Source organism: Pseudonaja textilis, chromosome 3 (genome assembly GCF_049901715.1).
Source record: "Pseudonaja textilis isolate UNSWEBS1 chromosome 3, rPseTex1.2, whole genome shotgun sequence".
NCBI lineage: Eukaryota > Metazoa > Chordata > Lepidosauria > Squamata > Elapidae > Pseudonaja > Pseudonaja textilis.
Window position 1 is genome coordinate 200,567,842 of NC_141992.1, and position 121,976 is coordinate 200,689,817.

At 58.7% G+C, this 121,976-nt stretch overlaps 4 protein-coding genes across 5 annotated transcripts; all 4 read left to right on the forward strand.

Annotated features, from left to right (window-relative positions):
• The first annotated feature begins 20,998 nt into the window (after positions 1–20,998).
• On the forward strand, positions 20,999–67,500 carry PLEC (plectin). The gene is made up of 36 exons (XM_087931910.1): positions 20,999–21,503; positions 38,703–38,764; positions 39,355–39,369; positions 39,684–39,773; positions 40,653–40,688; positions 41,312–41,389; positions 41,486–41,578; positions 42,383–42,549; positions 43,431–43,546; positions 43,642–43,748; positions 43,846–43,965; positions 44,157–44,252; positions 44,359–44,486; positions 44,848–44,941; positions 45,054–45,208; positions 45,533–45,833; positions 45,966–46,043; positions 46,201–46,362; positions 46,454–46,558; positions 46,732–46,827; positions 46,996–47,121; positions 47,222–47,374; positions 47,464–47,618; positions 47,802–47,928; positions 48,710–48,893; positions 49,069–49,226; positions 49,500–49,678; positions 51,243–51,381; positions 51,492–51,848; positions 52,403–52,486; positions 52,591–52,695; positions 52,979–53,077; positions 54,109–57,489; positions 58,772–65,758; positions 66,251–66,376; positions 66,659–67,500. The coding sequence occupies exons 1-34, from the start codon at positions 21,014–21,016 to the stop codon at positions 65,102–65,104; spliced, it is 14,169 nt and encodes a 4,722-aa protein (XP_087788036.1). The 5' UTR covers positions 20,999–21,013; the 3' UTR covers positions 65,105–65,758; positions 66,251–66,376; positions 66,659–67,500.
• Positions 67,501–75,767: 8,267 nt separating this feature from the next.
• LOC113450610 (uncharacterized) lies at positions 75,768–80,249 on the forward strand. Of its 2 annotated transcripts, XM_087931909.1 has the most exons (6): positions 75,768–75,935; positions 76,265–76,959; positions 78,023–78,181; positions 78,341–78,501; positions 78,977–79,136; positions 79,230–80,249. In XM_087931909.1, exons 2-6 carry the CDS (start codon positions 76,513–76,515, stop codon positions 79,320–79,322), a joined length of 1,020 nt encoding a protein of 339 aa, XP_087788035.1. In that variant the 5' UTR covers positions 75,768–75,935; positions 76,265–76,512; the 3' UTR covers positions 79,323–80,249. The 2 variants fall into 2 exon arrangements, with proteins under 2 accessions (XP_087788035.1, XP_087788034.1); XM_087931908.1 differs by lacking the exon at positions 75,768–75,935 and having other exon boundaries at positions 76,150–76,959.
• A 156-nt stretch (positions 80,250–80,405) lies between these two features.
• On the forward strand, positions 80,406–89,013 carry LOC148126509 (microtubule-actin cross-linking factor 1, isoforms 6/7-like). The gene is made up of 16 exons (XM_087930415.1): positions 80,406–80,567; positions 80,897–80,978; positions 81,278–81,519; positions 83,134–83,355; positions 83,438–83,641; positions 83,843–84,062; positions 84,486–84,715; positions 85,363–85,485; positions 85,671–85,772; positions 86,665–86,868; positions 87,025–87,153; positions 87,550–87,720; positions 87,804–87,959; positions 88,228–88,419; positions 88,530–88,651; positions 88,877–89,013. The coding sequence occupies exons 1-15, from the start codon at positions 80,406–80,408 to the stop codon at positions 88,611–88,613; spliced, it is 2,523 nt and encodes an 840-aa protein (XP_087786541.1). The 3' UTR covers positions 88,614–88,651; positions 88,877–89,013.
• Positions 88,688–95,460, forward strand: LOC113450609 (microtubule-actin cross-linking factor 1, isoforms 6/7-like). Its single transcript, XM_087930416.1, has 15 exons — positions 88,688–88,762; positions 88,877–89,046; positions 89,336–89,679; positions 89,869–90,070; positions 90,278–90,398; positions 90,519–90,662; positions 90,818–91,006; positions 91,470–91,587; positions 92,046–92,215; positions 92,536–92,698; positions 92,886–93,040; positions 94,243–94,360; positions 94,457–94,635; positions 94,733–94,838; positions 95,024–95,460. The coding sequence occupies exons 1-15, from the start codon at positions 88,688–88,690 to the stop codon at positions 95,068–95,070; spliced, it is 2,301 nt and encodes a 766-aa protein (XP_087786542.1). The 3' UTR covers positions 95,071–95,460.
• Positions 95,461–121,976: the final 26,516 nt, after the last annotated feature.

Consider the following 121,976-nt stretch of genomic DNA (forward strand, 5'->3'; position numbering starts at 1 on the left):
TGCTGTGAAAAGGCTCAGGGTTTGGACTGGGGGGGAGGGGAAATTATTCAAGGCTTGTCCATGAGAGTGCAGCCAAAAACTCTGGCGAAGACCGAGGGAAGAGGCGGCTGCAGGAGAGCCGACTTCTGTGGGTTTGGGCTCCAGTGAACAATGGGGACCATGATTGCAAGAGGCCAATGGGGCTGTGCGTAAGAATGCGCTGCTGCCCACTTGGTCACTTGGAAGGGAGCGCTGGGGGGGAGGCCTGCAGGAAGATCGGAGCCTCGGAAGGACTAAAAAGAAGAGGGTGGGGAAAGAGGCCGAAGGTTTGCAAAGCTTTCAGCTCTTCCAGTTGAGCTCAGATTAAAAGAAGTAGCAAAGCACAAAGCACGCCAAAGAAAACTACAGGCCCGTAGAAACCGCATAGCCGAAATCCTGAGAACAAAACTCCGCAGTTAAACATGCCATTCTGCTGCCAGGGAAACCTCGGCAGGTGGCGGTGGCAGTGCCTGAGAAGGGACGCAGCCAATGGGGGGCCTGCCCGGGAGCCCAGCCTCCCCAGCGAAGGGACCGCCCGCCGTCAGCTGCCTGGGACAGACCCGAAGGCGGCTGGGAGGGGGGAGGGGGAGGGGGAGAAAGCTGGTTCTGCAACATTTCTGTCTCCGCTTTTCACTTACTGCGCCCAGCCATTTCTCACGGTGGGTCCGGCCTCTACGCTGCGACGTCACCGTCGCTCCGCCTTGGCCGCTTTAAGGTGCGTGGACTTCGGTTCCCAGAATTCCTCGGCCAGCATAGCTGGGAGTTGAAGTCCAGGCGACTTAAAGCGGCCCCGGCCGAGTCCCGCTGCTCGCTCGCCTCTCTGCCGGCAGAACCCCCAGGACTGCAGGCGGCTCACGGGAAGCGGGCGGGGGGGGGGGGCTTGCCTGAGCTCGGCCTGGTTCCTCTCTCGCACCCGAGAGCCCGTCCAAGGCCCGGCCAGGCAGCTGAGCAGGGCCCCGACTGGAGCCGGGGCGGGGGGGCTTTGCGTAGGGAATTCCTAGCAGAAACCCGCGCCCGTCTCAGCCAACGCGGCTGCGGATCAGGAAGGGCCGGGAAGCTGGCCTGGGGTGGGCGCAGGCGGGCTCTCGGAAGCCCCTCGGGCAGAGAGAGAGAGAGAGAGACACACACACACACACACACACACACACACACACACCCCGCTTGTCAGGACTCTGAGGGCGACAGGGAGTGGGAGTGGGGCCCCCGAGGTGTGGAGGAGGCTGGGGAAGGGCAGAGGCCGGCTGGGCGGTCAGAGGAGGACCCAGGCCCATCCCCTCTCCATCCTAGGGCACGCAGGGAGGAGAGGATGAGGGGAAAGCGAGGTCTCCTCGGGAGGAGAGGGCCTTGATCCCCTTCAATGGGCTGCAGCTGTGAGCTCTGTATAAGACTTTGGCGCTGGGTGTTCACAGACGCTGCAGTCCAAGTAGCGCTTTCCTCGGATGAGGTTTGTCTTGGTTGCCTTCTTCCCACGGACTCTCCCGTTATCTTCCTGGAATGTGTGATTAATTATCTTGGTTTGCCTTGGAACTCTCGTCAATGCGGTTGGGTTTTGGTTTCCTTTTGCTTCAGGATCTGCTTTTTGAATTTAAACTGTGACTAATAAAACAGCGAAGCGAAGGTGGAGGCATTGCAAGACCTTGATTCATGGTTTAGTTTCTGTGTTATTTTTGAGACATTACGGGTCATCCCAAGGCTCTTCTCCGCAAGGGTGGCTGGGCATTCAGGATGACGAACCCATTGGGGGAAGGACGGGGTGGGGTCTCGTGGGAGCTCACTGCCCCCCCCCTCCTGGGAGTAGTGGGGGCTCAGCCCCGAGGGACCCGCCAGAGGAAGGGTGGTGGGGCACCGCCTGGGTGGGGCCCTCGCGCTGCCTCTCCTACATACCGTGGCTAAGAGAACAGCCCGTCCCTCCTTGGCTGGGGTCAGCCTGGAAGGAGGCAGAGATCTAGCAAAAGAGATTAGAGGAGGATCAGCTGCAGGGAGAGGCCGAAAGGTCGGGAGGCCTGACAGACGGGAGAGCTGATCTGGCCAGTCGTTAAGTGGCACCTGGCTGGGAAAGGCGGGCCTAGGAGCGGGGGGCACCAGGCGCCCCGGGTGGGCTCAGGCACCCACGCGGGAGGAGCAGCTATTGGGAGCGTCTCACCATCTTGTCGCCAGCATCCTTCCCCCGGCTCCTGGGCTGAGGGGCTGGGAAGGTGTGGGAGGATCTCGGGAGGGCAGGGGGCAGCTGGCATTCCTCCTCCTCCTCCTCTCCCCCCACCCTTTGGCCTCTGCCTTGGGCTGCCTCAGCTGAGGCTTCCCTGGGAGAGAGCCAGGCGGGACCCCTGCAGGGCAAATGCTCCAGCAAGCAAGTTGTGTGGGAAGCTGCTGGGGGCCCCACTGGAGAAGCTGGACCCGCCCAGGCTGAAGGGGCACAGACCTGACACTGACTTGGGTGTGTGTGTGAGGGGGCGCTGCTGAGACTCCTCTGCAGTGAGTGAAGCATCCAGCAGGGAGCCCAGGCCTTCTTATTTATTGACTTTTATTTATTTATTTGATTTGTCAATCGCTTACAAGATAATAGGTATAAGTATAAACATAGTTATGAATACATGAAATGGATACATGCAATACTGTTGAAGACCATTACAACATATTTTTACCTGAAGTCAAAAGAGTAATCAAACTATATGTAGCAATAACAACTCCAAAAACCAGAAAAAACAGATTACCCATAACAATAAGGAAGCTTTAATCCAAAAAGAGATCACTTTGGCGGAAAAACAAATCTGGTCACGTTGCCAACTTCAAAAGCCGATACAAAAGTTTATGCCACCAGATAAAGACTGGATGCACCAATTATCACATTAAACAAGAGGAAAACCTTCTACGCACCAATTCCGCCCGTGCTTTCTGCAATTCTGTAAACAACAAACTAAAAGACTCAAGTTCCACCTCCCCGCTTTCCTAAGAGGTCTGAAGGGGGAGTACATAAGCGCACCAATGTGCCTACCGCCCTGTCCTATTGTTTCTTTTATTTTTCTTATATTTATTTATTTATTTTGGTTTGTCAATTGCTTACAAGATAAAAGGTATAAGTAAAAACATAGTTATGAATACATGGATACATATAAGAAGAATAAAAAACAATAGGACAGGGACGGTAGGCACGTTGGTGCGCTTAGAATAGAATAGAATAGAATAGAATAGAATAGAATAGAATAGAATAGAATAGAATAGAATAGAATAGAATATTGGCCGAGTGTGATTGGACACACAAGGAATTTGTCTTGGTGTAAATACTCTCAGTATACATAAAAGGTACATTCATTAAGAATCAACAATCATAATGTACACCACTTAATGATAGTCATAGGGTACAATCAACAATCAAATCATACTAGGAAACAGCGCTTTTTCAACATTGTCTTCTGTAAAATCGAGATGTATTAGATAGTTGTAGTTGTCTGTGGTTCAACTAGGAAATACTGGGCTTGATCCATTGCTGTTTACAAATACCGAGCCAAAGAATGCCTTAAAGAGGTTGGCTTTAATAGTGTCGTCGTTGCAGTCTTTATCATTAGGTCCTTTCAGGGGTGGGCTGGACCTGGAGTCTTTTAGTTTGTTGTTTACAAAATTGTAGAAAGCGCGGGTGGAATTGGTGCGTAGAAGGTTTTCCTCTTGTTTAATGTGATAATTGGTGCATTCAGTCTTTCCTCCTTCTTCCCTGGCAGCAGCACAGAATCTGCTCAGATTTCTTTGCTTCCGTCTTCGGTGCATTGGAACATGGAACACAAAATCACCAACGTCTCTTCTCCTCCCCCCCATTTGTGCGCATTTTGCAATCCTGTCCTCCTTCCCCTGCTCAATCCAACTGCTTGGGGACTGATTTTCCCAGCCGGCAGCTGTTCCAATTGGTAATTAACAGAGGAGAATCTTAGTAGCTCAGGGTTGACATGCGGGATCCTGGTGCTCTCTGAGCTGGGTGGGGGTCCTTGCAGGCATTTCAGTGTCCGACTAGGCCACCCCTGGGTGTACGGAAGACATAACCTTGTCGGCTACTGAAACGTCAGCCAGGAAACCACTGAGCTCCAAGAGCAGCACCAAGCAGCCCGCACTCCTCCTCTCGGCCATTCGCCCGTTTGCATTCTGGGCTGCCACCTTGCATGCATTGTGTGCATCCCCCGTGGGCCCCTCTGCAGCCCAGCTGGACCTTCGCCCAGAGCGTCTGATCCTCCCGCCTGGCCCTCTCATGGTTCAGAGCCTACTGGGGCTGCTCATCTGGCCGGGTCTCCTTGGCTGGGGGCCTGTGCAGCAGGTGAGACAGCAGTCCCCCTCCTGTTGGGGCCTTGGGCTGGGAGAGGCCACGCGCTCTGCCCCAGCATATCCCCCCCCCCCGTGGCTGTTGAGCCCACCTCGCCTCCTCTAATTGCCGGGAGCTGGGAAGAGAAGGGCCACCGGGGACTAGAGGGGTTTGGGTCCATCAGCCGATTCTCAGACCATTAACCGGCCCAGCGGATGGGAGGAAGCAGAGGGTTGCTCTGCCCAGCAGGCGGTGGAGGGTCTCCTGCGGATCCGCTCGGGGGCTTTTCTGCCATTCTCCAGGCTTCCCTTTGCCCTTCTCAGCCCTTCTCTCCAGCCCTGGGGTCCCACTGGGGCTCTTCCTTCCAGGCACCTTCCATTTCCTTCCACACCTCTTACTCCTAATTCTCCAAGCAGGGACTTTCAGCTCCTGGGAGGCAGCTGGGCAGCTTCTCTGTGGTCCCCAAGGGCTGCACCAATGGCGGGAGGCTGGTCTTGGCACTGGAAGGCTTCAGTCTGGCTGTGTGCCGTGCAGCCACTTGGCTGCCTTGGTTCTCCAGCTCCAGCCAAGCTCCATGGCCCACTTTGGTCCTCCTCTTAGCGAACAGTAATGCTCTGCCTACGGACCAAATGCCACGGCCAGCAATATCACGGCATCTCTGAGTGTCCTTGTGGTGCTTCAGAAGAGCATCTTCTGCCGTGGGTCATTTTGGCTGATGTCCTATGGTGGTTGTGAGTTGGTGGTCAGTTGCTGAGGAGCTATTGGGGGGAGTCTTGGGGAGCTGGAGGGAGGGGCCTGGAGCCAAGCGGGATGGCCTTGCCAGGCTGAGAATAAAGGAAAGGGTCACAGTTCTGCTGCTTCTGTTGCTGCCGCCTTTGTCGTCCTCTAAGGGAGCTGTCGCCAGGGAGGAGCTGCTGGGAACCGCAGCCAAAGCAGGCAGGAAACAGCTGCTGAGGATCTCCCTCTCTGGGTGGGGCCGGAGAAGATTTTGTGTGCAGAATCACAGGCTGGAAGCGGCCCAACCCCCAGCCCAGCTCAGGCCATCCAGGACAACCATCGGTCCCTCCGTTTCTCAAAAACTGCCCCTCTGCCTATCAGCTTTTCCAGTCGGGAAGTCTCTTCCCACTTCATCCCGGAAGGATTGGCCGATATAAAATCCAGGGGCCTCTGTGCTCTTTTCATCATCCTCCTCCTCCTCCTTCCCATCAGCTGCCTCTCGTGGGGCAGGAGGGGGGAGGGGGGGCTCACCAGTCGGAGGAAGAGGCAGCTGGGGGGGGCTGGCCAGGTGGCGTTTTATGACCATTGCATTGCTTAGCGATGGATATTCCAGTCCCCATTACTGTTGCTAGTTGAGGACTTCCTGTACAGGTACTTACAACAGTTCATTTAATGACCAAAGTTACGACTTTTGCCCCTTTTTCACACTTACGACCATTGCAGCATCTCCAGATTCTGACACTTGGCCACTGGCTCACACTGGCAACAGCCGCAGCGTCCTGGGATCAAACGATCCCCTCTTGTGACCTTCTGACAAGTCAGGTCACTGGGAAAGCCAGATTCACTTAACAACTGTGGCCAAAAAGGTCGTAAAATGGGACTTGACTCACTTATCAACTGACTCATTTAGCAACAGAAAGGCTCAGCTCCATTGTGATCGTAAGCCGAGGACTACCTGTCACCTGGTGGTCTTTCTTTTTGCCCCATTTTTCATTGCGCTCCTTCCCCTCCGGTGGCTGCTTATCTGCTCACCAAATGGGTGGGTGGGGGGCACCCGTCTTACCCCCGAGGGACAGCAGGGCCACCACAGGCCTGGTGCAGGTCACCATCTGGATGCTTCTTCCTGAAAGCGGAGAGCCCCTGCCTGCCGCCCCCGCCCCTCCCTCCATCTGTCCTGCCTGTGAGCTGAATCAGGGAGGAGACCAGGGGAGTCCTCCCCTCCCCCTCCCCCTCCCGGGGCTTTCCCAGGCAGGAGGGAGGCTGCTCAGCTGGAGGGGGAGGAGACGAGGTGCTGCTGCTGCTGCCGCTGCCGCTGCCCATTTCCTGGCATGGACTCCTTCAGAGGCTGTTCTGTCTTGGCCTTTTCCAAACCCAGCTTGGACCTCCAGCGCTTCCCTTTCCCTGCAGGGCCCCTGCTTTCCCCAACTGGCAGCGTCTCTTTTCTATGGCCATCGTCCTTCTCCTGCAGGCTGGATCATGGCATGCTTTCTTCAGAACGTTTAAAGCCTCTTCTTCTTCTTCTTCTTCTTCTTCTTCTTCTTCTTCTTCTTCTTCTTCTTCTTCTTCTTCTTCTTCTTCTTCTTCTTCTTCTTCTTCTTCTTCTTCTTCTTCTTCTTCTTCTTCTTCTTCTTCTTCTTCTTCTTCTTCTTCTTCTTCTTCTTCTTCTTCTTCTTCTTCTTCTTCTTCTTCTTCTTCTTCTTCTTCTTCTTCTTCTTCTTCTTCTTTCTTCTTCTTCTTCTGGGCTTTTTCATACTTCCACATTCCCCCAGTTCCCGCAGAGCCTTCCGCCTTGGGAATGGCTTCCTTCGGCCACCCATCCTGCACGGGCTACTCTCTGAGGTGGCTGGAAGGCCACGTCCACTGAAAAGGAGCCTCTGGATTGAGTGAAACCAGTACATTGTTCTCCTGCTTCGTGTTGGCTTCCTGGGTCTTGCAGTCCAGCTACACTTTCCTCCTCAATAGTTCCAACTTGCGGATTGCATTTATTTATTTTATGTGTCATATTTTTATAATATGACCTCGCTGTTGGAGATTTGGGCAATTGTCGTGGTAAAGGAGGGGTGGGGAACCTTGGCCCTTTTCTGACTTGCGGACTTCGACTCCCAGAATTCCTGAGCCAGCCACGCCCCCCAGTCATAAAAGGGCCGGGGTTCCCCACCCCTCCGGTGAAGGACGGTCCGTGAGGGCGGGTTGTATTATCCACTCGTAGGCTGCCTTGCCCCAAGCGTCCCAGACTCCGGTGCACTAAAGCAAAAACAATGGGAGCAGCCCCCCCCCCCCATACGCACACACACACACCCCAGACTTTCTGGTGTGGCATCTGTCCCTCTTTGCCTTCCTCAGCCCACTCCAGCTGCTGGGGAGACCCCCCCTCCAGTCTGGCCAACCGTGGGGCCTTGAGAGGGGCTCCCCCAAAGAGGCAGGGTGTGAAGGCTGCTGTCTCTCCACTCTCTGGATCAGGCTGGGGGGCGGGGGGGGCACATCCTCACAAGAGGCTCCTCCGGGCTGCTGCCTTTGGGGGCTCTGGCTCAGGGCCAGGTGGGCTGCTACAGCACAAAAGCCTGCAAGCAGCAGCGCCGAAGCAGCGCCCAGCTCCTGCCCGGATTCCTTGGCTCTTCCAGAGCCTGAAGGTTGAGCCAGAGCCCAGCTGGATCCCGGTGGAGTTTAGGTGATCAGCTGGCGGGCTCTGGGGTCTCTTGGCCAGGTGGAGGAGTGTGCCTGGTCTGCAAGGGGTCAGGGTGGCTCCCCTCCCTATTGCCAAGCCCCCACCATCCCCATTGGTTCTCTCTCCACTTTCTTTTGCCCCAGTTGATCTATTTGCAGGTCTTTATATTTGGCGGCCTTCTCCGGTTCTTCCTCTTCTCTTCTGCTGTCTGCAGTTATCGCTGCGCCTGCTATTCAAGTCTTTCTTCTCAACAACGGTGAAGTCAGGGGTGTTATGTGCAGAGCTTGTTTGTTTGAATTCTAAAGTCCCAGAATACTTTAGCTTCTTCGTTTTCTGTTATCTTCTCTATTTTGTGATCTGACCAGTTCTTGCTTGCAGGCGAATGCTATTTCTTGCAGATCTGCCCATGCACCATTGTTGCTACCACAACACGCCGTTGTTTGTAGCTAGTTTGTGGCTCTTCTTGCGGCAGCTAACCTGGTGGTCCGCTGGTTCTTTGCACGGGTGGCATTTAATGCTGTCTGTTGCTGTCTTCTCAATCCTGGCTTGGTTTGCATCTGTTCTTAAGGCTCTCCAATCAATCAACCAACCAACCAATCAGAATAGAGCTGGAAGAGACCTTGGAGCTCTTTGACCCTGTGCAATTGGAGACAAATGGCTGTCCAGTCTCTTGTTAAAAGCCTCCAGGGTTGAAGCAGCCACAACCTCTGGAGGCCGATGGTTCCACTGGTTAATTGTCCTCGCGGTTAGGAAGCTTCTCCTAAATTCCAGGTTGCTTCTTTCCTTGGTTACTTTCCATCCATTTTTTGTTGTCTTGCCTGGAAAATAGGTTGAACCCCCCCCCCCTTTATGGCCGCCCCTCAAATACTGGAAGGCCGCCATCGTGTCCCCGCTCGCCTTTCTTTTCTCATGACTGACCACACCCAGTTCCTACAACTGGTCCTCCTATGTTTTTGTCTCCAGGACTTCAATTGTCCCAGTTGTGCTTCAACTTTCCGGCTCTCCGGCATTGCAAGGTCTCGTTATCTGCTTTCCCTGCTATCTTTTAATGCTCTGGCCGTAGAGTATGTTGCCTTGTCAGACCTCTCTGGTCTCTCCAATATTCTGTAAGCCTTCCTGGTAGACCAGCTCCGGTGCGTTTTCTCCCTCCCTCCCTCCCTCCCTCCCTCCCCACTGCTCTCCAGACCGGCCAGGTTGCAACTTCCATCGACTAATGGCTGCCTTAGCTGGGAATGTGGGGACTTGTAATCCCAAGTGAAGGTCCAGACAGGCGGAAGCTTCCTTGGGGAGCCCCTGTTGCCAGGGGGGGGGGGCTGGCCTGGAATGGCTGTGCAGCGGCCTCAGGCGCTCCTTGGGAGCCCCCCCCCCAGCCCCAAACAGCACCCCCCTGAGTGAGGAGGGAAGAGGGGCCTTTGTGCTGGCCGCCAGTCCTCTCTTCCAGCAGGGGAGAGGCTCGATCTGCCCCAGTGCTTTGCTTTATCTGCTCAAAAAACCAACCCATTGCGCAAAGGAGTCCGGGTGGGAGAACAAAAACCACACAGCATTTGCCAAATCCCACGCAGAACATCCTTTGATGAGGGGCAGGGCTGGGCCGCCCCCTAAGGCCACCCCCCCCAGGTCCCTCCCGCAGCCGGAATGGGGAGCCTGAAGGGGCAGCCAAGTCCAAGGCGCCGTCTGGCGGGAGAGCTTGAGACGGGCCTTTGTTGGGGCTCCCGGCTCACCCGCAGCTTGTCCCTGGCAGCAACTTGTTCGGGACTCCGAGTCCCATCGAGCAGGACACACAAAGGCCAGCCGTGAGTGTCGGGGGGGGGCTGGGAGGCGCAGCTTGCATAGCCAAGAAGACCCTGGGAAGCTCCATCGGCTGCGGCTGCTGCGGCTGCTGCGGCTGCTGCGTGGGGCTGACCTCTGACCCTGCCCACCCCATTTTCTGCCTTTGGAGCATCACCTCCGATTAGCCCGGGGAGGCCCCTGGGCAGAGCCAGGCCCTTCTGTGAAGGGCAGGCTGCTAGGGGCTGCTTCAGAGGAAGAGGGGGGGGCAGCACAGCTTTGGCCAAGGTGATGGGTGGGGAGGAGCGCTTCTTGGGGGCCACACCCTAGCGGGACCATCCCCAGGCAGCTTTAGGGCCCCGTGGCCCTTGCACCATCCCTGCCCCTCTCCCGAACCAACCAGAGAGCCTGTGTCCTGTGTGGATGCGGCTCTCCTTGTTCATTGTGATACAGTGACACCCCCGCCCCCCATCCCCCAGGCCTCCTGGGAAGGGCTCTGTCATCCTTGCGGGAGGGGGAGGGCTGCCACTCCCCCTTCCACTCATGTTAGAAGTCTGAGAATCTGGCTGGATTGGGATAGGGGAGGTGGGGGGTCCCTTTTGGACCGCTCCTCCAAGAAGAGCTGCCCCCTCCCAGCCCAGGGTGCCCATGGGAGACCAAGCAGTGGGGGGGGGGAAGGCTTATCCCTTAGGTGTGGCTCAGCACAACACCCTGCAAGCAAGAGAAGAAGCCCCTCCAGCCCCCAGCCCCCTCAGCACAACACCCTGCAAGCAGAAGAAGCCCCTCCAGCCCCCACCCCGCCCCGCGCCAGCTCCTGCCTCCGAAGGGCTGCGGTGTGAATGCAGGTGAATGAACCTCTAGCTGGCAACTGCTGCCTTGGCGCCCCTCCCTCTTGTGCCCTCAGCTGAGGAGAGAGCAGGGCTGGCTCAAAGGCTGCTTCTGGGCACCTGCCGGTGGGCCTCCAGGCAGGTGGGGAAGCCAAGACCCCGGGGCTGGGGGCCCCCTTGCTTCCTCCTGCCCAGGGAGAAGGGGCAGGGAGGGGCTCCCGGAAGGCCCTGCCCACTTTCCTCGGGGCTGCTGCCCGGCCTCCTGCAGTTGGTGCCGGCGCCGATTTGCCCGCGCGAGCGGCAGCGCCACCCGGGGTGGCACGGAGCCAGGCATCCTCGGGGCCCAGGCCGGATCTCCAGGGGCGCAGCGGCTGCCTTCCGCGCATCTCCGGCCGGCGCTCCTCGTGCCCGGCTGGCGGGAAGCGGCGCGGGAGGCTCGCCCGGTGGGAGGCCGGGCAGGCCAGCGGAGGAGGAGACGGCTGTGGGCCAGAGGAGCCCCGGGCGCACCTGCTGCAGCCGACCGGTCTGCGCCGGGCAGGGCGAGCGCTCCCCGCCCTCCGGAGCCGGCGACTCCAACCTGCGGCGCAGGAGAGGCTGGCGGGGGAGGTCCGGCCCGGGGAGGGGACCCTGGGCGGCGGTGCCTTTAAGGGGTAGGGCCAGGCCTGCCGCCGGAATGCCGCCGCAGGGTTTGGCCGGCCGGACCGCCTGGCCTCGCCCCCCTTCCCCGGCGCGGCCCCCGACCCAGCCCAGTCTGCCCGGGCCGCGCCATGGCCACCTTCAACCTCAGCCTGCTGCCGCCCAACCCCGAGGAGAAGGACTTCGTGCAGGCCTACGAGGAGGTGCGCGAGAAGTACAAAGGTGGGCACCGGCCGGGCGCCGAGCGGGCTGCTCCGCCGCGCTTTCCTTAATAGGAACGGGAGCCTCGCTCGCGTTTGGCTGCGAGGGGGCCGCCCTGCGCTCGGCCGGAACGAAGCGCCCTCCGTCCGGGGAGGCCTTTCCGCCCTCGGAGGCGAAGCAGGGCCCGCCCGGCGGGGGTGAAGTAAAGTTGGCCTCCCCTGCCCCCCCGCCGCACAGGTGCCCCTTTTATCTCGAGGGCCCGACGTTTTGGTCCTGGGAGGGGGACAGGGAAACGGCCCAGCCTGGAAGGGAGAGGGCGTGGACAGGAGGGGGCGAGGCTGGTCTGCTCTGGCTTTTGACTTGCGGGGTGGGGGCCGCGGAATTCCTGGATGGCGTCTTTAGTGGTTCCTTCTGCTCTGGTCCCGCCTTGGTCCGCTTGGGGCTTCAGTTCGGCCCTTGCTGTGCTCGCCCCAGGGTGCCACAGAGCTGGAGGGAAGAAGCTCCTACCTCTGCCCAGCCCGGGAAGGCAGGGAGGGGGCAGGGGCTGGTGGGCTTTGGCCTTGGGGGAGAGGAGGGGGGACCTTGGAGGTCGGGCCCACCTGCTCTGCCAGAATCTGGCCTACGTGTTGCAGCCCCTTTGGGAAGCTGCTCTGTGCAGGCCGAGTATTTATGGCTCCCAAGGGCTCCATAGCCGCTTGGTCTAGGGGCACCTTGTCTGTGAATGCCAAGAGGCAGCAAATGCTGGCGCCTGCACGCTTATGCCCGGGGCCTGGCCTCCTGCGGTGGATCTCTCTCAGCGCCCTTAGAAGGGCAGGCAGAGCAAAGATCGGCTTCCCAGCGGGGAGGGGGGGGGGGCTGGCAGGGGTGGAGGTCTCTGGGGTGGAGCTGGGGCTGCAGGCTGGTCCCCCTGCACTGGCCGGTGGGAGGGCGGGAGAGGGCGGGAGTGCTGGGCTGGGGCTGATCTGGGTGGGCAGGTAGAGAGATACTGGGAGAGGGGCAGCCTGACACGGGGGGCCCAATTTCAGGGAGGGGCTCTTCTAATTCTGTGCTGCTGGGTGGGGCACCGTGCTGGGAAAAGAGAGACTGACCGGAATGGCGGCCCTCCTCGGGAGGCTCTGGGACAGGTGGTCTGCATGAGTCAGGCCGGAGAATTCCTGGCTGCCAGGGGGGAAGCAGTGGGGCCTGGAGCCTGAAGTCTCTGCCATGGAGTGACTTCAGACCCCTGGAGCGCCTGGGCACACAGCACGCTGGGCACGGGTGGCATGACTCTCTCCGGAGAGCTTCCTATGAGGAAGCTGGCTGGGCACGGCCAGAATGTGTGTGTGTGTGTGAGGGCAGCAAAAGGCGGGTGGCTGCCTGGCGGCGGTGCCGCCTCGGTGGCATCGTCAAAGCGCTTCCTGGCATCGTTTCCTGGGTTGCTGGGGAGGTGATTATCCCCTGCTGGAAAATGCGATTTGCTTCAGGACTCTGGCAGGACCGGAGGGCACCTTGAAGGTAAAGTGGCTCATTGTGGGGCTGCTTTATGTAAATGTGGCTGTTGCTGCACCTCCCAGCCTCTCGGAGACGTGGCGGCGTTGGGAGGCTCAGGCAGGGTTGTCCAATCCCACCCTTTGACCCTGGAGGTGTTCTTGAAGGCTTCCAGTGGGGAGACCCCACCGCCACTGGGAGGAGCTGGTTCTTCTATGAGCCCGAAGTGAAATCTGGGGTGTGAGGCAAGCACTGGGCTGGCTCCCATTCGCCTTAGCTCTGCGGCCTCATTTCCCACTTGGTGGTTTGTGGACTGAATGCCGGTGGCTGTTGGTGTGGCCCAAGAGGTGGGCGTGGTGCGTTGCTGCCTTGATCCAGGGGGCTGGCCGTCAGAGTGGCCCCCGCCCAGTGACCCTTCTCCAGTGGGGGAGGGAAGTCCCACCAGAGCTGCTAGAGGAGGGCGCAGTTGATCTGGGGGCTCTAAAAAGGGTGAGGGTCCCTCTAGGTTGGTTGCATGAGGGGGGAGGGGTGCCAGTGTGCAACAGTTCCAAAGACTGGCTGGGGAGAAGTGTAGGTCACACACTCACACACACACACACTCACACACACACACACACACACACACACACACACACACACCCGCCAGGAGTCTGAGCGGCCAGTAGGAGAGAGGAGTTTGGGGGAAGAGAGGTTGGTATTGTGGTTGCCCCTCTGCCCAGGCTCTCCGTGGGCACTCCTGGCCTGGTTAGATAGTGCAGCCACTTGCCCGTCCCTGGGCTTGTTTATGGATGCCGTCCCCCCAGGAGCACTTCTCCCCAGCCCTTCTTGCAGGTGAAGCCCTCGACACCCACAAGCTCCCTGTGCCCATTTCCATCCCCCCACTGCTCTACGGTCTCCCTCTCCCCTCGGGAGCTCCAGTGGGTAGTGATCCTGGCACCTTCTATTTTCATCCTCTACCGAATGCCAGCCTGGCGAGGTGCAGTCCCTCCCGTGCAAGACATTCATGCGTTTGCCCTGCCCTGGGCGGGCAGAGGTCTGCCTGTGAGGTGGAGGCAGGAGGGCGTGAGCAATGCCTGGGTGAAGTGCGGGTGGGCACTGGGAAATGAGAGTTGGGAGTGTAGGATCCGCCCCCCCCCCAAGTCTGTGGGGCTGCCTTCCATCCTGAGCCCAGTTCAGCGGGGGGGCAGCCCCGGAAGCACCTCAGGAAGGCTGCCCCCCCTTCATTGGGCCTCATTGCCAGGGGGTGGGCAGAGTCTGGAAGCCTTTTCTTTGCGTTCCTCTGCATTGGGACAGGAGCACTGGTGATCCAGGGCACCGCTGGTCCTGTGCCCATGTTCCCAGATGCCCGGGGCTTGGCACAGGCCATCTCAGCAGGGACCAGGCCTCTCTTTGCTGACATGCAGCTGGCTCAGGGGGGCCTTTTGTTGGCCACAGTCTGGCTGAGATGGAGCCTCTGGGGTGCAGCAGGCCCAGGAAGACAAAGGACGGGAAGGGCCCCGGCTGTGGGGTGTGAGGGCAGCCCTGCCGGCCTTCTTGGGCAGGAAGTAGTTGGGGGGGGTCCAGATGAAGGGGAGAGCCCCTTCCCCCAGGCCTCTCTGCTTGGGGGCTCCTTTGGGGCTCCTCTTACCTGGGCAGAGGCCAACTGGGCATAGCTCTGTTGGGGGCAGTCTTGGGGGGCAGTGGGCACCAGAGCCTCCCCGGAGGGAGACCCTGAAAGCGGCCGCAGCTCCTGTTGCGCCCGCCCACGGAGCTCCCGTGGCAAGAGCCCCACTTAGGGCAAAGCAGGGCGGTTGGGGAGGCTTTAACTGCAGGCTGCCCAGAGGGCTCCGCTGGGGACTCCTTTCCCCGCCTTGTGGGGAAGCGGGCCGGGGACCCCCGAAGCGCCTTTCTACGGAGGGCGGCGGCCCAAAGGCCGGAGCAAGAGGGGCCTCCCGCGGGTCCAGGCTGGCTGCTCCTCTGATTGACTTGCCGGCTCGTAACGGGGGACCCTTCCGGGGGTCGCCGCAGCCGCCGTTGCTTCGCCGGACCTGCCGCTTTGAGTCTCGCCTGCCGCCCTCGGGTCGCGCTGGCCTCAGCCGGGGAGGTGCGCGTCAATGGTCGGCCCCTGCTGGCCGCTCTTCGCGGCGGAGCCCCGCTGGACGAGTCCGCCTCCCCTCTGACCCCGGAGCGCCCAGAAGCCAGTTTCCCACCGCGGGGCACGGCCGGCCGGTCAGCCAGGCCCGCGCCGCGTCTCCTCCTCCCCGCGGGTTTCGCGTGGGGTCTGCGGGGCAGCCCTGCCCGCCCCCTTCCCGGGCGAAGCGCAGTGCCGCAGTGGCCGAGGCGGCGGGAAGGAGGCCGGCTGGAGCCCCAGGCGCTGATTGGCTGCGGCTCTGCCCGGGGAGGAGCCCCCTCGCACGCCCCGCCCACCGGCGGGCTCCGGGGCAGGGGAGGCGGGCAGCCGGCGGAGGGAGAGAGCGCAGCGCCGGCGCCGTTGCTCCGCATCCTCGCGCCATGGACTTGACGCGCTCCATCCAGCACGAGATCAGCTCGCTGAAAGGTAGCCCGGCGGGTGGGAGGCCGCAGGGGGAGCCGGTGTTCGGCGCAGGGGGGGCAGAGATGAGGCTGCGGCGCGGGGGCGGGCAGCCTGGACGCATCCTGGCTCTGGTTGCGCGGGACCGTCCTTGGCGGGAGAGGAGCGGAGGTGAAGCCGGTTCGCAGGTGCTTGGCCAAATCCGCCTTCCTCGGCAGACCCTCCGTGTCCGGTTGCAGGGGCGGGGGCTGCTGCACTCCTGCAGGATGATGCTCTCTGCGGGGCTGGCAGCTCCTCCCGTGCTCGGTCCAGGAAAGCGGTTCTGGTGCTGGGAGCGGGCGGGGCTGTTGATGTGGGGCGGCTGGCCCGGCAACGTCCTGAATCTCCCGGTGGGAAGGAAAGCGGGCTCGGTGGCTGCAGGTGGAGCTGAGGAGTGGGGAGGGGTCCTGGTGCGAGAAAAGGCAGCGTGGGGGGAGGGGTGCAGAGGCATCCCGGCTGCTCCAGGGAACTGCGGCGCTTGGAAACCCCGCAGTGGGTGGGTGGGGGGGCAGCAGGTCCTGCCTGGTCCACCAAGGACCTGCCTGGTCCACCTGCTCCACCAAGGGACCCTGGCGGGACTGACAGCCCCTCCTTCCACGCTAATGGCTGGTCAATCGGCTCCTTTTATTTGCAATGCACCAAGCGGCAGGATTTTCTGAGCGGCTGCCCCAAAGGGGCTTTTTTCCAAGAGGCACCCGGACATTCTGGTTTTTCTTGGAAGACGTTTCACTTCTCATCCATAGTCAGAACCGAAGAAGCGTCTTGGAGGAGAAGGGAAACGCCTTCAATGCTAAACCAGAAAGTCCAGTTGCCTCTTGCCACTGCACAGGCCTCGGCCAGCCCAAGGTTTCTAAGGGGAAACACTTCTCTGCTCCCCTCAATCTGGAAAGGCTCCTTGGCTCTCCCTGGACCCGCCTGGCCTGGATTTGAAGTGCATCGCCCTCCCTCCCCCCCCTCCCCTCCTTCTTTCCTCCTCTACCTCCCTCCCTCCCTTTTTATTGGCTACCCAGCTCCAGTGGAGCGGCCTTCTTCTTCTTCTTCTTCTTCTTCCTGGAGGTGCCTTTGAGGATGAGAGGAGGGGCCGGTCGGGGAGGCTGCTCATCCCCACAGACATCCTTTCTCAGCCATCCTGGCTTCAGGGGAGCCAGGATACGCACTGTGGCCTTGGGGGGGGGGGGGGAGCTGAGAGGGCTCCAGGGGGCAAGAGGGCCTGGGGAGCCCAACTCCTCCTCTCTGGCAGGGATCCAACTTAAAGCACCTGAGAAGGGTGGGGGGAAGGGTCCCTGGGGCGTGGTCTGAATACCCCCCCCCACCCCTCCCTCACCCCCGTGGTCTCCTCTGGCCCTTCGCGGTTGGCCTGGGCTCCTTTTCTACCCTGCCAATCCATGGGGGGATGGGACCTGATGCCGTGTGTGTGTGTGTGTGTGTGTGTGTGTGTGTGTGTGTGTGTGTGTCCCATTCACAGCCCCTCAGATGTGCAAGATTAGGTGGTCCTTGGGGGAGAGACCCTGCAAAGGGCCAGTGGCTTTGATGCAGGGCACATGTGTGGGGTGGGTACGGGGGTGCGTGCGTGTGTGGCCCTCAGGCGTGCTTTTGCAGCTGGCCGTTTGCCAGGAGAGGAAGTTTGGTCTGGTGCTTGAGTGCCCGCTTCAGGTGGCCTGGATTGGGCCCGCCAGCCTTCTCCCTCAGAACCCCCCCATTCCCCCCGGCCTCAGCTTCTGCTGAAAGGGCCCTTCTGGGGCAGCTGCCCCCCAGGGCTGGAGTGCCCACTGCTTCATGGACTTGCCTCCAGAGGGCCGCCTGGCTCCGGCCTTCCTTCCCTTGAGCTAAAGGGAGGCTGGCCCGGTTGGTGCCAAGGCCTCGCACGGCTGTGGCGTGAATGGGAGGCTGCCTGGGTGGGGGGGGGGGGCAGCCGCTCCTGCATCAGGCCAAAAAAGGGGGACGGCTGTGCCTCTGGGGCCAGCCGCCCCTCCCCCCACAGCTCCTGCCATGCCCTGGGGTCTCCTGGCCAGTTGGCAAGCTGGGCTTGGAAGACGGGGGGGCTGCCTCCCTGCCTGGGGGGGTTCCGGGTACCCGGTTCTGTGAAGTGGGTTCTGGGGAGAGCAGAGCTGCCTTGTTGGGGGAAGGAGGGCAGGCCTGGTAAGCAGGCTCTGTTAGGGGACTGTGCCCCTCTTGCCCACCCGGGCCCCCATCTTCAGCTGACGAAGAGGCCGAGCGCCTGGCCGGCTGGCAGAGCTGGCACAGACTGGAAGGCTGCCTGCCAGTCACAGTCTGCTTCTCGGCTGCGCTGACGCTGCACTTCCTGGCATCTGCTGCAGTGGCCGGTCCTAGTGTGTGATGCGCCTGGCTGACGAAGGGCTGGGCGTGTCTTGAGGGGAGCTTCTTGGCCAAGACCCTTGAGCCTGGGGCTCAGCAGCCCCTTCCTCCCTGCCAATCTCTGCAGGGCAGTCCCCTCCGGCCTTCCTAGGGGTGGACAACCTACTGTCCAACCGGACATTTGGAGGTGCCGTCGCCTGTGGGCAAACGGGCCAGATGGGGGGGAGGGAGGGTGAAGGCTACAGCCAGATCTGGGCAGGGAGGCTTTTCGGGGGTGGGGGGGGGATCTTACATGGCGAGAGTCAGCAGAAGGTGCCAGGGAAGAGGAAGGGTCCCAGTTCTTTGATGGATGTGGGCCCCTTGAGAACATCTCTCTGGGCCTCCTGGCTCCTTCCTGGCTGGCTTAGGCTGCCTTTGGGGAGACAGGACCTCACACACACACCCCTGGCAGCCACAGCCTTGAGGCCACCATCCTAGACCCCTAGACCCCCACCGCGGGTGACAACAGGGATGCCTCCCCCCCCCCACTGGCTGGGACAGGGGAGAGGAAGGTTTGGGGGAGGACTGGGGGGAGGGGGGGCTTAGATGTGCAGAGAGCTGGTTAAGCATCCGAGGAGAACCCGGGCGCTCTTTGGAGTGGGTGAAGGAAGTGGGGCTCCCTCTCTACCATCCCCCTGTCCTGTCCTGATGGGAGAGGCTGGGCTCCCAGGAAGGACAGCAGCCCCCTGCACCCAAGGCCCCCTGGGCTGCGAACATCCCTCTCTCCCTGTGGAGCAGCCACCCTCTGCAAAGCGGAGCAGCCCTGCAGGCAGACGGAAGGGTCCTTCTGGCCGGGTTCTGGGGTGGGCAGCTGCAGCCCCCCCCCCCAGTGGCTCAGTCTCCTAAGGACAGGAGGGCCCTGCTGTGGCCCTGGCCAGCCTGGGCTTCTCTGCGAGGAGAAAGGATGGGGCAGGCAGGGCTTTCCAGGTGGGGAGCAAGCCTCTCCCCCTCCCCAAAGGTGGAGGGGCTGCGCCTGCCTTTTGCATGGCTTGTGCCGGGATTGCTGCCAGTTGAGCAGGTTTCCTTGACCCCCTTGACATGCTCCCCCCGGGGGGGCCCTGGTGCTGAGTGACTCTTGCAAGGAGTGGCCGGAAGGGGGTCACTTCTGCCCAGTAGCCAAAGAATATTGGATAAGGATAAGGAAATGGATCGAGGAAATAACTAAACAACAAAGTTAAAACCGGAGAGATTCTCATTAGGCATAATAACAGGAGGATGTGACAAAACCCCCACAATATCTAATGCTACATTTAATAACAGCGGCTAAACTGGAAAAATGGTGTTATACCGTCTGGGGAAAGTGCGATAAAGAAAGTATTAGAGTTTGCCGAGATGGACAGGCTGACCATGGAAATAAAAGATAGAGGAGAAACCGAAGATATTTGATTCGGAACGCACGGCATCGTTGATGAAGTAGTAGATATAAAGATATTACAGAGGAACAATATGTATAAAGGAGGGTGTGTGCGTGTGTGTGTGTGTGTGTGTGTGTGTGTGTGTGATTAAAATGTACGTAAAGCATAAGTATACCAATACCAAAAAGTTGCAAAGAATGAAAATGGCATTATAAAATGAGGAAAAATGTTTAATAAAAATAACATTACAAAAAGAAGAAGGGGATCACTTCTGCTTGGCATAGAACAGGCGGTGGGTGCATGCCAGGCCTCCTGCCCAGAAGACTGGCATGGTTGCCTCTCCTCCCGGCTTCCTCCTCACCCCCTCGCTTGCTCCCCCGGGGTATGTCCCAGACCAGCCCTGAAGGTTTCGGGCCAATGATCGGCTGCTCTGAACAATGGCATTTCCTGCTGGCTGCCGGCCAAAGGGAGGGGCCGGGCAGAAGTGCCTCCCTGGGCCCAAGGCGAGCTGCCAGAGCCCCTGCTGATGGGTGCTGCCAGGGTGGTCCGTTGCCACAGCTCTTACCGGCTGCAGAGGGCAGTCTGCTAGCAGCCATGTCTCCCTGGGGGCCAGGAGAGGCTGTGCAACATGGGTTGGCTTTACAGAAGGCACAGGCCCCTCTTAGGCCCCCATTGCCTCCCAGTCTTCCCATTGTCTGCATGACCCCCTGTGGTCCCGGATGCCCCCCTCTGTGGGGGACAGAGGTTCCTCTCTCCGGGCATCGGCCCCTAGGGAAGGCGGCTCTTGTGCATGCGCGGCGGGGGGGGGTATGTGTGCTTAGGGTGGGGCTGGACCAGCAGAGCAACCACCCAAGGCAAATCCTGCACAAATCCTGTTGACTCTGGCCGGGAGCTGGGGAAACGGCCCAGCCAGTTTGGAGAGTCCCCTCCTGCCAAGCGGGCCCTGTGCCCAGTGGGGACTGAGGAGTGGTTGCTGGCAGGTGCAGAGTCCTGAGTGCGAGAGAGGCTGGCCGCCCAAGGACCCCCAGGCAAGACGCATCTGGGGGTCCTGACTGTACCCTGGGCACCAGCTGCCCTCGGTGTCCATGGAAGTGGAGGGTGCCCGCTGGGTGGGTGGGGTCTGTGCCAGGGCTTTCCAGCAATGACTGGCCCCTCCCCATCTCTCCCTGGAAAGAGGGAGGCCCCCAGGCTGCCCGGGGTGGGCGATACTAGGCTTGCCACCTGTCCTTGTCCTTCCAGTCCTATTGGTCTCTCTTCCACCCAACACCCCGGCGTGGCCTGGGCAGCCCTTTTGAGCTCAGGGAAGGCTTGCGAGGACCCAGGCATTCCCCCCACCCCGCCAGACCTGGGTGTGCCCCCAAGAGAGCAGCTGCCGGCATTGGGGTTGGCGCTATAATTGGAGGGGAGTCGGCAGCCCCATCTGGCTCCGAATACCTGGCACAGCCCCCACCCAGGAATAGCCTGGAGCAGGGCGGGTGGGGGGGGCTGTGGGTCTGAGGGATTTGGAGGGGGCTGGGCGGGGGCAGGCAAGCAGGCAGCCGCTTTCCCTCTCCTTGCTCCCTGCCTGCCTGCCTGCCTGGAGGCTCCGTGCCCCTGGAAGGTGCCCTGCCAAAGGCCAGCTGACCTCTCTAGCAGCCACCCGCATCTGGGAAGCCGCTCCTGCCTTTACAGAGCCTGGCAGAGGCTCCCCTTCTGTGCCTCAGTTTCCCGTGAGGACTCTGACTGGGCTGCCCTCCAACCAGATCTCCGGGGCAGCCCAGGGTGAGTCCCCACAAGCTTCACCGTCCTGCCCTCCCCCTCCCTCCCTCCCTCCCCACAGCTGCCCAGAAGTTTGTGGAAGGAAACTCTGAGTGGGACGCCCCTCCCCTCCCTGCTGACTCAGGCCCAGCAGCCGCGGGGGGCGGGAGGAGGGGGTTGGAGGAGGAACCTGTGCTTCCCTGGCCTCCCCCCCCCCCTCCCTCCCTCCCTCTCCCTGCCGTCGGGCGGGGAAGGGGGCTCGAGTGGGAGGCTCCTTGGGGCTGGGCAGAGGGAGGGAGGGAGGGAGGGTGGGCGGTCCAGCCCAGCGGAGGCTTCCTTCCTGTCCCGGCTACCCGGCGGCGGCGAAGGCTGCTGCTGCCGCTGTTTCTCTGCCCCCTTTCGGAAGCCGGCCGGCCGGTCACCCTGCCCTCGGGCAACATGGTAGCCGGCATGCTGATGCCGCTGGGGCAGCTGCGTAGCATCTACGAGCGGCTGTTCCGGGACGGCGTGCTGGTGGGGCAGAAAGACCCCCGCCCGCGCAGCTTCCACCCGGAGTTGCCCGGGGTCAGCCACCTGCAGGTCTGGCGGGCGATGGGCTCCCTGCGCTCTCGGGGGCTGGTCCGCGAGAGCTTTGCCTGGCGCCACTGCTACTGGTACCTGACGGATGAGGGCATCGCCCACCTCCGTCAGTACTTGCGTTTGCCGCCGGAGATCGTGCCCACCACCCTGCAGCGTGCCCGGCGCCCCCTGCCCGTGGCCCGGCCTGCCTCGCGGCCCCCTGGCGTGCAAGCCGTGCGGGGCCCGCTCTCCCAGCCCGCCAAGCCCCAGGAGGGCTCACGCCAGGAGTACCGCCGGAAGGATGCCGCCGGACCTGTGGAGTCGGCAAGCAGGAGGGCGGTGCTCCCGCCGGCATCTTCCTCAGATGAAGGTCAGACCACCTCCCTCTGGGGAGAGTGCTGGGGGGGGGCAGGACCCACCAGGCCTCTTTTGGACTTGGGGGCATCTTCGGTCAAAGGGGGGCGTGCCTCGCAAGGTGTTTACCTTCTGGCGCTGGGGGGTCGGTGCTCCAGCCGGAGGGCATTTGCGCCCTGAAGATCCCGGGGAGGGGCTGGAGGGTCAGGAGGGGGGTTGCGCTCCGACTTCCGTGCCCTGTAGGAGCCTCCGTGCTGGCGATGGCATGCTGGGGGGCGGGGGAGGTCCTGTGCTGTGACAGGTGGGCAGCAGCTGCTGTGCTGCTATCCTTAGCATCTCCTTGCTGGTCGCTGGGAGCCCCGCCGCTTCTCCCGCCTGCCAAGATCAGAGGCAGCTGGTGCCCATGGAGCCTGCTGGAGGGCCTGCTCTCGCTGGGGGAGAGGTGCAGAAGAGGCGGCGGCGGCACAGGCGAAGGGGGGAAGCTGGGTGAAGGTATCTGAGGAGGGTTGCTTGTTGCCCGCCCCCTTGCTTCGGGGGGACTTCGGCTTGGGGAGGGGGTTCTTCGCAACCACTTCTTTTCCCCTGGGTGAAGAAGCTGTGCCATGAGGGGGCTGCCGGTGGACCATAGTTGGAGGGAGACGGGTGGGTGTCTTAGGCGCTTCTCCCGGCTGGTGGAAAGCCGGTCCCTTGAGGAGTGGCTCCTGGGTACTTCGAGTGGGGGCCCTTGGGGGGACGGGTTGGCGTGGTGCCGGGGAAGGAGCTCTCTTGGTCTGCTGCCAGCGATGGGGCGCCTTCTTTCTGAGTGCCAGGGAGGTTGTGTGCGTGGGAGGGCCAGCCAGGCACAGGAGGGGCCGGACAGGCTGGTCGGTTGCTCTGGCAGCCGGTCATGTGAGAAAGGAAGCGGTGAGTGAGTGTGTGTGTGTAGACCCAGGCTCTGAGTCAGCTAAGGCCCCTCCCCCTGCTATGAGCGGGCTGACCCCCCTCTTCGCGGAGGGAGAGCTGCCTTGGTGGAGCGGGCGGCCACACCCTGTTCTGCCCCAGCAGCTGTTTCCCGGGCGCCTGGCAGTGGGGCTGCTGTTGGGCGCCTTGACTGCCATCTGGCAGCTTTGATGGGGGTGGGGGGAGGCGATCCTGGAGAACTCTAGGGAAAAGGGCCTGGGTCTCCTCCTGGGGCTGCCAGAGACCCAGCCTGGCAATTGGCACTGCAGGCAGGGGAGCCCCGCGAATGACTCAAGTAGGACAGCAATGGGGGGGGGGGTGTTCATCTTTGACTTCTGGCTGGGGGAGGCGGGGGAGCCCTGCCCTACATCCCTGCAAGGGGAGGCTGTACAAGAGAAAACCTATCCTCCCCCCCCGCGCACTCATTTTTGCACTTCAGCGGGAAGAGCGCCGCGGGCGTCCCGTCTGCACTCAAATGGCAGCTGGAGCGAATTTGGGGTTGTTGGAGGAGAGTCGGGGGAGGGAGGGGAGCCCAGAGGCCGTCTCTGGGTGTGGCAGCGGCAGCAGCTGGAGGGGGCCTGGCTTCGGCGCTCTGCACGGGCTTGTCTGGCTGGTGGAGTCTCGGGTGCGACCTGGCGGGAGAGGACGAAGGTGGCTGCTCTCTCCCGCACGCGCCTCCTCGCTCGCTAGGGCCAGAATGGCGGCGGCTGCTGCAGCCTCCGTCTGGGAGGACGGCCGCTACTTCATGGAGGACCTTATCCAGCAGGGGCAAGGTACCGCGGGGCGGGCGGGGGGAACCTCCCCTCAGGATGGCAGGCAGGAAACAGGGCGGGCGCTGAGACCCCGCGGAAGAGGCGGAGCGGGGTGGGGGGAGCCCTCTCGGGACCAGCGGAGCTCAAGGCTTGTGGTGGGAGCTGAAGGCGAGGTGGGGGCTTGGCAGGGCACTCCCCCTTGCTCCACCCCCAACCCCCTTGGCCCCCGCAAAGGGCAGCCGGCGCCCCACACCTCCTCGGTTTCCCCCTTGAAGGTTCAGGTCGGAAGCTGAAGGGAGGTGGGAAGGTAGAATCGGTGGGCTCCTTGAGGCCATGAGTCCTGTCCCCACTCAGCCTCTGCTTGGTGGAGAAGAAGAGGCTTGCAGGGCAGCTCTTTGGGCATCTCCTTCAGACGTGGCCACCCGGAGGCAGCTCCTTCTCCCTCCTCAGGGCAGGGGGGGAGCAGTAGGTGGGCAGAGACTGGTTTCTTCCCTCCAGGGAAACGCTGGGCAGTTAACCGGGGAGCCCCAGCCCCCCCCCCCCATGAAGTTTGGGGAGGCATTGGTCGCTGCTGCCGGCTGTGCGGTTACACTGAGCCCCAAAGGTGGCTCTGAGGTGCCTCCCTCCCTCTCCCCTTCCCCTCCAGCAGATGCCCCAGAGGAAGCACAGCAAGGGGGTGGACCAGCCTCTCCCCACCAGGAACCAGGAGTGGGGCTTGCCCAGATCCGCCCCCCTTACGGAGCAGGAGGCTGGCCTGGGGGCTGGGAGTCTCCCGCACAGACTTGGTCTCCAGGTCTGGGGGTTAATGAGGACGGCCCAGATGTGAGGCGCTTCTCTGGCCTGGGGGAGGGTGTAGGGACGCTGAACCCCCCAGCTTCAGCCATGTGAGGCTTCCGGGACAATCCGGCCCCCGTTTTCTGTGGGCTTTGGGAGAACTGCTCCTGCCTGGCACAATAGCTGCCCCCTTGCTCCCTCCCCCAGGCCAACCTCCTTGGCAGCCTGGCTGATGCTCAGGCTAAGCTGGATCTCTGCTCACCCACCCAGATTTCCCTCCTGCTGGAGGAGGAGCAGGAGGAGGAGGAGGAGGAGCTGAGGCCAAGGGAACAGCTGGGCGTCTCATGTGGGAAGATGCCCCCAGTCCAGTTGGCCTCAAATCCAGTCCCTGCCTGAGGGGGAGTTGGCTGGATGTGCTAACCGCCTACCTCTCCCCCCGAAGCTCAGGATGCCCCCCCCACCAGGCCTTTGGAGGATGCCCTGGGCCCACAGAGGGTTTGAGGGGTCCTGGGCAGACTGGGGCCCATTGATTCTGCAGGGACCGAGCTATGAAGGTCACTTCTGGGGGCCAGAGGCAGCACAGAGGCCCGTTGGGGCCCACAGAGAGGCCGGGTCCCCTCCGTCTGCAGCTTTCCTTGGGAGCCCCACAGGGCCGGCCTGGGCTGCCCCTGGTGCCGGCGGGGCAGGCCGGGCTTTCTGGAGCGTGCACCATGGTGGGGCAGCTTTCTCCAGGGCCCCTCCTGCACCTGGGGCAGGTTTCACGCTGGCTGATCATCCCGTGGTTGTGGGGAGACTCTGCGGCCCCTCCGTCCGTCCGTCCTCCTGCTGAGACTGCCTGCCAGCCTTCAGCTGTTCCTTTCTCTGCCCGGACTGCCCCTGCTGGTCAGGGCCTGATCCTCCGTGACCTTTGGGCCTGGAGTGGGGTCCCTGTGGCGAAGAGCCCCCTCTCTCCCAGAGACCTCAGAGGCAGGGCCTGCCTGCCTTGACCAGGAGCCCGACATCCCTTCAGATGTACATCCAAGCAGGTGTACGTATCCCCACATTTCTGCCTTCTGCGCAAGTCATGGGGGGGAAAATGCATTCACACCGCAAGGGACCCCTGGTTGGGGCAGAGGCTCTTGGCAGGCAGCTGAAGGGGGCAGTACAGGATCCTCCAGGGAAGTGTGCAGAGGCAGCAGATGGGGGGGCAAGTAGTGGGGCCCACCAGGCTCCCCTAGTTGGTCTAAACCCCCAGGGCTACCTGCCTTGAAGACCCACTTAAGGGACTCCCAGGTAGATGTCACCCCTTGCAACGCCCCCTATCTAGTTATGGGGCAGCCTCCTTCCTTTCCCTGGTGGTTGAGACTGAAAGCAGGATTGGCTCCGCCTCCCCCCTTGGGCCTATGCCATGGTAAGGATTGCAAATGCCACCCCACCCCCCTCCAGGCTCATTCATGGCATGGATGGGGGGGGGGAGATTTATGTCGCGCTGCTGAGCCCTGGTTCCCCATCCCGACCCCTCGGCCCGCTGGTGCCAGGGACGCAGCTGCAGCCCCAACAGGTGTGGCGGGGCGCCCGCAGGTGCTGTGCTTGACCGGCGCCCTCCCCTGCTCCGCGTAATGTTCTAACTTGGAGCCGTGACGAGCTGGGCCCGGCCCGGCGGCGACGAAAGAGCTATTTATAGCCCGTCTCCCCTGCCTGCCACGGGGAATCGCGGCGGGGGGGCAGTCGGGGTCCGGCCGAGAGACGCTTCGGACCCTCCGGTCGGGGCTGCTGTCCTGGACGAGGCCTCACGATGAAGATCGTGCCGGGTAGGCGACCACTCCCATCCCGGGAAGGCCGGGGCACTGGGCGCCAGTTCCCGACGGGAAGGGGACGTTGGTGCGGCGCCCTTGGGCCTCCCCAGATCCAGACCTGGCGCGGGGCTGGGGGGCAGGGAGGCGGGTCCGGAGCTGCCGGGCTCGGCCAGGGCGGGAGCGCGCGCGCGGCGGGTAACCTTGAGCGCTGCCCGTCAGTGGGGCTTCAGCCTGCGGGAAGGTGCGCTGCTTCGGGCTGGGCCAGGACGGCTCCGCATTGCGGGCGGCGGGCCGAGGGGGCCGGACTTGCGGGCAGCCCGGGAGGAGGCGGAAGAGGCCGCCGCGGCCGGGAGGGGCCGCTGCTCACTCGGCTCCGGCATTCGGCCCAGCGGCTGCGTCCTCCGAGCGCCTCCCGCCCTGCCTGCCCGGCCGCGGCCGCTATGGATCCCGGAGGGGGGAGCCTCTTCCCGTCGCTGGTGGTGGCCGGCCACGCGCTGACGCTGGCGCTGGTCTGGTACTGGCGGCGCGCCGGGAGCCCCGACCGCGCCGCCGATGACGGTGAGAGCGAGCGGAGCGGCGGCGCTGGGGCCCCGCGGGGCGGGGCGGGCGGGGCGCTCCCTCCCTCCCTCCGCCCTCCCCCCGCGAGCTGTAGCAAACACAGGCACGTGGGGGCGGCGGCGGCGGGACGCCGTGCGGGGCGCGCTTGGCTTGGCCGGAGCTTATCTGCGGGGAGGTCCCGCGGCGGGAGGGGGGGTCCCTGTCCCCGCCGCCTCCTGCCGGTCTTCGGGGCTTTGCCGGAGCTCCCTTCTTTCGCCAGGCAACCGCAGCCAGTTGCTCGTTGACCTTGGCCGGAGGCTCTCGCCCTCGGCCAGCTGTCCCCGGGGTTGCAGGCGAGGCGGGGAAGGGTGTCTCCTTTGCTTTCTAGCCGCCCGCTTCGCCGAGGACCGACCTCCCGCCCGGGCCCGGCTCGAGCGTCCCGGCAGGGATGCGGCTTGGTTCGCTAAAGGCGGGGGCGGGCCAGCGAGTTCGCCCGGGTGCCGGTCAAATGCTTTAGTGACCCGGCCCCGCCGGCCGGCGAGACCCTCCATGCCTCGCCTGGTTCTTTGTAGATTCTGGAGATTCCTCCCCCCCTAAAAGGCCGCCCGTTGTGGGACTGAGCAAGAGGCCAGCCCGGACGTGGACGTGGACGTCCCACTTTCATTCCAGTGGATGGGGGGGGGCGGGGGCTTTCTGTTTGGAGGGCCCGTGTCTGGAGGGGCTGTCCCGGGTCCCTGGCCAAGGAGCTGCTTTGGGCGCCATGAAGCTTGAGCTTTCTCCCTCTGTCGCGTCCCCCTCCGGGCTGTGTGTGTGTGTGTGTGAGGGAGGGAGAGAGAGAGCGAGAGGGTGGCGAGGGAGGGGAGGGAGGGAGGGGGAGAGAGAGAGAGCAAGAGAGAGAGGGAAGGAGAGAAGTTCTTCCTGGTCAAGCGCTGAACTTCGCAGGCACTAAAACCCACAGACTTCAGGGCAGGGATCCTGCCGCCTTCCTTTGCCCCCTGACCTTTTCTGCATAATGCAGCATTGAGAGCTCCTGCCTGGCGTGGCGTTTGCCCTTCTGGGTGGAGGAGGAGCCCTTCTCTGTCTGCAGTGCCTGGACGTTGGGATGACCCCCCAGAGAAGTTGCTGTTGGGGATCAGGCTACCACCATAGCCCCCCCATTCTTCTTCCTGGAGGGTTTTCTCGAGATGATGTCTGCCTGGGCTGGAGCCCCTTCTCTGGGGTTTCTTCCTCTCTGTGGTGGGGGGGCGGAGTCCTGGGAAGCCACCCCGCCCTCCCGCAAAGGGGACGGGAATGGTGCCCAGGGTGCCTTGGGAGCTGCAGGGCCCACCCTGAGGCTGGCTGCTAGTTGTGAGGGGGGTACCAAGCTCAGGTGCAGGTGCCAAGGTGCCAGGCAGCTGGAGGAGGGCAGGCGTGTGGCCTAAGGCTTGAGGGGTGTTGCAGTGGGGCCTCTCTGCCGTCCTCATGGTTTGGGGCAGAGGCCTCAGCCGAAGAACACTGCGTGGGCTGCCCCTCTCCCGGCTCGGTGGCTGCCACCTGGTATGCAGGAGCCCCTCCCCTTTCCCTGCCAGCTGCTTCGGGTCTTTAGCCCTGGGGCCTGTTCCCTCTGCTTTCTGACTGGGCCGCTCAGAAGGGCTTCAGCTGAGGCCTCCTGGCGGCTGAGGGCCGGGCTGAGCTGCTGGGGGTGGGCAGAGGGCAGCTGCCAACCTGCCTGTCAATTCCCCAAATCCTCACCCAGTCATCAAAGGCCCCTTCCTCCTCCTCCTCCTCTCCTTCAGCAAGTGAGGCTCCGTCCTGGTGGCTGAACAGAGGACAGCCTGAAGGGGCACTGAAGCCCAGCTCCCTGGGGGCACTGAAGCCGGGACGTCCAGAGAGCTCCCTTCCTTCCTTCCTTCCTTCCTGCTGCTGCTGCTGCTCCCTGGCAGTTGGGCCTGCGGTTTTTCGCTTTCTCTAACTCACGGCTGGTTTCTCTGAATCACTGCCCCACCCCCACCCCCACCCCGCCTCAGGCTGCTGGGGCTTCCCCTGAGGGGAGACACTGCTGGGTCGGCCCTGACGCTGGGGAAGCCGCCTCCCCTCATCCTGATGGCGCTGCAGGAGGGGAAGTGGGGAGGGTGCAAGTCACCCAGAGGTGGTGAGTGGGCTTTCCCCTCTCCTTGGAGCCCCCCTCCCGCTCGGCTGCTCTTGCCCCAGAGGGTCCTTTCCTCAGTCTCCCTTCTGGCCAAGGTAGCTCACTCCATCCCCCCCCGCCCCCCCGCCCCCCTGGAGGACCTGGCCTCCTTCGGCCCCCTTTCTTTTGTGGGTGGGGAAGGGGGAGCCGGCGATACTTCTGGAGTAATGGCTCTCATCATTGTGACCACCCTGCCCCAAAGCCAGAGGTTTCCAGCCAGGAGCCCGTGCTCTGCTTGCTGCCTCCCCGTGGCTCGGTTGGAGGAAGAGACCCGGGAGCCGTTGGGGGTGGGAAAAGAGCAAACGGGGCCCCTCTGTCCTCCTCCTCCCCCTGCTAATCCGGTTGGACCCTGGCCTGTTCCCAGGGAAGGCAGCCCCGCGAGCTCCTGAGCCTGCCAGCCTAGCTCTGGCTGGGAGGCTGCATTCCATGGCCACACCTGCTGAGAGGCATCAGGGCACGTCCGGCTGGTTGATGGGCATGGAGGTCACCTCTGTCCTCTGGACTGGGCCCCGGCCTCAGCCCCCCCCCCCCCCTTGGTCCTTTCCTTTATTACCCATTATTAATTCACCCACCACACACCTCCCCGTGCAGAGCCCACCCCGCCGTGCTGCCAGTCCAGGGAGGACACCACTTAGCCCAGTGCTGGCTCAGATGGCAGCGCTGTGGGGAGGGGGCCGGCCACAAGGGCGTGGGACTGAGCTGTGTGCAGAAGACGCCCGACTCCCCCAAGCTCTGCCCAGGGTGCCAGGGAGCACATCTTAATGCCCGGGAAGGTGGACATGATCCTGAGCCTCCCCAGTGCTGGTCCAGCCTCTGTCCTGCACTGGGAGAACTAGAGAAACCCTAATCCGGAGCAGCAAATGCTCCCTGGGGAATGCTGGTTTGTGGGATTCGTGTCTGCAGCAAGTGGGAGAGGGGAGTGGAAAATAGCCCAATAATAGGCCAGGCACGCACACACACAACTGTCCTGGGCCAAGGGAGTCAAGAACATGCAGTCAAGAAGTGCTAATGCCCTTCGGGGTGCCTGGGCCTCCTGAGTGGCAAAGGGCGGGGGTGTGTGTGTCTTGCCCCCTGCTGGAGGTGGGCTGATGCCGGATGGGGGCTGTGCCGCTGGCTGCAGACCTCGATTCTGCTTATGGGGGGAGGGGACGCTGTGCCCCCAGTGGGAGCACTGAGGATTGGCAGCCCCAGAGCTCTCAGCCCTGCCGGGGGTAGGGGGGTGGGGGCAGTCACCCTTCCTTGCTTATGGAAAACACGAGTCCCACTGGCCGCTTTCAGGGGTTGGTCCTCTGTGCTACCCCTCAGTCCTTCCGGGGGAGGGGGAATCCAGAGCTGCTTGTGAATCCCCAAGAAAGGGGCACCCTGGACATATTCTGAAAACATTGGCCCTCTTTCCGTGGGTCAACCACCCCAGTTTGGGGGCTCCGGGCCCTTAATCCCACCAGGGGAGCTATCAGTGGCTATTGGGGTGGAGAGCAGGAAGTCCTTCACTAGCCCCCCCCTCGCACCCCCGCTGGCCTGAGGAGGGAGCCCTGGTCTACCTGGAAATGGTGCCAGGCGGCTCCCTGGTTCCTCAGCTTGCCCTGGGCAAACCCCGGAGGACCTGCCTGCCACTCCGCTCTGGTTCACCGGTTGTCGCGGGTCAGGAAGACACTCGGGGAAGCTGGGGTCGAAAAGCCTCTTGGGCACCCGGCTGCGGGCTCCCCTTCCAAGAACCCCTCTGTGGCGAAGGCTTTGGCTGCTGTGATATCTGCCTTCGCTCCTCTTCCCCACCTTATCTCTGCCCTGCAGGCTGGCACGTGGGAGGGAGCCGTCGCACTAGCAACAGCCCTTGGACTTCTAGGCTGCCCCATAGCACTTGGGGGTGGTGGTGTTACGATGTCAAAGGATTATTTGTCAATTGCCCCCAACAATCTGGCTCCTCCTTTCACTGACCTCAGAAGGATGGAAGGCTGAGTGACCCTTGAGCCCCATCAAGATCGAACTCCAGGCTGTGGGCAGGGTTAGCCAGCAATACTGCACTCTAACCGCTGCCCCACTACAGCTCTAGGGAGAAGGGCCCCCTCTGCAGCCTGTAACAGGCCTGGAGTTTGGTGCCCAGGCAAGGCTGCCAACTGCTCTGGACCTGGGCAAGTGGCTCCTTTCCTGCCCCCACCCCACCCCCGCAGTGACGAAGGGCTCTTGCAGGTTTGCTCGGTGTCCAGCCCCCTCCCTTTCCATGTCCTAGCCAGCCAGCGGCCACCTTGCAGGATGTGGCCCTGGGCTGGTGTGGGTCCCCTCCGTTGTGCCTTCGGTCAAGAACCAGGCCGGGAAGGAAGAGAAGCCCAGCAGCTGCAGGAGCAGCTATTGGACGGGGCTTCCTCCCAGCTGCCGCCGGACTCGGGGCAGGACAGCGCTGTGGCCGGAGTAAAGGTGCCTGCTTCGTGCCCCCCGACAGGGCCTGCAGCCAGTGCGCCTCTATCGGCCACGCCGGTAATTGCAGGCGGAGGCCGCGTTTCATTCCCGGGACTTCGGTCGCGGGCCCGGACTACGTAGGCTGCCTTGTTCGCGGGTTCCCCTCTTCGGACGGGTCAGGCGAGCTTGATTGAAGTGTGCTGCGTCAATGTGTGCTCAGCTGGTCGTGGGAATGCAGCCGGCCTCCCTGGACCGCTCCGGGGTCGAAGGCCGAAAGACCCTTCACGAGGAAGGAACGGGCGGGCGGGCCCGCGCTCCCCCCACCCAACCCGGGGCGGCTGCCAAGTCTGGCGCGCCTTCGCTCGGCGCTCCGCACGGGTGCGGGACGGGCTTCGCGGGTAGGTCCGCCGCAGGAGCCTCCCGAGCGACCCCGCCGGCGGGTCGGGGCCTCGCGGGGCCTCCGAGGCAGCGGCGTAGGGCTCTGGGCGCTGCCCGTCGAAGGACGCCTGGACGGGCTCCGAGGGGCTGCCGCGCAGCGTCCGACGCAGCCACTGCCAAAAGGCCGGAGCGGTCCGGAGGTGGCTGCCCGGGGCGGGCGCGGCGAGGGGCGGGCGCAGGCCGGCAGGGCGGAGCTCCCCGCTGACGCTTGGCGGGGGCAGGAAGCGGCGGCGGGAGGGTTGCCATGGCTGGCGGCGGCGGCGGCGGCGGCGCCATGGCCGAGCCCTCGGTGGCCGCGTACTTCGCCTACAAGCGGGCGGTGCTGCTGGGCGGCTCGGAGTGGCTGAGCGCGCCCGAACTACACCGGCAGCGCTTCCTGCGCAGCCGGCTCTGCTGCCTGGGTGAGTGGCCGAGACGCGCGCAGCCGGGCTCGCGGGAGCGCCCGGGCCGGCCGTGTGGGCCGCGAGTGGAGCTTGGCCGGCCCTCCGCCGTCCCCGCTCTCGCCCGCGGCCGAGGGAGCCGGGCCCACGGCCGCCTCCAGCACTGCCGTTCCCAGCACTCGCCGGTCCGAGGTTCCTGGCGGCGGCGCCGCCGCTGCTTCTCCCTGCAAGCCCTTTCGCTGTGGCGGGCCGCCGCCTGCCGGAAAAGGCGGGAAGGGGCCCGCTCCGCTGGGGCGTCTATCGCGTAGCTCCGCCTCCGAAGCGAAGGGCGGGGGGTCGGCCCCGCCGCCTCCAGAAATTACAGCGTTGGGCTGGCGCCGTCGCCGCACCCCGAAGTGGGCCGAGTTGGCCAGGCGGCTGTGCGGGTGGGAATCCCCTTGGAGGGGGTCGGTGGGGGGGGGGGAAGAGCCCCTTGTGCCCGAGGGCGGCAAATGCGCCTCCCTCCCCTGGAGAGAGTCGGGCTGCAGGTCCGGGGAACCTGCATTTCTGGACACGGGGGAGCCGCCCCCCTCCTTAGGCTGCAGGCGGGCGCAGAGCCGTGCAAAGCGGCGGGGGAAGGAGGGGGGCAAGCCGCGGCCCTCCCCCAGGGCTCTTGGCTGCCTGTGCCCTGCCCAGGGAGGAGGCCCTGGAAACTGGCAATTCGGGAGCCTCTGGAAAGTTCTGCTTGCCAGATTTCAGGAGGGATGCAATGAGGAAAAGAGCAGAAGGCCAGGCTGGAACATTTGGGACTCCTCAGCTTGGAAAAACGTGGACGAGGGGACGTCTCTCCCCTCCTTTCAGAGGGCCAGGGGCTAGGCGGCCAGCCAGGACGTAAACAAGTTGTGCATCTGTCCCAGCCAGAGGTTGTGCAAGGGGGCTCAGGTTGTGGCAGTTAGTGAGGCCTCTTTTGAGGAAGAAGCCCTTCCTGGCGGCTGGTCAGGCTTGGACTGAGATGATCCAGAGGAGAAGCCACTTCCAGGCGACTTTTGATTTTGTTCTCAGCCTCCCCCAACCACCCCTGGGGGCTGGACAAACAGCCCACAAGCAGTGCAGTCACGCAGGGCCAGTCTCCCAAAGCCATTGGTCTGGAAGGCTCCACCTGACCCTCAGGTAGGGACAACCCACCTCCAAATCCAGACCAAGGGTGGCGGAAGTTCCTCTGGATGGCCACTAGGAAAACGTGTGAGTACAGACCCAGCTGGGCTGTCCTTCTGGCGCTCAGGGCTTAAAGCAACCAGCCTCACCTGTTGAAAAGTTCAGTCTGTTAGCTGAGTGAATCCCTGGCTCCAGAGAAAAACAGAAAGCCCCCCTCGCCCCCATCTTCTGGCTGGGTCTTCCTCCGAGGGCCACGTTGCCTTAGCACCAGGTGTAGCTCACGAGAAGGAAGACTCTTCGTTCCTCAGAAGGAAAAAGCGGCTCCCTTTCACCCAGAGAGAACGTTCTACCTCTGCCCTCCAGCCAGTCTTGAAGAGGAAACTCCGCTGCCAGGGGAAGGCCCTGTGGACTCCCGTGGGTCCTGCTTGAGCAGTGGGTGGGGCTGTGCCCGGCTCGGTCCGATTGCAGCCAGGTGTTCTAGGTGGGGCTGCCTTTGAAGGTGGCCTCAAAGGTATGGCTGCTACAGAATCGGCTGCCCTTTCAAAGCTAACACCCATTTCACCTGTTTGGGTGCCAGTTGTGATCTTTAAAGCCACCTGTGGTTCACAGAGCCTCGGTGGCACAATGGTTAGAGTGCAGCACTGCAGGCTCCTTCTGCTGACTGCCAGCTGCCTCTAATTGGACAGTTGAAATCCCGCCAGGCTCCAGGTTGACTCAACCTTCCATCCTTCTGAGGTGGGTCAAATGAGGACCCCGATTGCTGGCTCTGTAAAACCATTTAGACAGGGCCGGAGAGCCCTGTGAGGCGGTATATGAGTCTTGAATGCTATTGCTATACCAGCATACTTTGGCCAGTGCCTTGTCGTCCTTCCCCCACACCTGCCTCCCGAGGTCTTCCGAAAGGGCTTAAGACCTGGCCTTACACAAGGTGGGGGGGGGTGCATCATGGATTTGAATGGCCCCCTACTGTGCCCACCCCTCGGGATACCTTGTTCCTGGCCCTCAGGGACCCTGTTGGGAACTGTGCCATAAGTTTGATGCTGGGGGTGGCGGGGGGGGGAGAAGAGGGGGTGTTGCAGGATTTGCTTGGGAAGCACCTGAGCTGGGAGGCAGAGGAGGGGTAGGTTGCTCCTGGGCGGCCAGTGGGGGCTTCCCACCTCCGGGTGATGTTGCTGGGTGTCCTCCGTCCTCTTTGGAGGGAATGAAGGAAGACCTTGGAACTGAAGAGCAGAGCAAAGGCAGCCTGGCAGCCCTTCTTCCATCATGGGTGGAGTCGGGTGGAAAGTTATTTCCTATGATTCAGAAAACACGTCTGCTGTGAATTGCATTGGGGGGGGAGTTTTTTTATCAGATGGTTTGTGCTGCTGATTCAGGACAGCATGAGGTCCTTTGATGTTCCTGACTTCCCGTTTCTGGAAAACCCTCCTTTCCTTTGCTTCTGTGCAGAAGGGTGGGGGGCTCCTCTGTCCAGGGGGGCTGCCTTAGATTCTAGAGCTGGGCCCTAGTGGGGAGGGGGGCGCCCCCTGGCTCGAGGCAGCTATTTTGTGACCCAGCAGGCCCCTTTGGCTGCTGTTCTGTGAGCTGAAGGCCACGCTAGGATTGTCTGCAGCTGGAGGACAAGGCCCACCCATCTCTCCTGCCAGGCTCCTGCAGTGGGGAGAATGAGGGAGCCCTCCCTCTCCCCCATGCCCTCCCCCTCCTGCTTCCAGAGTGGTGCCCTGCGGCCACTGGCTTCCTCCATGGGACGTGACTCAGGCGGGCGGGGAGTTTGGCTCCAGGCGCCTTCCCTGGCAGGAGGAGTGCCCAACTCCACCCTTCTGCTTTGGCACCCCAGACGCGGGGGGGGGGGGGCTGTGGGGGCTGCTGGGAGGCTTTGAAGCCCTTGTCTTGCAGTGCATTCCTCTGTCTGGGCCCAGCCCAGGTCTGCCTGAGCGAAGCCGGGTGGGGCTGGGCCTGGCCAGCCTGGAATGTGCTGCCTGGGGATGTGCAGCCCTGACGGTTGGCAACCTTTGCTCCCTTGGGAGGGGTCCGGCGGGTCTGCCTTTGTGCCCTGGCTCAGCCAAGTGTCCAGACTGAAGGGGGAGGAGACAGCCCCCAGAGCAGCAGTGCCTCTGGCTGCTTGGAGGAGGGGTGGGCTGTGCCCCCTGCCCCCTTTCTGGCTTGCCTGGGCTGCCCTGGGGCCAACAGCTGCCCGGAGCAGCTCTGGCGGCAGCCCGAGAGACCCGCTGAGAGGTGGGCAAGCCTGAAGGGAGCTAAGGGACACCGGAGGCCCCCTTTGTGCTCTCTGTGGGCGAGGCTGCTCGCTGGGCCAGGGAAGAGGCGCTCCGGGCTGCTCTCCCCTTGCCCAGGAGCCTCCCACCCACCCCGCCCCAGGCTTGTCCCCTCCCCTCCCCTCGGCCCCAGTGGGGCTCAGGCCCTTCTGGGTCTTTCCCTCCCGGTTCTCCCCGGGCGCTGCGGGGATGGCTGGCCGGGAAGCGGTTAAATGGCCCAGGAGCGGTTTCCTGCCTGAGCAAGGGGGGGCAGGGGAAGCCCAGGGCCCGCCCAGCCCAGCCCCCAGCGGCTCCCAGGGAGGAGGGAGGGAGGGAGGGAGGAGGGAGGGGCGGGCGGGGGCCGAGCGTCCTGGCCTGCTTGCGCCAACCTTGTTCCGCTCAGTAGCAGCCTTGGCCGGGAGCGGCCGTGGGGAGCGAGCGAGTCCCAGCGGCGTCAGGAGCGCCCATGTCGCGGCCGAGGGGGCGCAGCCGGGAGGCGGCCGAGGGTCCCTCCCCGGGGTGGCTGATGCAGCCCGGCAGCTCCGAGGAGGAGAACCTGTACAAGGCGGTCCTGCGCGCCTCCGAGGGCAAGAAAGGTACGGCTCCTCCCGCCTCTGGGGCCCCGCGGAGCCCGCTTCGCCTGCCGCCTTTGCCCCGTTCCAAGGTCCCTTCCCGGCGCCGCCACCGCCGGCCACTTCCTGGTGCGCGGCATTGGGCGCAAAGGCCCGCCGGACGGAGGGAGCGGCCCGGGCGCTGCCGAGCGGCTTTTCCGCGCGACCCGCGTGGAGCCTGCTGGCGGGCGGGGGTGGGTGGGGCGGCGATCCCGAGCAAGGCCCGCCGGAGGAAGGGAAGCCGCTCGGCCCGGAGGTGCCGTCGGGGATCGCTGGGCCGGGCGCCGGGGGGGGGGGTGTCGCAGCCGCAGGAGGGCGCTGCTCCGCCAGGCCGCTCCCTCAGCGAAGCCGGGGCCCCACCTGGCCCGCGGGGGGTTGGCGGGCTGCCCGGGAGGCTGGTGGGCGCTGGTGCCGGGCCTGAGCCGACCTGCCTCTCGGCTGCGCCCTTCCCAGCCCCCCTTTCCCCGGCGCCGGCTCTTCCTCCCGTGGGCACGCTCCCTCCCCCCGGCCCTTCCGGAATGGCTGGTGGTCGATCAGATCGCCTCAGCCGCCGAGGGACGTTTCTTCTTCTACGCACCGGAGCATCCCATGATAAATAAAGCCGAGCAGAGGTGCACAGCTGCCAGCAGGATCCTGGGCAAGAGCCGGGCTGCTCGGAGACCTGCCAGCCGTTGGGATGCAGGCAGAGTTTGGTCCTTCCCAGGAGAGGCTTGGCTGGAACAATGAGGGGGCGTTTGGTTTACTCCTGGTCTCTTGTGCTGGTGGCATCCTGGCCGGATACAGACCCGACCCGTTCCCAGGGAATCAGGCAGGGGGGGCAAGCTGGGACTTTGGCCTGGTCTGTTTCACCAAGAGCATCTGTCTGTCTGTCTCTGTCTGTCCCACGAGAGCCTCCATGACCAAATGATGCGCAGCGGAGATGAGCCCACCTGGTGGGAGGACGGGCTATTAAAGGGTGCAGTTTATAGCCTTGGGGGGGGGGGTGTAAGTGGAAAAGAGCCGGACTGAATCCCCAGGGAAAGGAAAAGGCAGAAGGTCCATGGCGCCAGGACAGGCCAGAAGGGGGAGCAGATCTTCCGGAGCAGAGGAACTTTACCTGGGGTGGGTTGGCTTTGTTATGAATGCGGGAACCAAAATGCATGTCAGAAAGTAGGAGCTGCTGTCACTGCAAGTAGGCCCAACCTTGTACGTGAGTTGGAGGTCTGGAGTGGATCATGGGAAAAAGAGGGGAGAAGAACGGCAAGGGAAAGTAGAAGAAAAACGAGTGTGCCGCTTCTCCCCGAGAGAATGAAGAGTTGATATGAGGAAAGAAGGGTCTGCTTTGGAAATCCTTAGCCGGATTCTCACAGAGGCTCACAGAAATGCGGGAGTTACAGCAACAGGAAATACAAAAAGGATGCTGGACAAATGTGGAAATAAGAGACCTCGGGGGGGAGGTGCAAAAGAATGACTGAAAGAGGCAGGGGAAATAAATGCAGACCGGTTCTAATGGAAATTAATTGTTTGGGGATTACAGGAAGAGGACTAAACAAGGAGGCTTCGGCAGCGTGAGTGGAATTATAAATAAGAACGTTATTTGGGGTGAAAACCGGAGAGGAGGAGCGAGCGGTGGTGGAAAGAATTTTAGGGTTTGCACTGAAACGATAGGAAGAGATGAAAGGGTGGAGTTGAAAGCAACATCCAAGTAAAAATGATGAAAAGGGAAGTTCTGGTTGCTCTGAGAGTTTTGAAAACGGGTCAGGTTCCTGGGGAGGAAGGTTGAGACCTGCACGGAGGGGTTTGGGTTTGGGGCGGCTGTGCAGGCTCTGTGTGGAGACTGGGGAGGGCCCCCAGGAAGGCAGAGGTTCCCCTGGGAAGGGCCCCGGAGCTGGGGGGCTTTGTCCCAGGAGGTGTGCAGGCTACTTTGCTCTACTCAGCAGCTCCTTGGGAAGGGTATGGAGGGGGGGGGGGGAGGAGGACTCGGGTTGGCTTAGTGGATGTGGCTGAGGTGGAGAATTCCCGGGGAGTCTGGAGTTGGAGGATGGTGGCTGATTGGGGGTCAGAAGAAGGTTTGGTGGAAGCCCAGCGTCTTCAGAACGCCTGGAATGTTGGCATCTGGGTGGGTTGACCGTTGAAAGTCCTTGAGGGGGAAGGTGGATGTGTCCTTGGGGTGGGACCCCAGTGCCCCAAAAGCGAGGCTGGCTGGCTGGCTGGCGGTCAGTGCCATTCACAGCCAAAGCCGGCTGGGTTGTGGGATACAAATCTGAAAAGTAACCTGTCAAGGATGTTGGGTGAAAATGTGTTAAGATCTTCAAATGTGGCAGAAAGAAAACGGGGTAGAAGATACTTCATTGCAAGGGGTGTAGGGTAAGTGGAAGCAGGGAGAAAAAACTGTTTCTGCCTGGGGTGTGGTCTGGAATTGGTGGGTCAGGCAAGCCTAGGTTGAAAGTCCAGAGCCGTGACGGGGGGGTCAAAGGAGCTGGGGGGCAATGGGGAAGGGCGGAGTGCCGGAGTGGGCGAGGACCAGGACAAAATAAGAGCAGCTGAGAACTGAATTGCGCAACAGGCATGGCGGTTGAGGGAAGGGGCGGATCAAGAATGCGTGCGGGGGGCATGGCATGGAGGCACGGAGAGGGTGAAAATGGGGGGTTTCCCAGGAGCACCGGGCTGTGCCAAGAGAAGCGGGAGTGGCTGGGGTCCCGCTGAGCTTCCCTTTTTCACCCCAGGGCTGCCTAGCGGGGAGCGTCTGGCTGGGGGCCGGACAAATGCAGGGGGGCTGAGGGCCCACTTGGCCTTTGGAGATCTGTGCAAAGGGAGCGACCCCCCTTCCCCCATTCCACAAGGCCTGGTGGAGGAGGGGCGGCTGGGCTATGGCAGAGCCCCTCCTGGGCCCAGACCTCCAGAGGAGGGGGTTGGCAAGAGAGTGTGGGCCCACGGTGGAAGGGGGGCTTTCCCATCCCTGGCCAGCCTCTGGAGGTTCCCAGCGGGGGTTTCCTCCCCATCCTCTTGGCTCCCGTAGCCCGGCCTCCTCCCTCCTTCCCTAGGCCCCGCTTAACACCCACCCACCCACCCGTCCTCTCTTGCAGATGAGCGCGACCGGGTCCAGAAGAAAACCTTCACCAAATGGGTCAACAAGCACCTCTTCAAGGTAAGTCCCCTTTCCTGGGGGGCAGCCGGGGTGCCGGCCTCCCTGCCTGGATCTGAGCCAGGTAGAAAGGATGGCCGTCCTGGGGGCCTCGGGGGGCCCAGGGACGTGGCTGTGAGCAGTGGATGGTGCACAGGAGGCCCACCCACCATTTTCAGGGAAGACGCAGCTGGCCTCGACCTCTCTTCCTCCTCCTTCCTTTCCCTGACCCAATTTCTTGGGGCACAGAGGCTTTGGGGCCCCCACATCACGGATCTGAAAGCCCTGGAGCTCTGCCCGCAGATGGGGTGGGATTTCTGGGGGCTCGGGATGGAGAGGCATTGCCCTGGGAAACAGCAGCAGGAACCCCCGTCTCTCTGGGGCTGCTTTCCTCCTCCTTGGGAGCCCCACCCTAGGCTGCCCTGGCACCGCAGTTGGAGAGGCCACCGGCTGGGGGGATGGGAGAAGCCGGGGGGCTGCAGGACCCCCATGTGTGAGGTGCTTCCTGGGGCATTTACCAATCCCGACTTCTCTCTCTGTCTCTCTCTCTCCCTCCCTCCCTCCGAGGCTTCTCTCTTTCCTTCTTTCTTCCTTCTCTCCTGCCTTGGCGACAGCACTGGAGAGCAGAGGTAGGTGCCAAGGCAGGCTGGGCTTTCACCCACTGCCCCCCTCCCTCCCTCCCTCCCTCCCTCCCTCTCTTCCTTCCTACGATCTCTAGGAGTCCCACAGCCTTTTCCTCTGGGGACGGCTGCCGGGTCAGGCCTGAAGCAGAGGCTACCTGGGGTGTGGGTCTCAGAGGCAACGCCAAAGCCAGGTGGAGGGAGGGCAGGGGCTGGACGTTCCTTGAACTGGCATGGGTGTGACTGCCCTCCCCCCCCATACCCCAGCCACCTCCCAGCTGGGTCCACTTCTCAATCCCTCCGGCTTGTCTTTGCCTCCACAGGCCCAGCGCCACGTGAATGACCTCTACGAGGACCTGCGAGATGGACACAACCTGATCTCGCTGCTGGAAGTGCTCTCGGGGGACACTCTGGTACGTGGCCTCCTGCGCCTGCCCCTGGGGGCTTGGTGGGCAATGCCGCTCTTCCCACCTGAGCTCTGGAGGAAGCAGCTCAAGCTTCTGCACCGGGGGTCCCGGTACCCTGCCTCTGCCCACCAGCGTCTACCGCCCCTGCCTCCTGCTTGCGGGGTGCTCGGCGCCTCCTCCCCGGCTGCATGCTGCCTGCACCCGTGTGTCGCCTGGCCTGAGCCGGGAGTCTGAGCAGCAGCTTCCCTCTTGCTCAACCCTTGCATGGCCGGCCGGAGGCTTTGGGGGGTGGGAGCTGCTCCCGTCTCTTGCCCGGGGCTGGGTTCCCCGGGGGCTGGACCTCTAGGCCCAATGCCACGACAGCCCCGGCTGTGCTCTGGCCAAAGAAGCAGCCGGAGGGGGACGTCTCCTCGACCGCCTCCATGTCAGCCGCCTGTGCCGATACAAAAACAGACGGTGCTCCCACTGGTGGTGTCCAGGAAGAGGAATGGCAGCCGACCTTCGGGGCGCTCAGAGGGGATCTGCAGAGGTTGAGAGCCATCTCGGTGGCCTCCTGGGTTAAGAGAGGCTTTTCGGAAGGAGGATGAAGGCGTGAGACACACGGACACCAAAATGCTCCCACCCCAGCGTGGGCCTTAGAGCGACGCCTGTGATGCTGCCGCCCTCCGGCGCCACCTGCCGCCGCTGCCTCCTCCTCCTCCTCCCTCCCCCACAGCAGGCCAAGGCTGCCCGCACACTCTAACGCAAGAGCTGCTCCGGACTCTGCTCCTCTCTCACTTCCTCTGGGTTGTCTGTCTGCCGCTCCTTGTGCTGTTTGTCTGTCTCTTCTCTCTGCTGGATTCTGACCTCTGCTTCCCTCTTGCTCGGCTGTCACCTGCTGCTCAGCCCAGAGAGCGCGACGTGATCCGGAACTTGCGCCTGGTGAGTGTCCTGCCCGGTTCTGCGTGGCACTCCTGCTGCGGCTGCTCTCGGCATCTGCTGGAAAGGAGCCCAGCTGATGCGCACTGCCTCCTCGCTTACGCAGAAGCCGCGTGCCCCGTCTGTGCCCTCCGAAAGCTTTGCTTGACCCATAACTGCAGATGGGAGGCCGGTGCATCGCATGGCGGATCCCTCGGAGTGGGCCCTTGGGCAGTGTGGCTGTCCCCTTGCCCCTGAGCCCGGGGCTCTGCAGAGGGGATCCAGGATGGAAGGCAGGCCAGGCGGGGGGTGGGAGGGAGCTGTGTGGCCGCCTCCTGGCAGTGCCTCCTTGTCTGGAGGGGAATCCAGCGTGGTGCTGAGGGTGGCCTTGTGAGCTCCTCTTGCAGTGGCCGAGCTTAAGGTAGCCCTAGGATGCTTCAGCTGGGCGAGGACGGCGGGGCGGGGGAGAGGTGGGTGGTGCAGGTCTTTCCCCCCAGTGCATCGTTTCCTGGCTCCGTCCGCCAGGCTGGGCTTGCTTTGCCCTTCTCTGGCTCCTTTCAGCCAGGGTGGGAGGGAAGGGGGACGGACACACACACACACCCACCCCGCTCCAGGGCCCTGACCTGATCCTCCTCCTTTGCCCACAGCCCCGGGAGAAGGGACGGATGCGCTTCCACAAGCTGCAAAATGTGCAGATCGCCCTGGACTACCTGAAGCACCGGCAGGTGAGCATGTGGGATGGGGAGCCTGGAGGGGAAAGAGTGGAAAGGCCGTGGGGCCCTCCAGTAACCGTGTGTGCGTGCGTGCGTGTGCCTCCACAGGTGAAACTGGTCAACATCCGGAATGATGATATCGCTGATGGCAACCCCAAGCTGACGCTGGGCCTCATCTGGACCATCATCCTCCACTTTCAGGTGAGTCCAGTGTCCCCCCCCCACCTTCTTCCCTGCTCTGCTCCGGCAGGCGGGGCCTCTCCTTGGCCCCTCCCTCTTCCCTCCCTCACTTGGGGGCCAGATTCTTGTAAGCCTCCCCCGCCCCTCTTCTTCTCCCCAAAGCAGCAGGCGTTCAGATGGGCCAAGGCCCTGGGGTTGCCCTTCCCTTCGGAGGCTGGGCAGGGAGGGCGCCGCTCAGAAGACTGGGGTGGGAGGGGCAGGCGTGGGGGTAGGTGGCAGGGGGAGTAAGTGAGGATCATCCCAGGAGTGGGTCCTGGGGGAGGGAAGGAATGTGGGCTGTGGCTGGGAGGGAACAGGATGCTGCGGTTTGTGGGGCTGACTCACCCAGCAGTCGCTTCGGGATACGAGATTTTCCACCGAGGGCTTGGCCTGGGCGGGTTGGGCGGGGGGGGGGGCAGGCAGGCCTTGGCGTTCCCCGGATGCAGGGCTGGCTCTTGCTCAGGAGGGCGCCTGGGCAGGGGCCGCTACGGAGGCAGGCCCTTTCTAAAGGCTGCCAAGGTGCCCTCCAAGGCTGCCAGGGAGAACCAGCGCCTGGCCTGGGGGGGGCATTGCGGCCACCAGGGGCGGCAGGGAAGTAGCCCTTCTCTTGAGAGGCACGTGGCCGCTCCGAGGAGGCTGGTGGGCGGTCCCAGGCCTGGGCGCAAAGAGTGGCCCAGCCTTGACTGAAAGGCTTCTCAAGCCCATTGGGTGGGGGGAGGGGCCATCCCAGATGGTCAGCAACTTCCGGCAGACCCCCGGATTGAGGCGGTCCCTCTTTCCTCCAAGATCTCGGACATCCAGGTGACTGGCCAGTCGGAGGACATGACGGCCAAAGAGAAGCTGCTGCTGTGGTCACAGCGCATGGTGGAGGGGTACCAGGGCTTGCGCTGCGACAACTTCACCTCCAGCTGGCGCGACGGCCGTCTCTTCAACGCCGTCATCCACAGGCACAAGTAAGGGGCGGGGCAGGGGGTGAGTGGGCAGGTTTGCAGGGTTGCACCCGGGAGGAATCCGTGGCGGTTGGGCCAGTGGCCTCAACCGCAGGCCGCCCTGCTTGGGAAGGGGGGAAGGGGTCCTTGAGCAATAGGGCAGGGGTGGGCCTGGACCCTCTCTCCCCCTCTCAGCTGGTGGAGGGCAGGGGTTTGGCACTCCTGCTGGCACCCAGCGCCCCCTCCGAGTCAAGGCCAGGGAGGGGGGCCAGAGGGGCAGCTTGTGATGCCCGTGAGGACCAGCAGGCTGCTTCTGAAAGGGCAGCGTCTCAGTCATGAGGAGGCCTGCTCCAGGCTGCGGACGCGCCGTGGGACCCCTCCCACGCAAGGAGCCTTGGGCTCGGGGGCCTGCAGGACCCGGCTCTCCGTTTGGTCCTGTGCCCTAAGAAGGGGGTGGGGCTGGGATTCTTCATCCCGGGATGGGTTGGGGGAAGTGGGCTTGCAAGCGATCGTTCAGAGGGGGTCAAGGAAGCAGGAAATGCTCCGCCTGGCTCATGGTGTCCTGTCTCGGGGATGGACGGACACGCACACACACAGTACTGCGGCAGGCCTTGAGGACTGGAGCCTTGGGTTTTTCTAATTGTTGGGAAGCTGATCACTCCAGCTATGTCTGTGCTCCCTATTTGAAGGAGCAGAGGCTCCAGGCCACAGCAATGCGGCCTCTGGAAGACCCCCCAGGGGACCCAGGGCCGGGGACCCAGGAGAGGCTGGGCCTCTCAGGAGCCTCTCATGGAGGGCCACAGGCCAGTTTCAGGGCCCGTCCAGCCCCAGGCGTGGCCACTGCTCCCAGCAGACGCCCAGCCCACTTCCTGGGGCATCCCTGACCGCAGCCCCCTCCTCTGCAGGCCAATGCTGATTGACATGAACAAAGTCTACCATCAGAGCAACGTGGAGAACCTGGAGCAGGCCTTCTCGGTGGCGGAACACGACCTGGGTGTGACGCGGCTCCTGGACCCGGAAGGTACCGGGATGGGCTGCCCCATGGGCAGGGCGTGGGGGGGGGGGCTCCTTTGGGAAGGGCAGCACAGCATTCCCTCCCCACTTCCTCCTTCCCAGACGTGGATGTGCCCCAGCCGGATGAGAAGTCCATCATCACCTACGTGTCCTCCCTCTACGACGCCATGCCGCGAGTGCCGGACGTGCCAGATGGGATCAAAGCCAATGTGGGTGTTGGGGGGCATGGGGTGGGGAGGCCTGGGCGGCCTGTGGGCTCGGGGTGCGACCTCCGCACCCACCACCTTCTCCCTCATGCCTCCCCAGGAGCTGCAGCTGCGCTGGCAGGAATACTACGGCGTGGTCAGCCTGCTTCTGCAGTGGATACAGCACCACACGGTGACCTTTGAGGAGAGGAAGTTCCCTGCCAGCTACGAGGAGATCGAGGTGGGGGCTCTGTCCTGGGCCGCCTCCCCCTCTGGCTGGGTGCAGCCGCCGCCTCTTGAGGGCAGGCCTGGTCCCCCCTCCTGGGCAAGGGAGTCCCCTTCTGTGGCCAGCTCTGCCCCCCGGAGAGTCTCTGGGCCGCCCCCAGGACCCCGTGGGCCCTCCCCACCATCCCCTGCCGCCTTCTCCCGCAGATCCTGTGGCACCAGTTCCTGAAATTCAAGGAGATGGAGCTGCCCGCCAAAGAGGCTGACAAGAGCCGCTCCAAGGTGATCTTCCAGTCTCTGGAGGTGAGCTCCAATTGCCCCCGTGGTGCCCTGGTGGGGCCGGAGGGAGGGCGGGGTGGCCTTCTGGGGGCTGCCCTCAGCAGCTCCCACCTGCTTCCGGCTCCCCCAGGCTGCTGTGCAAAGTGGGCAACTGAAGATCCCTCCGGGCTACCACCCGCTGGACGTGGAGAAGGAGTGGGGCAGGCTGCACGTGGCCATCCTGGAGAGGGAGAAGCTGCTGCGCTCAGAGTTTGAGAGGCAAGCCCAAGCGCCTGGCAGAGCACCCAGAGGGAGGGGGGGAGGGGCAGGGGCCGGAGCCTGGCCCTTCCTCTTCCTGGGGAGGCAGAGGGAGCCCGGCAGGCAGGAGGGCAGCGGCTCCCTCCCAACCGCAGCCGGCCCGGCCCAGCCCTAATGGGAAACACACGGCTGGTGACTCACCACCCGCCCCGTCCGTCCCGTCCCCCGTCCCCCCGGCTGTATTCCTCAGGAAGCATCTGGGCGGGCAGGCAGAGTGAGCCAAGGCAGCCTGGGACAGCTAGGCTGTCTCCCTCCGGCAGGGAGGGAGCTGGCCGGGACCCCCGTTCACTTCTTCCCTCTCGCTGCCCTCCTGCCTTCCCAGGTTGGAACGGCTACAGCGCATCGTCAGCAAACTCCAGATGGAGTCCGGCCTCTGTGAGGAGCAGCTCAACCAGGCGGACACCCTGCTGCAGTCGGTGAGAGGGAGGCGCTCTGCCCTGCTCCCGCTGGAGCCCCGGGGCCAGGGGTGGGCGGGAGGGTCTGGCCTGGGGCTCTGCCCGGCTCAGGGTCCTTGCTTCCCTCCTGCAGGACATCCGCCTGCTGAATGCAGGTAAGGCGTCCCAGCACTTGGCGGAGATTGAGCGGGACCTGGACAAGGCCGAGGCCATGATCCGCTTGCTCTTCAACGATGTGCAGGCCCTCAAGGATGGGCGCCACCCCCAGGGCGAGCAGATGTATCGCAGGTAGTAATGCTCCTACCCTCCCCCCACATGGGGGGGCAGTCTTTGCATGGGAGAGTGCTGCTGCTGCTGCCCTGAAGTTATGGGCTTAGGACTCCCTTGCAAGGGAGCCTCTGCCCCTCAGAACACACGGACACCCCCCCCACACACACACGGCCAGCAAGTTTTGTAGGTACTGCCCTCTGGTGGTGGGAGCTGCCCACTACAGTTTCCAACCTCTGCAGGACAGCAGCAGCCACTCTCCCTGGGCCTGGAAGGGGGGACCTCCGGCTGCTGTCTTCCCTGCACGGACCCCTGTCTGTAGCACAGCATTCCCCCCCTCTGCAGGGTTTACCGCTTGCACGAGCGCCTTGTGGCCATCCGCACCGAGTACAACTTGCGCCTGAAATCTGGGACAGTCCAAGTGTCCGTGCCAGTCACGCAGCACCTGCGGCCGGAGTTGGACGATGTCACCCTGCGCTACCTGCAAGATCTGCTGGCCTGGGTGGAAGAGAACCAGGCCCGTCTCAATGCAGCTGAATGGGGAGTGGACCTGCCCACGGTGGAGTCGCAGCTCGGCAGCCACCGGGGACTGCACCGCTCCATCGAGGAGTTCCGCCCCAAGATTGAGCGAGCCCGGGCAGACGAGGTATACAGGGCAGGGGAGGGGGTGCCAGGCCTGGGGGTCCGCGAATGCCAGCCTCCCAGCAAGGCTTGTTGAAGGAGAGGGCTACCATGTCTGCACACGGGGGGTTTCATGGCTCTCCTTTGCCCACTGTAGGCCCAGCTCTCTCCTGGTCCACAGACCTCATACCGGGACTACCTTGGCAAGCTGGACATGCAGTACGAGAAGCTGCTGGTGAGCAGATGGCCGGGAGGGTCGGGGCAGCAGAGGGGGCACAGGCAGAGACCTCGCTTCTCCGCCCCCTTGGGGGTGCAGCAGCATTGGGCACCTTGGGGTTCTTTGCCCCGGACACTGGGTGCTGGGATGAGCCGCCGTGGTCCATGTCTTGCAGAGCTCCTCCAAGGCCCGACTGCGGCACCTGGAGAGCCTCCAGGCATTCGTGGCTGCGGCCACCAAAGAGCTGATGTGGCTGAATGAGAAGGAGGAGGAGGAGGTGAACTACGACTGGAGCGAGCGCAACAGCAACATGGCTGCAAAGAAGGAGAGCTACTCGGTAAAAGTCGCCCTCCCCCTCTGGCCCCGAGCGAGGAGCCCGGCTGCCAGGCCCCGGCTGACCCCCGGATCTGGGCTCTGCCCCCCTCTAGGGCCTGATGAGAGACCTGGAGCTGCGGGAGCGGCGGGTCAAGGAGATCCAGAGCACGGGCGACCGGCTGCTGCGGGAGGATCACCCAGCCAGACAGACAGTGGAGGTGGGTGCGGTGAGGGGAAGGGCCAGCAGTCACGGCTGAATCACGAGGAGCCCTCGTCAGATGACCGCTCCCCCGGCCCCCCCCCAAGCGGGCGCCCGGGGGCGTGGGAAGGGCTCCCTGGCCTCCCTCTGCTAGCTCAGCTTCCCCGCCATCTCCTCTGCTTCTCCCTGCAGGCCTTCCAGGCGGCCCTGCAGACTCAGTGGAGCTGGCTCCTGCAACTCTGCTGCTGCATCGAGGCCCACCTGAAGGAGAACAGCAGCTACTTCCAGGTAGACCTGCAGGAAGGGCGGGGGAGTCTCGAGCAGCCGAGCAGAAGAGCAGGACTCTGTCCGAGACCGGCCAGACTTTGTCCTTCTGGCTCCCTCTGGCGAAGGGGTGGGGGCACAGAACCCCAGAGGACTCTGCGTCAATCATCACCCTCCTCCTCCTCCCCCCAGTTCTTTTCTGACGTAAAGGAAGCGGAGGAGTTTCTGCGCAAGACTCAGGAGGTGATGAAGAAGAAGTACACCTGCGACCGCTCCATCACCGTGACTCGCTTAGAGGACCTGCTGCAGGACGCCCTGGTGAGGGCGGGTGGGTGGGAGAGGCCCCTCCCCTGGCCCAGCAGCCTTCTTTCCCCCTCACTTACCCAGGCTCCCCCTGCCTCCCCCTCCCCCGCTTCAGGAGGAGAAAGACCACCTGACCCAGTACCAGAGCCACCTGGCTGGGCTGGCCAACCGGGCCAAGACCATTGTCCAGCTGAAGCCGCGCAGCGCAAGCCCCCCGCTTAGGGGACGGCTGCCCCTCCAGGCCGTCTGCGACTACAAGCAAATGGAGGTGAGTGAGGAGGGGGGCCGTGGGAGGGTGCAGGGAGGGGGGCCGCCCCTGGGCTGCGTCAGTGAGCTGCCCTCCCCTTCCACCCTCAGATCACCGTGCGTAAGGGGGACCCCTGCACCCTCCTCAGCAACGCCCAGCCCTACAAGTGGAAGGTCTTGAACGCAGCCGGCAAGGAGTCCCTCGCCCCCTCCATCTGTTTCCTGATCCCCCCACCCAACAAGGAGGCCCTGGAGGCCGTGGGGAGGTACGTGCTTCTCCCCTGGGCTCCGGGGTGGGAGGAAAGGCTCCCTCCCCTCTTCAACAGACCGTCGTGCCCCCCCTCGCCCCCCGGGTGTGGGGCCAGGCAGGGCTCCTCCTCCTCCCACCCCCCAGCCTGGAGAGATGCAGCCCCTGCCCTGACCTCCCCGCTCCCCCCACGTCCCTTTAGGCTGGAGACGGGGCACCAGAAGCTGCTCAGCACTTGGCACCAGCTGCACCTCAACATGAAGAGCCTGCTTTCCTGGCAGCTGCTGCAGAGGGAGACCCAGCAGATCCAGACCTGGTCCCTCCTCATTGTGAGACCCAGATTCCCTCCTTCCCCCCCGAGGGCAGCTTTCCTGGCAAGCCCGATCCAGCAGCGGGTCCCCTGGGCTGGCTGGAGTGGCCCCGGGGGGGGCAGGGGGTGTGGGGTGCTGCTGCCCCCTCTTGGGAAGAGGCGGCTGAGAGCCCGGGGGAGCCCCTGGGCCCTTCTGGGGGACCCTCCTTACTACTGATCTCCCAAGCAGCCCAAGGAAGGGGGAAGGGCGGAAGCCCCTCCTAAAGGCCCACCACCCAGGGAGCCCCCACCAGCAAGGCCACCTGCAGAGGGGGGGGGGCTTCTCAGGGAAGGGAGGGGGGGTTGCAGGCAAGGGGCCCTTAGAGGACCAGCTCCTTTGAATCGTGCTGGGGACAGCGCCGTTAGTGCAGAGGGTCTTCGGGGGCTTGTGCCCTCCGGGCACCTCCTGCCTCTTCACCGCAGCCTAGGTAGAGCTCAGGAGGTCAGGCAGGGTGGGTCAGAGGGGACAGCAGGTGCACCCTGGCCAGCCCTTGTGGCCCCCTGAGCTCCACTGCTTGGTGTGGGCCAAGGGACCCCCTGGTGCCGCCTCCCCTGTCCATCAAGGAGGGTGCAGCTTTGCCCGGGCGCCTCTTGCAGAGAGGGCTGTCTTGGCGATCCCTGCGGCAGGTGGGGGTGGAGGGAATGCAGCCCCTCCCCTTTGGGGCCACAGGCTGGTCAGCTGGGGCTCGGAGGTTGCCCGGGGGAGATCTTGAGAGACTGACGTTCTGTTGGACTCCCCCAACAAGACGTCTCCTTCGCAGTTCCGGACGATGCCCCCCGAGGATTACCGGCAGACGCTGCGCAGCTTGGAGACTCACTACCAGGACTTCCTGCGCGACAGCCAGGACTCCCAGAACTTCCATCCGGACGACCGGCTGCAGGCGGAGCGCGATTACACCATCTGCACCCAGAAGTACGAGATGCTGCTGCGTGGGCTGGAGAAAGGTAAGGCCTGGGGCCCCTGGCAAGCCTTGGGCCTGCGCTGTGGTTTCAGGTCAGGCCTCTCCCCGGGGCCCCCTGGGTGGCCTTGGCAGCCCGTCCTTGCTCCCCTCTGGACGGAGCTGCAGCCAGCGGCGCTGCCGGTGTCCGTTAACCCCAGGCTTGGTTTGTGGGGTGACAGGGGAACAGGAGGAGTCGCTGTGCAGGAACTTCATCTCCCAGCTGAAGGACATCCGCCTGCAGCTGGAAGGCTGCGAATCCCGCACCATCCACAAAATCCGCTCTCCGCTTGACCAAGACCCCATAAAGGAATGTGTGCAGCGCATCAGCGACCAGCAGGTTTGGCTTCTCTTGCCTTGAGATCAGCCCAGCTGCAGAAGCTGCCCGTCTCTTCTGGACTCTGCCCTGGGGCACCGGAGGGGAGACCCTTGTCCTGCCCGAGACCCAGTCCGGGGAGGGGGAAGCAGAGGCTGCCCTGCTGTGGCCACGGAGCGGCTTCCCACCTTGAAACGGGAGAGGGGCGCTCTCCTTTCCTCAGGAGAAGGGGTCACGGCCTGTCCTCGGGGCTTCCTGGCCTGGGTCCCTGATGTGCCTCCCCTCCCGTCCCCTCAGGAGATCCACCTGGAGCTGGAAAACCTCCAGAAGAACCTGGGCAAAGTGAGTGCCCAGACGGAGCAGGTCCTGGCTCAGCCAGAGCAGGCCGGTTCGGCCCCCCTGCTGCACTCCGAACTGGATATCACGCTGCAGAAGATGGGCCAGGTGTACAGCCTCTCCAGCATTTTCTTGGAGAAGTAGGTGGTCCTTAACACGGGCCCGAGGGAGGGAGGGAGGTGGGTTTGGCCCCCCGTGTTCTTATTCCAAGGCCCAGCAGCAGCGACTGGGAGAGCCTAGCAGGGAAATCCTGGAGACCCCTGACCCACCTCCCATCGGGGGCCCCAGCCCTCTGCCCCAGGGGACAGGTGTGCGCTTTGGCTGAGCGGCTTGTTCCCTTCAGCCGTCTGTGTCGCTCGCAGCACAGGGCCTTTGCGGTAAGCGCCCTCCAGGTTAGAGGCGGCTCTCCCTGAGTCTCCGTGTCCTTTCAACATCCAGCGAACTCAAGATTTTTAAGTGGCCATTTTGATGTTTCTGCTCCTCCTTGGCTTTTAAAGAGGAAGTGGGCTAATTCTTCTATCCCGTGGAGGCCAAACGTTGCTTAGCAAACTTTGGTTTATAGCCACTTCCAGACCCCTGGCGTAACTGCACCCCCGGTTAACAGAATAACAGAGTTGGAAGGCACCTTGGAGGTCTTCTAGTCCAACCCCCTGCCCAGGCAGGAGACCCCCTACCATTCTGGACAAGTGGCTGTCCAGTCTCTTCCTCAAAGCCTCCAACGTTGGAGCATCCACAACTTTTGAAGGCAACGTGTTCCACTGGCTAAATTGTTCTGACTGGCAGGAAGTTTCTCCTTAATTCTGGGTTGCTTCTTGATTAGTTTCCCTCCATTGTTCTTGTCCTGCCTTCCTGTGCTTTGACCCTCTTCTTTGGGGCAGCCCCTCAAATATTGGAAGACTGCTATCATGTCCTTCTCTTCCCTCGAGTAGCCAGGCCCAGATCCTGCAACCATTCATTGTATGTTTTGGCCTCTGGTCCCCTCATCGTCCTGGTTGCTCTTCTCTGCACTCTTTCCAGAGTCTCAACAACTTTTTTATAATATGGTGACCAAAACGGGATGCGGTACTCTGGGTGTGGTTTTACTAGGGCTTTGTAAAGTGGTATTAGTACTTAACATTCAGTTAAGTAATAATTAAGTACTTAAAGTAGTTGACATTTAAAGAAAGTAACTAACATTCGGTTAAGAGCCTCGGTGGCACAGTGGTGAGAGTGCTGTACTGCAGGCCACTTCTGCTGACTGTCGGCTGCCTGCAATTTGGCAGTTCAAATCCCACCAGGCTCAAAGGTTGACTCAGCCTTCCATCCTTCTGAGATGGGTAAAATGAGGACCCCGATTGTTGGGGGCAAGAGGCTGGCTCTGTAAATAGTGGCTAGAGAGGGCTGGAAAGCACGGTGAAGCAGCATATAAGTCTTAAGCGCTATTGCTATTGCTAACGTGATCTTGATTGTATCCCTCTGTTAATGCAACCTAGGGTTGCGTTGGCTCTTTGGGCTGCTGGCTCACATTTAGGCGATTGCCCCCTTGGACTCCAAGATCCCCCTGGCAGTTAGTGCTGTGGAACCAGGTTTCCTCTAACCTGCACCTGTGCATTCTGTTTTCCTTGCCCAAGTATAAAACCTTCCTTTTCTCTACACTGAACGCTGTTGTGTTGAATGGGTGCCTTGTCCAGCTGCCGTGTCTGAGTCGATCCACCTCTCCTGCAGGTTGAAGACCATCAACCTGGTCATCCGTAGCACCCAGGGGGCCGAGGGGCTGGTCCAGGGCTATGAGGAGCAACTCAAAGATGTCCAAACTGTGCCGTCTGACCTCAAGGCTGTTGAGGCCACCAAGGCAGAGCTCAAGGTGACCGGCTGGACCCACACCTGCCAGGGGGAGAGGCCTTTGGGCCGCCTTTGGCTCGCAAGGGCTCGTGCCACCCTGACCCCCCACTCACCCTACATTTCGTCCTGCAGAGGCTGCGTGGGCAGGTTGAGGGGCACCAACCGGTCTTCAGTGCCCTGGAAGCGGACCTGGCCACGGCCAGCGAGGTGAATGAGCGGATGGTGAGAGGCCACAGCGAGAGGGATCTGGACTTGGACCGGTACCGGGATCGTGTGCAGCAGCTCCTCGACCGCTGGCAGGCTATCCTGGCCCAGATTGACCTGCGGCAGCGGGAACTGGACCAGCTGGGACGCCAGCTGCGCTACTACCGCAACAGCTACAGCTGGCTGATGGAATGGATCCAGGATGCCCGCCAGCGCCAGGAGGGCCTCCAGGCCGTGCCCATCACCAGCAGCCAGCAGGTGCGGGAGCAGCTGCTGCAAGAGAAGGTGAGTTCGGCCGAGAGGAGGCAGGGCCTGGCTGGGGGACGGCGGAGGCCCCCTTGAGGCCCAGCCGTGGGAGGGCTGGCAAGGCTGAGGGGAGGCCTGGGGATGGGGGAGGGGGAGGGGTCCCATCGCATCAGGCCTGGGCCTGGCTAGCATTTGCCAAGGGAGGGGTAACCTGAGTGCGGCCTACCAAGAGGTTTCAATTATTGTGTGTAGCTGAAGGATTTATGCCGTTTAACAAACCAATGGCCTGAATTTTGCAGCCGTACCTACCGGAGAAGGGGGAGCGATGGGGCTTCCCACCAATCGGGTTCCTTGGATCAGAGAGCCGCTCCTCCTTCTGGCCGAGAGTCTGAAGGCCCACCCCCCACCCTGGCCTTGTCTCTGGCCCCGGAGCTTCCCTACTAGCTGCTGGGGGGGGGGGGAGCTGTTACCTGTTCCTCCGGGACTCCCCTGTGCAGAACTTCCCTCCGAGGAGGACCTCCTTGTGCCCCCCCTGTGCTGTGGGCCTTGAGCGGGGGGGGGGGCGCTTACTCCTTCTGCCTCTCCTCCCCCAGAAACTCCTGGAAGAGTGTGAGCAGAACCGGGAGAAGGTGGAGGAGAGCCACCGCTTGGCCAAACAGTACATCGATGCCATCAAGGTGTGTGGCAGGGAGGCGGGCCTGCTGGAGGGGCCGGCTCTACAGGCTCCCCCGCCTGGGCTCGGAGGGTTCCAGCAGCAGCCCAACCCCTCTTTCCTTTGAAGGACTATGAACTTCAGCTGGTCACCTACAAAGCCCAGGTGGAGCCCGTCTCGTCTCCTGCCAAGAAGCCCAAAGTCCAGTCTGCCTCGGACAGCATCATCCAGGAGGTGAGGGGGGGCCCTGGAGGGCGCTGGGGAGGGCACTGGGAGCAGGGACAGAGGTTCTAGAAGGGAAGCGTTTTCCCGCCACCGTAGCCCGATGGGGAGCTCCTGGTCAGAGCTGGGGGCCTTGCTCTGGGGCGGCAGCAGCTTCCCTTGAGATGGAGGTGCTGCACAGACGGGGAGCAGCCGAGCTGCTGTGGTGGTGCCAGCTGCCCCTGCCTGCCGACTTTGCTTGGGAGGAAGAGGCCATTAGGGCTGCTCTGACCACCACCCCCCTTTGGCCTTGCAGTATGTTGACCTGAGGACTCGATATAGCGAGCTGACCACACTGACCAGCCAGTATATCAGGTTCATTACAGAGACTCTTCGGCGGCTGGAGGAAGAGGAGGTAAGGGATCTGGGGTGGGCCCAGCATGGCTCGGCTGCCTCTGGATGGACTGGGTGGGGGGCTGCTCCCTCTTGCAGGCTGTTCCGCTTCCCTGACCCTCCCCTGGCAGTCTGTGGCCCCACACGGGAGCCTGGCTGCGTGGGCATCACCGCCCTGCGGGAAGATTGCCCGCTGTGCTTGCTCTCCCTCCTGCTCTGCCTGGGGCTGCTTCTGCCCTCCCCCGCCCCCTTTTCCTTGGATTTGCTGTGCTCCCCTTTCTAACTCTTGGTTTCTGCCCTTCGGAAGCCAAGCTACTTTGCCTGGCTTGCTGGGGGCAGGTTGGTGTTGGTGGGGCTCTAAGGAAGGGTTAACCTCCAGAGGAGGCAGCAACAGCCGCAGTCGCACCTTTGGCACCAGGTACTCCTTCCATCTGCATGTTCTCCCACCTTTGCACTCTCCTCCCCACTGGTGGCCCTGCACTGATCATGCGGCTTGGGGGAGGGGGGGAATGGAGGGCTCACTGGGTGAGAGGGAAGGATGAGGAGGCGCTGGGGGGAAGGTCTTCTGCTGGGTCACCTCAATCTGCCCGCCTGTAAGGTCTCCAGCCCGCTTGGTGTGCTGCCTGGCCTGGATACGTGTGAATGGTCATCTGCCTCCCCTACAGTCTCCTTGGAGGGAGCGGGATGGTCTTATGTGCTGAGGACAGAGGAGCGGGGCGTTGTGACTGTTGCTCTTGTTGTGAGGTGGCTGCCCCTCACGTGTCCCTGGGCTGGATCACCCCCAACCCCTGAGCTTTCGGACTCCCGGTCTGCTGGACGTTCTGCTGCGTGGTGGCAGCGCATTGCGCATGGTGGAGGTGTGCTCTTGTGGCTCATTGGTCTTGAGTTTGCTTTGTCTCTGGTGCCCATCGGTCCGTTGGTGCTTCTCAGAATGTGGGTCTGCCTGCTTCCTTGCCTGCTGCCCCTTGCCCCCTTCCCAAAGACCAGCCCTCCCATCTGCTCTTGTGATCTTTCTCTCTCTCCCCCTCCCCTCCTCTCCGCCCCTCCCCATAGAAAGCAGCGGAGCAGCTGAAGGAGGCAGAGAGGAAGCGCTTGGCGGAGGTGGAGGCCCAGCTGCAGAAGCAGAGGCAGCTGGCCGAGGCCCACGCCAAGGCCAAGGCTCAGGCTGAGGAGGAGGCCAAGGAGTTGCAGCAGCGCATGCAGGAGGAGGTCAGCCGGCGGCAGCTAGCAGCCATGGACGCTGAGCAGCAGAAGCAGAACATCCAGGAGGAGCTGCTGCAGATGAAGCTCAGCTCCGACAGGCAGATCTTGACCAAGCAGAAGCTGATCGAGGAGGTGGAGATCAGCCGCAGGAAGGTGGAAGAGGAGATCCATCTCATTCGCTTGCAGCTGGAAGCCACGCAGAAGCAGAAGGCCGGGGCGGAAGGGGAGCTGCAGGCTCTGAGGGCCCGGGCGGAGGAAGCCGAGCAGCAGAGAAAAGCCGCCCAGGAGGAGGCTGAGCGCCTGCGCAGGCAAGTCAAGGACGAGGCCCAAAAGAAGCGAGAGGCAGAGGAGCAGCTGCAGGAGAAGGTGCAGGCGGAGCAGCGAGCCGCGCAGGAGAAGCAGAAGGCCATGAAAGACCTGCAGCAGCTCCGGGCACAGGCCGAGGAGGCTGAGCGCCGGATGAAGCAGGCGGAGCTGGAGAAAGAACGGCAGATCCAGGTCGCGCGGGAGGCAGCCCAGAAGAGTGCTGAGGCAGACTTGCATAGCCGGCGCCTCTCCTTTGCCGAGAAGACAGCCCAGCTGGAGCTGACCCTGAAGCAGGAGCATGTCACCCTCACCTACATGCAGGAGGAGGCCGAGCGCCTGAGGACACAGCAGTTGGAAGCTGAGCGGGCCAAGGAGGAGGCCGAGAAGGAGCTGGAAAAATGGCAGCAGAAGGCCAACGAGGCACTCCGACTGCGGCTGCAAGCAGAGGAGGTGGCACACAAGAAGTCCCTGGCCCAGGAGGAGGCAGAGAAGCAGAAGGAGGACGCCGAGCGTGAAGCCCGGAAACGGACCAAGGCAGAGGAGTCAGCCCTGCGCCAGAAGGAGCTGGCCGAGGAGGAGCTGGAGAAGCAGCGCAAGCTGGCCGAGGGCACAGCCCAGCAGAAGTTCCTAGCTGAGCAGGAACTGATCCGCCTGAAGTCAGAGATGGAGAACGGGGAGCAGCAGCGGCTGCTGCTGGAAGAAGAGCTCTTCCGCCTCAAGAGTGAGGTCAGCGAGGCCGTCCAGAAGCGTAAGGAGCTGGAGGAGGAGCTGGCCAAACTGCGGGCTGAAATGGAGCTTCTGCTGGAAAGCAAGGCCAGGACCGAGGCAGAGTCACTCTCCGCCAGTGAGAAGACCAAGCAGATCTTGGAGGATGAAGCCTCTAAGCTGCGGGAGCTGGCAGAGGAGGCAGGCCGCCTGCGCGTCCTCTCTGAGGAAGCCAAGAGGCAACGGCAGCTGGCCGAGGAGGAGGCTGCTCGGCAGAGAGCAGAGGCTGAGCGGATCCTCAAAGAGAAACTGGCGGCCATCAATGAGGCATCACGCCTCAAGGCAGAAGCGGAAATTTCCCTGAAGGAGAAGGAGGCTGAGAACGAGCGCCTGAGGCGGCTAGCAGAGGACGAGGCTTACCAGCGGAGGGTCCTGGAAGAGCAGGCAGCCCAGCACAAGCACAACATAGAGGAGAAGATTGCGCAGCTGAAGAAGTCCTCCGAGAGTGAGCTAGAGAGGCAGAAGACCGTTGTCAACGAAACCCTAAGGCAGCGGCGCATCATTGAGGAGGAGATTCGCATCCTCAAGATCAACTTTGAGAAAGCCTCCGTGGGCAAGGCAGACCTGGAACTGGAGCTCAACAAGATCAGACAGAGCGCAGAGGAGATTCAGCGGAGCAAAGAGCTAGCGGAACAAGAGGGTGAGAAGCTGCGCCAGGTGGCCCTGGAAGAGGAGAACCGCCGCAAAGAGGCCGAAGCGAAGCTCCAGAAGACCCTGGCTGCTGAGCAGGAAGCTGCCAGACAGCGCAAAGCCGCTCTGGAAGAGGTAGAGCGCCTGAAGGCCAAGGTGGAGGAAGCCAAGAAGCAGAAGGAGTTGGCGGAAAGCCAGTCGAAGAAACAGATCCTGCTGGCCCAGGAGGCGGCCCAGAAGAAGATCGCTGCTGAAGAGGCTGCTCACCTGGCCGTCGTGCAACAGAAGGAGCAGGAGTTGCTGCAGACCAGACAGCAGGAGCAGTCCATCCTGGACAGGCTGAAGGAGGAGGCTGAGAAAGCCAAGAGAGCAGCCGAGGAAGCAGAATTTGCCCGCCTCAAGGCAGAGCAAGAGGCCACCTTGTCCCGGCAGCTGGTGGATGAGGCTGAGCGCATGAAGCAACGAGCGGAGGAGGAGGCCCAAGTCAAAGCCAGGGCCCAGGAGGATGCGGAGAAGCTCCGCAAGGAGGCTGAGCTGGAGGCAGCCAGGCGAGCCCAGGCGGAACAGGCAGCCCTCAAGCAGAAGCAGGCGGCCGACATGGAGATGGAGAAGCACAAAAAGTTTGCAGAGAAGACATTGCGGCAAAAGGCCCAGGTGGAGCAGGAGCTGACCAAGGTCAAGCTGCAACTGGAGGAGACAGACCATCAGAAGAGCCTTTTGGAGGAGGAGCAGCAGCGGCTGAAGGAGGAGGTGACCGAAGCCATGAAGCAGAAGGTCCAAGTGGAGGAGGAGCTGTTCAAGGTGAAGGTTCAAATGGAGGAGCTGATCAAGTTGAAAATCCGCATCGAGGAGGAGAACAAGTTGCTCATCATGAAGGACAAGGACAACATGCAGAAGATCCTCACTGAGGAAGCTGAGAAGATGAAGCAGGTGGCCGAGGAAGCTGCCCGGTTGAGCGTGGAAGCCCAGGAGGCCGCCCGCCTGCGCAAGCTGGCAGAGGAGGATCTGGCCCAGCAGCGGGCGCTGGCGGAAAAGATCCTGAGAGAGAAGATGCAAGCCATCCAGGAAGCCACCCAGCTGAAGGCCGAGGCCGAGGTGCTGCAGAAGCAGAAGGACCTGGCTCAGGAGCACGCCCGGAAATTGCAGGAGGACAAGGAGCAGATCCGGCTGCAGCTGGAGGAGGAGACGGAGGGCTTCCAGAAGACCCTGGAGGCCGAACGCAAGCGGCAGTTGCAGATCACTGCTGAGGCTGAGCGGCTAAAGCTGCAAGTCACCGAGCTGAGCCTGTCCCAGGCAAAGGCGGAGGAAGAGGCCAGGCGGTTCAAGAAGCAGGCTGAGGAGATCAGCGGGAAGCTGCACCAGATGGAGCTGTCCACTCAAGAGAAGGTGACCCTGGTGCAGACCCTGGAGATCCAGAGGCAGCAAAGCGACCAAGACGCCAACAGGCTGAGAAAGGCTATAGCTGAGATGGAGATGGAGAAAGAGAAGCTGAAGCGGGAAGCCCAGCTGCTGCAGCAGAAGGCAGAAGAGGTACCTGCTCTGGTTGTGGCTCCCCACATATTCCCCCGTCCCCCAGGTTGAGCCAGGCCCATCAGCCCCAGCCAGTCGATTAGTCCACAGCCTCCTGGCAGAGGAGGCTTCAGGCAGGAGGGAGGGGTGCCACTCCACGGGATGGATAACAGTGCAGATGCAGTGGACCACACACCCCCACCCCACCCCTGTTGCCACAAGCACCTGCCCTACTGCAGGATCCAGGCTGTGTGTTTGTGTGAGCATCAACCGGTCTCCCTCAATAGCCTTGGGGAGGAGAGGAGGAGGAGGAGATGTTGTTGCTTCCCTGGTAGACTTGAGAAGACGTTCCCTGCTGCTCGCAGGTCAGTACTAATGACCGAGTGTCCTCTGCTTGTTAGATGACTGTCGTGGTAAGTTGTACTTTAGGAAGTGGCTGGTTGTGTACTCTCACAGCTGAGATGGTACATCATTTCTGAAGGGAATCCTCTTTGCATCAAGAAAGCAAAGGAGGACGTTAGGTGAATTGATTCTGTGTACTGTTGAACTAGAGCGTGCAAAGCACAGAGGCTAATCTGGAGTCTCCCTGATTCAACAACTGCTTCTTACTGTTTCGGTCAGAGTCTGCTTGAATGTTGGCAGAAGTGGGAATGGCAAGTGAGAAGAGGGAGGGCGGGAAGGCAGCTGAGCGGGTGGAGTGTTGCCTCATTAACTGGTGATGCCCTCCTGGGATTGGTCTGGCGAGGCTCCCATGGCACCTGTTGGGAGGGTTCCTTGGGGAGGGGCTTCCACAGATCTCTGCCGCAAGCGGTGCCCACCCCCGGGCAGAAAGGACAAAGCTCTCTTTCAAGTGTGGAAGGTGACCCCACACAGGTGGCAGCAGCCGGCCCATTAAGGGTGGTTGTGCAAAGGCATAAGAGGGATTTCTTGCTCTGAGACCCCAAACAGAAGGAGTTCTATGAACTGGCCATGGACTTGGGAACAGGTCACCGAACCCACTCCGCATTTCACCAGTTTTCTCCTCTGGGAAAGCTCCTTTCGGACTCAGTCCATAGAGAGTCCCTCCGATGCCCAAAGAACAGGGCAGTGTTTCATAAATGATATGAAAACGGCCCCATCTCCCTTCTTCTGCTTCCGTGACATCGGTACAACAGGTACTTCTTCCCTGGAGATTTCTTTCCTCCTGTAGTGGCCTGAGAGGTTGCCAGTGATGCCACTGACACCTGCCTTTTGCGTGACTCTCCCCGCTTTCTCCTCCTTTGCTGTCTGGCTGATCTGTCACTTTGTTTTCTTCCCAATGCAGATGCAGACTGCACAGAAGGAGCAGCTCCGCCAGGAGACGCAGTTGCTTCAGCAGACCTTCCTGTCGGAGAAGGACGTCCTCCTGCAAAAGGAGAGATTTGTGGAGGAGGAAAAGGCCAAGCTGGAGAACCTCTTCCAGGAGGAGGTCAAGAAAGCTCAAAGCCTGAAGGCTGAGCAGGAACATCAGCAGAAGCAGATGGAGCAGGAGAAGGAGCAGCTGGAAGCCGCCCTCAGGGATGCCCGGGAGAAGCAGGCTGAAGCGGAGAAGAATGTCCGTCGCAAGCAGGAGGAGCTCCAGGAGTTGGAGAAGCAGCGTCAGCAGCAGGAGAAGCTTCTAGCTGAGGAAAACCAAAAGCTCCGGGAGAAACTGAGGCAGCTGCAGGAGGAGCAACAGGCTGCTCTTGCTCAGACCCGAGAAATCATGATCCAGACTGATGACTTTCCTCAGGAGGTGGCCGTGTCCACAGTAACGGCTCTGCCTAACGGCCAAGACATGCTTGACGGTGTCTCTCAAAATGGTGAACCCGAGTTGGCATTCGATGGCATCCGACAGAAGGTTCCTGCCAAGAAACTGGCAGAGGCTGGCATCCTGAGCCCAGAAACCTGGGAGGACCTGGTGCATGGGAGGGTGTCTGTGCAGGAGCTGTCCCAGATGCAGGAGATCAGGAAGTACCTGCAAGGCAGCAGCAGTAGCATCGCGGGGCTCCTGATCAAGCCCACCAATGAGAAGATGAGCATCTACCAGGCCATGAAGCAGCAGATCCTCAGCCCGGGCACTGCCCTCATCCTGCTGGAAGCACAGGCAGCTTCCGGCTTCATGATAGACCCCCTGAGGAACAAGAGGATCTCTGTCAGTGAGGCAGTAAAGGAAGGCGTGGTTGGACCTGAGCTGCACAATAAGTTGCTGTCCGCTGAGAGGGCGGTGACTGGATACAAGGATCCCTACACAGGTGAAAAGATCTCCCTCTTCCAGGCAATGACCAAAGACCTCATCGTTAAGGACCATGGGATTCGGCTCCTGGAGGCCCAGATTGCCACCGGCGGCATCATCGACCCTGTCAACAGCCACCGCCTACCTGTGGACATCGCATTCAAGCGAGGCTATTTTGATCAGGAGATGCAACAGGTCCTCTCGGACCCCACAGATGACACCAAAGGCTTCTTTGACCCCAATACCCAGGAGAACCTGACTTACCTGCAGCTGATGGAAAGGTGCGTGACTGATCCCGAGACCGGGCTAATCTTCCTGCCGCTGACAGACAAAGCATCCAGAGGACAGGAGCTGGTCTGTACCGATCAGGAGGCCAAGGACGTGTTCAGGAAAGCCACCGTCTCTCCTCCCTTTGGCAGATTCCAGGGAAAGACCGTCACCATCTGGGAGATCATCAACTCCGAGTATTTCACTGAGGAGCAGAAGCGGGAGCTCCTGTGTCAGTACAAGACTGGAAAAATCACTGTGGAGAAGATAATTAAGATCATAATTACGGTTGTCGAAGAGAGTGAGAAGAAAAGCCAACTCTGCTTTGAAGGACTCCGGGCAGCAGTACCGGCAGCTGAGTTGCTGGAGAGCAAAATCCTCAACAAAGAACTCTACGATCAGCTGCACCAAGGGAAGAAGACCGTGAAGGAGGTAGCCAATATGGATGCCATAAAAAGGTACCTGGAAGGTACTGGCACCATTGCAGGCATCTTGGTAGAGTCAACGGGTCAAAAGTTACTTCTTGCAGATGCAATGAAAAGAAACCTGCTGAAACCCGAGGCGGCCCTGATCCTTCTGGAGGCCCAGGCTGGAACCGGGCATGTCATTGACCCCGTGAGGAATGAGAAGCTTCCTGTGGATGAAGCAGTCCGAGCAGGAATAGTGGGCCCTGAGCTTCACGAGAAGCTGCTCTCTGCAGAGAGGGCTGTAATCGGCTATAAGGATCCCTACATGGGGCAGGTAGTCTCTGTTTTCCAAGCGCTGAAGAAAGATCTCATTCCTAGGGACACGGGGCTCCGGATCCTAGATGCTCAGCTTGCCACTGGAGGCATCATTGACCCTGTGCACAGCCATCGCCTCCCTCTTGAAGTTGCCTGCCAAAAGGGCTATTTCAGCAAAGAAATGAACAAGGCCTTGTCTGATCCGGCTGACGAGGTCAAGCTGTACTATGACCCCAATGCCCAAGAAAACCTCACTTACGCTCAGCTGCTGGACAGGTGCCAAGTGGATAAGCAGACAGGCCTCCACCTGCTCTGCCTTTCAGATGAGGCCATACGGCGTCATCAGGAGGAGCTCTACTCAGACAGTGCCCTCAAAGAATCCTTTGATAAGGCCACCGTTGAAGTGCCCACTGGCAGCCAAAAGGGCAAGACAGTGACGGTCTGGGAGCTGATCCACTCAGAATATCTGACTGAAGAGCAGAGGAGAGAGCTGATACGGCAGTTCAAGACTGGCAAAGTCACCATTGAGAAGGTCATTAAGATAATTATCACAATAGTTGAAGAGAGCGAGGCCAAAAAACAAGAAAAATTGACCTTCAGTGGCCTCCGAGCACCAGTGCCTGCTAGTGAACTGCTTGAGTCCAAGGTCATCAGCAAGCAGCAGTACGAACAGCTCAAGTCAGGAAAGAAGGCAGTGAAGGACATCACCGAAGTGGATGCGGTGAGGAGATACCTGAAAGGGAGTGGCTGCATTGCCGGGATCTATCTCGAAAAAAGCAAGGAGAAGCTGAACATTTACCAGGCGCTGAAGAAGAATCTGCTCCTGCCCAGCACAGCAATTGTCCTCCTGGAGGCCCAGGCAGCCACCGGGTTTATGGTGGACCCAATAAGGAACCAGAGGTTGCACGTCAACGAAGCGGTGAAAGCTGGCCTTGTGGGACCAGAGCTACATGAAAAGTTGCTCTCTGCTGAGAAGGCCGTCACTGGCTACAGAGACCCCTATTCTGGGAATACCATCTCCCTCTTTGAGGCTATGAAAAAGGGGCTGATTGTCCGGGAGCATGCTATCCGCCTGCTGGAGGCCCAGATTGCCACAGGGGGCATTATAGATCCCGTGCACAGCCACCGTGTCCCTGTGGAGGTGGCCTACAAGCGAGGCTACTTCGATGAAGAGATCAACCAGACTCTCTCCAATCCATCAGATGATACCCGGGGCTTCATTGACCCCAACACCCAGGAGAATCTTACCTACTTGCAGCTGAAAGAGAGATGCTTTGAGGATCCCGAGACGGGCCTTTGTCTCCTACCTTTGAAGCAGCCTGAACGGCCAGCAGTGGTGGAGAGAACTCAAGTGTACACTGAGGCAGAAACCAAGAAGATGTTTGAAGAAACCCAAATTGACATTCCAACAGGAGAGCTTGCTGGCTCCTCCATGTCCCTCTGGGAAATTATGAACTCTAATCTGCTCCCTGAAGAGCAACGTAAAAAATTGATGGAGGAGTTCCGTTTAGGTAACCTGACGAAGGAACGCATGATCATCATCATCATTGAGATTATAGAAAAAACCGAGATTGTCCACCAGCAAAACGTCACCTCCTATGACTACGTTAGGCGCCGCATCACTGCCGAAGACCTCTACGAGGCCAGGATAATCTCTCTGGAGGTATTTAATGCGCTGAAGCAGGGCTCCAAGACCATCCAGGAGATTCTAGAGATAGAGACCACCTGGAAATACCTCTATGGGACCGGCTGTATTGCTGGCATCCACATTCCCTCCAGCAAGCAGAAGCTCAGCATCTACCAGGCCCTCAAAAAGGGACTGATTAGCCCTGAAGTTGCTCGGTCCTTGCTGGAAGCCCAGGCTGCCACCGGCTTCATTATTGATCCTATGAAGAACGACAGACTTACGGTAGATGAGGCAGTGAGAAAAGGGGTGGTGGGCCCAGAAATGCACGATCGACTTCTATCTGCCGAAAGAGCTGTGACAGGCTATCGAGATCCTTACAGCGAGCAGAAAATCTCTCTCTTCCAAGCCATGAAGAAGGACCTCATCCCATCTGAAGAAGCCCTCAGATTGCTAGATGCCCAGTTGGCCACAGGAGGGATTATAGACCCATACCTGGGCTTTCACTTGCCCTTAGAGATTGCCTATCAACGTGGCTACTTCAACAGGGAGACTTTTGACAGACTTTCTGAGCCCAGTGAGATCCGCAGCTACATAGACCCCTCCACAGATGAAAAGCTCAGCTACGCTCAGATCCTCAAGCGGTGTAAGAAGGATGAGAACACAGGCTGCCTCCTGCTATCCCTCTGTGACACTCGGAAGCTGACTTTCAGGGGGCTGAGGAAGCAGATCACAGTGGAGGAGTTGGTACGATCCAAAGTCATGGACGAAGCCACTGCCCAGCGACTCCAGGAAGGCCTCACCTCAGTGGAGGAGGTCTCTAAAAAGTTGCAGCAGTTCTTAGAGGGCACCAGCTGTATTGCTGGAGTCTACATGGACTCAACTAAGGAAAGGCTGTCTGTATATCAAGCCATGAAGAAAGGCATTCTCCGGCCAGGGACAGCTTTTGAGCTTCTGGAGGCCCAGGCGGCCACCGGCTATGTCATTGACCCCATCAAGGGTCTCAAGCTGACCGTGGAGGAAGCAGTGCGCATGGGCATTGTAGGCCCCGAGTTCAAAGACAAGTTGCTTTCAGCCGAGCGGGCAGTGATAGGTTACAAGGACCCTTACTCGGGCAAGATAATATCCCTTTTCCAAGCCATGAAGAAAGGGCTGATCCTGAAAGATCATGGGATCCGTTTGCTAGAAGCTCAAATTGCTACAGGAGGCATTATTGATCCCGAGGAGAGCCACCGCTTGCCGGTTGAAGTGGCGTACAAGAGAGGCCTTTTTGATGAGGAAATGAATGAAATCCTGCTGGACCCAAGTGATGACACCAAGGGCTTCTTTGATCCGAACACCGAGGAAAACCTGACTTACCTGCAGCTGATGGAAAGGTGCATCACGGACCCCGAGACTGGGCTGTGCCTGCTGCCGCTGAAAGAGAAGAAGCGGGAGAGGAAGACCTCCTCCAAGTCCTCTGTCCGCAAGCGCCGGGTGGTGATCGTGGACCCAGAGACCGGGAAGGAAATGTCCGTGTATGAAGCCTACCGCAAAGGCCTCATTGACCACCAGACATACCTGGAGCTCTCGGAACAAGAATGTGAATGGGAGGAAATCACCATCTCCTCCTCTGATGGGGTGGTCAAGTCCATGATCATTGACCGGAGGTCAGGACGGCAGTACGACATAGATGATGCCTTGGCCAAAGGCCTGATCGATCAGTCCGCCCTGGACCAATATCGCTCAGGGACCTTGTCCATTACGGAGTTTGCAGACATGTTGTCTGGCAATGTAAGTGGATTCCGATCCAGGTCTTCCTCTGTGGGCTCCTCCTCTTCCTATTCCGTAAGTCCTGCTCATGCCAGACCCCAGCTGACCTCTTGGAGCGATCCCGACGAAGAGACTGGACCAATTGCTGGCATCTTGGACACAGATACTCTGGAAAAAGTATCCATTACGGAAGCCATGCGCCGCAACCTGGTGGATAACATTACAGGCCAGCGGCTGCTGGAGGCCCAGGCCTGCACAGGTGGGATCATTGACCCGGGTTCAGGGGAGAGGTTCCCTGTTGCCGATGCTGTTAATAAGAGCCTGGTGGACAAGATCATGGTAGACAGAATCAACCTTGCTCAAAAGGCTTTCTACGGCTTTGAGGATCCAAGGACCAAGACCAAGATGTCTGCTGCCCAAGCCTTAAAGAAGGGCTGGCTGTACTATGAGGCTGGCCAGCGCTTCCTGGAAGTCCAGTACCTGACCGGTGGGCTGATTGAGCCGGAGGTGCCTGGACGGGTCTCGCTTGATGAGGCCTTGCAGAAGAACACCATCGATGCACGCACTGCCCAGAAACTTCGGGATGTCAACACTTACTCCAAGTACTTGACCTGTCCCAAAACCAAGCTGAAGATCTCCTACAAGGACGCCATGGACAGGAGCATGACTGAAGAAGGGACAGGCCTCCGTCTCCTGGAAGCCTCCTCACAATCCAGCAAAGGCTATTACAGCCCTTACAACGTCAGCGGCTCTGGTTCCACCTCCGGCTCCCGGTCAGGTTCACGAACGGGGTCCAGATCAGGCTCCAGGCGAGGAAGTTTTGATGCCACCGGCTCCGGCTTCTCCGTCTCCTTCTCTTCCTCCTCCTACAGTTCCTCAAGTTACGGCCGCAGATACGCACCAGGCCCCAGCAGCAGCAGCAGCGGTGCAGATGCAGCTGACCTCCGTGGCACCCTGGCCTATCCAGAGGGGAGCTGTGGGTGGAAAGGAAATGGTCCCCCTCTTGAACTGCCCGGGAAACAGCTGCCTGTGGCCTAAAGGGCCCTCCCTGCACCCTCTCCCTCCTCCCCTCCCCCCTTCCCAAGCTGAGATAACATGGCCTTCCTTTCGCTCTGCATGTGATCAAGCTACCAGCTAATTCTACCAATATTTTTATTACTACTACTACTGTTGCTCTTTTTTAAAACACGGAGTTTCCTTCCAAAGCAGTGCCTAAACTTTAACCAAAAAGACTACACTAATATATTAATATATATGATGGTTCTGACAGTATTTGTATATTGAGAGAGAGAGAGAGAGAATGCGGGCGCATCAAGTGCTCCCCACGCCGCTTCAGGCCCCCTGAAACCTGCCCCTTTCCTCCCCACCCTGCCCTCACCCCTGCCAGCCCACTGCCACCGCTTGGCACCAAGCCTTTCAGCCCTCCTCCTCCTCCTCCTCCTCTTCTTCACTCGTCCTTTCTGTGGTGCCTCCAGATCACCTGCCTATGCAAAGACTGTCTGTGCCTCCACCAGGGCCGGCTGGTGGGAGCATCTCCTGCACATCTGCCCTCCCGGCTCCTTCCACCAGGGCCTCGGCTGCTCTCTTCACTGGCCTTCCACCATGGGACGGGCACAAGACTCTCCTGGGCGCTGCTCCACTGACCTCCTGGCTGGCTGCCCTCCACACCTGGGGCGACTCTGCGCTTGGACCGTAAGTGCAGGGATTCTGCTGTGCTGCTGCTGCTGCTGCTGCCCCTCGGAGGAGCCCACCTACCCACCGCTGCCGCTCCTCCTCTGGCTCTCCTCCCCAGCTGCCTCTCTGCAGAGCCTGGCCCTCTTCTGGGCTCCACTCCACTCCTCCGTCTCCTGGGACGCTTGGCAGGGTGGGGGCTACTGCATGTGGCTGGCAGTCTTGGCTATGAAGCACCCTGGGCCAGACTAGCCTTGCGAGTGGTTGGGGGCGGCCTTCAGACCCACATCTCTGGGGTGCTGTCCCTGCAGGAGGGAGGCTGTAAGGTCTCCAGGAGGTTGGGCTGTGCCCCCCTCTGCTTTTTTTTGGGGGGGGGTAGTGTGCTCCTGTGTGGTATGGATCTGGGGAGGGTCTTTGGATAAGCCGCCTGATGAAGGCTGTGGATCCTCCTCCCCCGGGATTTTGCTCCCTCTCCTCCGGCTGCTCGTTCATAACGCCTGCTCTTTCTCTCAGACCGTTTCTCCTAGGCCCACCAAAGGCGACCTCTTGACCCTGCAGGAACTCCTCAGCAGGTTCTCCGGAGCTAGCAAGTCCACTGTCGGCCACCTGGGAGACCCGCATTGGTCGGCTCCTCAAGAGGTAACTGGGGCCCCGGGGCCCCTCCTGGGCTAGCCCCCCATGTTCCATTTCTGGTGAGCCCTGAAGGCCGCGAGAGCAGGAAGGAGGCCTTGCTACAGGCGGTCGCACCTGCCCAGGTGTCCCACCACCTACAAGGTCCCCGCCTGCTGCTGATGGAGAAGGGCAGCAGCGGGGGGAGGGCCGTCAGCTACCCTCCCTACCCCCACCCTGTTTGATAGCATCACCTCATTTGTGGTTCCTTCTGTCTCATCCCATCCTGTTTCTTTCTTGACTTTGTTTTAGTGTTGCTGGATGTCATCCCAACTCCTTCCCGGCTGCCGTGGATCTCGTGCCCCCGGTTGAGCCTCCCGCCACTTCCCTTTGCAGCCCACCAGCGTGGACTAGTTAGCAGTGGCCAGGAGAGGGCCGCTCCCTAAGGCTGACCCTTCCACCCATCACCAGCAAGCCAGCCCCTCCTTGGGTGGGGCTGTTCTTCACCCTGGAGTCCCAGGACTGTCCTGGCAAGGCCTGCCAGGCCTGGCTAGCAACCGTCCTTGTGCTGTCGGCAGGAGGCCGGCCTGGAAAGGCCGCGGTGGCCATGCTGAGAGCAGCCTCTGCCGTCTCTGCCCCCCCCCCACCCCCAGCAGCCTCCAGCCCCCCCATCTCAGGAAGCCTGCATTGCCTGGTCTCTGCAGCCAGAGAGGGAGCCTTTTCACCCAGTGCCAGGGCCCTCTGTGCACAGACACCCCTCCCCCACCCCCTTCCCCCATTCAGGTGGGAAAAGGCCATCCTGCAGCAGCCCCTCCCCCCACCCCGTCAGCCCCGCTCCCCCTCCTCCAGCAGCTTCTTACTTGCGTCTGGATCCAGCCATCCCATCCCTGGCGTTTGTCTCTCGTCCTCATTGCCAGCTGCTCTTTTGTTTTTGCATGCTGTGTTTACTGGGGAAGCCCCTGTCCATTTCCCCCCGGCCTGCCGGGCGGCCTGTGCCAGGGCTCACCTTGTTCCAGATTAGCCTTTCCAGACTCCTCTCTAGCGGGTGGGGGCAGGAAAACACTACACCCCGACTTGTAAATAGCTTGAAGTGTCTGTAAAAACCTGCCGTAGGGCCCCTCGGCTGGGAGAGCAGTAAAGGCGATTCAATGAAACGGCTGTGTGTGGTTTGTTCCCCTCCCACTTCCTGGCCCTCTCTTGGCCCTGAGCCAGCTGCGCGGGCTGGAACAGCCACAGTTGTGCCAAGGAGCGGTTCCTGCCCGGCGACCTGGGACGGCAGGTGTGTTTACACGCTTTTCAGGCAGAACATTTTACACTGGCATGAGGTGCTAGGCCTCTGCCCTCCCTCTCCTCTTTGGAAAGTGCCCCTCGGCTGACAGGCTTTCCGGGCACAGCTCCCTAAGGAGAGGGTCGCTTGGGGGTCTCCCTGCTGGGAAGAGCCGGGCCTGGCCTCTTTGTGCTCTGCAATTCCCAGCCCTCTGGCCCCCCTCCCCTGCCCCCTCCTATGGCTCTCAGGCTTTTCAAAAGCCTCTCTTAGGGGCGGCAAAGGGGGGAGGGGGAGCCCCAAGGAAGAGAAAGGACGGGGATGAATGGCTTCTGTGTGTGCGGAAGGGAGGGGGCGCTCATCTCTTTGCAGGAGGCCGGAGGGGGAGGGGCGATTCTTGGCACAACTTTGACAGGGTTTAATTAGCTCCAAGGCGCGCTGAGTCTTGCTGGTTGCTAGAAGGTGCTCTGAGAAATGCTGCTGCTACCTGTCACCTGGACAAAGCACTTCCTGCTCAAAGGCCCGGGCTGCGAGTGGCACCAGCTTTGGGTTGGGTTGGGCGTGTTTAGTCAAGTTAGCACAGGGCCACATCATGGCTGTGTTGGTTTCTTTGTGTGGGCGGGGAGGGGTTAACAAACAGCTAGACAAACCAGATTGTTGGTTCATGGCCGGCCTCCAGAGAATCCGTCCTGCGACCCGACCCAGGTGACCTCCAGCCGGTCTTAGGAAAGGAAGGGCGCCCCTCCTTACCAGGAGCCCTGCTGCCCAGGCATCGTGAAGTCGGCCTCTCCCGGCCAGGCGGAGGCCGTTAGTCGGGCTCTGCCCTAAGAAGGCTGAAGTTCTGGAAACGAAGCCAAAGAAAAAGCTTTCTAAAACCTGGAAGAGGCCCGACTCCATGGGTGGGAGTGGGAGATTCCTACAGTGATGCTTAAAAGTCCGTTTTTGAATTTTCAGTATTTCTACGAAAAGGTCACCTAAAATGTGGTCCGTTTGCCATGCAGGTCTTAAGATAAAGAGAACCCAGTTAAATAAGTCAAAAGCATTTATTCTATTTTTATGCCGCCTCCCTCAATAAAAGCAGGCAGCTCTTGGCCTGCTCCTCTGCCCTGACCAACTCCGGGATGTGAGTGGCCTTCCCTGCGTGGGGCTCCCTCCCACAGCATTCCCATGGAGGGAATGTCAGGAGTTCGGCCTTTGCTCCTTGGTCGTGTGAGTTGGGTGCTGTGGGCCACCGACTGCAGGACCCCCAGGGTCTCTGGAGCAGAATTCCCTTCGTGGACAGAGGCCCTGAGCTTTGCTGGGGCAGCTCAGAATCCACCGTTCCTTCAAGCTCTCTTGACCCAGGGACGGCAAAGCAGATGCCACCACAGCCACGTCTCACAGATGGACACGGTCCGTAGACTGAATGCGGCGCTCGCCCTCCGCCAAGGTCTCGCTTTCCAGTCAGGCCCGAAGGTCCTATGGGGAGCTCCTCTACCCTCGGACCATCCTCCCTTCTGACTTGTCCAGAGGCTCTTTCACAAGACTTCCACATGGGCAGCCATGTCCTACTTGGAGACTGGGGGCTTTCTGCTTGTGCTCTTGTCCAGGGGGCTCCTGAGAGGGTCTCGTGAACACTGACATTTGCCAATGCAAGAGAGACCTTGACTTGCTTGGAGGGTCCTTGAGATCTCCTGAAGGATTGCTCTGGGGGTGACTGTGCTTGCTTGGTTGGTGGCGCATTCCCAGGAATTGGCTCGTTCGCACATGATCTGCCCAACGGCGAGTTGGTGAAGTCCCAACTCTTTGGAAATACTTTGGTAAAGTTTTCCACCCTGACAAGCATCATCAAATGCTTTTGGAAGTCCTCAGAAATCTCCTGTTAGTGCCACGCCCACATACCTCCCTCCTGAGGATCAGACTTTGGGTAGGAACACCCGGAATTTAAAGAATGTTGCTCTTTTACTTACACTCAAACACGATTCGTTTTCCGTTGGTGGAACCCTTGGCTCTAATTCCCCCTTCCATTGAACTGACCATCCTGGAGGTTCAGATACTTTCGCCATACACCACCAAATGGCCTCATTTTTCTCCGTAGAACCAGTAGAATGCTTTTGATGTATTGGTTTAATTTGCTTCTTTTTATCTATTTTCACCTCATACCTATGTAGAACTGCTGAAAATCCAAAAGTGTTCACAAGCTTATAAGCACCCCTGTAGTTCTTGGGGGTTTTCAGGCTGAAACACTGCTCACCCTTCTCTCCTGCCCCTGGCCGAGAGGTCCAAAGGAGACGGGGCCTAAAGGAAGGGCCTCCCCCCGCAGGCTGTTGAGAGGAGGGTGCAGGGACAGGCACAGAAACCACCCCATGGGGCCTCCCTCATCCGGGAAGAGGGTTGACGGGGGAGAAGTGCTCTGCAGAGGATGTCTTGGGAGCCCCAAAGGTGCTTTTGAAAAGGCAGAATGAGGCCCACTCATCAACGCATGAGCTGCCACATTCTGGACCAGGTGGTCTTCAAGGGCAGCCCCATGGGCAGATCATTGCAGGAGTCCAGGCGGGAGGGGACCGAGGCCTCCTGGTCCAGGAAGGGGCTCAACTGGCCCACCAGACAGACCATCGGTGCAAAGGCCTCCCCGGCCCTGGCTGCCCCTTCGGCAGGAGTGTCCCCCCACCCGCCCTGCGCTTCAGCTCTGTCCAGGGAGCCGGAGGTGAAGGGTCGCCTGGGCGGGGTGTCTGTGTGAGAGACCCGAAGGCCCACAGCCACCCGGTCTCGCCAGGACCACGTGGGAGCCGGCCCTCGCAAGCTGCAGGCCCTCAGCCAGCCCTGCCGGGGCCTCCTCTGTGCAGCTGGCCTTCGTGGCAGACCACGAGTGCCAGGCCTCCCTGGATCCTTCCCTCCCAGGGCTCTCCCGTTGGGAAGGAGAGGTGGGAGGCCCGGCCCCCAAGACTCCCTCAAAGCCACAAGGTCCCCCATCGCCTCCAAGTGTCCAAATCCAAGTGAAGCTGAGCAATTTTATCCTGCAGATGCCAAGAACGTTCCTCTCAGCTGCCCTGCAAAGGCTCCCCGCCCCCCCCCCCCAGGAAGGACCTCTCCTCAGGCGAGGGGGCAGAGGTAGGAAGTGTGGGTGGGGGGAGGGGAATCAAGCCTCTTGGCCAATCTTCACCCCACTTTAGTGACAGACACCTTTGGAGGACAAGGGCGTGAACGCTCTTGCCCACCCAGCCGGGAACTCTGGCCAAACGACACCTCTTTCCTCAGCCAGGGAGGCGGCTGGAGCACATGGGTCATGTGATACTTTGTGTTGCCAAGGAATGAGAAGGCCAAGGGGGGGGCGGGGGGGGCTGCAAATGAGTCCGCATAAAGGAGGAGTTTTCCTAGGCTACCAGCTGTGGTGGCCAGAGCAGTGCTGGGTTAGCCGCCTCGCCCTGCAGGTTTTCCCCTTGCTGGCTTGCTCCTTCTCACGTGCAGCGATGGGAGAGTCAGCCAGGTGTGAATGCAAGCAGAAAGAGTGATGCAAACTGGAGGCGGCCCCGGTTTCCAGTGGGGTCCAAGGGTTTCCAAGGGTGGCAAGTGCAAGGCCTGGAGGCCGGAGGTGGCCCGCCGGGTGCTTAGATCTGGAAACGGCAAAGGACCGGCCCCGCGGTGCCTTGGACAGAGGAAACGGAGCTCGGGAGGGCTGTGGGCAGCCCTCCTCCGTCTTCACTGGCAGAGGGTTGCAGGAGGCCGTCACAGCCGAAAATGGAGCTTGGGAGCCCGTTTTCACTGGCAGAGCACTCAGGTCACCCCAGGCGCCCCCCGACATGAGTGACCCCCCCTCCCCACCCCCACAAGGTCAAACACAAGGTCAAACCCTGATGCCGCCCTCAATGAAACTGAGCCTGACACCCTTGCTCTACGCAAATGCTGCTCCTGAGCTGCAGAAAACCTCTTACAAGCAGCAATGCCAACAGCAGTCAAAGCTCTGAAAAACCTTCCTTCAGGATTTGGCTTCAGTCTTGTTGGATCGGAAGAAAAACAGTCCAGAGCAGAGCAAAATCCAACGGGTGTCTCTTATTCCCAAGAGCTGAAATTCTTCCGGCTTCTTCAATGTATCGGAGCTCTTTTTTCAAATACAGCAGATTGAGCATGCAATGTTTTATTGAATGTTTTTTATAAAAGGAGCGATATGGTTGTCAGTTGTGCTCTGTGGGGTGGCTGGAGTATTTCTGATGGAGCAGCAGTTGGCCAGGATGTTCTCCCTTCTGACCCTGGCATTCTGCATCTGTATGGGGGAGGGGAGGGGAGGGGAGGGGGGGGTCCTGCTTGGCCAGAGGGCTGGACTAGAGCAGGACTTCTCAACTGTGGCAATGTGGACTTCAATTCCCAGACTTCCCCAGCCAACCTGGGGCTCGCATTATGAGATGCCGCCTCCTCAGGGAGAGCGCCTTTCTCCTTGGCCTGCGCTCTGGTGGCCTTGGCGTCTGCTGCTTGCCAGGCCTTCCCTCTGTCCATACGTGCGGCTTTTGGGATTTCCTCCCTGCAGAGACTTTTCCCTATGGGTCCTGCGGGTTTGGGGGGCTTGACCCTGCCCGCATCGGCTTCAGAGGCAGACCAGGAGGTAGAGAGGCATGACGGGATCTACAGCTAGGAGCTTGCTGAGCCCCCCAGAGGCTGCCAGACCCTCTTTTTTGGCATTCTGATTCAGGTGACTTTGGGCGGTAAAGATGCACCTCTAGGGGGCCTCACTGGCTTTCCGAGAGCTAATGACCGACCTTCATTAGCAGCCAGATGATTGCAAGGAATATAGATCTTTCCATCCTCCACCCATCAGTTACAATGGAAGAAGCTTCCTGGATGAGACATTAAATGTTTTGAAAAGAAAAAAAAAGGAAGTCCCGTTGCCTTTTGGGAAACACACCTCTGGGGCATAGCTACCCACCTTTCAAGATTCAAGAGGTATACTCTACCTGGGTCTCCCCAAATCCCAAGGAAGAAGAGCCCCCGTTCTCAGGCAGGGCTGTCTTGAAGACCACCGCCGAGCACCCTTCTCCTCTAGGGGTTCCACCTCCGGCAACCAGGTTGCTCCCCCTTCCTCCGGCCGCTGGGCTGGCTGCAGTGCTGGGGTATGTGGTCCACCTGCATCTGAGGTCTTCACTGGCCAATGGAGGCAGAGACCCTCCCCCGGCATCCCTGAAGTCACCGGTCGACACACACGGCTCTTGCAAGCCCACCGAGCCAGGCTCTGCGTGGAGGCTTTGGAGGGCAGGCCCATCGCCGGACAACGCCTGGCTCCCTTTCCTCCGGTCAGGAGACAGAGCCAGGCTCCTGATCCCTCAGGAATCTCATGGCTTCCCTTTTCCTCCTGGAAGCACCAGGAAGAGAGTTGTCAGCACACGGGGACTGTGATCCTGAGCCATCCCCAGCCAGCCACAGCTATGGGCGGCAAAGCAGAGGCCGAGACGGGCGGCCAGCCCTGCAGAGGGACACAGCCAGGGCGGGCAAAGGTGGGCAACACAGTGCGGAGCCAAAACCCCACCGTGGAGGAAGCTGGGTTGTGGCTGTCTGCCCACTTGTGCCACTCCCTGGACTTCTGATCTGTCACGGAAGTTTCAGGCTGCTTTTCCTTACGGAAACTCCTGCCCGGCCAATATTTCCCTGCGGAAGTAGGGCTGGAAGGAAGGTGGTGGCCGTGGCATGGCAGAGAAGCTGCTCACCCTGCATCACTGAGTGGGGCGGCCGACTGGCTGGAGCAAACTCTGCTCCCAGTGCCCCGGCTTCCTGCTCTGCCCAAGGACAACTTTGACTCTACCTGGCCTTGGCCTTAGGCCTTTAGGCCTTTCCCACAAAGGTCTCCAGGTGCTGGGCAGGTCTACTCATAGCACTAGAACCTGCTCCGTCTGGTTGGTCTTTCGGTAAATCGCAGGTCTAGTCCTAAGAAGATCAGAACGTGCAACCGTGGCCTTCCCTGTTGACCCTCCGTGGAAGCGAAAGTCGGACGGAAGAAGCTTGAGAAGAGGGAACCGGTGTTTTTATACATTGGTGTTGGAAAAGACTCTTGAGAAGAGGGTGGACAGCCAAGGATCACCAGTCCCCAAGCCAGTCGATGGAGGCACCAAGGACCAGGCTCAATGTGGGACACATTACGTGAAGATCTCTCTCTCTCTCTCTCTCTCTCAAAAAGGCTCTAACCTCTGGCAAAGGTGGAAGGAGAGGATGACCAGGAGCCAAGGGAGGGATGCAGCTGCACTGGAAGACCTCAAAGGTCGGAGACGGAGGGTTGTAGAAAAAATCTGCCTCTGTGGAACATAATCTCTCACTCACTCAGCCTGTCAAGATCACACCTGCCCTGGGCTGCCTCTGCGGTGACGCTCAGGTTTTAACTCTTCACCCCAATATGTCGCCCAACTCCACGCCTTCCCTCCACAGGTTTTGTTGTGACAACAAAGATTTTGTTTCCTGAACACATCTGGGTGTATCTTATAGATTGTGGGCTGCTCCTCACAAAAATAACACGTAATTTGTCACGTACAGTTTTATAGAAATCTGTTTTTACAGAATGACAATGCACACCTGTCAGTACCTGCTGAGATTTGGTGCAGGTGCAGCCTGAGGCCATTCTTTCTAAGCCTGGCATCCGATACATTGCTGGGGAATCCGGGGAGGGAAGGTGGAGGAACGGGGTGCTGAGAGCAGCTTCTCAGCCCCTCCGTGTCACCCACCACCCTCTTCACAAGGGCGCCTTTGTCTGCTATGCCCGAGGCCTTGCCCAGCCTCTCCTTCTGCCCGGCTGAGGCCCTAGGGGAGGTTTGGCTGATCATGCCAGCTTTAGTTTGTGGGCAAAAGCACCCCAGAATTACAGAATAAGGGACCTTGGAGATCATCTAGTCCAAACCCCCCTCCATGGGAGGCTGTCTCGTCTCTTCTTGAAAACCTCCAGGGATGGAGAACCCACAACTTCTGGAGACAACTGGCGAAGTGTTCTCAAGGTCGGGAAATTCCTCCTGGGTTCCAGCTCACTTCTCTCCTTGATCAGTTTCCATCCGTTGCTTCTTCTCCTGCCTTCTGGGCTTTGGAGACCAGGGGGACCCCCTCTTCTCTGGGGCAGCCCCTGAAATACCGGAAGGCTGCTCTCATGTCACCCCCTAGTCTTTCTCTTCATTAGGCTAGAGTCATTCCTGCTTCTTGCAGGCATTCATCCGATGCTTTCGCCTCCAGGCTCCAGGGACATCCAGTGCTATGTTGCTGTACATCCCCAGGGGTGTCTGTACTGGGTTTTTTTAAGGAGTTTGGGGGACCTGTACTTTTGCATTATCCTGGGACACATTGGGGAGTCCCTGGCTGGGCATCTCCTTCCTGACCTTTGACTTAAAAGTCTCAAAGAGCGGGGAAATGTTTCAAGGTCCCCAGACAGGCGTTTTGTGTGGGCTCCACATAAGAAAAAGGACCCGCTTGGCTGGGTGGCAGGACAATGTTTGGGGGAGCTCTGCTGCTCTGGGGGGGATTTCCAGGGAGCAGCCTCCAGAGGGGCGTCTTCAGACCGCAAACCGCCTGGTGCCCTGGGTGGGCTGTGGCAATGCTACCAGGGCCCGCAGAAGGCCCGGGCTTCCTTCTTCCCGAGTCTTTGTGCCCAGCCCGCTTAACGCCGAGGGGCAAAGCCAGACGAGCCCCACGGCCTCCCGACCCCAGAGCCCGATTCTGCCCAGCGCTGCTCCAGGGCGCTCCGGCTAGACTGTCGGGGGAGCGAGGCGCGGGGATGCCGGCCGTCGGCGGCTGAGCTCCGGGTTGCCGCAGGTCCCGGCGAGGGGAAAGGGGCTTGCCTGCGGCTCGCCTGCCTGGCTTTGCTCCGGGACTTCCGCGGGCTGGGCAGCCTCGGGGCGCGCCCCTACGGAGCTCCGACGGCCTCAGACGGCGGCGCTGCCTGGAGAGCCGTCGCGGCTGTGGGCCTTGGTGGTCCAGGCACCCGCCCCCTCCTCGGCCCCCGCCCGCGGGCTTGGGAGCCCCATCGTGTTTCCCCAGCGACGGCAGCGGGGCGTTAGCGCGGGGGCGGCGGCGGTTCGTCTCCGTGCAAGGAGGTCAGCCGAGGGGAGGGCAGGGGGGCTCCGCGCAACCTCCTCCTCCTGCTGCTGCCGCCGCTGCTGCCGCCGAGCCTGGGCGGCCCCGGCCGAGTCTCGCCCGAGGGGCGGGGCGGCCGCTGCGAGTGGGCTCTGCGCCCGCCGCCCCTTCGGGCGGGGGTCTCTCGGCCCGCCGCGGGGATGCCCTGAGGTGCCGCTGAGACGGCGGAGCGGCCGGCCGGGCAGCTGCTCCTTGAGCAAAGGACGCCGAGCCGCCCGGTGGAGGTGCCGGGGGTTTCCGCCTCAGGCCGGGAAGGTAAGCCGAGCGCCGGCGGGCCCACGCGCGCTCCCGCCCGTCCCTCGCTCCGGCCGTCTCCCGGGAAGTTCGCGGGAAGTGGCGGCGGGCGGAGCCGCCGATGCAGCGGCCGGAGGCGCGGCGATTGTCTCGCTCATGCCGCCCGCTTCGCTCGTGGGGCGGCTGGGCTGGGAGCCGCCGCCGCCGCCGCCCCGCCAAGCCGCGCGGTTGAGCGGGGCGTGTCCAGGCCGCGCAGCTATTGTGCCGACGGGCCTGGGGGGCTGCCCTTGGCTGCAAGCGAGCGGCCCTCCCGGCGCTTCCCCGCCAATAAGTCGCCTTTTCCTAAGCAGGTGCCGGCCCGGCCAGGCGCTCAGCTGGGACTCGGAGCGTCCGGAGAGAAGCGAAGCTGGAAGCCGCGCGGGGCTCTTCCCCGGCCGAGCAGCAGCCATGAGCGCCCGCGGCCTGGGGCGAGGGAAGCCCCGGCGGTCTCCCGCCTGCCCGGTTCCGCCCCCGAGAGACCGGCGGCGGCGGCGGCGGCGGCTCCTCTGATTCCGCGGGGGGTCTGAGAGGCAGCCCGGCCCCTTCCTGCCTGCTGGCCATGGGCAACTCGGTCAGCAGGCCCAGCTGCCTGGGGCAGAAAAGCCCCAGGCCCGAAGACTTCCCGAAGGAGCCCTGCTCGGCCGCCCGGAACGAGGAGGAGGGCGCAGGGTCCCCAGAGGCGGCTTCCCTCGGCCCCCGGGTGACGGAGAACGGCCGGAACGCGGCCCTCCCCAAGCAACCCAAGCTGCAGGTCCAGCTGCAGAATTGCTGCCCCCTCCCAGCCCAGGTGGAGGGAGCCCTGGCCCCCCGGGCCTCCCCCCAGGGCTTGGGGGCCAGCTGGGCCTGGAAGCCGCCCACCACCAGGGAGGTGACGGAGGTGACAGAGGTGACGGAGACGGTAGTGACGGAGATCGTGGAAGTGACTGAGTTCCCCGGTGGGGACACGAGCCAGGAGGCCCCAGGGACCAGGATGGTGCTGGCTGGCGTCAGAGAAGCCCTGCCCCAGGTCAATCGGCACCGTGCCCATAACTTTTCCCACTCTGCCCCAGGCAATGCTTTGGCCATGTGCTGCGCCCCGTCTCCCCTTCGCTGCCAGGCTGCCTTGCAGCCAAGGGGGCTGTGGCTCTTACAGAGCTGGGGTGGCCACTGAGAGCCGCTCATCCTCTCGGAGAGGCCTCTGAAGTAGGGCCGGGAGCCCCAAGGCCTTCCAGGAAAGCAGGAAGGGCTGGATTGCAAACAGATCCCCTCCCTCCTCTGGGGGGTCCCGCCCCCACCTAGCCCAAAGCCAAGGGAGGGGTTTGCTTTGGGGACAGAGAACTGTACCCGGGTGGGTCAGACTTCATGGAAATGGCTGGCACCTTCAGAGCAGAAGGGGGGGGGCCTCTCGCCCACCTGTGTGGAGGGAGCTCTGGGGAGCCTTACAGTCCATAGAGGCTCTCATGGTGCCCCAAAGGTGCTTTTTCGGGAGGCAGCTGGACTCTGGGGACTGCCAGCTGTGACTGGAAGGGGAGCTGGGCTGGGGGACGGGCAAGGCGGTTCCAGAAGGAGGCTCCAGTCTGCCTTGGTCCCGGTCCCGCCTTCTGTGTGTGTGTGTGTGTGTGTGTGTGTAGTTAGCCCTTGGGTACATTGTGGGGGCCCAGCTCTGCCTCTGTGCCTGCCCCGCTCTTCTGCAAAGGGCTTCGGAGCTAGGAGCCTGGAACGTCTCCCTTAGTTGTGGGGATCGTGTCAGTGGCCGTGTTTGGACCATAGGCTGGTCAAGGACAGAATAGGGTAGCCCTGAATAACCCCCAGCATGGCTTGTGGGCTTCGACCATCCCCACCACCTCAGGGTGTTCTGCAAAGACCCATTGACCGCATTCACGGGACCTGGAGAGGGGAAAATAGGGCAAGGGGTTGGAGCAGGCGGGGCCGAGGAGCGGAAGCCACCTTCTCCTTAGGGGGAGCAGCTGCTGGGAATCGAAAAGGGTCGATCGGCACCAGTGAAAACCCCCATTTCGAGATGCATCGAGGGGATGCCGGAAGCCCCCCTTTGGAGGAGCTGCGCTGAGTGAGGCCTCTTCTCCCTGCAGGCAGCTGCCCTCCCAGGAGGCACGCAGGGCGCTGGGCCGGCCCCGGAGACCGCAGGGAAGCTGGGTGCCTGGGTGAGTGAAGTGGAGGACCTCATGGGCCACCAGAGGCCTCCTTCGGGGGAAGCCAAGGTCGTGAAGGCGCAGCTGCAGGAGCAAAAGGTGAGCAGGGAGCTGCAGCTTTCAGGGCTTTGGAAAGAGCCGCACCTTGGCAGAGGTGGCTCCAGATTTGGGGGAGGGGGGGAGTAGAATGCAGGTCAGCTTGAGGGGGCTCTGCTGCAAGAGGGGAGGCCCACCAGCTGCTCTGCTCCCCCCCCCCAGCTTTTGCTACGTCTGCTGGAGGAACGCACCCCCCACATCGGCCGCCTTGGCCAGCCGCTCTCTGCTGAGCCTGGCAGTGCTGCCGAGGGACAGGAGCAGCCCAGGGGCCTCGCCAGCCTTCAGGAGACATGGGCAACCCTGGTCCAGGAGGCCGAAGCCAGGTAGAGAGAGAGAGCCAACCCTCTCTGGAGGGAGGGGAGGGAAAGAAGGAGCTCCTTTGCCCTCCCCCTCTCCCTTCCCCAATGCTCTTCACTTGCTGGTCTTCGCGTCCACCCTGGCAAAACGCCTTCACCTGCTGGGCCTTTTTCTGCCTCAGGCAGCAACTGGATGTCCTGCAAACCCAACTGGGGGCCTTTCATCCAGTGGGGCGTGTGCAGAGGGCCTGCAAGGGGGCCCGTTTGCCCACCCTCGCTTCCGGGTGCCCCATTCTGCACACAGCACCAGCACCCAGGGTTCTGATCGTTTCCCAACCCCTGGAAAGCCAAAGGCCCGTTTTGCTCCACCTGAACAAAAGCCCAGAAGACTCGGACCAGCCCAAGTCTTGTGGGCCGTCGCTGCTCCGGGTGTCCTGGAGGGCAGGAGGGAGGCTTTCCTTGCTGGGCTGCCTGCTCCCAATCTCCCCCTCCCCTTCCACAGGCACCACTGCCTGCAGCAGATCGTCCCTGCTGCCAGCGTCTTCCAGGAGTCGGTTGACGCTTTCCAAGACTGGCTGAGCTCGACGGAGCAGAAACTGGCCCAACTCTGGGGAGCCCCGGGGAGCCTGGCACAAAGCCAAGATGCCCACCAACAGATCCAGGCACGGTGCAGGGAAAGCTTCAAGGAGGCCCAAGGGGGGAGGGGGAGGGGCCCCGGGCCCCCTGAAGTCACCTGGGCGCCTGCTTTCCTCCAGGATCTGCGCGAGGAAGTTCAGTCGAAGCCGGCAGAACTGGAAGAGGCCCTGGAACGTGGATGGCGGCTCTTGCAGATGGTGCCAGGCAAGTGAGAGCGCCAGGTGCCCGCAAGAGGTTGGGTTCAGCCTTCCGGGCGGGGACCTGGAGGGGCTTGGCAGCATGAGGGAGGGGTGGAGAGTGGCAGGAGGCTCAGCAGCCGCCTCCCTGCAGCCGAGCCCCTTCCAGGGGTCCAGAGCCATTCCCCATCCCGAAGGCCCTTGCCGTACGCTCTCCAAGGTGCGAGACCCGATCCATTTCCCCAGGGCTTCGGGCTCTCCCGCGATTGGTTCTTGGAGCTGCAGAGCTAAGGGACCCCAGGGCTGCCGCCTGCGACCCAGGTTGGGCTCCATCCAGTGCGGAGCCATGGAAGGACGGAGCCCCTCCCATCCCACTTGCCCCCCAAGAGGCGGTGCGTTTGTGGTGGGGGTGGGAGTCAGCCTGCAGGAGGCCCAGCGTCACCGGTGCTGTGGGTGGAGGCGGTAGGTCTCGTCTCTCCCTCCATGGAGAGCTCAGTCATCTTTAGCCAGAGCATTGTGCGGCCAAGGGGGGTGGATGCCCTTATTGGCAGAGCCGTTTCTTCCCTCTTGCCCTCTCCCTGCCAAGCCTGCAGCTGCCTTGGCGGCCTTCTCACTTCCAGAAAGGGTCTGATTGACCCAAGGCTTACATTCCCCCAGTGTAGCCCACCCTGGGCGCATCACGCAAGCCCCCCGAGAAAGACCCCGGAGCCTGCGCTGAGCGAGATCCAGGCAGCAGAGGGGCACCCACTGCCCCAGGAGAGCCCCACGCCTCCCCTCGAGTTGCCCTCTGTAGGTCTTTGCGTTGCCCTCGCTTGGCAGACCGGCTAGCACAGCGGTGGGGGCCTTGGGCTTCAGGTGGCTCTTGAACCAGCTGTGCTTCTCCGGGGCCTTCCCTGAGGACGGCTGCCCCAGGCCAGCAGCAGTTTCCATCCTTCTGGAGCAGAAGAGCCCCAGACGCGCCCTCGGAAGGGCCCAGAGAGGTGGCATTGCCATGGACCCAGCTGATGCCCCTCTGTCCAGCTGACGGTGACTCTTCGCCACCCAAAAACACTATATGCAGCTGTTGAAAGTTGCTCCGCCCCTGGGCCAGGGAGAGCTTAACCCAGAGGGCCAAGAGGGATGAGGCCGGTCAGTCCGCAGCCTCCCTCCCTGCGCCCCCTCCGCCTTCTCCACTCGTGCTCTGGCCTCCGTGGGCCTGGTCACAAAAGCTGCCGTGGAGCAGCCAGAGAGGCAAAGCCGAAGCCCTCAGACTGCACCCTAACTCTGCCACCTTCTGCCCTGGTGAGCGGTTGGGGAGTTACTGCTGTCACCCCGTTTTCCGGAGGGTGCACCTGCTGGGCCTCCTGCACCAAACCTGAAGGGAGCTAATCCGCCGGACTCCTGGCTCCTGCCTCTAGGCCGGCCGGGTGGAGCCATGGGGAGGAGGGCCGGTCAGGTCTCCTGCGTCACGTGAGACCCTTTCTGGAGCAGGGGCTCCTGTCCTGGTCCCCAAGGAAGAGTTAGGGGAGGCTGGCCTAAGCACCCCTTTGCAGCCTTGACTTTGGCTACCCAGGTTTGGAAGGAAAGCTCCTGATGGTTTGTGCCGATTTCCTTGGTTAAATTGACTCCAGGGGGCACTTCAGTGGTTCCATAGCTCTGCCCAAGCAGCCACAGCCCTCAGTTTCCAGCACGATACCCGTTGGCAGCAAGAGGGTAGCAGTCAGCTGTCTTCGCAGGAAGCCCAAAAGCTCAAATAGGACGGTTCATTCAGTGCCCCTTGTCCCCATTCTCAGAAAAAGAGGTCCTGCATCCCTCCTCCTGGGGGGGGGCAAAGGGGGGGCTCTGGTCCTGGGAGCCCCCTTCTGTGCAGGTGGACCTGCTACAAGTAGCTGCTCGGCATTAGCAGCCAGTGGAGCTGGGAGACCCCTGGAGGGGGGGCTGGACTCTGGCAGCCGCTCTCTCTTGACGCCCCTCCCCCCTTGCTGGGCTGAGGTGGGGCTCTGCTCTTGCAGGGGAAGAAGGGCAGCTGGTCCAGGGGAAGGTGGACTCCCTACGGCTGAGGCTGCTGCTGGTGGACCAGAGGAGCTGCGACGCCCTGCAGCGGATGGAGCAGACCTTGGAGGCCTCTCCCTGCCGGGACCTGGCCCAGGAAGACCCGGCCCTCGGGCTGCAGCCCCCGGAGACGGAGCAGCGCTTGCCAGGCAGCCAGGCAGGAGACGGGCCTGGGCCCCTGGGCCCTGCAGGCAGAGAGAAGGTAGGGCGGGGGGAAACCCACCCCATTTTGGGGGGCCCAGGCCCAGAGGAGGCTTTGGGCAGTGCAGGGCAACGTGTGCCCGATCCCCACCCCACCTGGGGCAGAGGCTGGCAAGGGCAGGAAAGCTGAGGCTGCTGCTGCTGCTTCTGCCAACGCCGCCACCCCCCCTTTGTGGTCCGGCCTAAGGGGTGCCAGCCTAGCACCAGGGGCTTCCCCTCCTCCATAGTGGCTGCCTGGGGAGCCCATGGCCCCTTCGGGGGGGAGGCTGGTGACTCGGGTCTTCTGCCTCCCATCTCAGCCGGAGAGCAGAGGTTGAGGCCTCGGCTGAGCCCAGGGCCCCTGAACGTCCAGGCCATCTGCCCAGAGCAGAAGGCTGGGGAGGGAGCGTGACCTCCCAGAGGGTGGAGCAGACGCCCTTCAGCCAGCCCAGGGTGGCAGGAGGTGCATCCCGGGCCTCCCCGAAGGAGGGAGACATTTGGCGGAGGAAGAGCAGCTGCCGCAATGGGGCTCCCTCAGCTGGGCCGGGCTTGGAGGGCAGGGAGGGCTGAAGCGGAAGGCAGCGCCTCTGCCCAGGGGCCACCATCCAGGGACTGGCCAGTCAGGCCCAACCAGGGAGAACAGCCAGGAAGGTGCCAGGGCAAAAGAGGATCCCCAGGTGGTGGCTGGTCTTTGCCTGCCCCGTCCCCAGAACAAGCACCCCCCCGCATCCTGTGCCAAAAGAGGGCAGGGGGATCCCTGGGCCTCCCTCTCCCTCTGCGGCTTCCCTGCGTCCCCAGTGCCCCCTGGCAGAGACCCTTCGCCACCCGGGCTCACTAGAAAGGCTGGCCGACCCACTGCTCGGCCTCTGCCCCACAGACCTCCAGGAGGGGCTGCAGGGGAGGGAGACAGAGTGGGGGGGCTGGGCTGGGCGGAGGATGCCCAGGTGGCCTTGCCCAGGTGGCAGAGCACCCTGTCCGAGAGCTGCTCCCGGCTTGGCCGTGGGTGCTGCAGTCCTCGGTCTTTACCTCGGGGGCCATTGAGGGGACCGTTCTGTGCAGGGGTCATCCAGACGTTTGCAAGGCGGGCCCTTGCAGAAATGCCCCCTTCGGCAGGGCATGGGGAAGGAGGAGGAGCCCGGCCTGGGTGGCGCTTGTAGTTTCCTGTCCAAGATGCGCCCCAAGGGCTGGGGCTGGTGGGAGCAAATGCTTTGGGTGGAGCAGGGGGGTGAAGGTGGGGAGTCAGGGTGGGCTCCCCCTGCTCAGCCCTCACCCCTCCAGACCCCCCCAGTCCAGGGTCCACTTGAGGCCCCCAAGGCTGCTCAGGTTATTATTTCCACTTTTAACTGTTACCGCTAGGAAGCTCCCCCCCACTTGCCCTCTGGCCGCTGCCTCGCTTGCTCGGTGCCCGGCCGTTGGGAAGAAAGCAGGGAGGCTGTGGCCCTGCTGGTGCCCCCCTCCCCCGGCATCCTCTCTGAGACCAAACGGCCCTTGCAAAGACCAGCCGGCCGTGGGGGCCGTTTGCTTCCACCTGCCCAGCTTCTGTGTTCTGCGGTCACCCTTGGGGGGCAGGAGGTGGCCCACTTCTCCTTAGGGCAGGGGGCTCACCCTCCACGCTTTGTCCCTTGTGTCCTGGCAGCCCCTGGTGGCGGCCCTGCAGGAGGACACGGAGTCCCTCGGCCGCCAGAGCCCAGCCTGCACCCTGCAGCTGGCACAAGGGCAGCTGCCCCTGGCTGAGCATGCCGAGGTCCAGGCAGAGCTCAGCCAGTGGCTGGAGGAGGCCCAGCAGGCGGTGGCGGCCTTTTTGCCCGGCAGCATCGTTGGCTGCAATGCCTGCCAGGAGCAGCAGGAGGCACTGGAGGTGAGAGCAGTGGCGGGGGCAACCGGGGGCAGTTTAGGACCCCTGCATGACCCACAGCTGCTCCCGCCTCTGCCCTGCGCAGGGTCTGCGGGAGGCCATTGCCGAGCACAAGCCTCAGATGGGGAAGCTGCAGCGCATCGCCGCGTGGCTGGCCGAGCTATGTCCGCGGGAGGCGACACCGCTCTGGCAGAGGCTGCAGGTGGCCGAGGATCGGAATGGCGGTCTCCGAGAGCAGGCCCAACAGGCCACCGCCACGCTGGAAGAGGCCCTCCCACGATACAGCCAGGTAAGCCAGGACCATCACCCTCCAGTGGCTGTGCCCACCTGTGCAAAGGCCCACAGTTGGGGCAACGATGGGGGCTCCCTCCTTGCTCGAGAGCAGCTGCCTTCAGGGCAGGCACCCTCCCCGCCTTGGTGTGGCCCTCTCCTGCCTCCTGCCTGCAGAAAAGCCCCTAGGGTGACCCTGGCCTTCCTGTCCTCCTGGCAGCTATCCGAGGGGCTGGAGCTGGTGGCCGGGAGTCTGGCATGGCTGCAGGACCACACGCGGCACCCACTTGCTCTGCGGGGAGACCCCGTCTGGCTCCAGGAGCAGCTCTGGGAGAACAGCCTGCGGCTGGTGGAGCTGGAAAAGCTGGGCGTGGCCCTCGAGACCCTCCATGGGCAGGGGGTGGAGCTTGAAGCCACCCTGCAGAGCACTGCACACCCAGGTACCCTCCCAGCCAGTCCCCTTGGGGGGGGGGCTCCCACTCCCCCAGGACACCCAGTCTGTGGCCTGAGGGCAGTTTCCTCTGGGCCTGGGTGCCCGGAGAGCCCCCAGTAGCGCTCTGCGCATAGCCTCAGGGAAGGAAGGGAGGGAGGGAGGGAGGAAGGGGCTGTGTTCCTGGGCCACCATCTTCTTGGGGGGCCCAAGGCTCAAACTTGGGCTAGATTCTTACAATATTGCACATTAGGCTGAGACGGAACTGGCCTACTTGGGACTCAGAGTGTTGTGGGAACGCAGCTGTCCGGGCTGCATGTCTTGCGTGGTTGGTCCCAGCTGGTTTGAGGCCCAATGGCCGCTTGGTGGAGCCAGTTGGCGGAAGTGGGGTCCCTGCACTCCCTGGCCTCAGCCCCTCTTCCTGCTGCTGCAGCCGTCCAGGAGCGCCTGCAGGACCTGTGGAGTCAATGGCAGCTGCTGGGGGAGCTGGAGAAAGAGCGCGAGGCCTCCCTGCAGGAACTCCTGGCCCTGGCCAGACAGTTTTGGCCCGGCCTGGCCAAGCTGGCCGGGGCTCTCGGCAACACCCAGCGAACGGTGCTGGACCTGGAAGACACCGCGGCCTCTGATCCGAAGGATATCCCGGCCAAGCTGGCAGCCATGCAGGTACAGGCTGGACCACAAGACTCTTCAGGACTTTTCCCCAGGAGAAGCCCCCCTCGTAGTGTCCGAGCAGCTGCTACCTTGGGGAAGTCCCTGGCCCCGCAGAGCAGGAGCAATGCCTGGGGGATGGGCTGAAGGTCCTGCAGCTGCCACCCCCAGCTCTTCCAAGGAGAGCCAGATCTCAGTGGCCAGGCCCCTCTTTTGGGTCAATATGCCACGGAGGAGAGAAGACCCAGGAGGCCAGTGCCGGTGGCCTTGGGGGTTCCATGGGGTGGGACAGCACGCTGCCTTTGGGCTGTCTCCATCAGTGGAGCCTCACCACTCACCTTGGCCCTGCCTGCCGCGGGTCTAAGACGACTCGCCATCTTCCATTTTTGTCCATGGAAAGAAGGTTGGAGAAATGGTGGTGGACCACATTTGTCACGTCCGCCTCCTCGCCCAATTGTCCCACAGCCAGCTGTCTCTTGGCAAGATGGCCGGGGTGAGTTCTCCCATTCTCCCTCTGCCGTTCGACAGGCCCCGGCCTTCCCTGTCATTTTGGGTGGCCCCTCCAACTCTCCAACAGCTCACGGGGTTCAGGCTCCCTGGAGATGGCCACTTGGGGGGGTGGAGGGCTCGGCTAGTGGCACCCGTGGCCTTTCACCCTGCAGGCCCTGCGTGGCAAGCTGGACGCTCTGCAGAGCGAGCTGGACTCCTTGGGGGCTTGCGGCATGGAGCTGATGTCGTTGTGCGGAGACCCAGAGAAGCCCACCGTCACCAAGAGCCTGGACGACGTGAGCCCCGCCCGAGCGGGGGTGGGGGGAGAGGCAGCAGCCTGGCACCCAGCGAGTCCTCTGGGAACCTTCCCTTTTCCTTCTCCTGGTGCTGGAGCACCCAGGGTGCAGAGACTGGAGTCCTGGAAGCCGCATTGTGCCCCTCCCAGCAGCTCCCCCTGACTCCTCTGTCTCCCCCCCCGCAGCTGTACTCGTCTTGGCACAGCCTGAACAGGATGTGGGCAGAGCAGCAGAAGCACCTGGAGGACCAGCTGCCGGCCTCGGTCACCGACCCAGCGACGATGCAGGTGAGGGGAGCTTCCTGTCTGGGGAGAAGAAGACGTGGCCAGAGCGCATGGTGGGCACAAGGGAAGGGGCTTCTGCCCTCTCCTGCTCTGGGCAGGGGGGGGTCAAGTGACCAACCAGCAAACTTGCCGGGGACCCCCAGAAGAGGCGGGGCAGGCCGAAGTGCTGTGTCCTTCAGATGCCCCGTTCAGGTGACTTTCCCTCCAGGGTGGCCCCTGCGAGCCCCCCCCTTTCCCAGCTGATGGTCCCCCCAGAGCATCTGCCAGCCTTCCTTTCAGATCTAAAGAGCAGCCCTAGGAAGCCTCCCCAGACTCAGTCCTGCCTCCCCCGGACCCTCCCCCCACTTCCCTCTGGTTTCTTCTCCCCAGAGGCTCTTGGCCTGGCAGGCAGAGGCCGAGGTCCCGGGGGAGGGGGACCCAGAGCTGAAGGTGAGGAGAGCGGGGAGGGGGATGCCTGTGCCCAAGAGCCTGGCTGAGGTCAGCGGGGGTGGTGGCTGCCAGGTGGGCAGGGCCCCAGCACGGTCCAGCAGCAGAGGGTCTGTGGCACCCTCTGGAGGAATGGCAGCCAGTCCTTCCCCGCGCAGGGTCGGGTCTGTGCTGGTGCCGGCACAGTTGAGCAGGAAGAGCCCCACGGCTCAGGGTGGCCCTGGGACCGCCAGTCTCATGCAGTCCCCAGGGAGCAACAGGAGGGGCTCTGCCAGGCTCTCTGCGGAGAGAAGGGTGGTGCCCTGTGGAGGGCCTGTGCAATCCCGTCCCTGACTCCCGGGCAGGCCTTCAAGCGAGAGCTGTACCAGCACCAGAGACTTTGGGACCAGGAGGATCCTGGCGCCCCCTTCCCTGGCAGAGGGTTGCTCTCTGGTGGGCAGTTGGCAAGACTGACGCCGTCTCTTGGCAGGTGCTGCAGAAGGACGTCCTGTCTCACTCAATGATGGTGCAGGCTGTGCAGGAGGCTGGCTGGCGTCTGCAGCTGCCCAGTGATGGCAGTGGGGCCCGTACGGAGGTCCTGCAGGGCAGCCTCCGGCAGCTGAGCCACCGGTGGAGCCAGGTCCTGGCCAAGACGGAGCACCGCCAGCTGGCCCTGGAGCACAAGCTGAGCCAGGTTAGGCCGAGTGGGAGGCCTTACGGCCAGGCGTTCCCAGGGCTGGAAGGCCAGCAGCCGGGAGGCCCCTCTTGGGCCTGGGGACAGCTGGATGGTCTTCTGCAGCCTGCCCACCCTTTTCACTCTGCCCGCTGTCTCCGCCTGGTGCTCCCAAAGGTGCGGGAGGTTTCCCTGGAGGTAGCTGGGCTGGTGCAGTGGTTGGACCAGGTGGAGTTGCAGCTCTTCTCTTCCAAGCCCACCTGGGACCCCTCTGAAGCCACCAAGGACAAGCTGGCCGCACTCCTGGTGAGTTCCTCCCCAAGCAGCTCACCGCGTGCCAGGGACACGGCGATAAGAGCCACCGCAAGGCATGATGGGAGCCGTCCGGGGCCGCCTTCCGCACCCAGAAGGGTTGGAAGGCCCAGGGCCAGATGTCCCTCCGTGTGGGGCTGCCTCTGGGGCAGATGCAGGATCCCGGGCCAGGGGCTGGCGGGCTCTGATCCCAGGCCTGTGGGAGGAAGCTTCTTCCCTGGGCTGAAGCGGAACAAGCAAGCAGGCCATCTCCGTGTGGGAGGCTGCCTGGCGGGCAGGATCTGATCTCCTGCCGGTCCCCAAACGCTGCTCTTCCGCCTGGGCCGCCTTTGGGCAGGACGGAGGGGGCGGCTGGGGAGCCTCACCTGGGTGGGTCTGGCGGTTGGGCAGGAACTGTGCGAAGAGATGGAATCCAAGTGGCCAACATACCAGCGAGTCCAAGAGAAGCTCCGGCCCCTGCTGGCCTCCTGCCACCCAAACGGGGCCTCTATGGCCGAGCGCAGCCTGAGGGCCTTGGAGCAGAAGTGGGCCAGCCTCAGCAGCTGCCTGCAAGAGCAGAAGGTGGGTGGGCAGGAGGGCGGCTGCGGGGGGCGGGCCTCTCGCCCTGCACGGGGTCAGCCCACGCTGCTCTCTCCTCCTCCTAGGAGCAGCTCCTCCAAAGCCCCAACAGGGCTGCCGGGGTCCAGGCCGCCCTCCAGAAGCTCCTTAAGTGGGTCAAGCAGACCGAGGAGGCCTTGGCCGCCCTGCCTCCTCCCAGCTACATCCTGGACACAGTCAGCAAACAGAGGGGGCAGCAGCAGGTCAGCCGCAGCCGGCTGGCAAAGGGAGGGGAGCCCCCCGGGTGGCATGGGTGCCCTTGGCATCATTTGGGAAGAAGGCTCTGCCTGCCATTCCCACTTGGCCCAGGGCAGACTGGCCGGGTCGCAGTGGTGGCTGAGCCCTCTTTGTGGGGCCCCGTCAAGTGCCCCTCTCCGGTCTTCTGCTGAGAGGCTGGGCGGCATGGCCCCTGGGAGGAGGAGAGCTGGTCCAGGGATCTCCTGGCATCCTCTGCCTGGTTTGTCCCTGCAGGCTTTGGCACAGGAGGCGGAAGCCCAGAGCAAGAAGCTGGCAGGGTTGGCGGTGGGGGCTGCCTGCCTGACCCAGGACAACGGAGGTCCTCGCAGCCTGGTGGCCAGTGCCAAGGAGCGGCTGGCCAAGGTCCTGCAGCAAGTGACCGAGAGGGGGGAGGTGCTGGAAGAGGCCCACCAGCAGGCCAAGCAGGTATCTCACACACACACAGACACCCCCCCGTCCCCCCCAGGGGCAATGGGAGATGGGGCAGGGCAGGCGGGCCCAGGGAGGTTTAGTGCAGTGCTGCTCTGGCCTTACAGTTCCGAGAGTCCTGGCAGCTGCTCCTCAAATGGATGGATGGGCTGGAATCAGCCTGCCCAGCCCCGCAGGTGCCCCCCCTGTGAAGCCAGAGGACCTCAAGGCCCTTCTGGGACAGCACAAGGTGAGCCGGGGGGGTGGGGGTGGGACCCACTGCGTCATGCCCACCGTCTGTGGAAGCTTCTCCCTTCTCCTGCACTATATCCTGAGTCCGGGGGTTGCTCTGTCCCGTGATGTCAGCAGTTGAATTTGGAGGACCCCCTTGGAACTCCCCATCAAGGAGACGGCTTCCCTCCCAGGGCAGACGGGGGGAGGGGAGGCAAAGCCGTTTCTCCAACTGTCCCTGCAGGGATTCCAGAGGCGCCTGCGGGCCAAGCGTCCCATCTTTGAGGCCGCCCTGCAGCAGGGGGGTCTCCTACGCGGCAGGGCCCTCCTCCCTGCTGACGGCCAGGAGCTGGACGCGATGCAGAGGGAGCTGAAGGAGCGCTGGGGGGCCCTGTGGAGTTGGGCGGCTGAGAGGTAGGGGACAGAGAGGGCCCTGGGGGGGCTGCTTGCCTGTCCTCTGCAGGCTCTGGGCCCCGCCGGGTCTGCACTGACTGCCCAAGCCGCCCTTGCCCTCCAGGGAAGCCAGATCTGGCCTGCGGGGCCAACAAAACCTCTGGAAGTCCCTGGTCCCAGTGTGTGTGTGCGTGTGTGTGAAACTTGCAAGCAAGGACCAGGGAGGGTAATTGAGGGGGTCACTCATGGGACCATCTGGGCTTCAAGCGTCTCTGGACCCACATCCACGCCCCGTGGAACCGTTGCTCAGAAGGGCCCGGACTTCCCGCTCCCGCCTGGATTCAGCTGCTGCTGAATTGGGTGCAGGCTGGCAGGCGCTCGCCCTGAGTGGCGGCTGCTGCAAGGAGCTCCCACTTGGGGGGGCCTGGCACTTCACCCTGGAGAAGGGGGCACAGAGGCCTCGTCACCCCCTCACTGCTGCCAACCCTTTTCAGGCAACAGAAGCTGGAGGAGCTCCTGCTGTCCTCTGGCTGCTTCAGCGACGCCCTTCAGAGCCTCCTGGACTGGCTCTGTTGGGTCGAGCCCCAGCTGGCCGAGGAGACCCCTGTGGCTGGGGACAGAGACCTGGTGGGCACGCTGATGGAGCAGCACAAGGTGCGGGAGAGTGCCACTGCCCGAGCCAGGAGGCGGGGCCAGGAGGAGCTGTTTGCAACGCCACTGGTGGAGGGTCCGGGCGAGATGGGCTTGGCGTGCCCACAGAAGCCCCTGGTGGAGAGGAGGAAGGGGCGGGACGGCTGCCCCGCCTGGGCGCCCAGCAGTGAGGCCTCCTCTCGGCCCCAGCAGGCCTTCCAGGCAGAGCTGGGCCAGCGGGCGGTGTCTCTCAGGACGCTGAGGTGCTCTGCACAGGAGTTGGCACGAGGTGGGAGCAGCGTGGACACCCGGTGGCTGCAGAGCCAGATGGAGGAGCTAGAAGAGCGCTGGGAACTCGTCGGCCGGCTCTCCGTCTCCCAGCAGACCCGGCTGGAGGGGGCCCTGAGGCAGGCATGTGGACAGGCCAGAGGGCAGCGGTGGGAGGAGGACAGCTGGGTGGAAGGCAGGACCTGCGCTGGGACACGGGACGGGCAGGCGGCTTGCCCGGTTCCCCTCCTGAAGCCGGGCGCCTTCCAGAGTGCTTCTGGATGCCAAGAGCACCCATATTCTGCCCCCAGAATGGCAGCCCCGTGAGGCAGGCATCCTTTTCTCCTGCAGGCAGAGGAGTTCCACCGCCTGCTGTGCACCTTCCTGAGCCGTCTCTCTGGCCTGGAGAAGTCGGTCGTGGATGGGGCACCCCGGAGGAGGAGGAGGCCCTGACCGAGGGCCGGAGCCAGCTCGAGGTCAGGGGTGGGGGTGGGGAGGCCCTGCTGCTCTCCTCTCGCAGAGTCTCATGCCAGAGCCTTCCGTGGAGGGGGGGACTGGCCCCAGGGGGTGCTGATGGCTTGGCCCACCGCCAACAGGAGCTGCAGCAGAGGGTGCAATGCCAGCAGCTGGAGCTGGACTGCATCAGCTCTCTGGGCGAGGAGATCCTGAGCGCCTGCCACCCCGATGCGGTGGGCACCGTCCACTCCTGGGTCGACCTTGCCAAGAGCCGCTTCCAGCAGGTGAGCAGAGTGGAGGGTGTGTGTGGACACTCTGGGCTTTGTGTGGGCGGCCTCCAGTGGGGCCACTGGGTCAGTGGGGTGGGGAGAAGGGCATCTCTTCCCTCACCATCTGTGCCCCTCTCCTCCCCCCCATTGCCCTCCTCCTCCTCCCACAGCTCTGCAGCCGGGTCCAGCAGCAGGAGCAGCGGCTGCAGGCCCAGGCGGCCTCCCTGGCTGTGGACCGGAAGGTGCTGGAGAGGCTCAGCGACTGGATCACAGCTGCCGAAGAGGCCTTGAGCCTGCGGGATCAGGAGCCCCTCCCGGAGGATGCCAGGCAGCTGGAGGAGCTCCATATTCAGCACATGGTAAGGTGACCAGGCTGCCCCCTTTCCCTTCATGCCAGCCCCAGCCAGTCGTAGCCTCCAGTGGGAGCTGGGCGGGGCTCAGCCCCCCTGCCTCTCCTGCCTCTTAGCAGGGGGTTGGCTGAGGCGTGAGTGACCCCTGCTTGTCCCTGGCCCTCTGACCCTCTGCAGCCGCCACCCCCTTCGCTCCTTGGCGGAGCTGCCAGGGGAGGCCTGTCTGCTGGGCAGTGCCCTCTGCCACGCAGTTGAGGGAGCCCCTGGCGACCAGGTTGCTGCAGCCCTGGTGGCGCATTTCAGCCAAGGTGGGAGGCCCTGGGAGTGTGCCCCAGGGCCTGCGGGTGCCTGCGCGGGGGGTTGTGCCATCAAAACCCGCTGTGGGGTGGCCTTGAAGAGGGGTCTTGGCCTTGCAGCAACGGCCCCTGGTTGCCGAGCTCTGAGTGGCTGAAGGGGACCCCCTCCCCCCCAGGTCTTCCTGCAGGAGTTGGGCCACAAACAGGCCGAGGTGGAGAAGGCGGCCAAGAACGGCAGGCAGGAAAGGGCGGCACAAGTGGGGGCGACGGCTTCTTCCTGCCAGTGGTCTTCTGGTCAGTGCCACCAATCCCTGGTTCACCCGCAGCCCTTGCTCTGAGCTGGAAGTGGGCCATTCAGAGCGACTGGCCGCAGCCTCATCCTGAGCCCCTTTGCAAGTCCCCCCTGGAGGCTCAGGAAAAGGGGGGCGCCTCGTTATTTGGGCAATTAAGCTGCCAGAACCCTTCAGAAACCTCCTCGGCCTGAGAGGGTGAAGACTTTAGAGTTTTATCAAATGGGAGAATTAAAGATAAAACGAATACAACCCAAACGGTGGGGGCAGGCCAGCCCTGTGCTGAGACCCAGCTCACAGCTCCCCTTACACCCGCAGCCCTCCCCGGCCTGGATGCCCTAATCAGGCCCCTGGGGGGCAATGCTCTGGTTCCTGATGTGCCCCCTGCCCTTCCTCTCAAGTGGCAGCCAGCTGTCGAATAGCGCCAGGTTTTAGGTGGGACCCTCCCTCACCCCCTTGCAGGATGGCATGGCACCAGCAGAGCTTTGCCCCAGCCCCCCCTCGTGCCCCTGGAAGACCTGGAGCCCCAGAGCCCACTCCTAGCCCAACTGGTGCACCGCTGGCAGTGCCTCTGGCTGGCAGCTCAGGACCGGCAGCGTCGGCTCCAGCGCTCCCAGCAACGCCATCCGGAGGTGAGGAGGGCCAAGTGCGGGGGGCGAAGAGCGGCCCTGGAGTGGTGGGGCAGCTGCAGGGAGGGACAGTCCCCGTGGGTGGTGCCACCCTCGCGTGCGCCTGGCAGGAGGCCGGGGCTGCCTTTGGCTACCTCCAGCGGGACCGTGCCAGTCCCCTCCTGGGACAGCTCCCTCTGCTCTCTGCCTGCCAGGAGGAGGAGGAGGAGCAAGGGAGGGCGTGGGCTTCTTGCCTTGCCCGTGGCCTTTCCTCGGGGGTCCTCGGGGGGTCCTGGTGCCTGGCCCCCGAGGCTGCGGGCGTGCCCTCTCCGTTTCACCCACAGCTGGAAGAAAGGGTCAGCTTCGACTTTGCGGCCTGGCGCAAGCGGTACCTGCAGTGGATCGGGCACAGGAAGTCCCGGGTGCTGGACATCTTTCACAGCATTGACCGGGGCCACGATGGGCGCCTCACCCAGCAGGAGTTTATTGGGCGTGTCCTGGCCTCCAGTGAGTGCTGCTCCGGGGCTGCCTTCCTGCAGGGTGCCACAAATGTGAGCTGGGACAGGCCAAGCGGCCCAGGTTTCCTGCCCGAGCCCCTTGCAAGGGCCGCCCCCTGCCTCTGCCTCTGCCTCTGCCTCTGCCGGGGATGCAGGGTGGTGGGGTGCTCTCCTCCACTCCTTTCTCTCCTCTCCAGAATTCCCCACCAGCCTGCCGGAGATGAAAGCAGTGGCCAAAATCTTTGACGTGAACAGGGATGGTTTCATTGATTATTATGAATTTATCCGTGCTCTGCACCCCAGCCGGGACGTCCTGCAAAGGGCAGCCAATGTGGATCACATCCAAGAGGAGGTAGGGGAACCAGGGTGCCCCCAACACACACACACACACACACTTGTGCACTTTGACCCCCAAACTGCCGCTTCAGAGTCTCCCCAGTTCTGTCCCCAGGGGGCCTTTAGGCGCTTCCTTTGAAAGGGGAACCTGAGCAGAAGGGACGTCCCAAGGAGGCTGCAGTCGCAGATCTCTGCACGGGAACGGGAGCTCTTCAGCCCCCCTGGGGGAGTCCGGGGCCAACCCCTTTGGAGAGGCAGCTGAGCGCCAGGGGAGAAGCAGGAGGGAGGGGGGTGCCCAGGAACGAGGACTAATGGCAGGAGGGATGCGGGGAGGTCCCAGGTGGAAAGGGCCTGGGGTTTCCATCGCCCAAGGGGTGCAGCCATAAAGCCAGAGCTCACGCTTCTTCACGAGGGCACTTCTGGCACGGCCGTGGCTGGGGAATCTTCAGACGGTCGCCTTTTGCTACTTCCTGCTGGCCTCCTGGCTGGATTCTCTCATTGGAGGCCAGCAGTTCAGGTCGGCACAGGCGGCCAAGTGGCCACCAGGTGCCCCACTGGGAGGCTCTTGAGGGCCGCTCAGCAGCAGCAGCAGCAGCAGCAGCACCTGCTCAGCACTGGCTGACTTCCGGCGGTTGCTGAGGGAGAGCAGGCAAGGCCTCCAGGCTTGTGGCAACTGAATTTCCCCAGAGCGGAAAGAGAGGCTGGCGGCCTGGGCTGGAGTCTAGGCCCCTGCCAACGCATGCGTGTGTAGGAGGAATCGGGGGCACTCCTTCCCCCGGCCTCTCTTTTGTGACCCAGGTGAAGCGACAAGTGGCCGAGTGCAACTGTGTGAAGTGTTTCCAAGTGGAGCAAATTGGTGCCACCCGTTACAGAGTGAGCCTGTGCCCTCGCCGCCCCCTATCCCCTCTGCACCCAGTGTCTCTTGGCCCTTCCTGCTTAGCCAGGGACCTACCTCAGCTTCCGGGATCAGAGTGCTCTGTGCTGGCAGGGGAGCCTGAGTGGCCAAGGGGCCGAAGAGGGCCTGGCCTACCCTGCCCGGACCTCTCCCGGCGCTCATTTCTCACACCAGCTCTGCCCTCGGGGCCCATGAGTGGGGCAGCCATGCCACGGGGCTCTGCCTCTGCCTTGAGGATGGTGGGACTGAGAGGGAGCCTTCTCCCCATACGGGAACCCCAAGACTGGCCTCTGTCAAATGCCCCCCTCCTGCTGCTTGTCCAGCTTGGGGAGTGCCAGCAGCTGCGCATGGTCCGAATTCTGCGAAGTACCCTGATGGTGCGAGTCGGAGGTGGCTGGACGGCTCTGGATGAGTTCCTGGTGAAGAACGACCCCTGCAGAGGTGAGAGGGGCTGCGCAGGGGCCCGAACCCCCAAGGCAGGCCAAGCAGGAGGGGTCCCCGGCTGCCTCCCCACCTCGGTGGCTTTCTCTCCTGCAGTCAAGGGAAGGACCAACCTGAAGATCAATGAAAGATACCTCTCCCCGGGGCTTCTGGGGCGGAAGGGGACAGGCAGCCAATCTGCCCCCGCCTCCAAGATGCTCTCCCCCAGCTGTTCCACCCCCAGCCTCTGCCTGTACAGCAGCGCCTCGGCGCCCAGCAGCCCCGTCCCGAGGAAGGTGAGCCGGTTGCGGGAAGAGCGGGTGGGCAGAGTCCTGGTTCGGCACATGGGCCCCAAGCGGCTCTGGCCACCCAGCATCTGGCCTCTCCTTCCAGGCTGTGCTGCGCCGGACACACTCAGGGGATCGGTGCCTCCCCTCCTGCCATCCGGCTGGGGCGGCCTTTGCCGCTGGAGCAGCTGGGCCTGGCGCTGAGCCCCCAGGTGAGAGAGAGGGTGGGACCGGGCTCTGTGGCCAGAGGGGCTGCAGGCATCCCAGCTGAGAGGCAGGCCAGCCCTTGCACCGTCTAATAGGGCACTGGCAGCCTGGCAGCCTGCTCGGGCGGGCTGCTCGACCCTGGTGAAGGCCTGGGCCTGTTTTGTGGGATGTTCTCTCTGCTTCGGCTAAGGTCACCCCAGAAGAGAAGCTGTTCCCAGGGATGTCCCTGCACCCTGACCGCTGGAGCAGCTCCTTCCCCTCCAGGCCCCGCAAGCAGCAGCGGAGAGACTGGGCAGCCCCCGCCCTGGGAGGCTAAGCAGGCTGCCCCACCTTTTCCCCACAGGCATCCCACCCCCTGCCCCCCACAGCCACCCTCCGCAGCCCTCCCTGGCAACGCGGCTGAGCTTCTCTTGGAGCAGGACCACCCTTCGGGGGGCACCTTTGGTGCTCCCACCAGCCGGCGGCTCAGCTGGCCGAGGCCTCGGGTGTAGCTCTGGTGCACCTGGGACAGATTTTGGAATGAGAGGCCTCTTGCCCTGGCTGAGCCCCCTCCCTCTGCAGGCAGCAGCCAGGGAGAATCCTGGGCTTGACGCAGCACCAGGACCAATAAAGACCAGGCTGCCTACACCCCCGACCGCCTCTGTGTGTGTGCGTGTGTGCTGGGAGCCCAGGGACGCTGCGTTAACAGGGGCAGCCAGCAGCCACACTCGGCTGCCCTCCTCGGAGAGACTGCTCAGGGGGGGGCCTCCTGGGCTCAGCCTTCTCTGCGGCTGGCTGGGGGTGGTCACTGTTCCCCCCCCCCAATGAATTCCTCTAGGGGACGTAGGGAGGGCATGGGGTGTGCAGCAAACGGGCTTCAGGCCACTGGAAGCGGAAATTCAGGCAGGGAAATGGGAGGGGGAAGCGTGGCGGGAAGCCAGGGAGTTCCTGGCGGAAGAGCGTCTGCCCTCAGCCCCGCCTTTCTCAGGAAGCCCAAGTGGGGGGGAGCTCACTCCCAGGGGAGATGGGGGAGCCTCTGGCAAAGGGGGAGCCCCTCCCTCCTAACGCAGTCCGGCTGGGGAACCTCTGGCCAGAGGTGTGGGAGGGGGCCCAGGAGAGCGGTGCTGGGAGGGAGAAACCCTTTCAGCCCCTTCCTCCAAGCTCTGGATGGGGAGGGGGCAGGCAGCGGCAGAGAACTGGCTGGAAGACCGCTTGGCCGTTGAGGGCCCTGGAAACTTAGGGGTGAGCCAAGAGGAGGTCCAGCCTGCAGGGCAAAACCCAAAATGCTGGGTGGGCAGGAGAGCCAGGAGGTTGGCTGTCAAGCCAGTGAAGCCCCCCATCAGAGCCCCCCCCCCTTGAGACAGGTGGCTGTCCGCTTGGCCTGGAGAGAGGAGAGCAGCAGCCACAGGGCGATGGGCAGGGCAGGCAAAGGCGCCTCATTAGCCCCTGGGCTCCTTGGAGGTGGGCACTGCCTTGGCAGGGACGTCCTGGTGTCCAGAGCCTCGAGGGCGCTCCTCAGAGTCCGTGTCGATGTGTCACCGCCCTTTCTGAGTCCGGGGCCAGAACTTGGCGGGGGAGTCTGACCAGGTGGACTGGAGGGCCCAGTCCCTCCCTGTGAGCGGCAGGCTTTACTGCTGCACAGAACGGAGCCCAGGATTGTCTTTGCCTGTTCAGCAGCTGCTGCGTCCCATGGCTGGCGGACGAGGCGCTCGGTCCCTCTGCCCCAAGTGGGCCGGAAGGGCTGGAAGGCCGATCCCAGGCAGGGCGTTAGAAGCAGAGGCCCTTGCAAGCGCAGCCTTTGGGCCTCTTGGCAAGGCAGGGTGAGGGGGGGGTCAAATGGGTATGTTGGACTTCATGAAAGGTTTAAATCGCTTTCAGTGCCACTGTAAACACCACAGTTGCCCAGCTCAAGGCAGAATGGATTTCAGCAGGCCTTGGGGGGGGGGGTTGCAGAAAGGGGTCTTGCTTGAAAAGGATCTTACGGGCTGCAAGCTAAAGGGAGGTGGGGAGCCCTGAGGAACAACGGCTGACATGTTTGGAGCCCGGCCTTTGGCGGCCGAACCTCAGCTGGTTTCGTCTGAGTTTGTCAGTCTCTAGGTTGCCATGGAGAAGGCGGCTGCAACCACCCTCCAAGGGCTAAGCAGGGGGTCAGCGCTTGGATGGGACACTGCCAGGAATCCGCAGAGCCCAGGCTAGACTGGGCCACACCCTGACCGGGGCAGTGCAGGGCCACTTCAGAGGAAAAACTCCCCCACCCCAAAACACAGAGGGCCCCTGGGCAGAGGTCTTGCAGTTCAACCTCACCTCAGTTGACACTCCCTTTTCTGTTGGTCTTGCTGGGAACAAAGGGGCGGGGCTGATTTGGGGAGGGGCTGGCTTTCCATTGCCCAGACTTTGCACTATAGGCCGCAGAGGGCTGCTTTCCCTGGGAAGCGCAGAGGGCCGCAGTTGGAGGAGTTCCTAACTCCGGCCTGGCCTGGCGCCTCTGCCAGCCCTTTGTCGTGTGCCATTCATCTGCCCCCATTTGGGGCCTCCAGCTTCTTCTCCTGGGCACCCTAAATGGGGCTCTGTTGATGCCCGGTAACCTCCACTGATTGAGGGGCCTCTTTTATTGGCCAAGAACATCACCCGGACAGATGCTGGCAGGGAGATTTTGTAATGTTCAATCACAAGCCCTCAGCTTCCCCTCGTCCACCCAGAGCTGTCCATCCGTTGTCCCCAAGACCTGGTCGAGTTGCTGCTGTTGCTGGGTGGGGTGGGGTGGGGTGGGGTGGGGTGGGGTGGAGCACTCCACTGGTGCTGCCACAGAGCTCCTCTGCCTTCTGGCCTCGGGGCCCCAGCTGACCCCTCCCCCCTTTGCTGGCCCTTCCATCGTGCTGCTCCTCTGGGCTTTGCCAAGGCTTTTCCCGCAAACGCCATTCACGTGGTGGGGGCAGCCTCTCCAGAGGCGGACTCTTCTCTTCCAGAGTGCCGACTGTGCAGGATGGAGGGGGGCCACTGGCACCCAAGAAGAGGGAGAGGCAACTCAGGATACCCAGCTTGCAGCGGTCTCCTCTGGCCCCAATCCTCTCCCTCTGCACGCCCAGCCCCCTCCCAGACTGACCCCCTGGGCTTCCTGCAGGGTCAACTGAGCCCAGCTCTTCCTGACTGCTGGAAAGGCCCGCGGAAGGATCGAGCCCAGAGGAGTGGCAGCAGGAGGCTGAAGCAGCCGAGCCGTTGGCCGACTTCCACGCTTGCAGGCAGCGCACCCACGGTCCGGCCTCTGTCCCAAGAGAGCCTGCTATGGGCTGGCTGCCAGCTACCTGGGAGGGGGGGAGGGGGCTGAACCTGCTGCAGGCCGGGTGTTCCGAAAGCCACCTGGGCCCGTCCTTGGAGCCTGCCTCTTTAGGAGGAGGAGGGGGATTCACAAGGCAAGCAGCAGCCCAGGGACCAAGGCCCTCCCTGGGCCAAAGACGGCAGCGGAGGTGTCTGGGAGGAGGGCGGGCGCCTGCAGCAGGTGGCGGGCCTGGGGCAGGTGGGGCAGCGGGTCCCCAAGGGTGCCTTTGCCCGCTGCTGCAAGCGGACTTCCGAAGGGTCAGAGCTCTGGAAGGGTTGGGCTTTGGGGCCTGGGCAGAGAGCCCAAGGGGCCCCTGCGTGGCCTGGCCTGCTTCAGAGCCCCTCCCACCGCAGCTGGAGAAGCCTGAGCGTTAAATAAGCCCCCCTTTGGGGAGTTGGTCTGTCCAGGGGGGAAAGGGGCCAAAACTCATAGCCCTCCAGCCATTGGAAGCAGGAGGCTGGCCGGTACACACACCACACACACACCCGTCCCCTGTGCCAGGAATGGAGGCCGGCGCCCTTGGCTGGGGCAGTTAGCCTGGAACCTTCCTCCGCAGCCCCCCTCCCACTGCTCCCCTCTCAAGCTGATGCTGCCGCGACCCCATTGCATCAGAAGCGGGTGACGGGGTGTGTGAAATCTTGATCTGCAGCCCATGGCTCAAAGTTGGGGTGCAGAAGAGCTCAGCCTCCCCACTTCTCCTGCCTGGATAGCCAAAGGGAAGGGTTTCCAAGGACTTTGGAGGTCATCTAGCCCAACCCGTGCCCAGTTTAGGAGTGTTCGACAGCCTCTCTTCAGGCACCTCCAGCAAACTTGTCAGCATTAAAGCATTCTGGGTGACACCTGGAGTCTATTTCCTCTCTGCTTAAGCCTGTCGGGTCTTGTCTTGTCTCCTGGGACAATCCCGCCCACCTCCGCTGTGCCACTCCGCTGTGCCACTCTGCAGGGCCTAGGAGTCTCGATCAGGGCCCCCTGCCTGTGTTCTCCTTTCCTCCAGGTTACCCAACCCATCATCCCCGGCTGTTCCTCACAGTCTTTATTGGGCTGGGGGTGGGGGGGCTGTAAGCTCCTCGGTTGGGCTGCCCAGAATAGAGAGTGGAGCGCAGTGATGACTTCTGTGGGTACCGCCAGGGATCACCCTACTGGATCAGGTGACGCATCAAGACAGCCCCCTTTCATTATTACCAGTTTCCCTCTGCCCTTCAGGGCAGAAGTCCTCACTTCCCGACGGCCTTGTTTAGGGATCATTTGGAGTCCTGCGGCCATTATTTGCCTGCTTGCCAGCCGGCTTCTTACCAGCAGCGTTAAGGAGAAGGTGGAAGCAAGAAGGCCCAGGCCTCTTTGGAGGGTCAAATGGGAAGACACCTTGTGAGCCTGGCGGGTTATTTCCTACTTGGTGACCACAGCGGTTACGGTGGAGTTGATGGTCCAGGTTTTGGTTGCCAAGCAAGTTCCCCCGGGAAGCTTCCACTGTGGAACCCTCCCTCTGGGTTTTCCTGCCCAAAAGAGCACCTTGTGCCTGTTGGGCTTCTAAGGCTGCCCGGTGCCAACTTTCTGACTCTGCCTGGAGGACCTCGATCCAAACTGCCCCCTGCAAACTCGAACGGATCGCGGCCCGCACAAGAAAGAGGAGCCAGGCCCGCTTGGCCTTTCCCGCTGCCCTGAATGGGGCTGCCGCCTGCCTGGCCCTTCTCTCCGGGCCTCCTCCGAGGGATTTCGCCAGCACCGAGGCAGGAAGGAGTCCAGGGAAACCCCCCCACTTCCCCCAGCTCGGCCCCAACCGTGCAGGGACGCTCCCCGTGCCGTGCGTCGGGCTGCTCGGCCGGCGGCTCAGGGCCTTCCCGGCTGCTCCTTGGGGAGGTGGCTCTGGGGCAGCGGGGAGAGCGCTGCAAGGGGAGCCGGAGCCGGAGCCGGAGCCGCCGCCGGAGCGACTCCCAGCCTGTCGAACCAGCGCGGCCTCTATGCACGGGCCGCACCCTCGCCTGGAGCCCCGGCTGCGCCTCCCCCGTTCCCACGGCCAGGTGCGATTCTGCGGTGCCGAGCCGGCTCCCCCGAGGCTTCCCCCGGGCCCTTCGGCTGCAGCGCCTGGGAGGAGGGCAGCCGGCGGACCTGCTCCTCCCCTCCCGAGCTTCAGCGGCGGGGCTCGAAGGGGCGGCCAGAGGCGGGGAAGGGGCTGCTCCGGAGGGAAGCCGGACGCGAACAAAGCCGTGCTGGCCCAGGGACTCCCGAGGAAGGCGGGCCAGACATGCCTGCTGCAACATTCCTTCCCGCAACCACTCCTCATTCCTTCGGCGGCGTGTGCCGGCTCTGGAGAGCCCACTCGGAGGCAGGAGCACAGCCGGTTTGGCTGGCACGCAAGGCCCGGGGGGAGGGAAAGCCACCGCACCCCGCCACCTGCCCCGCTGTCCGGGCCGCCAACTCCCGTCTGGGATGGGAGCCGGGCAGCACCGGGCCAGGAGGATCTGGAAGGAGAACCCGTTCTGCCCTTTGGAACCTCTGGTGCCCTCCCCCCCCCAGCCTTTGGCTCTTTCCGGAAGGGCCTTAGCCTGGTTCTTAGCTGGTTGGCTTGGGGTGGGGGTGGGGGGTCTCTTTCTGGCAGAGGACGCTGGTAGACTTCGAGGGAGGATGCCCCCTGCATACCAACCTCGCCTTTCCTTCCTTGTCTTTGTAGGCAAGGTTTTAATATTAATATTTTTAATTGTAGGCCACCCAGAGTGGCATTGCAGACTAAGGCAGGTGGCAAATACTCTGAAGAAGTGAGTAAGTGCAATTGCACATGGCACACTGACTGACTCCTCTCTTCGCATGAGGCCAGATGTCCGGCGTCCTTCTCAAGGGGCCAGACCGGCTGCACGTCTTGTGTCCTGGAAGGGCAAAGCGACAGGGAAGGGGGACCGGGGCTGAGACGTCCACAAGTGCTGGCCTCCCGGGGCATTGGGTGTTGGGGCAGCCTTCTCTCCTGTGCATTGCCCGGGGCCTTCCTGCTGGGGCCCCTACCTGGCCCTGGGACCACCCAGGCCTCTCTGCCTACCAGCTGCAGGGCATGAAGGCCGCCCAGGGGAGGATCCTTGCTTCTGCAAGGGCTGCATGGTTTCAGAAAGCCACAACCCCCACCCCACCCCGATCCGGATCCGGATCCGTGCTAAGAGGAAGAATCACCGGGGAGGCGGGGAAGGTTAGCAGTGCAATTAGCAGGCCAGGACCGTCCTCTGTGCAGGGATGGATGCAGGGAATCTCTGCTCTGCCGCAGGGGCCGGGAGGTTGGCATCATCCTTGCCTTTATCGTCAGAGTGCAACATGCGTGCCATGAGATTGGCTGAGCCTCCCTTCAGGCACTTCGTGCGTGGGGTCCCACCTGCAAGGGCTGATCGGTGGTGGGTAAGTCGCTACAAGGCTGGATGTGGCAACGTAAGTGGGCGCAAAGGCCAGCCCTTCGATTGGCCCAAGAAAAGCCCAGCCGTTGCTTTCCCTAGCATCGTCTGAAGTCCATGGGGGCAGGCGGAGGGGGGGCTTGGCCAGGTTCAGCTGGGACCAGGAAGGGCTCCCTTCCTCCGCTGTGGCCTGCTCTGCCCAGCCCCACTCTGGATTTTCAGCTGTCCATCCTTCCCAGGGCCAGCCTGGCCCTCTCTGGGGCTTACACCTCACACAAACCAAGCCAGGAGAGCCGCCGGGTCCACAGTCCAGGCTGACTCCCGGCTTGGCCTCCCCAGATCCCCCCAGGATTCAAAGACAGAGCCTTCTTTCCAGAGAACCCTTTGGATGCAGGAGTTAGGTGGGATCTTAAGAGGCCAGCTAGTCCGACCTCTGCCCAGTGCAGGAATCCATGAAACCATCCCAGAGAGGGACCCCCCCCCACATCTGGAAACCCTCCTGCAAGGGGCAACCCAGCCCATTCTAGACAGGCAGCTTCCTCCCTTCCCAGCTCTGAGTGGAGCGACAGGACGGGCCGAATCAGCCTGGGTGGCTCTTCTGCGCCTGGGACCCAACAGCCTCAGCCAAGGGCAGATCTTCCCTGGCCCAGCCACCCAGAGGCCCACTGCCTGGGGCCCGGCTCTTCCCCCCTGCCCTCCCCTGCTCCAGCGCTCCTCTGCAGTCCTTCCTTTCCAAGCGCTCCTTATTCCCCAAACTCCTCTGTGACCTGCCGGCCTTCGTGCTGGAGGTGGGCTCTAGCCAAAGCCGAGCAGAAGCAATTGAGCCCCTCGAAGGAGCCACGTTTTCCTAAAGCAGACCCCCCTCCAGGCCGCCTGGCCCTTTCTGCACCCCAGGCTTTGCTCAGGTCCAGCTGGGGGTCTCCGGTCTCCCTGGACCACCCTCTGGGTCTGACTCTTCCTTCCCAGATCCAGGATCTGATGCATCTGCTGGATTTGCTCCAACATGTAACTCAGATAAAATAATTTTGACCCGTGATTTTGGTCCACTAAGGGGTCAGCCCATCTTCTGTCTTGGTCAACTGGTCAATTTGAAAACCTCCCCTTTTCTTCCATTGACTAGGCTAGACATACGGATATGTTAACCCCAACCTCGATATTTTATTCCAAACCCGCTGCAAAACTGTTGATGAAGAAGCTTTCCAGGCAACCGTTTAACCCATTCCAGGTGCCCCAGACCAAGGTACCCCCAACGTCCTTGTGCCTGTCTCATCCAGCAGAGCCGCGCAAAAGCTGACTGACCCAATTCAAGGTCCACCCCACCCTCAGCATCCCCTCGGTCTCCTCACCCCAGAGGCAAGAAGGGGACCTGGTTAAGTGGCCTGGCTCTTGAGGGACCCACCTGGGCTCCTAGGGAGGTCCCCCTCCGCCTTTCCTCAGGCTCTCTGCTGCTGGACCCCCCCCCCGTCCTCCTTGCATGCCCTCCCAGGACAGACCCAAACTCCCTGGCCTGCTGGGTTCCTGGGCTGCCTCTTCCCCTTCGGACCCTTTGCTCCAGGGCAGCCTCCCCCACCCAGCCAGAGGCCCCCTTGAGATCATCTCTGCCCTTTTACCGTCTTGACTTAAAGCTTCAAGGGACCCCCTCTGAATGCCCCCAGTCCCCCCAGTGGGGGAAACGGAGCAGCTGGTGAAGAGAAAGGATTCGGTTCCATAAGGAGGGAAGGCCCACAAGTTCCTCCAAGCTGCCCTCCAGCCCGCTTTGCCCCCCAGGATGTGCCCCGACCCCTGTGGACCAAGGGGGAGCAGGTGGGAGGCAACGGGGATCAGGCCATTTGGGGGAGAGGGGAGTTCTCCGGCCTCAGCTCCAGAGGAAGGCAGGGATGCTGCTGGGCCTCTGGGGCTGCTTTGGGCCGATTGAACAGGGGCCCTTTGGGACACACCCCCGCATAGGGTGGAGGGGAAGAGCTGTCTCCGGGAAGTCTTTGAATCCTCCCCCCCATCAGTACCAAGCCCCTGCGTAGGAGGGTTTGCACACCCTGGGCAGGTACCTGTCAGAGCCCCCCCCCTTCCCCCTGGCGCAGCCAGGGATGGGCCGGTGTGTCATGGGGGGGGGGGAGAAGTGAGGGGGCGGGGACAAGAGAGGGAGGAGAAAAATTAGCTTCTCTCAGGACACTTTGCTGGAGCGGCGGCGGCGGCGCAGCGACACACCTGCCTGGCTGAAGGTCTTCAGGTAAGCCGGGGCAGAGGGGAGGGAGGGAGGAGTGCTGGGCTTTGGCGCCGTTGGCAGAGGCGGCTGCTCTTCGCCCCGACCTGGTTCATGCCGGGGTCAGGCAAACCCACCTGGCTGGGAGCAGCTCCGGGTTGCCTTGGGCGCAGCCGCTCCGAGCGCCGGCAGAGGGCTGGGACTGGGCTGCAAGCAGTCCCGAAGGCCGGTCCCTTCCCTCCCATCTGGATACTTTCTTCGTGCCCGGTACAAGCTGGATCCAGGCCTCCGGTCTACTCGCGCCCAACTCCGCGCCCGGTCTCCGCCACCTCCACCCCGTCGCCGGGAAAGCTTCCCGCTCCCCCTGAGCCTCGCCTCTTTGGGCAGGGCGAGAGCTGTTTCTTGGCAGGCGTGATGGGGCTGGGGGGGGGTGTGCAGCCCACCTGGCAGAAAGCGGGGCTGATTTGGTGCAAGCCAAACAAGCCCCGTTCCCTCCTCCTCCTCCTCCTCCTTCTTCCTGACCACCAGCCTGGCCTTCCTGGGACTTTTCACAGTTTCCCCGAGGCCTTCTTAAGGATCGTGCCTAGGATTGGACGCAACCCCCCAAGGTGCGAGGGGCCAAAACACATCCGTGGGTCAGTCACGTCTTGTAAACGGGGCTTCTGCAGTCTAAACTGGTTTGCAGCCGCATCCCGCCGCTCGCGGCCTCGCCCTCCGCTCCCACCCGGGAGGGTGTGTGGTTTCTTCTCAGTCAAAAGAGGTTTCTCGCCCAGCCCCCAAACGGGTTTCAGTTTTGTTCCCTAGAGTGGAAAAATGGGACGCTGGTCTGCCGTCGATTTGATTTATTTTTGAATGTTTTTTAGAATCATAGAATAACAGAGTTGGAAGGGATCTTGGAGGTCATCTAGTCCAACCCCCTGCTCGAGCAGATCTACCTAGGATTGAATTCACAGCCTCTCGATTCTGTGAGGCGAGAGCTCCACCTCTAGGCCACCCAACTCTAGGCTTCAGCCCAACTCTCCCCATCCGGATCCACCACTATCTATTTTTATTTATTTATTTATTTGATTTGTCAATTGCTTACAAGATAATAAGTATAAGTATATACATAGTTATGAATACATGAAATTGGTACATATAAGAAAAATAAAAGAAACAATAGGACAGGGAGGGTAGGCACGTTGGTGCGCTTACCTACGCCTATCCAGGTGGTTTTGAGCGTTGTGTCTCTCTTCTAGAGGATTAGCCACCCCGACTTGTCCTGCAATCTGCCGGTTCTCCTTACCGGTTTCCGCAGCCCTTAATCAAGTCCCGAAGACCGGCGGACACGGCCCTGAACCTCCGGCCTCCCCATTTGGCGCCCCTCTCCGACTGGATGAGGAAGCGCCGCCGAGCGCCGCCTGCCTCGGGTTGTGGAAGGAGCTGCGGTGGCTGGAAAACCCACCGAGATTCATCCAGGCCACCATTTCCCTTTTCCGACCCCAGCCCCTCCAGCCCGTACAGGGAGGGCAGGCAGGCAAGGAGGAAAGGTTCCTCTGACACAGGTAGTCCTTGACTTAAAACAGCCCACTTAGTGACCTTCGAATTTAGTTCGAAGTTACAACGGCACTGAAAGAAGCGGAGCAGCGTGAGGGGCCGGGGAACCCGGTCCGGTCCTGGAGAGCCTTCGCGGCTCCCCCTCGGATACGCCGAGCGAGGGCGGGAGGGCGGTGGGGGGGCCCGGAGCATCTGCTGCCTTCGCGGCGGGGGTGGCCGACCGAGGAGACTGGCGGGCGGAGCGGAGGCGCCCTCGCGCTTCTCCCAACAGGTCGCGCCGCTTCGGGCTCTCGGAAGAGCGCGCCGCCCGCCCGCCCAGGCTCTTGCCCACGGGCGCTCGTCCCCGTCTGGCTCGCGGCTTCGGGGACCACCTAAGGGGAGGCGAGGTCTCCGCCGGCCTGGACGCCCGGTAGCGGGAGGGGGAGGCCGGAGCTGAAAGCCCATTTGAGGGCCAACTGGTCATGACCGATTCATCAAAACCACGACGTGGAGCGGAGAGCTGAAAACCGGCGTTGCAGCACGGACGGGTTGCTCCGGCCCCAGGCGAGCTCCGGCCTTTGGGCCCTCTTCAGACAACCGGCTGAATGTCAACCCTGCAGAGTTCCCCGGTGTCCCCAGAGAACCCCAGCGGTTTGCTTGGCTAGGCTTTCTGTTGTGTAAGCCCAGAAAAGTTGCCTGCCCGCCTTTGTTTCTAGAAGGACCGGGGAGGGGGGGGTGTTGCTTGCCTTCAGCCCCCAACCAGGCTGGGAAAGACTAGGAAGCAGCCCGTGTCCCCATCCGGCTGCCCAGCCCTACCTCTCCCCACCTGGGCTGCGCTTGCTTGTCCTGAATTTCTGGGGAGGGGTTGCCCTTTTCCAGGAGGACTTTGAGGGTGGGCAGCAGCCGGTCAGGTTGGCCCCAACAGGACAGGATGAAACCTAGGAGAAAGCCCTTGCTGATGCTGCCGCCCCTCCTCCAGCAGGCAAGCGTCTCAGGAAGCTGGGGGGGGGAGGACGGCTCTAGGCAAGGTCGAAGCCCTTGGCAGCTGTGGGGCCCCAGTTGCTTTCCTCTGCTGGAGGAGCTGGGAAACAAGGAGGGCACTCCGAGCGGCAGCTTCCCAGTGCAGATCCCACTGGCTCTGCTCTGCCAGCAAAAGGGGAGGAGGAGGCACCATCCCTTCCAGGGACACCTCTGAGCACCGGGACTGGCATTCCCCGCCCCCCCAAATCTTTTATTTTTAAACAACAGACAAAAACAAACACAAACATGAAACAACAAATAAAACCATCTTTCCATTGTACAGTGTGTTGGTTGGTACGCATCTTCTGTGCAAAATATCAGCAGCCTTTCCCTTCTACATTTAAATTATAATTCATATATCAACTATGTCTATTATATTATATTGCTTTTTATAAAGAATTTTTATTTTTAAACAAACCTACACAAACAAAACATAAAACCATCTTCCAATTACATACAGTGGGTCAGTTGGTTACACGTCTTTTGTGCTTCATCTCCATAGTCCTCACTTATAATTTGTGTAAATTCTCATGTCCATCGTGTGTGTGTGTGTGTGTGTGTGTGTGTGTGTGTGTGTGTGTGTATTTATATGTATGGTATTCAGCTTTGTTCGGGTATTTTCCCACATCTTTATAGTTGTGCTTTTAAAGGTGTAGCGACGTTTCAGCAGAATCTCATCTGCCATCATCAGGCTTGTGTAATGGGTTAGGGTTTTGTCAAATCTGTCACGATCTTTTGTTTGAGTTTATAATAATTCAAAACTTCCACCAATTCTTCCTTTCATTTTGCTAACATATTCTTTGTCAAAATCTTCATTTTATCTTTATTTATTTTCAAACCTGCTACCTTTCCATATTCCTCTATCATTTCTATCAATTTAGGTGCTGTTTCTAATGGATCCTCTAAGATAAAAACCAGGTCATCTGCAAATGCTTACTCTTCCTTTTTAATTTTCATTCCTTTTATATCTTTTTCTTCTCTAATATTTCTATTTAGTACTTCTAATGTTAACACAAAGAACAGAGGTGAGAGCAGACAGCCTTGTCTTGTCCCTTTCTTTATATCGATACAATCTGTCAATTCCCCATTTATGATATATAGCTTCTATGGCATAAATACATTTCTTACCAAAGCCCATCTGCTTCAACTATAATAACATAAATCACTAATTCACATTATCAAAGGCTTTCTGAGCATCTAAAAATATCAAAGCCATTTGTTTTTCAAGATGTGCCTCGTAATATTCCAAAGTGTCCAGGATTATTCTCATGTTGTCTTTGATTTGTTTCCTTGGCAGAAACCCATTTTGAGCAGAATGAATAAAGTTATTCAAATATCTTTTAAGTCTTTCTGCCATTATTGAAGCAAAGATTTTATAGTCTGAATTTAGCAGGGAGCTGGGTGTATAGTTCTTAATTTGTTGTGGATCAGCATCCTCCTTTGGCACAAGTGTAATATATGCTTCCCACCACGATTTAGGTGTCCTCATTTTTAGCATAACTTCATTCATAACTTCTAACAATGGAAGATTCAATGATTCCTGTAGTGTCTTATAAAATTCCGCTGGCAATTCATCCAGGCCTGGTGCCTTTTCATTATTATTTTTTTTTAATGCTTCGGTTAACTCCATCATCGTTATATTCCCTTCTAGCATCATTCCAGTGTCTTTAGATATCTGGGGTAAATTCGCTTTTTCCAGGTATTGTTTAATTCTTTCCTCCTCTATATTCTCTTGTTCATACAATTTTCCATAATAATCCTGTATAATTTTTTTCTTCTCTCTATTTCCATAGCAAATTTGCCCTTGATCATTTATCAATTGCATTATTTTTCTTGATTCTCTCTCTTTTTTCAATTTATATGCTAACCATCTACCTGGTTTATTTGCATCTTCAAAGTAATTCTGTTTAGCACCTCTAATTTTTTGTGCTAATTCCTCCTTTTCCATTAGCCCCATTTTATGTTTGATTGTGTCCATTTTAATTTTAATGTCCTTTTTTGTGGGAGTTTCTGCAACTCTTTTTCAAGTCTCTTATAATCATCCTCTAATGTTTTTAAAGCTTGCCTTTTCTTCATTTTTCTTTTCCTTGTATAATCTATTATCAAACCTCTGTCATAAGCCTTCATTGTGTCCCAAAGATTTTGTATTGATGTGTCCTCTGTTCTGTTTTCTTTAAAGAAAAAAGCTAATTCTTTCTCCATTTTCTGTACAAATTCTTTTTCTTTTAATATAGTATTATTTAAAGTCCATCTAGATCTTCTCCTTTGTCCTTTCCATTTAATTGTCACTGGATTGTGGTCTGCCCAAGTACTTGTTCTGTATCAATTTCCTGTATATTAGAAATCAATTCTGTTGACATCCATATCATATCTATTCTAGACCGTGATGAGTGTCTATTTGAATAAAAAGTTATTTTATTTTTATTTTTAGCATTTCTTTCTCTCCAGGTGTCTTTTAAATTTATTTCATCTGTTATTTTAAAGAAGGATTTTGGAACAGTCTTTCGACTTTGCTTTACTGTTTTTTGTGTTTTATAGTCCAATTTCTTATTTTCTATTCCACTGAAGTTTCCCATTGTGCATAATTATCATATTCTAATTCAATTATTTTTCTGTGTAGTTTTCTATAAAATTATGGTTTATTGTCATTTGGAGTGTAAAATGCTATGAGTAGTACTTTCACATTATTGTCCATTATTTCCACCATCAAGATTCTTCCATTATCATCTGCATAAATTTGTTCCACAGTAATTGTATCTCTAATATATAAAACTACTCCTCTTTTGGAGGGCGGAGCTGGTGTCGCGACGATACGGCATGCGGTCTTGGAGGTCTGAGATCGCTGCCAATATCTTTACTCCTGGACGGTCCAAACGGATTTAAACCATCCCGAAGAGACGGTGAATGCAAAGAGCACATCCTGTCAATCCCAGGGATACCGCAAAGTCCCTGGTAGATCCAGGAGAAGCTCTTTTTGCCAGCGGCAAAAAGCTGCTGAAGTTGGGAGAGCTCCGAAACGAAAGAGAACGGAAAGAGAAAGTGTGCCGGTTTGGTGAGAATTTTGTCTTTACTTTAAGATTTGAAAGGACACCCTAAGGAAAAGAAAGAATCTGTAAACGTTTTGACAGAAGTGATTAAGCAGCGATTTTAAACAGGAAGTCAAAGTATTTTTTTTATTTTTTTTTCTCATTGCTGGATTTTCTATGCATGATTTTATATTTTGAAACTGGACTGGTGTTTTTTTTCTCCACCTATTCTTTCTCTCCTTTTTGACTTTATAATATTTTAGGCTAGAGACTCCCTTCTAGTCATCTTTTTAAATATCCTTTTCCCTTTTTAATTATTTTTTATTATATCTTGTTTGGAAAAGGAGGGGGAAAGTGAAAGCAGAAGAAACTTTGTAACACTGCCAACTAGAGGCTTGGAAATATTCTATCTCTTTTTTTTCTAGACCAGACAAAGCTGAGAAAGAACTGAGACTTCTTTTCAAGGACTTTGAGCCTGTTTGATAAGATAGAGGGAAGAGCATGGGAGAGTATTATTACAGGTGCTCTTCTGGGTTTCTATCAATAGCTGGAGTCTGGTGTTGAAGTTTATAGAAAGGTGATAAGACTCTGGAGAAGAGAGTTATAAATTTTATCAAAAGCCTTGGATAACCAAACAAGGTGCAGTGTGCTTTATTTACTTTTTTAAAGCTAGGCTATTTCTTACTTTAACAAACCCTCTCCTTACTAGCTTACTTTTTGTAATAGCTATTTGGATCTTTGGCCTTTTGGAACTTCTTTTTGTCTTTTTGTTTTTGAAGTCTAATTTTTACGTTTACATTTTATTTTAAAGGGAAAATTTTAGTATTAATGTTTTCCTTCTTTTTTCCTTTTTTAAAGGGAGTAGTATCTTTTCTTTTTTCTCTCTCCCTCCCTTGTATTTTTTTTTCTATTTGCCTTCCATATTGTTGTTGTTTTTTGTGGCTTTCTTTTTTTTATGCACCCTTTTATACTTGAGACTTTTAAATTGGATTAAGGTGTTGAAGAACCTGAAGAACCTTTCTTTTCTCTTCTTTAGTTTTTATTTTCTATTTTTCCACCTTCTCCAGGATTTAACAATTCTTTCTTTTTTGTGTGTATTTATGGTCTTTTCTTCCATTTTTCAGTTTTTACTGCTATCTAACCAATCAATTGGATTAAGGTACACAAGAACCTGAAGAATTTGTTTATTATTATTATTATTATCATTATTATCATTATTATTATTATTATTATTATTATTATTATTATTATTATTATTATTATTATTATTATGCTTCTTTTTCCCCACTATTTTTACTTGGAATTACAGTTGGTTATTTCACAAGTGGATTAAGGCCTAGAAGAACGTGAAGATTTTGAATTGTCTGAAATGAGTAGGAGCCCCTGGTTCCTCAACTTCTACTTCTTCCTCTTCACCATCTGGAGGACAACGCTCAATACAGACGATGTTACAGCAAGAAAAAGAACAGGAAAAAGTGATGCTGCAGATGATTATGCAAGGAATTCAAAATATACAAATAAGAACAGAGAATATTGAAAAGAGAACAGAGACCATTGAACAAAGAACAGGAAAAACTGATGAAAAGGTGGAGAACATTGAACAAATGATGATGAAGTATGATGAGAGATTCCAAAAAATCGAAGAAGAAGATAAACAAAGAGATAAGAAGATTGGAGATATTGATAGCAGATTAACTGTGGTTGAACAAGATAAAAGTGGGATGTAAAGATGGGAGATGGACAGATCAGAATTTTATCTCAGATTCCAAAACATAAAGGGACAAAACCTACCTGAGATAATGATAGAAATTTTGGCTGAAGCTCTGGAAATAACTAAAGAGAAGATGATGCATGGAATAGACAAGGTTTATTGAGTCTTCACAAGATATGCAATGAGAAATAGCCTACCAAGAGAAGTTCACATCAGATTTACAAAGAAAGCCATTAAAACGCAAATATTGCAATTATATGAGACTATTATGGGAAACTATACACACGAGAGAATATTGATGAGAAAAGAGTTAAACAGTACTTACAGAATGCTAATCTACCCCAGATGCCTAAAGAGATTGAAACAATGTTAGAAAGCAATATAACTGAAGCACTTAAGAAGCAAAACAATGGAAAGGCACCAGGCCCAGATGGACTTCCAGCAGAATTTTATAAAACACTACAAGAATAATTGAACCTCCCATTGCTAGAAGTTATGAATGAAGTTATGTTAAAGAAGAAGATACCCAAATCATTGTCAGAAGCTTATATTACACTTGTCCCAAAAGAGGAGGCTGATCCATTACAAATCAAGAACTATAGACCTATTTCCTTACTAAATGCAGATTATAAAATTTTTGCTTCAATATTGGCAGAAAGACTTAAAAAATACTTAAATAATTTTATTCATCCTGATCAAAATGGATTTCTGTCAAGAGACAAATTAAAGACAATATGAGAGTAATCTTGGACACTTTGCACACAATACTACGAGGCACACCCTGAAAAACAAATGGCTTTGATATTTTTAGATGCACAAAAGGCATTTGATAATGTGAATTGGCGATTCATGTTATTACAGCTGGAACAGATGGGCTTTGGTAAAAAAAATTATTCAAGCAATAGAAGCTATATATCATAACCAAATAGCAAAGGTAATGATAGAGGGAGAACTGACAGACTCTATTGATATAAGAAAAGGAACAAGACATGGGTGCCCATTATCACCTTTCTTGTTTGTGTTAACCTTGGAAGTGTTAAACAGAAATATTAGAGAAGAAAAGGATATAAAAGGGATGAAAATTAAAAAGGAAGAATTTAAGTTGCAAGCATTTGCAGATGATCTGGTTTTCATGTTAGAAGACCCACTAGAAACAGCACCAAAATTGATAGAAAAGATAGAGGTATATGGAAAGGTGCCTGGTTTGAAAATAAATAAAGATAAAACAAAGATTTTGACACAGAATATGCTATCAAGACAAAAGGAAGAACTGGCAGATGTATTGAAAATTCAGGTTAGCAAGAATAGCAAGAATGTTCAAGAACAAATCTGAAAAATGTTGGAAATGTCATCAGATACCTGGCTCATATTACCATATGTGGTGGACTTGTGCGGATGCCAAAAAATATTGGACTAAAATCCACACGTGGTTGGAAAAAATGACAAAAAACCATATAGACTTGAAACCAGAGATATTTTTATTGGGAATTTTACCTGATATATATGGTAAAGAATTGAAATATCTGATTGTAAATGTATTAACAGCGGCTAGGATTGTATTTGCCAAAAACTGGAAAAATGAGAAAATACCACTGCAGGAGGAAATCATTAAGAAAATATTGGAATGTGCTGAAATGAGTAGATTGACATTTGAAATCAGAGAACAAGATGATAAACAATTTTATAAAATTTGGGATCTATTCTGTCAATGGTTAGACAATAAAACATGGTAATGAAATATGTAGATTCTTAGAAAATAATAAATATATAAAGATGTATTTTTTTCTTATTATATCTACAAAATGATTGTAGGATAGACTTGAGATGATAATATGAACTGTCATAAAACAAATTAAGTAAAATATGGATTATTTCATAAAACATGAATGAATAAAAGTATGGTCAAATGATTAATGATGATATTAATGTATTTAATATTTGATTGAAAACATGAGAATATATACAATGTAATTGTAATTGAAGACTATGAAATGGAAGCACAAAACAATTTGTAAACCAACCAACACACTGTATGCATATATATATGAAAGATGGCTTGATGTTTTTATGTTTTTTTTGTCTATGTTTGTCTTAAAAACCAATAAAAAATTTTTTTTTAAAAACAACAACTCCTCTTTTCTTGCATCGTGTCAACAGAGTAAATATTTTCCCTAGTTTTGGCTGTACCAGTATTTGTTCATGTTGCTTTTTAATATGTACTTCTTGTAGGCAGATTATATCAAATTTTAATTTCTCTAGTTTATGAAATGTTTTCCTTCTTTTAACAGCAGAGTTAAGTCCATTTATGTTGATTGTAATCAGTTTTTTCTCTTCCATGTTTATAGTTTATAAGAAGGATTTATTGCTCTGGTAGATCTTGGTTCTCGTTGTTCTCTGGGTTCCACTCTGCCTCCTACTGCACCTTCCTCTTTTTCAGTCACTTCTTCCTCTTGGAATCTAATGAATACCTCTCCTCTTCCTACCTCTTCCTCTTTCCCTCTGAAATATTTTGCATAGAATAATTCTGCTTTCTCAGTTGAGTCTATTCTGTGCCTTTGTTCTTGCCATGTAAACATGAGACCTTCTGGTATCAGCCACCTGTAATTAACACCTTTTTAAAGTAGTATTTTAGTCAAGAATTGATTTTCTCTTCTCATTTCTCTCACTCTTCTCGATGCTTGTTTCAGGACCCCAGTCTCCTTGTCTTTACATTTCAATGTTTTCTCTCTTGCCATCTGTAGTATTTGCATTTTAATTGCTTTCTTGGTAAATCTTATATGGACTTCTCTAGGTAGCTTATTTCTCTCTGCATATCTTGTAAAAACTCGAAACACTTCATCTATTCTATCCATCATCTTTTCTTTGATTATCTCCAATGCTTCTGCCAGGATTTATATCATTATTTCTGCCAAATTTTCTCCCTTTTCTTTTTTTATATTTTGAAATCTGAGATAAAATTCTGATCTATCAATCTCCCATCCCAACATTCCACTCTTGTCTTGTTCAACCACGCTCAATCTGTTGTCAATATCTCCAATTTTCTTATCTCTTTATTCATCTTTTTCTTCAATTTTTTGAAATCTGTCCGCATATTTCATCATCATTTGGTGGTAGTTCTCAATTTTTTCATCTGTTTTTTCTGTTCTTTGTTTAATATTCTATGTTCTCTTTTCAATATTCTCTGTTCTCACTTCTATTTTTTGAATTCCTTGCATAATCATCTACAATGTCACTTCTTTTTCTTTCTCATGTTCCTTTTCCTGCTGCAACATCATCTGTATTGATCATTGCCTCCAGATGGTGAAGAAGAGGAAGAGCCAGTGGCCATTATCTTTCTACTCATTTCCAAACAATTGATAAACTATACAATAGCTGAGAGGTACAAGGTCTTCAGGTTCTTCTACACCTTAATACACTTATATAAAGGCCAAATATAATCCCAAGTTGCAGTAAAAAAAACCTCTTCAGGTTCTTGTACACCTTAATCCAATTAATTCTAATTAGTTAGGAAAAATTTGACTGATCAGTCACAATAAAAAACAACAATAAAATTCTTCAGGTTCTTCTATACCTTCTTCTATACATGGCAGTGTTAATTATCCTCTACTTTCACTTCCCTCCTTGTATCCAAATCAAAATAAAAAAAATGAGAAGTACTTTAAAGAATAAAATTAATTGGAAACTATACAATAAAACACTAAAAAGAAAATGGAAGAAAATCTATCACCTGAAAAGGATTATTAAGTAATTATAAAAAGAAGAAAAAAAAAACAGTCCAGTTTAAAATTGAAAGGCGTTTGTAAAAAATCCAGCAATAAAAAAAATAAAAAGACACTAAAGTTGATTTGAGACTTAATCTCATAGCTTATCCTCTTCTGTCTTCGATTTTAACTTTTTCTTTTACCCCCTTAGGGTGTTCTCTCAAATAATAGAATTTAAAGAGTATCTCATCAAACCGACATTTTTATCTCCTGCTTTCTTCTTCCATTCCGGACCTGTCCCAATTTCAGCATGAAATGGCTGCCTCTCTGCCGCTGGAAAAAAGGGCTTCTCCTGGATCTACCAGGGACTTTGTGATGTCCCTGGGATTGAAAGGATGTGCCCTTCTCTCTCACCATCTCTATGGGATGGTTTAGGTCCAAAAGGACTGTCCAGCAGCAGAGATATCAACGGCGATCTTGGAGCTTCAAGATCGCACGTCTGTATCGTCATGACCTCAGCCCCTCCCCCCTTCTATTATATTGTTATCAACACATTATCACTTTAATTATAAATTCACATCATTATTTTTGAGCAAATCTCAAATATTACATGACCTAATATTTAATAATATTCATTTCATTATAATCAATTATAACACATCTTTACCTTATCTTGTCATTACTATTATATTTATATTGTATTTTATTTCCTTATTTTCTTATCTAGCCATTGATAAAATATATCCCAGATTTTATAATATTCTTTATCTTCTTGCTCTCTAATTGCTAATGTCAATTTACTCATTTCCGTACATTCCATTATTTTCTTAATCACCTCCTTTTCTATTGGAATTTTTTTCACTTTTCTAATTTTTGGCAAATACAATTCTAGCTGCTGTTAAAACATTTGCAAACAAATATATCAATTCTTTACTGTATCTTTCAGGTAAGATATCCCATAAAAATTATCTCTGGTTTCAAGTCTATATGCTATTTTGTCATTTTTTCTAGCCATGTATGAATTTTAGTCCAGGTATCTGATGACACTTCCAACATTTCTCTGATTTGTTCTTAAATATCCTTGCTCTTCTTGCTGGGGGAAGATGTCACCTATAAAACATCTTATACAAATTTTCTTTATATGTTGTTGACATTGTTATTTTATAGTTTCGAGACCATCGTTTCTGCCATCTTTCTAAATCTATCCCATATCCAAAATTTTTCCCCCAGGAAATCATTGTTTTTTTTACTTTGTTGCTCTTCTAATTTTACTCCAAGTAAATATCCATATAATTTTTTAATCACCTTCTCATCAGTACCTGTCAAAATTCCATCTAATTCAGTTAGTTCATTATAAAATCCTTCTGTCCTACGATCTTTATCGTATCTAGAATGTATTTGCATATATGAATACCAATTCATCTCTATTCCTTGTTCCTCTAGTTCTTGCTTAGATTTGAGTTCGCCCTTTTTATTTAATACTTCACCATATCTTACTGTTTGTTCCATTTTATAAACAACTGGATATGCAAATGCCCCTACGGTTGAGAACCAGACTGGTATTTTCATGTAATGTTGTTTCCTTACCTTCTCTCAAACTAATAATAGAGCATCATGAATATGACGTCTCCTAAAATACCCATGTGTTTTACTTTCCTTATACCATAAAAAAGCGTGCCATCCCAATAATAGCTCATGACCTTCTAATGTTAACAAACTAGTATTCCTTAAGACTATCCATTCTTTCACCCACATTAGTATTATCATCTGGTAATTCCCAAGTGGGAAGACCAAAACCTCCTCTTGATCTAGCATCTTGTAATAATTTTAATTCTTGCCTTCTTTCCCTGCCCTATACTTCAGTATTACTTTATTTAAATCCTTGAAATATTCTTTCCCTAGTTTAAGGTGAATTATCTGAAACAAATATAAAAACCTTGATATATTCATCTTAATTGTAGATATTCTCCCTATTAGAGATAATTGTAGATTTCCCCATTTTTTCAAATCTGTCGCAATCTGTTGTTTGAGTTGATAATAATCATCTTTTTTTTAAATAAGTATTTTTTATTTTTTTAAACAAACACCAGACAAAACAATACATAAAAACAAAACCATCTTTCAATTACATACAGTGTGTTGACTGGTTGCAATCCTTTTGTGCTATGTGTCCATAGTCCTCCTTCACAAGTCACATAAATTCTCATATTTTCCAATATATATATATATATATATATATATATATATATATATATATATATATATATATATTTGTTTTCTGAGGTTCTCATGGTATTTGTATGTGGATCTTTGGTTGTTCGGGTTTTCTCCGAAACGTTGTCTATATACTTCGAATCTTACGCGGGAGAAAACCCGAACAACCAAAGATCCATATATATATATATATATATATATATATATAATCATTGTGGTTCTTTCATTTGACACTTCATAAAGGATATTCAACATTTTAAACCAATATGTAATGTAACTTCCATTGCCACTTCATCTAATAAAAAATACATTCTTATATCATTTTCTCTTAAATTCTATTATTTTTATATTGTAAAGTTATCTATAAAATATATCATTTCCACACTTTTTTTTCTAACCATTGATAAAATAAATCCCATATCTTATAATATTGTTTTTCTTCTTGTTCTCTAATTTCAAATGTCAATTTACTCATTTCAGCACATTCCACTATTTTCTTAATAACTTCCTCCTGTGTTGGTATTTTCTCATTTTTCCAATTCTTTGCAAATACATTTCTAGCTGCTGTTAGTACATTCACAATCAAATATATCAGTTCTCTACTGTATATCTCTGGTACAATACCCAATAAAAATATATCTGGTTTAAGATCAATATGACTTTTTGTCATTTTTTTCCAACCATGTGTGGATTGTAGTCCAATATTTTTTTGCCTCTGCGTGTGTCCACCACATATGGTAAAATGAGCCAGGTATCTGATGACATTTCCAACATTTTTCAGATTTGTTCTTGAACATTCTTGCTATTCTCGTTGGGGGAAGATGCCACCTGTAAAACGTCTTACACAAATGTTCTTTATATGCAGCTGACATTGTCATTTTATAACTTTGAGACCATAGTTTTTGCCATCTCTCTAAGTCAATCCCTTATCCAAAATTTTTCCCCCATGCAATCATTGTTTCTTTAACATGTTCTTCTTCTAATTTAACCTCTAATAAATATCCATATAATTTCTTAATCACCTTTTCATCAGTACCTGTTAAAATTTTATCTAAGGCAGTCAATTTATCATAAAAACCTTCTGTTTTGAGATCTTTATCATATCTAGAATGTATCTGCGCATATGAAAACCAATTCATCCTTATACCTCGTTGCTCCAGTTCTTGCATAGATTTAAGTTCACCCTTTTCATTCATAATTTCGCCATACCTAACTGTTTGTTCCATTTTATATATCACTGGATATGAAAACTCTTCTATAGTTGAAAGCCAGACTGAAATTTTCAAATAGTGTTGCCTTTTAATCTTCTCCCAATTTAATAATAAAGCCTCTCGCATATAGTGTCTTCTAAAATATCCATGTGTTTTAGTTCCCTTGTACCATAGGAAACATGCCAACCCAACAACAAATCATATCCTTCAAGTGCCAATAATCTAGTATTTCTCAATGTAATCCATTCCTTGACCCACATCAGAGTTGTTGCTTGATAATGTAACTCCCAATTTGGCAGACCGAACCCACCTCTTATTCTAGCATCTTGCAACATCTTTAATTTTATTCTTGCCTTTTTCCCCTGCCAGATATATTTCAGCACGATTTTATTTAACTCATCAAAATATTCTTTCCCTAATCTAATTGTAATTGTCAGGAACAAATATAAAATTCTTGGTAAAATATTCATTTTAATTGTTGATATTCTCCCTATTAATGATAATTGTAAGTTTTCCCATTTTGCCAAGTCTGTCACAATCTGTTGCTTGAGCTTATTATAATTATTCTCTTTAAGTGTGCCACATCTTGTTGTCAAATGTATTCCCGGGTATTTAACCTTATTTGTGACCTGGATTTCCAAGACTTCTGCCAATTCTTCCCTCTGTTTTACTAGCATATTCTTTGTCAGAATATTTGTTTTATCTTTATTTATTTTTAAACCAGCTACCCCTCCATATTCCTCTATCTTTTCTATCAAGCTAGTCACTTCTTTCGCTTCTCTTATATCTCTAGTTAGCACTTCTAATGTTAACACAAACAACAGAGGTGACAGCGGGCAACCTTGTCTTGTACCTTTCTTTATAACAATAGAATCTGTTAATTCCCCATTAATCATTACCTTTGCTGTTTGATCATGATATATAGCTTCTATGGCTTGAATAAATTCCTTACCAAAGCCCATCTGTTCCAATTGTAATAACATAAATCGCCAATTTACATTATCAAAGGCTTTCTGTGCATCTAAGAATATCAAGGCCATTTGTTTTTCAGGATGTGCCTCGTAGTATTCCGATGTGTCCAGGATAGTTCTTGTATTGTCTTTAATATGTCTCTTTGGTAGAAATCCATTTTGATCGGGGTGAATAAAATTATTTAAATATCATTTGAGTCTTTCTGCCATTATTGAAGCAAAAATTTTATAGTCTGAGTTCAATAAGGAAATGGGTCGATAGTTCTTAATTAGTTGCGGGTCCGCTTCCTCCTTTGGCACAAGTGGAATATATGCTTCTGACCATGATTTATGTGTCCTCTTTTTAAACATAACTTCATTCGTAACTTCCAGAAGCAAAAGGTTCAACTGCTCCTGGAATGTCTTATAAAATTCAGCTGGCAATCTGTCCGGGCCTGGTGCTTTTCCATTATTTTGTTTTGTAATTGCTTCCATTAGTTCCATCATCGTTATGTTTCCTTCTAACATCATTTCAATATCTTTTGGTATCTGGGGCAAATTCGCTTTCTGTAGATAATGTTTAATCTTCCCTTCCTCTATTATCTCTTGTTCATATAACTTCCGATAAAAGTCCTGTACAATTTTTTTCTTCTCTGTGTTTCCAAAGCAGGCTTGCCCTTGGTCATCTATCAATTGAGCTATTTTTCTTGATTCTTTCTCCTTTTTCAGTTTATACGCTAACCATCTGCCTGATTTATTTGCATCTTCAAAATAGTTTTGCTTAGCATTTCTAATTTTCTGTGCTAGTTCCTCTTTTTCCATTAGTCCCATTTTGTGTTTAACTATGTCCATTTGTATTTTCACATCTTTTTTTAATCGTGATTTTTGTAATTCTTTCTCAAGTCTCTTGTAGTCATCCTCTAACCTTTTCAACACTTGTCTTTTCTTTTTGTTTCTTATCTTTGTATAGTCTATTATCAAACCCCTAGAGTAAGCCTTCATTGTATTCCACAAGTTTTGTATTGATGTATCTTCCATTCTATTCTCCTTGAAAAAGAAATTATAGTTATATTAGTTATATTGTTATCTGCTATTCATAGTATTACTGTTTACTGCTTATCTTAGTTTATAGTTTTTTTCTTCTTCTTTTAATAGTGGAATTTACAATTCCAAGCAGGGAGTGTGCTGTCCAGCCAGTGTATGGAAATTGGATAGTTAGGTAGCAATTGTGAGCTGTCCCCTTAAGGGAATGCATCATGGTAAATGTAGTTAAGGTATCCTGAGAAATGTAGTCCATATCACATTGACCACATCTGTAATCCTGATTGGTCACTAAATTGACCCTTGATGGGTTGGGAGAGTTTTTCCTCACTTTTGCCTGAACTCCCTAACTCATGGCAGTTGCTTTCTATTGCTACGAGTTGGGTTAGGAGATAACCATCTTATACTACTAGGCAGATATGCAAAGGATTGGTCATTAGAGAAGAACTTCATCACAAATGTGAGTTATGAGGATACCTGATGAACCAATAAACGTACTTCATTATGGATGTCTTGTTGAGTTTATCTATCTGCATCTGCACAGCTTAAAAATCCACTACTGTGCAGAAGACAGAAAATTTCCTCTGAAGTATTCTCCATAGAATAATTCTGCTTTCTGTATTGAATATAATCTATGTCTTTGCTCTTGCCAGGTAAATATAAGACCATCAGGAAACAACCATCTATAGTTCACTCCCTTTTTAATTATTTTTTTTGTCAGGAATTGATACTCTCTTCTCATTTCTCTCAGTTTTCTTGGTACTTGTTTTAGGACTGTAATCTCCTTGCCTTTGTATTTCAGTGGTTCATCTCTTGCACTTTGCAGTATTTGTGTTTTAATTGCTTTCTTAGTAAGTCTTACATGGACTTCTCTAGATACTTCGTTTCTCATTGCGTATCTTGTAAAACTAGGAACGCCTTGTCCATTCCATCCATCGTTTTCTCTTTGGATATCTCCAAGGCCTCTGCCAGACTGGCATTTCCTAAAGAGCCCAGAGAAATGAGGCTGAGACCACAGAACAACCTTTGCACTCCTGCCTTGGGCAGAGGGTTGGACTAGAAGACTTCCACAGTCCCTTCCAGCCTTACGATTGTGTGTGAAGCAGAGCAAGAAACCTAGGGAGCTGATCACCGGCTGGCCCCGGATGTTCCCTGGAGTTGCCTTGAACATGTGCTAGCCTGGCCAGAGAAGCAACTGGCCCTTTGCCACATGGCTCCCCTCTCCAGCAGCAGCCACCGAGGCAGGGAGGAATCTGTTCCAGGGAGGGTGGGAAAAGCCTGGGGGCCGGTGGGGGGTGGGGGAAAGCACCACTCTGAGGCAGGTCTCCATCTCCCACAGTTCCGCTCAGTTATGGGTGTCTCCACCTGGAGCCTAGAGCCGAGCACCAACTGTTGTGGATTCACATCTGGGACTGTTTCTCTTTTCTCCTGGGTGGAACAGCTGTTTATGATCCTTTTCAATTTCATGTGCTCCCTTTTTTGCAGGGCAGCAGACCCACTCACAGCCTTGGGCCACAGCAGATTTATTTATTCATTTGGGAAACATACATTCACCAATCAGAGTCTGCCTGAACCCCGTCATCCTCTTCCCTTCCTGCCCAGGGTCAGTTTAGGCAACGTCATTCATTGAGACAATAGGAAAAAGGGAGTTTGAAGAGGGCCTCTGTTCTTCAGTCTCCATTTTTCAGCACAGAAAGCTCAAACTCGCCCCTCCCAAGCCGAGTTGTCCCTTGCTTTCTGGACAGGTCATTGTTCAGTTGAGTCTGCAGCAGGGCCTGGGCAGCTGAGAATTAGCCTTGCATTCAACAAGCCCCCCCTGGACAAAACAGGCTGTGGCCTTACACACCGTCCTAAGTGGTGCCCTTCCGTGGAAGTGGGCAGGGGATCCATC

Bases quoted from the DNA above. Each gene is read 5' to 3' on its own strand.
- PLEC (XM_087931910.1), top strand. From the start codon at position 21,014: ATGGTAGCCGGCATGCTGATGCCGCTGGGGCAGCTGCGTAGCATCTAC. The intron at 46,363-46,453 runs GTAAAAGTCGCC...GCCCCCCTCTAG, and splicing joins CAAAGAAGGAGAGCTACTCG to GGCCTGATGAGAGACCTGGA. The intron at 46,559-46,731 runs GTGGGTGCGGTG...TTCTCCCTGCAG, and splicing joins CAGCCAGACAGACAGTGGAG to GCCTTCCAGGCGGCCCTGCA.
- LOC113450610 (XM_087931909.1), top strand. From the start codon at position 76,513: ATGGGCAACTCGGTCAGCAGGCCCAGCTGCCTGGGGCAGAAAAGCCCC. The intron at 76,960-78,022 runs GTCAATCGGCAC...TTCTCCCTGCAG, and splicing joins TCAGAGAAGCCCTGCCCCAG to GCAGCTGCCCTCCCAGGAGG. The intron at 79,137-79,229 runs GCACGGTGCAGG...GCTTTCCTCCAG, and splicing joins ATGCCCACCAACAGATCCAG to GATCTGCGCGAGGAAGTTCA.
- LOC148126509 (XM_087930415.1), top strand. From the start codon at position 80,406: ATGAGGCCGGTCAGTCCGCAGCCTCCCTCCCTGCGCCCCCTCCGCCTT. The intron at 81,520-83,133 runs GTAGGGCGGGGG...GTGTCCTGGCAG, and splicing joins GCCCTGCAGGCAGAGAGAAG to CCCCTGGTGGCGGCCCTGCA. The intron at 85,486-85,670 runs GTGAGCCCCGCC...CCCCCCCCGCAG, and splicing joins TCACCAAGAGCCTGGACGAC to CTGTACTCGTCTTGGCACAG.
- LOC113450609 (XM_087930416.1), top strand. From the start codon at position 88,688: ATGCCCACCGTCTGTGGAAGCTTCTCCCTTCTCCTGCACTATATCCTG. The intron at 91,588-92,045 runs GTCAGTGCCACC...ACCCCCTTGCAG, and splicing joins TTCCTGCCAGTGGTCTTCTG to GATGGCATGGCACCAGCAGA. The intron at 94,361-94,456 runs GTGAGAGGGGCT...TCTCTCCTGCAG, and splicing joins GAAGAACGACCCCTGCAGAG to TCAAGGGAAGGACCAACCTG.